This window comes from Lissotriton vulgaris, chromosome 3_1 (assembly GCF_964263255.1).
Source record: "Lissotriton vulgaris chromosome 3_1, aLisVul1.2, whole genome shotgun sequence".
Classification (NCBI taxonomy): Eukaryota; Metazoa; Chordata; class Amphibia; order Caudata; family Salamandridae; genus Lissotriton; species Lissotriton vulgaris.
Genome location: NC_141689.1, coordinates 1,077,761,113 through 1,077,905,291, shown reverse-complemented (window position 1 = coordinate 1,077,905,291; position 144,179 = coordinate 1,077,761,113). Strand labels below are relative to the sequence as shown.

The window sequence follows — 144,179 nt, the reverse complement described above, 5'->3', positions numbered from 1 at the left end:
GTACAACACACCAGTACATATCCTACCTTTCACATACACTGCACTCTGTCCATGGGGTTACCTTGGGCCTACCTTAGAGGTCACTTGCATGTAAGAAAAGTGAAGGTTTGGGGCTGGCAAGTGGGTGCAATTGGGAAGAGTTACCTGAGAATTTATCAGGTACCTATGCACTGCGCATTCACTCAAATGAGTGTAAACAGTTAGTTTTCAAACAGTTCTATTGAATTAATCAAACAGATTCCAATTTAACATAATAAACATATAGTCGTAACAATTCAATAAACTTTACAAATAGCAATGATTAGTTGTTACTCGGTATTGATTTAATGAATATTCTTGTAAAGATGTTATATAATCACAAATTACAGAATATCAGCAACAATATTTGTTAAGGCGTCCCAATGCATTTTGGGCTTAACAATGAGCCCTTCTTCAGGGGAATCTACAAAATGATAATTTATACATTAATAAACATTGTTGGCAGAGAAATATGTAACACATCATACTAAGAGATCAAGAATTTAAGTGATGTTCAACACTGGCTGAAAGGTAAGTGCAGAGAAACGGACCGTAATCCCATAGATTGCTAGGGGTGAGAGAACCGAAAATTAGGTGAGTTACATAGGTTGCAGAGAAACCGTGCTCCAGTCCGTGAAACAGAGTCAGAAGGGAGGGTGAAATAGAAAGTGGTAATGTGGGTGAAATGCTCGGTAAACACGATCCCAACGAAAACATGCACTACTTCTGAAACAAAAGTTTAGGAAATGACGATAAAAAACAAGGGCTTACATATTTATCCAGGAACAAGTGCCCAATTCGATATTTCGTCAAAGAAAAGAGCTGTGGGAAAGGTGGAGATGTTAAAAACAAAGGGTGATGTATGAACGCGGATAGTACAAGAAGCATGGAGAGAGAGTCTCGCTCACCCGTAGGTGGAACACGCAGCTTAAACGTGTCGCGTAGGTGTAGCACGGAGATTAACCGTGTCTCGAAATCACGTATCTGTCAAAGTAAAAGAACAACCGGCGGGATACGGACTGTGGTATGATCAAAAAGCTGGGTTTGCAAGTGCATTCGTAAAACGGGAAGAGCCTTACCGTTAGAAGATGCAAAAGTGCTCAACAAGCAATTCGACGGAGGCGGCGTGTGTGTAAAGAGCATGTGCGGAAGTGCTCGGTAAAAATGACAAGAAGTGAAGATAGAAAGGGGACTGTGTGCGTGTGCGCCATCTTAGGGTTAGAACAAGATGTGTAAGGAAAAAAATAAAATCCAGTGTTAAGAACTATGTAGATATAAATATGAACATTGCGCTTCAGGGTAAGTCCAAAGTCTATTAATGAGAATACAATCACAACATATTAGAAATGGACTACTTGAGCAAAACAGTGTCAATTGTCAATATTAAAGAACCACAATGAAAAATTGCTGCCACTAAATGTGTGCACAATCTTACTTGAAAGGATGAAAAAAGTGCTGGAGTAAGTCTACAATGGTGGGTGAGCCCTGACTGAACCTGCTACATAAAACATGCAAGTTCAAACTTATCATTTAACCCTGTGGGAGTCAAGGTTTGCAAGTACCAGATCCAATGTGATTCTCGCTGTGAGAGTATTTGGGCGCAATCTCGTTCAGGGTTAGGTGCAATAACCTGTAAGATGCCAAATTTTAGTTAGACTATGTTGTGTCTGTGCGTAAGCCAATGTTGAGCTAGTGGGGAGTTTGCATTCTGTGTGCATATTCTGCTCTTATGTTCTGTTATTCTGGTGCGTAGACTCCGCTCAGTTTTGCCTATATACAAAAGGTCACAAGGACATTTTATATAGTACACAGCAAAATTGGTATTGCAGGTAGCTGTGTATGCCAAAGTGATAGGTTTGCCTGATCTTGGGTGGTTCATGGTTTTCCCTGTGATTGCGTTATTGCAGTTGGGGCAAAGCCCACTAATAGCATTTTATTTACAGGCCCTGGGCACACCAAGTGCACTTTACTAAGGGCTTGCCAGTAAATCAGATATGACAATCATGGTCAACCAATCATAATCACAATTTACACTGGGAGCACTTGCACCTTGGCACTGATCAGTAGTGGCAAAGTGCCCAGAGTTTCTAAACCAGCAAAAACAAAATCCAGCACATAGTCAAAAATACAGGAGGGAGAGGCAAAAAGTCAAAGAAAATCATACCAAGGATGCCAGGTCTGACAACCTCAATAAATAGACATTTTTTGGGGAAAAAGCATGAGACGGTGATGGCATTAGCGGATCACTGAAATAATATCGAGGGACAAAATATCGACTTGCAAAAATATCGTGGACAAAATATCGACAGACAGAATATCGAGTTTGTATCTACAAACAGGTAAGTACAAAAATATCGAGTACAAAATATCGTTTACAAAAATATAGTTTAAAAAAAAATCGACTTTATTAAAAACAGTGTTAAATTAAATTAATATTAACATTTAATTACTAAAATATACTTAAAATACTTAAATTAACTTATAATAATTAAATAATAAATGAAATTAATAAAAATAAATTTTTACAATCATATTTGTTAAAACATATATATATAGTAACATACTATAATTAAATAAGATACTATTATATTACCGTACGATAGCAGAAGTGTAAAAAATACTATTCCCACTCCAAAGAGTGCAAGCGTAGGGAATGCATTGGATAGCGTAGGGGTTAAAATTACTATTCCCACTCCAGTGGGTACAACAGTAGGGAAAGAGTTGGATAGCGTAGGGGTTAAAATTACTATTCCCACTCCAGTGAGTGCAACAGTAGGGAAAGTGTTGGATAGCGTAGGGGTTTAAAATACTATTCCCACTCCAGTGGGTGCAACAGTAGGGAAAGCGTTGGATAGCGTAGGGGTTTAAATTTCTATTCCCACTCCAGTGAGTGCAACAGTAGGGAAAGGGTTGGATAGCGTAGGGGTTTAAATTACTATTCCCACTCCAGTGGGTGCAATAGTAGGGAAAGCGTTGGATAGCGTAGAGGTTAAAATTACTATTCCCACTCCAAAGAGTGCAACAGTAGGGAAAGCGTTGGATAGCGTAGGGGTAAAAATTACTATTCCCACTCCAGTGGGTGCAACAGTAGGGAAAGCGTTGGATAGCGTAGGGGTAAAAATTACTATTCCCACTCCAGTGGGTGCAACAGTTGGGAAAGCGTTGGATAGCGTAGGGGTTAAAATTACTATTCCCACTCCAGTGCGTGCAACAGTAGGGAAAGTGTTGGATAGCGTAGGGGTTAAAATTACTATTCCCACTCCAGTGGGTGCAACAGTAGGGAAAGCGTTGGATAGCGTAGGGGTAAAAATTACTATTCACACTCCAGTGGGTGCAACAGTAGGGAAAGCGTTGGATAGCGTAGGGGTTAAAATTACTATTCCCACTCCAGTGGGTGCAACAGTAGGGAAAGTGTTGGATAGCGTAGAGGTTAAAATTACTATTCCGACTCCAGTGGGTGCAACAGTAGGGAAAACGTTGGATAGCGTAGGGGTTAAAATTACTATTCCCACTCCAGTGAGTGCAACAGTAGGGAAAGTGTTGGATAGCGTAGGGGTTTAAATTACTATTCCCACTCCAGTGGGTGCAACAGTAGGGAAAGCGTTGGATAGCGTAGGGGTTTAAATTTCTATTCCCACTCCAGTGAGTGCAACAGTAGGGAAAGGGTTGGATAGCGTAGGGGTTAAAATTACTATTCCCACTCCAGTGGGTGCAACAGTAGGGAAAGCGTTGGATAGCGTAGGGGTTAAAATTACTAGTCCCACTCCAGAGAATACAACATTAGGGAAAGTAAATACTTCATAAATAATTAAAAAATGTATTTTTGAATATCTATTAATAATTATTTAAAAATAAATAATATTTGTATACAATATAATAATTAATATATTACATTTACTAATTAACAATAATTATTTCTATTGATCACCTATTAATACTAATTAATAATTATATTTACAATTAATTATTTAATAATGAAAAAGTATTTAACAATTATTTGAAATTAAATAAATATAAATAAATGTAATTAATTAATTATTTATAATTTAATCACTTCCCACCCAATTCCCCTATAAACTCACAACCCGCTACAAAAATAATTTAGTAAAATTTACATCATTACCAATTAATCAATTAATTAAAATTAATTACCAATTAAAATTTAATTAATTAACTATTATAAATTAATTAACTATTAATTTAAAATTTCTATCAATAAATACATTTAAATATTTAATTAATTATAATTAAAATACTTCCCACCCTATTCCCCTATAAACCCACAACCCGCTACAGAATTAAATTACGCAATAATTATAAAAACGAAAATCATTAATAAGAATTAATTATAACATAAATACACACTTTTCACACATATTATACCATAAAAATACACTATAAAAAATTACATATTATTAAAAAATCGATATTTTTTACTATCTATATTTTTAACAGTCGATATTATATCACTTACCTTAAAAACGATATTTTGGTCATCTATATTCTGTCCTGTCGATATTTTGTCCAGTCTATATTTAAAAGTCGATATTATGTCCAGTCGATATTTTGGAGTCGATATTATGTCTGTGCACCGGCATTAGCATGGGCGGTTACGTCGAGTTTGCTGCCGAAGATGATTCTGAGGTTCTTAGCTTTGTCGGTCCTAACTCTGTTGGCCCATCAAGTTGCATCCCATGATGAAGTGCTCTTCCCAAAGACAAGATTTTGGTCTTGTCAATGTGCAGCTTCAGACACTTGGGGGTTGATTAGTATGGCGGGTAGATCACCACCGCAGTGGCAATCCGCCCGCCATCGCAACCTGATTTACCCCCGCCTATTATAATGGCCGGGGTATCGCGGCGAGCGCAAAGTGCATCCGCCGGCAATCGTTTCGATTGCCGACCGGTTAGACTTGGGCCACAATATGGTGGCGGTGCCTAGCAGGCACCGCCATCCATATTAGGCTGGTGGGGATTTATTTTGGGGGTGGAGGCTGCACTTGGGGGGGTACCTATTGCCATGCACAAGGTGACATGCACCGCACGATGCCTGCCACATTGTGCATGGCAATGCACATCATGGCATTTCACCATTTAGGTGGGTGCTGCAGCCATCAGCGCCTGCCGCAATGTTGAAATGCCTGATGTGACCGCTGCGGTGGCGGTCGCATCATGATTGGGGTGGCAGGATCGCCATATGGCTGGCGGGCGGTCCAGTTATCGCTAGGGTGGTGGGCAGACTTAAGTCCTCCCGCAATCCTAATCACCCCCTTGGTCTTCATACAGTGGGTAATTTCAGTCATGCAGGCATTGAACTTCATCTGGATACTAGCCATTTTGTCCATGACAGAGAGTATGAGCTGTGTGTCATTGCTGTAGGAGAGGACATTGATATTGTGAGAGCAGCTATCCTGGCTAGAGGTAACATGAATATACTGAAGGGTGTACAGCTCAGGGAGGATCCTTGTGGACCTCCACAGATGCAGATTTAATCCTCCAAAGAGTATGGTGGCAAGCTAACTGACTGGATCCATCCAGTCAGGAAGGATCAGTGCCTGTCCTTTGATTCCAAAATTCTGTAGGCATTGGATGACGATGGGGTGGGAGACTGTATCAAATGCTGTGGAGAAGTCCAAGGGGATGAAGGATGTGTCTCCTTCATCCAGAGTAATTCAGATGGTAAAGATGGCAGCAATTAGGGCAGTTTCCATGCTGTGGTTTGGTCTGAAACCAGACTAATTGGTGTCGAAGAGTTGGTGGTCGCAGAGGTATTTGATGAGGTGTCTGTTGATGATTTTCTCTAACACCTTGGCTGGGAATTGTCGCTGGGAGATTGGTCTGTAATTGGCATTGATGAAGTGTTGGCGGAAAGTTTCTTTAACAATTGGAGAACAATTGCATGTTTCCAAACTTTGCGATTGTTTCTTAGGCAGGGACAGCATTATTGGATCTAATATTGTATCCCAATACTTTCCTATAAAACAGATAACCCTGCTACAGTAAAAATAGCTTTTGGGACTTAGTGACTGTGGGCCCGATTCACAGAATGAACTTACTACTTTTGGCATTCACAGAATGCACTTACTACTTTTGGTATTCACAGAATGTACTTACTCATTTCGGTATTCACAGAAGTTAGGACTACTAACTTTAGGACTCCTAAATGCCTTCTGTGAATACCGAAAGTCTTAAAATTAGGATTTTTCTCAATTTAGTAGTAGTAAAGTTAGGACTCCTAACTTTAGGACTCCTAAATGCCTTCTGTGAATACCGAAAGTCTTAAAATTAGGATTTTTCTCAATTTAGTAGTAGTAAAGTTAGGACTCCTAACTTTACTACTACTAAATTAAGAAAAATCGTAATTTTAAGACTTTCGGTATTCACAGAAGGCATTTAGGCGTCCAAAAGTTATTAGTCCTAACTTTACTACTACTAAATTGAGAAAAATCCTAATTTTAAGACTTTCGGTATTCACAGAAGGCATTTAGGCGTCCTAAAGTTAGTAGTCCTAACTTTACTACTACTAAATTGAGAAAAATCCTAATTTTAAGACTTTCGGTATTCACAGAAGGCATTTAGGCGTCCTAAAGTTAGTAGTCCTAACTTTACTACTACTAAATTGAGAAAAATCCTAATTTTAAGACTTTCGGTATTCACAGAAGGCATTTAGGAGTCCTAAAGTTAGTAGTCCTAACTTCTGTGAATACCGAAATGAGTAAGTTCATTCTGTGAATACCAAAAGTAGTAAGTGCATTCTGTGAATGCCAAAAGTAGTAAGTTAATTCTGTGAATCGGGCCCTGTAAGTACATGTTTATCATTTAACTTTCACATGCCCTACTTTTAAATATCATGTACTCGGTCTTATGGATGTTAAGGCTTACTTAGGAGTGGCATATTAATTTTTAAAAGGAAGGTTTAAGGCTGTCAAAATAGGTTATTTTGACACGTCAAATTGGTGGTTTTAAATCTGCACAGACAGGCAACTGTGGCAGGCCTGCAGTCATGTTTACACTGCCATTGTAGTGGGCGGCACAATGGCTGCTGCAGTCCACTAGTGAAATTTAATTTATAGGCCCTTGGTACACTACCATATGTTAGGGTAAATTAAATAGGCCAATTAGTAGCACAGCCAATTTCAATACGTTTTAGGCGTTGGATCACGTGCACTGCTGCCAAGCAGAGTCCTAGTGCACAGAGTAAAAAAACCAGCAGCATCAGTCCCAAAAGCATTTGATGATTGGTCAAAAAGATGCATTTGCCTACAGCAATTCTGCATGCTTTGTCTCATTTTAAAGTTCAGAACTCGGAGTAAGAAGTATATACCACACTTTACAAATATCTCACATCTCACCTTGCACCAATACCCAGTGTCTTTAATTAATGTCAAATAGTTTTAAACAGACACTACTGATTCCAACATCTCGAGCCCAGAGTCTGAAGAAACATCTCTACCAACACAAAGTCTCTTACGAGTCAGAAATACATGGGGCATAAACCAAATAGCTGCCGCTTGTATGTCCTCCATGGAAGCCCCTTTCAAAAAAGCCCATGACGTTGACAAACCACAAGTTAATCTACCCAGCATAAACCCCGGAAGACCTGTTCTGTCCTTCTCATAGGCCAGGGTAATAATGGGGCATGTTTACGAGAACTGGCGCATCAATGCGTCAGATTTCTTGCGCCTGGCGCAAATGCCCTAATGATGCCATGGAAGTAATGTATTTACAATATAATGCTCAATGGCGCAAGGATTCATGGATGTGCAAGTAATTCTAACACATCCTTTGGTGCTAAAGTGATGCATTGCTGGAGTTGGTCTTATGGCTGACACAATTCCAGCAATGCGCCAGGACATAAAGGCGAGTTCCATGTAAAATCCCTAAATCTATCCTTAAGCCTGGTTTTAAAAGGTGTAGGGATTTTGACGCAGTCAAGACGCAGTAAAAAGTTGTACATTTCACTGTGTTAGTTCTACGTGGCTTTAAACGTGGGAACACCTAACCTCCATACATTATACCTGGTGCAGGTATAATGTGACGCAGGCATCTACATACTGATGCATTGGGTCAAATGCGTCATTTTGTAAATATGGAGCAGTGTGAGCACTAGTTGCACTGCAGCTGCATAAAAAAAGGACGCTGCAGCAATGCTAGCTCCTTGTAAATATGCCCCATTGTTTTCAGCCACCAAACTAAAGTGCATGTCGAGGGATTCAGACATTGCCCACCAAATGCATACAGCAGATCCAGAGGCCACACAATGGATGGTTGTCCACTGACCATGCTCTTGGGAAATGGACTAGACTACAAAAGTAAGGACGTAGGGAATTCTGCTCAGTTGCGAAAATGCCCATCCATGGGGTTCTGAATCTCTGTGTCGTCATTTCGATCACTGGTTACCAAAGGCATCATGCTGATGAGGACGGAAAAAATTGTCTCAAATGATCTGTCTGAAGATTCTCTCTTCCCGGCAGATATATAGCGCTTAGATCAATCATATTGTTTACTGCCAACAATCAGATTTCCTGGGCTATGGATGACAACTCTAGAAATATTGTCCATTCCTGTCTGTTCAGGTAAGATCTAGGTACAAAATTCCCGACCTGGATGAGGACAGCATGGCCTTCAGAGCCTGGGAAAAATGTTGAAGACTACAAATCCTGCCCCTAGGTCTTTTCATTTGAAAGATCTGCCCTGATTCTGAGGATACCATCATCCCTGAAGCTCCACTAGGTCCAATGTCACTTCCCACCACAGGCCTCTCACATCCGTAGTCACTATCTTGGTGAAGGAAAGATGAAAAGAGGTCTCTTTGTCAAGATCTCCGGTGAACCACCACTGCAGACTATAAGAAATCTGGGTTGAAACTGGCATTAGAACCTTGTACACTTACAATGATGGTCTCCAAAACCTTAACAAATGAAGAATTAGGGGGTAAAAGTGAAGGAAGGACAAATGCAAAAAAGCTACGTTGAAAGTCATATCCTCTCACCCTTCAACCACTCAAAAGCTGGGGTCCGTAACTTGGATAGGAGTGATTGAAGTTGTAGTCTCAATTTACCGCAACCTCCCCTGCATCCATTTTGAATTGGAACCTAGTGGGACTTGGCAGAATTTATGAGAAATCCATGCCTTATTAATGTATTGATTATTGTCTAACATCCTTTGAAATATTAAAAGGAGCTGCAATCAGCAAGTTCTCTAGATAGGAAAATACCTCTTTCCCCATGGAATGAATTCTACCTGCCACTGGGCCAAGAATTTGGTAAAGACCTTTGGAACAGATGGTAGGTCAAATGGAAGGGCTTGAAATTGAAAATGTTCCTCCTCGATACAGAAGTGTAGGACTCCTTGTGAAGACGTGTGTATCAGCAAAAGAAGATAGGCATCGTTAAGGTTGTGAGAGTCTAAAAAATATTCTACGTTCATGACTAACGATCCACCACTTTCCATTCATTAGACAGGACTCTCCGAATTAAATGGTACATTTCCGTCTCTCACTGCTGGTAGTGACTAAAGAAATAATTTTCATCTAAATTCTCTGAGAATTTTGGAGATGCAAGATTTTTCCCTATATTCTGTAAATGATCATCCATTCATGTGCTTGCACAAGGCAGCCTCTGACCTCCCTCTCCTTGGAATAGCCAGCCACTTAATTTATGTGGTTCATTTGATGCCCTCTGGAACCATAGCAGGAGGTAGGCATTTCGCTGGTCACAAAAGCTGTTTCCACTACCTCCTGTATCAGGAGGAGGTGATGGCTCACTGGTTAGAGCGGCAGACGCTGAAGCAGAGATCGGGCCTGGGACCAGGGTTCAAGTCCCGAAGAGGCAGGGTATTGCGCTCAATGTCTGCGGACTCGGTAATTCTCGCCTCGCGCCTATTCTAATCATGGGTCCCACGCTGCAACTCTGGGCAATAGCTTGCTTAATCTCCACAACGGCCCCTACAACACTGGGATGCCTTGATTCACCTTGGGGGTGCCCAGGAGGGGCATCTCACAGGGAGAGCCAGGAAGGGTTCCACAGTGTTATACAGCGCCGGGACGCCCCGTTGGGGCAGCTGTGCGCTTTACAAAATACACTACATTTACATCCTCTGGATGGAAGACAGTATAATCATCTTTGGGGCGGCATCCTGAACCTCCTCAGCAGGCCATGCGGCTGATTGGTGGTGTTTTATTTCAGGCTGAGATCCCATACTAGCATAAACAGAATAGCCATTACAGGAGAATATAAACATGCTCATGCCCGACAACAGACTTCCTGTAGTGTTGCCGGGCAACAAGATCACGGGAGGCCTCATGCTCTCATGAGCGCCCTCTTTTACTAAGAATGCTGCCATAAAAACGTTCACGTGATGACCACCCCAGTTACCACCGAGATTCTTTCATATAGATCCAGGAGCTGTAAGTTCCATTTCATGTATTCTGAATACTGGGGCAAGTCAAATAACTAATCTCCCAGCACACTTTCTATAGCAAAACGAATTTGCTAGAGAAGCATTTACACAGGGGAAAGTTAGGATAAGTTTAAAATGCAGACTTGTTTATCGTTCCATGTTGACCGTTATGAGCATACACTGTACTGAGGCCGGGCTGCAGCTGCGCACCAGGAGGAGGACCTTCAACTTCTTCGTCTCCCACGCCATCAGCTTTGCTGTTTCCCATGGTATCTTCTTTGAGGTGTCTCGCACTCGTCCTTCCTGTTGGGTGCGGGTCGCAAGAGCATTATCGTCTGTATGGTTTGCCTTCCTCCTACAGGTGGGCTAAGCTGCATTGCTTGAGTTTGCCTGTACAATGGAGAAGGTACGGCCTTTCTATGCAATGAATCCTGTGGCAAGAAGTTTCGTCAATCAAATAAACAGACTCCACAGTGCTTCAAACTTCATTTTTTGGGTACTGGCGCCATTTTGTTTACTCAACAAAAAAATAAATACTTCCATTCCAGAAGGATGAGCAGCCATTTTATAGAAGTCTGTTCTCCATATGAATACTAAGCTTAGACCATAGACTTTTTTACACACTTACAAAAAAGTAAGTGAAGTGATCATATCATAACTCAAACGTATTATTCAGCTACAATTCTGTCATATTCAAAAACATGTGTGTGGAAAGAAAAAGGGGTATCTTGTTGCACTCCTTGGGGAGATAGGGAGAAGATATATTCAGATCACTTCCTAAGATTGAAACTTCTGAAGTGGAGGATGATTATGATGAATTTGAGGAGGCTCTGTTAAGGTTACAGGCAATATCTAAGCCCACTATCAGTAAGACTTTGAAAAGATACCCCTTTGACCCCCGTAGGCAGAAGGAAGGAAAGATTTTTGCAAGATATTTCTGCTTTAAGAAGTTTATCTAGCACTTGCAATTTTGGCAACACATCAAATGAAAATGATATGAGACCAACTCATACAACAATCGTATTCAGGAAAGATTACGGATTTTGGGAGGTTCTACACTTGCTAAATTAATTACATCAGCTAAGGTAGGGTGCGGGCCCGCAGCCATGATGGCCACTCAGAGTTGAAGCTCTGTGATGAATCCACACACTGACTTCTAGAGCTAGGTTTCGCCACGTCCTAATCCCGCCAAATTTGACCATTCTGCAATCGGAGCACTGGCGGATCATTTTGAGTGCTAAACCGCCTCCCTGTGTTCCCACCTCGCCGAGATATGATCTGCAACATCCCCACATGTAAACGAACCAAGATGGCACCCGGAGAATTGTGAGAAAACACCCGGGGGCCAAGAGAAGTTGACCGTCATGTCGCCGGTTGCCGCTTTAACATCCAATAGCGGCCTCCCCACCGCCCTCTTCTCGAAGCAGGGTTCTGCCAGCTGACTCCCCTGGGGGAAAGAACTCCTTGATGGGAAACCCACTTATCTGCATCATCAGCGAGGTATGAATGCGGCCGGAGGGGGAGGGGCCCGCAAAATTGAGTATGCTGCCCTCCGCGACCAGGCCCAACCGGAGCCTAGGCCAGGGAATATAGTGTTACCGGCACTAACTGCGCACCATCCCATTGCTGGCGAAACATCCCCCTTTTAGTGAGCGGAAGCTCTACATAAGGGGGGTGCACATCTGTGAGCACGTAGTTCTTTTGAAACGTATACTGCGAGCTGCATGACGCGCATCTGAGGGAGCCTGTAACAAGTCTCTTTATCTCCACTACAGAAATATTAGCAAGGAAAGAGAAATACCTTGTGGTAAGGGGCATATTATTATTATGTTTTCTTTTTTACTGTTCATGGTTCAAGAAGTTTTTACTGGTGAACAGCCTGACTTCAAAATGGCCTCCAATACACGCCCAATGGCTTAATCATTATTACTGGTCTGCCTGACCTTAAGATGGCAAATAGCAACTGAGTGTTGGTAACAAAGCCACGAATCCCAAGGCAACGAGCCTTAACAAGATCTCCAGTTCAGACAGATATCTCGCAGTAACACCTTAACCCATGATCTCGCTGAACTTTTGGCGATGCCCCCTGAGTGGAAACCTTAACTTGTCTTTACTTACCGGAGTGCCCAGCAACCTTGGCTGATACCCGGGGAGATGTCCTATGCAGCTTTAGAGGAGTTTGGCTCTGGGTCACCTCTCTAGCCGGCACCTACCCAGCCGGACATCGGACATTGTTTTCCTCGCATCCCCGTCGTGTTTCCTACCTGCATTCCTTATCCTGACTACCTTTTCCCCCTCTACCTTTCCTCTCCTCATAATACCTGTGTACGTGCTAAAACTCACATTATGGTGTTATCTCATTTTTTTCTCTCCTATGTCTATACTTGGCTGTGTATTTTGGAACCTGTAACTCGTTGATCCTCATGTAAAGCGCTCTGATACCTACGGGCCTAGCCAGCGCCGTATAAAACTTTGCAAATTAAGGCTATTGGGAAATTTATGAGCTGGGTAAAGGAATTGAATGAGACTTGCTCTAATAAGAATGAAGGTGAGGTTTGTTATATGAATAGCAAGCAAAGCTGATCTGAAGGAATAAATAAAATGGTTTAATGAGAGTAAAGTGTATTGGTATACATGTGGTGATCCCTCTTATGTAGTTTTTCCAAAGAGTTGCTGAGTTAGTAATAAGGAGTACAGAAATTGTAAAAGAAGAGGACATTTTACAAGAATGCGCAGGGAATCTAAGAAGCAAAGCAATAACGTATTGCTCAAGTTACAAAAGAGACACCTAATGAACAAGAAATATTGACATGGAGAGCATGCTTAAAAGAAATATGGTACTCATGGTTCGTTAAGAGAAAAACGGATGCTGAGGAGGAAGTTAAACCTCCTACTTGTTCAATTCAGGTGTATGGTAAAGAATTGTCGGTCATGGCTGATTAGAGATCCCCTGTTTCAATTCTTTCCAAATCATACTTTGAAGCAAAATTAGGGAGGATTTTGAAACATTTATTACCACCTGACATATGTGCAGTCATATTTGATGGTTGCCAGGTTGATTTCTGGAATTTGTTAAAAACTCAGATGTGAAGGAACAAATCATATCTGCATTCCTGGAAGTCTTTTGCAGTATATTTGGAAAGCTTTGTGGATTCAAGCACAATATAAGACTCAAAATGGATGTAGCATCTGTCAGACAAAATATGAGGGATGTTCAGTACGGAATTGCAGGATCTATCGAGCAGTTGCAATCGGTTGATGTCATTGAGGAAACAGTCATCCAATTGGATTTCTCCTATTGTTTTGGCTAAAAGAGCAATGGCAATCTCAGGCTATATGTCAACCCGAGAGCTCTTAACAGCTACATCAAAATTCACAGACATCCTTTACCTAAAATCAACAAAATATTATCCACATTGGAAGGAGTGGATTCTCCACTTTCGATCTATGTAGTGCATATCATCAAGTGGGGAAAGACTCTAGGACTTTGGCGGCATTTATTATGCCATTTGGCGTGTTTCAGTTCAAATGAATGCTGTTTGGTCTGGCTTTGGTCTCTTCAGTGTTTCAAAGGATAATGTTACACATGTTCAGTTGTATGGAAGAGCATGTGAGATGTTTCCAGGATGGGGGCAAAGATTAGCATTTAGCAATATTGATGGAAGTATACAAAACATCTGATGTTAGTGGCACAGCTAACAAGTTCCGACTGCGACAAGGTCATAAGAGTGATCAGGGAAAACGCTTCAGGAAAAGCGCCAGGCCCGGATGGTGTTCCGATTGATGTCTATAAATTTGAATTAGACTTATAGGCACCTCTGCTAACTAATGTGTTAAATTGTTCTAACAGCACTGGATTTATTTCAACTTGGCCAGAAGCCATCGTGATACCAATTTTTAAAAAGGGGGACAGAAACAACTCAACCTGTTATCGCCCCATATCCCTACTAGATGCCTTAATGAAGGTGGCAGGTAGGATAATTTTAAATAGGCTACAAGAATGGGCGAAGGAGAAGGATGTTATCTCTCACTTACAGTATGGGTTTCGGACAGGTAGAGGTACAATTGAACAGGGCCTCAATCTAGCGTTGCTAATAGCTAAATACATGCAGGCTAGGAAAGGAAATCTCTTTGTGACGTTTGTAGAGTTAAGCTCCGCTTTTGACTGCGTGGACCATGATGAATTATGGAAGATACTTAGCAACATGGGTGTAGATCGGCAGATCCTCTTGTTTATCAAGGAACCATATAGGGGGTGGGGGCTAGGGTACGGTATGGCAGGAGGGGAGAATGCTCCGCTAAATTCAATATAAGAAGAGGAGTGAGGCAGGGGTGCATCTTAGCACCCCTTCTCTTCACATTGTACATCAATAGTATAGGACAACATCTAAGCGAATTTCAGCTTGACTACCAAACCGTGAAGGCACCCCCACCCGATCCTTTTGTATGCGGATGACGCTGTAATCCTGTCACGGACCACGATCGGTCTTCAAAGGGCGGTAACCAAATTTGCAGAATATATGAATGCCAGAGGGTTAAAAGTCAACGTTTCAAAAACTTATTCTATGATCTGTGGAAACACAATAAAGACTAGCAGAGTAACCTGTTTGGGCAAGAATAGGATTGAGAGCACCAACAGATTCTCCTACCTAGGAATCAATTTTGATAGAAAGGGAACATGGCAGGCAGCGGTGACTGCAAGGAAATTAGCTTTCTCTAGGGCTAATGGAGCCGTGATAAATTTTGCAAATAAAACTGGGTGGCAGACCGGTACGAGAACTTTTACAAATCTATAAATCTAAATGTGTTTCTACCGGTACCTACGGGGCTGGGATTTGGGGGATTGAACAGGTAGAGCAGATTTAACACTGTGAAAACCACTTCATCCGCTACTTACTAGCAGGTCCCAAATCTACGGCTACTTATATTTGCTATAGTGAAGTTGGTTTTCCATATATTTCCGATATCATCAAACCCTCTCCTTTACTCCCATGGCATAAAATCTGGGTAACGCCCGAAACAAGTTTAAACAGAGACATTGTTATAGACTGCCTCAAATTAGATGGAGTGGCTAATATAAAATGGTTAAAGTATGTAAAAACTATGATGTATGAGATTGGGCACCCAGAATTCTTTGATACTCCAATAAGTATTGAAGCAGTGCCAAGAAGTACACTTAAAAACTGGTCTTGGAGCACCTAGACAACATAAGGTGGATCTCGGAAAAGGGTAAATGTACTGTTATGGAAAACCAGCTACTCATTACCCATGTAGGGATCCAGCCTTACTTGCTATTAGAACCAAGTTGTCATTCTCGCATGTTGTTGACCCGTTTTCATACTGATTCATTTTTCAGACTGGTAACTTTTCCAGAATGTAATGATTGGTCAAAGGATCTGGTAATGTGCCCATGTGACGATACCTCCGACCAATCTAATATTCACTGTATTTTGTTCTGCAAATTCTATCTGATTTCTAGGAAAAGGTTTCTGAAACCCATATTTAAAAATTGGGGGATAAGGAGCTGTAGAGCGGCGCTCTTCAAATTAAAACAACTAGAGACTGAATATGTTATCAGGCAGTATCTTCCTTCTTAAAGATACTTATCAGCTTCCGGAACACCATATGACATATGTACATGTCTTTCTTTTTTAACTGGAACGCTACCTGATCAAATGTATATAGTGTATACTGTAACACTCTGAATTGAACATGTATATACAATACAATACTTCTCCGCCCTTACCTTGAGACTGCCCAAATGAAATTAATTGTTTAGAGCAATGATTTTAACGATCCATGGGCTTTGTATGAACTGTATATTAGCATTTTAACATTGTCTTGTATTTTAACTTTGCATAGATCTTTTAACATTGTCTTAACATGTGCTTTTATGATTTTGCAATCCAAAAATCGAATAAAGCTTATTTGATTGACTGATTGATTGATACAAAAGATTATTAATAAGTGGACTTTCTTTATGTGGAGAAAAATGCAAATAGCTTGAAACACAAGTAAGCCACCTAGGGCACACAATATCTGCTGATGGTATTGAACCCAAGGAAAATGTTATGAAAGCTCTAAAAAATGCACCTGCATCAGACAACGAGGAGAAATTGATGCCAGTCAAAGGTCTCTGTAAAATATTATGGAAGATTTGTACAATATTTTGCCAACGATATGGAACCAGTACCAATGTTGTTGAACAAAGGTTGTGATTTTGCATGGAAGAAGGAACCATAGCATGCATTTGATCCCATTAAAATGCAAATCATCAATGCTCCTACTTTGCAGTCCTTCTCAAACAATAAAAGGTGCATCATATTAGTGGATGTGAGAACATATGGACTGGGTGCAGTGTTACTGAATCAAAGACTCTGCATGATACTGAATGGAGATACTCAGTTATTGAGAAGGATCTCCTGGCATCTGCATAAGCAACAAACCATCTCATACATTTTGGCGGGAGAACCAAATTCACATTATTAGTGGAACACAAGACACTAATTCACATTTTCTCTCCTGGTGGTGGTAGAAATACAACTGCTCACATTGCAAGACTGAGTTCTAAATTGTAAGAGTTTAATTTTGTAGTTGGCTTTATTCCAGGCCACAGGAATCAAGAAGTTGACTGTCTTTCTAGTCTTCCTTGTACAAATGATAAGAGGAAAGTATATGATTAATGTTGTGGGAGTAGTGAGTGATGTATGTACTGTGCAAGGCACAAAGATGCATGAGAATGTATGGCTGTCTGAATATGATAAGGCTGCAGAAATTAAATTAGTTAAAAAACATATGCGTGAATGTTGGCCAAATTGTAAAAATCTTGAAGGTTTGCTTCATTCTTTTGCCCTAGTAGCACCAGAATTGAGTGTTAATGGAGAGTTTATCTTTCGTAATGACAAGTGTGTGTCTCCAAGTGGGATTCCGCACTAATTGCTAAAAATAGGTTATGAGAAACACAGGTTTATGTCTGTGTTAAAAAATCTACTAAGTAGCCAATATTGGTAATCAGGAATGGATGCTGAGGCTGGCTGTTTAGTCCGACAGTGTCCAGTATGTACAGCAGAAGTCAAGAATTGTAAGACCCATACCCAACCAATGCAAAATACACAATGGTCAGTGTTCGCTACGCAAAAATTGGGTTTAGGCATAATAGGCCTGTTTAGGAATTTGCCTTGTAATTTGCAATTTACCCTGTTCCTTATTAATTATCCTTCAAAGTGACCTGAGGTGATGACCACAGAGACATAAACCACAAATGTGGTGCTAAAATTTCTGATGGAAGTGTTCAGCAGGGAGGACTTCCCTGAGATTTCAGTAACAGATAATGGTGTGCAGTGTTCCTTGTGTGTTGGCTGTGCACAAGTATAGAAAAAGGTTTCTGTTGCAGTAGCCTGGCTTTTGCCAGATTTCTGATGTATTTTAACTGAGTGTGCCCTGTGTCCCTGCCAATCAGGTTTCCATGGGCTGTGCTCTTTCCCTGAACTGTACAATTGGTTCCACAATTGGAACACCTCTGTGCCACATATAAGTCCCTTGTAAAAGGTACCAGTGGTACCAAGGTTCTTGTGATCAGAGGTCCCTTAAGGATGCAGCATGTATTGTGACACTCTAAAGGGCCCCACACCGAAACACATACACCCTGCCATTGCATGCTATGGGTTGTAGTGTGACTAAACTAAAAGAGTCAAACTCGAAAAACTAACTGGGTGCCTGGCCGCCCCACCACAGCCTGTGGCATAGGTAAGTCACCCCTCGGGCAGGCCTATCAACCCTAAGGCAGGGTGCATTATACCACAAGTGAGGGCATAGCTGCATAAGCAGTACGCCCCTACAGTACCTGAGTTCATTCTTGGACACTGTAAGTGCAGTGAAGCCACTGGTAGCCATGTGACACATGGGCTGGAAGTTTATCAACACAAACTCCACCGCTCCATGATATGGCTTTACTGAAGTCTGGGAAGTTTGGAATGAAACCTCTCAGCATAATAACCTCACACTGATGCCAGTGATGGATTTATTATACAATGCACTCAGAGGGATCTTAGAGATGAAAAGTGACCAACTACTAGTGTATTGGCTGACTGGTCCCTGTCAGCCAGCACCAACAGACAGGTTTCTGGCCACATGGGGTGAGAGCCTTTGTGCTCTCAGAGGTCAGAAACAAAGCCTGCTCCGGTTAGAGGTGCTTCACAACTCCCGCTTGCAGGCACAGCAACACTTGGTGGTGAGCCTCAAAGACCCTCACCTTGTTTTATACTGATTTGGGCAGCTCCAACTAGTGCCCTTGCCCCACTTTGGCAGAAGTACAGGTGAGAAAATTAGTAAGCAGGGTAGGTGTGTCCACCTTAGCCGGGTGCACCCCTAGGGTGGCCAGGAGCTCAGATGAACCCCTCTCTTAAAAATTCTCCAACTTGAATTGGATAATTAGACCCAATATGAATAGGGAAGTGCCCCTCTCCCCAAAGGGAGGTGGCTCACAAAGATGGTATCACCCTATGGGACAGTAGCCATTGGCTATTGCTCCCCAACCCCTGAAACGCCATTACATTTAGTTTTTAAGGGCTTCCCTGAACCATGTTTCTCAGATTCAACAACCAAAGAAGAAGAAGGATCAAAGAGCCGTTCTACAGAGAAGAGGAAGACAACAACTGCTGTTGGCCCAGCCCTACCAGCCTGGTTCCTGCTTCAGAATCCCTGCGAACTGAAACCGGCGAGTCCTGCAGCCAGCAGTCTCCACGAACCCCAGCGACCTGACTTGCCCTGCCTTCAAGAAAGACTCTTGTCTCCCACGGACATGGATTGTCCAACAAAGAAACTCCAACTTCAAGGACACCGGACCCTGGCAGATCGGTGTCCCCAGCACACTCTGCACCCCATGCCCACAGCCTGAGTTTGAGTGCCCCACCTATCCTGTGAAGTCTTCCCAGCAATCCTGACCTCTTTCCCATCAGTGGGTGACCTCTCTATGACCCCTCCTCGCGCCAGCAGCCTCTGTTCAAAGGGTCCCCTTGACTGGATCCAGCTGCAGAAACCTGACTCCAAAAGGCACCCCTGCATCCTCCGCTCCCCGACTTTGGGGAGCATAAGTGACAGTGCCCAGGTGTTCCCCAGCTATACAGCTTACCTGTCCATCCCTTTGTCATCTTCGTCCTGCCTCCTGGTCCAAGTCTGCAGCCTCTTTCCAAAACAGATTACCTCCATTGGAAAACATTGGGTGCTCAATGCTGATTTGCACACTGTGCCCTCCACCCCTGCGCTGCTGGTGGTGTAGCTTTGGTGCTGCTTTGTGGCCCCCCCCTGTCGGGCATTTGCCCTAAAACCATTGGTGCCTACCTGCAAACTGCACCTCTTTGAGGTACCTGCCAGGTCTATTGGATAATATAGAGCCCAGTGACCTCTGCACCAGACTGCCCCAGTGCGGCTGGTGGTGCAGTACCTACTTGGTCTTCAACTTTGCGCTGTGCTGTCCTAAACCCCCAAAGCCTGAGGAAGTAAGTTGAGTACTTACCTGCCAACTGTTTAACATTGTTTTCCGCCATAGGCTTGCATTCTAAGTACTATCTACTGCATTGAACTGTCAAACCTTATCACTGCAAAAGCATACAACTGTATTTGATTGACATCTACAGAAAACATTCGTAATACTGTAAATTAGTACACTGGAATGTGGAGCACTCTTTGGAAGACAATGGAGTGGTCTGTGCTTCTACGGGCCGGTAAAGGCCTGCAAAGCAACATTCCTACAAAGACCTCTCAGAGCCCGAGGGGTTTTAAATCCCCCTTGGGCTCCGAGAGGCCTTTGTTTTATTTGTTAGAACATTCTGCCCTCTAGTGGCAGAATGTTCTAATAGCCGTATAGCCCATTGTAGCTGGGCTATACCGGCTATTAATGTCCAGTTCCCTTGTTAAATGCCCTTGCTGCTGGAGAAGGTCTTTAATAGTCGGTATAACCCACTACGTCGGGCTATAAGGCTATAGTATAGAACTGTATTTAGAAAACATTACTGCATTCATGAAAAGCATTACTAATACAAACTGTAAAACTTACTTACACTTACTGATTCTTGGTTCTAGTAATAAAATAAAATAACTTTTTGTACATCCATTTGGTCTGAATTCAGTCTTTGAGTGTGTGACATAATTTTTTGCCTGAGTGTGTGTAATAAATGCTTAACACTACCCTCTGATAAGCCTAACTGCTCAGCCAAACTACCACTAAATTGAGAGTACGGTATTATCTACTTTAACTTCTGCCACACCTTTGGGGACCCACTGGACCCTGTGCATGCTATGCTTCTTAGTGGTATACTATATACAGAGCCAACTTCCTATAGCAAAGAATTGTGGGCCTACCGCATCACACCTCATACAGTCACTGGCGTTTCTCCTTTCTCATTGTTAAAAGGGAGACAACCCACATCATTAATCAGTCCATGGTGGCTAAAGATTAAGTGAAGTAGAGCTGATCAAAGCCTTTCTCAAAAAAAGAACTTGAAGATATCTGGACGAAAGTGAGGGTTAAACAACAAATTACTAAAGAAAGGTATGATTTGTTGTATAAGCCTATAGATCTAGGGCCTCATTTATGAGACTGTGCGTCACTTTTACGCCGCCGGTGCGTCACTTTTTGTGACGCACCAGTGGCGTAAAAAATGCGCCTTATTGCGCCATATTTACAAAGTGACGCATCTAAGTAGATGGGTCACTCTGTAAACCCCTGCGCCACATTATACCTGCGCCGGGTATAATGTATGCAAGGGGGGGCGTTTTGACGCAAGAAAGGGTCATGGAAGTGACTCAGTGAAATCTATAAGATTTCACTGCGCCATTTCTTGGCCGCTAGTGCGTCAAAATCTTACGCCTGCTTCATGGCAGGTGTAAGACTGACGCAGGCACTAACGACATGGGACTTGCCCATGTGAAAGTACACATTGCTGGAGTTGCGTCATTTTTGTGACACACTCCAATAATGCGTCACTTTTGTGCCTACAGATACGTCAGAAATACTGACGTATCTGTAATTCCTTGCGACATGATGAGTCATATTATAAATATGACGCATCAATCATGTCGCAAGGAGTGTGCACTGAGAAGTGATGCATCGCTGCTTTCGCGCAGCAATGCGCCATTTCTCATAAATGAGGCCCCTAGTATTTGTTGGTGAATATGTCGAGATTCACTCAGCTAGGCGTGTTGAGAAAGGTAAAAGCCATTTCTGCAAACCTTTTTAGATGGTCAAGGTGAACATAGTAAGTGTAGTCACTCAAGATGCGAAGTATTAAGCATTTAAGAGATTATTTAAGTACAAAAATGATGACATGCATAGTGTAATCCAGCAATGTCAAAATGAAAATTACCCTGCTGGTGATGATGATGTTATCAGTGTTTCTCTGGTGTGTCATTCAGCATTGTTGATGACACAGATAGTAATCGATCCAAGAACGTAGTTGAACCTTGTGACTCACTGGAAATCCACTAACATGAACCTTGAAATTCCTTTAGATGGTCCCAGTGAGTCTGAAAATGTGGGTGACGGGTCTGTGGCAGAAAGAGCGAGAAACTTTCCTAGATCAAGAGTTCCATCTAGAAAAGTTTTAATTGATGACTAACTTTAACCTTTCTCTTTCTGCTGTTTTGGAAAGCTGATGTGATGTATTTAATATCATATGTTCTTGGTTTGATCAATTACTTAATTTGTTTGTCCTTCAGTCCCCCACCTCCTGTTTTATTGTAGCCATTTGCCTGACCCCGTTTAGAATGTGGACTTGTTGAACATGCCATGCTGAACCCTAGGAGCATAAACGGTACTGCGGACTTGATCAACTTTGGATATTGACATTCTAATATATCTCTCCAGTAATCGCGACATATTTGCGGATTGGTAATTTTTAGGTCTCGCCTGATCCAGCGCATGCGGTGGTCTGGCCAAGGCATTTAGTAGGTGAGTTTTCAAAGTGCTACTGGCGTGCTACACACTTGCGTTCACGCGAGTGTGCACGCGCGCAGCCACCATCAGTCTCCTCCGTCACAGGTCATTAAGTTCCTTGTTTTCATTTCCCGTTCTTTCCCCTTTGCCTCCGTCCGATCACTTTCACTTTCGTTTGAATCCAAATTTAAATGACCATGGTTTGCAAACTTTTTCGAGTTGCATCAAAATAGTCTTATTATTATTAGTCTTTTGAATAAACTTATTGGTCTCAAACGTTGTAGTCTCTTCCGTTCAAGACCATATATTTACTCTGCTCATCAATGCGTATCAACTATACAAATTGGTACTGGGACTAATTTAATTGCTCCAACATGGAACTTGAATGGATTACAATATGCACACACACACAACCATACACTCACACAACCACACACACACAACCACACACACACACAACCACACACACCCACACACACAACCACACCCACACAAAACCACACACACAACCACACACACACACAACCATACACACAATCACACACACACAACCACACACAACTAAACCCACAACCACACACACACAACCAAGCACAACCACACAAAACCATGCACACACACACACACACACCCACACACACAACCACACACACAACCATGCACTCAGCCACACACATACAACCACACACACAACCACACACACATAGACAACCACACCCAACCACACACACACAATCACCCACACAACCACACCCACAACCACACACACACACAACTACACACACACACAACCACACACACACAACCACACACACAACCACACACAACCACACAAACAACCACACACACAAAGCCGCCCACACACACAACCACACACACACAACTAAACAACCACACACACAACCACACTCAACCACACAAACAACCACACACACAAAACCGCACACACACAACCACACACACAACCGCACAACCACACCGAACCACACAACTGCACACACAACCACACACACACCCGCAACCATGCCCAACCACACACACAACCACACACACACAACCACGCCCAACCACACACACAACCACGCCCAACCACAAACACACAACCACACACACACACAACCACACACACAAAACCACACACACACAACAACACACAACACCTAGCCCAACCACACACACAGACACAACCACACACACACAGCCACACACACACACACACACACAACTACACAACCACACACACAATCACACACAATCACACAACGATACACAACCACACACAGCGACACACAGCCACACAACCACACACAACCACACACACATCCACACAACCACACACACATCCACACAACCACACACACAACCATACACACACAACCACACACAACCACACACACAACCACACACAACCACACACACAACCACACACATAACCACAACCACACACACAACCACAACCACACACCCACAACCACACGCCCACAACCACACACACACAACCACACACACAACCACACACACAACCACACACACACAACCACACACAACCACCCACAAACACACACAACCACACACAACCACAACCGAGATGGGGCGAGATGGGGCGGTAGTTCTTGAGGTCGGTGGGGTCGGCTGATGGCTTCTTTAGTAGAGCGCTGAGTTCGGCGTGTTTCCAACTCTCCGGGAAGGTAGCGGTGTCGAAGGAGGTGTTGATGATGTCCCGCAGGTGGGGTGCGATGACAGCGTCGGCCTGTTGAAGACGTGGTGAGGGCAGGGGTCGGTCGGAGATCCGGAGTGGATGGAGTTCATCGTGCGGATGGTGTCTTCGGTGCTGATCGGGGTCCAGGTGCGGAGGGTGGTGGTGGGGGGCGGTGGTTCAGTCGTGGCGTGCGTCGGTTGGGTGCTGAAGCTGTTGTGTATGTCCGCGATCTTGTTGTGGAAGTAGGAGTCGAGGGAGTTGCAGAGGTCTTGCGAAGGGGTGATGTCGTTGTTTCCGGCGTTGGGGTTGGAGAGTTCTTTGAAGATGTTGAAGAGTTCCTTGCTGTTGTGTGCGTTGTTGTCCAGTCGTTTCTTGAATGCAGTTTTCTTGGTGGCGTGGATCAGTTGGTGGTGTTTTCCGGTGGCGAGCTTGAGGGCGGTCATGTTGTTCGGTGTTGGGTCTCTGCGCCAGGCTTTCTCGAGTGCTCGGCAGTTCTTCTTGCCCCAGCCCCAGCCCCAATGTTACCAAGCACCTGGCCCACCGGCCCATTGGCTGCTGAAGTCTGAATATGGGCCTCACAAGGGGCAGCCGCCTCTTCACCTCCAAATCACATTCGGGAGAACTTCTCCCTATCTCAGGGTGTCCCACATCCAGCCGGGTGATCTTAACATGGGTGTCCCCCAAGGCATTGTAAAGGGCAGCCTTCTGTATGTTTGGCACTACAGGTCTGGGATGCAACAACTATCCTCTCTCAGCCTCAACCGGGTCTTGCCATGCTCCAACTGATTGCTCAATAAGTAGGCAGCCACAGATCACTCACCTGGGGCCCACTCCTCTCCATCAGCTACTCCTCGCAGCGAGGAGAGCGCTACACGTCCCAGGTGTTCACCACTACAGGCAATCAAACGGGACAGACCACAGTCTGCCACAGGCAGACCTCTGTTCGTGTTCAGCTGTAAGCTAGCCTGTCTCAGCCACACCTCTGCCAATCCACATACAGGCAAGCAACGCACTGGCCCATAGTCTTTCACCCGGGTTTGTCATGAGCGCCACTGCCTGTCCATTTGCACTTCTCTAGAGCGCTTCACTCCCCAAGCGTTCACTGCCCACCGTATGTGTCCACACATGGGCCCCATGCACGAGTCAGGTCAGATGCAGGCGGCAGCCAGCTCCACTGCACAGATTTACCACATATAAGCTCCATAATTATAAATTCTGTTTTTTTGTACAGCAGCAAGGCGAAAGGCACAAAGGCACCTCTGGACATACCCCAATGCCCCCATCTAGGGCGGATAAATTATGGATAAAATACTCCGGCCGGTAGAGCCTCACTAAGTGGCGGCTATCTTGTGTCTGGGCTCTCTAGTGCCCCCCACCGCATCATGCTTCAATTCCATGAAGATACTGATGAAGATTTTCAAATGACTGAATTTGAGTCAATTGCCACCCGGAAACCATCACACACGTCATTGTCAAAAGCAAGCTGGACTGCGGGAACACCTTTGAAGCCGCTATAAACAAAAAACTCACCCAAAGCCTGCAAATCATTCAGACCTTGGCAGCCAGAATCACTCTCAACCGACCATTCTGCACTCACATTACGCCACACCGGAAGGAGTTCCACCAGCTCATCATGCACAAAAGAGAATCCATTCAAACTCCTCACCCACACTTTCAAGGCACTACACAACCCTGGCCCTGCATAAATCAACAATCGCATTTGCTTTGACAAAACTTCCAGACACTTCCCTCGTTTAGACTGTTACTTGCACACATACCAGGAATAAGGAAAACCAGATACCGTGGTCTAACCTTCTCTTACATTGCTTCTAAGCGTGGAACAACATGCCACTATTCATAAAAGCCTCCGGCTCACTTCCTGAATTATGCAAGAACCTGAAATTCTGGCTTTTTGAGTCATCCCACTAGGCCCTTGGTTTGGCTAAACTTACACCAGCTCAGTGGCATTATACCAACCTGGGTGATAGTGCACTCTACAAATCTGAATAATATGATGTAACAGAAAAAAAGTTTGTACTAGGCCTGAACTCACAATGTAATAACACATCTTTCTATGAAGGTGGTTATTGCATTGTGTGTTTATAAGCCACTCTTTGTGTGCGTGCTTTGTGCAGCATTTGACCCTCGTCAGGTGTGCAATGTGATCGTGGCACTTGGAGTCCAAGCAAGGATCAGCGACACTGTGTGCATGTGCTTTTTGCAGCCTGAACCTTTTGTGAGGATTGTCCAGTTATCGTGTGCAGCGGAATCCAAGTGAGTCTCATCGATGCTGTGTGCCTGTGTTTTGTGCAGCATGAGACCTTCGTGAGGATTGCCTTGTTATTGTGCACACCCGGAATCCAAGTGAGTCTCATCAACGCTGTGTGCATGTGCTTTGTGCAGCGTGAGACCTTCGGCAGGATTGCCTTGTTATTGTGCACCCGGAGTCCAAGTGAGTCTCCTCGACGCTGTGTGCATGTGCTTTGTGCAGTTTGAGACCTTCAAGAGGATCGCCTCGTTACCGTGCACCTGGAGTTAAAGTGAGTCTCAGCGGAGTGTTCTCCGTGCAGCTGAGACCTTCGTGTGGAGTGCCTGGTGATCATGCACCCCGAAGCTTAAGGAAGTCTCAGTGGCGCTGGGTGTGTGTGCCCTGTGGCAGCCTGAGATCTTAGTAGCAGTAGTGGCCCAGACCAGCAGCCCCGGAGGCCCAAACCGCAGGTCGAGGAGAGTGAGTTTGCGCCCCCCAGATAACCTGTGTCAACTCCTGGGGCAGGTGTGGGCTCAGAGGGACATGCGCTTAGCCTCTCTCTCATTCTAGCAGGGCAAGCCTCTGCTTCGGCTCATATAGCAGCCCGTATTGCCAACAGCATGGCAGCACCGGGGCTAAAGTGTGGAGCTGCAGTTCTTGTTACACCATACCCGTGTTGGTGGTAACTGTTGACAGTAACTGACTGCAAGTTAGGAGAAGTGGCGGAGAGACCACCAAAGGCACAGTGATTGGTGCTAGAGTGTATTACGCATTATCTGATTTCTGCATAACGGAGCACCTGATTATCGTATACACATTGCATCATTTCTGCAAAACAAACTACCTGATTAGTGTATTACACATTGCATTATTTCAGCATATCGAAGTACCTGATTGTTGCGTTACGCATTGCATTGTTTTTACATTGCACAGTGCTCGATTGTTGCGTTATGCATTGCATTATTTTTCTATTGCAAAGTGCCTGATTCTAGCATTACAAACTGCATAGCATGGTATTAGGACTACAGTGGAATGTTTAGAAGTGCTCATTATTATCACAAGAACTGACAAGGGTTTGCTGGCCTAACGACCAGCCAGGAGGAATATTACCCATACTCATATGTTGGATTTATATTGTGTGTTCTTATCATATATTGTTTTAAATAAAATATATACTCGTTTTTATAAAACTCATGTGGAGTCCATTTGTGGTGTCATCATTGGATTGCTGTGAGCGTGGTTGCAAATACTTTACCCATTTGCCTTGAATGTAAGCCTGGCTGCTTGTGCCAAGCTACCAAGGGGGTGTGTGGGGGCTATCTCAGAAGGTGTCCTTCCTTTCCCTGACGTGGAAACGAGGGTCCCTGATTGGCCTAAGATACCTACCTCAGCCAACCAGGGATCCCGGGTCTAACAGAAACAGTGAATCAGTTCATGTTTGATATCTTTGAAATTGTACTGAAAAATCTCTTCTTATGGTAAAGTCATATTTTAAATTACAATTTTAAAAATTCCACTTTTACTAAGTTGGCTTTTACCTGTCTTAGTCAATTAATGCCCGCAGTCTGTGACTGGGTCACATGACTCGGTGTAGCTAACAGTTGGGCTTTTTGTATTCATCCTGGACAGCCGCACACAATAGAGAGTTTAGGTGTGCCTGGATGGGCCATCACAGGCAGGATGGGAGGGGAGAGGTGGTCACAGCCCAACGTACACTTGAATAGGCTGTATCCTGCCTCAACACAAAAGGCTGCATACCCCCTGTTGTTAGTCTGGAGCCAGGGCAGGGAAGACAGGAACTATGTGAACTTCAAAGGGAAACCTCTAGAAGCTTCTCCCACTGCAAAGATACACCTGGGATCAATATTGGGTCTCAGACACCAACTCTTCAGCACACTTCTGGGCATATGAAGACTCTGGCAGGATAAAGGACTTCTGTGATGCTGAAAGGACTGCCCCCTGCTGGACTGCATATGTGCTGGATTGCTGTCCTGCTGCTCTCCTGCCTGAGTCAGAGGGATTGTAACTGCACCTGACCCCAGGACCTCCAGAGTGAATCCCATAGGCTAGCCTTCCGGCTTCCTGTTACGAGCCTCAGGGACATAACAGGCTCCCAATCCCCCAAACCAGCACTCAGATCGAGCTAGAGCCAGCCCCTGACACTCAGGTGGTGCCCTACATCTCCTGAACCGTTAGTGTGGCGTCAGTGGAGCTGAAATGAAGTTTTTGGGTTCTTCACAACTGCGAACAAGCCAGTTGACACAAAAACCTTGTTGCTTGCACTACCCGCCAATGCAAAGTTACGTCAACCTGACTCTGTTCTATAGCATCGGTGGCTCACGGGGAGAATAACCACGAAGTCCCAGCCCAACTGTTTGCAATGACAACAGGATCTTCGTGCTACAGCTGTGACCATCCATGACACCAGGCCTGATCTTCACGCTACAGCAATGACCTGCTTCTCGCAGCCCCCTCCACCGCGAACGGGACTCTTTGTGGCGGACCGAAAAGGTAACATTTCAGAGGGACTAGTCTGGCCCCTATATCCGACCCGCACTACATCACAGTCGGCCTGAACCTGTGACTTTCTCTTGATCTTGCGCAAGCAGATAGCTGTGAGTGGCGCTTTTGGCTTTTTGGTGCTATGTTCACTTACATCTTCAAGATTGCCTATTTCTGGTTATACTGACAGGATGTTTCTCATTTTGAACTTGATTTATTTATTACATTTTGCTCTATTTTTCAAAATTGGTATGGGATTTTCTTTAGTTGTGTTTACACTTTGTTGTTGTTTGAAGAGCTGCATAAATAATGTATACATTGCCTCTAAGTTAAGCCTGACTCCTCTGTGTCAAGCTATCAGAGGGCTGAGTGCAGGATATTTTGGGGTTTGCTTATGTCTCACTCTGACTAGGATTTTAGCTGCTGCTTGAGTAGGGTTTCACCCCACTCAACCAGTAACCCAATTTCTTAAAGAAGTCCTATGGAATTGTATTGTGTCCCTGTAGCTCACACATTAGGTCAGCCAACTGAACCTTGGAGTCACTCCGGGAAGCCTGAGTTCAAAGCAAGCAGGTCCAATCTTCCTTCCAGCAGTAGGACAGTACTCCTGGTAGCATGGCAGTCCTTCTTCTGATTCTTCCACGGGTCCAGGTGTGCTCTGATTAGCTGTTCTAAAGATGTGACATTTTTATTACTAGTGCCAGCTTTTGTGTGTGGGAATTCCATAACCTACCCCAAAACTGGTTCTGGTTAGTTCTTCCCCTTCCCCTGGTCGTGGCTCCCAACAATCTACAGTGACAAAAAAGCAAAGCAGGCCTGGTGTTTTGTTCCTTTATGTGTGCTGTAGGCAGAGCCCTTTGAAGTGTGATCAGGGCAGGGGACAGCTCCTCAGTCCACTCACAACTAAGCCTTATTTGTTCCCATGTCTAGAAGCAAGATACAAATCACCAAAGCTGAGTCATTCACATTCTGGGAGCTAGTACACTGGCTGAAAGGCACAGTTGTTTTGGTAAAGAAAATAACATCTTTCTAAAAGTGGAATTTTCAAATACAGCTTCACAATTAAAATTGATTTTACAGTTCATTTGAGTGTAAACCACATACCTCTATCTGCTCCCAATCTGAGATTACCCTGCAACCCTGCACCCTATTGTATTAACTTTTAGGGCCTACTTTAACTGTGCTTATAAGTACCAACAAAAAGAAAGGGTTGGGTATGGCAAAATGCTTATTTGCCTTGTCGAAATGGCAGTTATGAAACTGCATGATAGGCTGCAGTGGCAGACCTAAGACATGCTTTGCAGTGCTACTTTAAATGGTGGCACAATGCGTGTTGCAGGACATCTAGTAGTATTTAATGTATAAGCCCCGGGTACATGTAATACCAATAACCAGGGACTTACATGCAAATTAAATGTGCCAAATAGGCATAAGCCAATTTACAGTTGTTTTAAAGGAGAGAGTACAAACACTTTAGTCCTGGTTAGAAGGGGTAAAATGCACAGAGTCCTAATGCCAACAAAAAGGAGCTCAGCAAAGTAAGGGGGTGAATGCACACATTTTGGGCAAATACCACACCAAGATATCAGGTTTAACAGAGGATGCATGCAGAAGGTGTGGGTCTGTCTGAGTGGGTGTGTGTGGCTACTAGTGCCCAGACAGCCGGTCAGTGAAGTCAAGGGACCCTGGAGTTTGGAGCAATGGATCTGGTTTCCATAATCAAGGGAAAGGGCAAGAAGTGTGAAAAACCAGACCCAAAACATAATTCAGGCCAGAAGAAATCTGATCTCTTGGGAAAGATCTGGAACCTAAAGGAGAAGAAGAACCTACCCTGAAAAACCTGACAGAACTCTTTTAGTTGCATGGGACAGGGGGGCACTAGAATTCAGCCAAGTGCAGAGATAGTACCCAACCTTTGAAGGCCTTTGGCACCAGGCTAGCAGCATGGGGATACTGGTGGAACCCAAATAATCTACTGAGAAGAGGCTGTCTTTTACAGCGAGGCTAGGGACCAAAAACGTGGAGCAACCAGGAGATTGGTGGTCGCCCAGTAGTCCAGGGCATTCCTTTTAAGTGTAGCCCATGATTTCACATTGGTTGGGCATTTTGGGGCAGACCACAACCTGGGACATGTTGGTCAACCACTTTTCCTGATCTCAGATGTCCGAGAAGGAGTAGGAGATTTGTCGCTCCTGAACCGCCTATCAAGCCAGTGGAAAATATTGAGGTTCCACCAACTTGTAGTTTTCAAAATGGATAAGGATATAAAGGTTTCCTGATTACATACTGCAGGTCATGTCATGCATTATTATTTGGTGTGGGCTAGAAAAAGAGTCACTGGCTGCACCAGTCTATGTTCAAATCGTAGTACAGTGGTATACGTACCATGCAAGTATGTGCCCTGAGTCCTGTGGTATGCCTCTGAAGCAACAGACACCTGAGCAGATGACCCACGGGTTTCAATCAGAAGTGAGGGGGAGTAGAAATGGTGACTGAATGTAGGGTCACAGTGATGGGGCAAACCAAGGAAAATTGTACACTTCTCAGAAGAGGCGGCAAACCAAGAAGTTATATGATTCTCTGTAGCTGTTCTTTAACGTCAACCCCGAAGCAGTGATGAGTTAGCCAATATATTTCTGACAACTCAGAAGAGGACCTTTGGAGGCCACCAAAAGATGATGTAGTTGGGATGTAGGAGTATTCAGGCCCCTCAGAGAGTATACTGCCCTCTGTTGAGGACCTGTGGGATTCACCCAGAAGTGGTAAGTGATGCAACTAGGATATTGAATATATACCTCAGAAGAAGGTGTGCGGGGTCCACCCTAACGTGGCTATGGGCAAGCCTATAAAATTGTAAATCTCTCAGTAGCTGCTCTATGGGATCAATCCAGAGGGATAAGGCATAAACCAATTTCCGGACTTCATTCGAGGTTCTAAGGTGTCCAACAGGTGGTGCGCTTATGAACTTGCAGTTGGTAGTCCCGTCAGTGGTTTTCGAAGCACTTCAGTAGAGAGACGATAGACTCCATCCAGAGGTTGTATGGTTATGATCTGGAAATTTTCTGGTATCTCAAGAAGCTCCAAGGCAATTCTTGAGGAGGTCTAATGATGAGGTGTACACCCAGAAATTTCAGAGGCACCTCAGTAGGGAATCAATGGGTTCTTCTCAGAACCAGCGAGGTAAATGAAGAAATTCCACAGGCAACTCAGTAGAGGGTCTATTTGATCCATCAAGAATCGGCGAAGAGTAAACCCAGAAATTTCAAAGAGCCTCACTAGATGTGTGTGGGATATACTCAGAACACTGTGGGTGAAAGTGCTGCCTGAAAAGGTCTGGAGCTGCAAACTGGTTATGTAGCTGCAACATTGATTAAGCTATGGGTTTAGGTTAGGGAAAGGGAGGGAGTTATGAGGGAGACATAGGATAATGTGAAGCAGTTCAAGTGGCAACATCCCTGGCTCAATATGCTTTCTGGGCCCTTACAGACCCAAACAAGGAAGAGATGTATTAGCCCTTGACATTCTGCCATTTACCCTGGCACCCAAGCTTGACTTTCTCGCTGAAGTGGTAAAGTACTATTTCCAGTGGTCAGATGACCAGTATTGTGTCGAATCACAAGCTCTTTGACCATCTACTCCTGTGTCCCTTCAATCCTGCATCAATGAGGTGGGGAGCTCTGTCGTGGCTCTGCAGTTCTACCTGTGTGTCCCCCTGACAAGCCATTGGTATTTGTTAAAGATAATTGATATACACAATTTGAAATGAAACCATCACAACGCCATATTGAGCGCTACTTGAATCTTTCTCTTGATGTGTTACCATGCAGTATTGTTTTGGGATTGGCCTTGCCTTGATCAGAATTGGGACTTTAGTCCCAGTCTTGCACTGATTATTAGGCTTACATAATTTCAATTGATTGCTTATTCTGGCGAAGACCTTCTTATCAGTATGGGTTGAAACATCATCTATGTTACCAATTATGTACCATAAGCGATTGACCCTTGATCTGCTTGTAATTACAAATTCTTATGGTACAAGATTATTACGTAATTTTACTTTGTGATATAAATATAACTCGTGTACACATACCACGTACTTATGCAACATGTTGATAAAGAGAAGGATGAGAAGTGAATGTATGCAAGAGTAATGTATGTTATGTACATAGTATATATTTTTTCTGTTAATAATTATGCTGAAAGATACAGTGACAATGCTATTTATAAGATTAAAAGGATTTTCCTATTTCTGTGTCAATAAGACTATTTTGCAGTGTGTTTTTTATTGTGCCTTCTACCCTATTCTATCATCATTTGCCTGAGATCTTTTTTTGAAACTCACTATCATGGGATGAGTCACCAGACGCAAAATCTGTATACAGGTGAATTACTTTAATCCTTGGTGCGATGAGTTGTACAGGCTCTACAGGTCCAGGGTCACCTGTGGAAATAAAACTGTAAGGTATATAGCGAGAGGTAGCTGGGAGTACAGTAGAAGTGTGATGACATTCGTATTTTAATAATGCATATATGTTTTCATTTCGACTTCCAGCTCATTAACACATGAGTTACTGATTCCTAAGTCATTCACATCTTTCGGCAAATGTTGGTACAGAAAGTGAAAGTGTTGCACAACTTTTTAGGTCTTACTTGACGGCACAGCTGTTCCTTAACTTAATGTGATTAAAAAACAGAGCTTTCAGGAGCACTATGGAGAGAGACTGTTGCTCTGCCAGGATGGTTGTTCACCTGAGTACAGCTTTTGATTTCACAAAAGCTGTGCGCTTCCACAGAAAAAGTGCTTATCCTCGAAGCAGGTGTGATAATTTATTTATCAAGCTGAGTGATGCAGCAGAAGTATGGCCGGCTTTTTATCACATCACGCTACCTTTAACTGAACTCTACAAACTTCTTATTCCCCCTTAATATTACCCATCCCTGAATCTTGAAAACCATTGACTCATTACTGTTACCAGCACCATGAAACCCTTACCATTCCTAGACCAACCCTTCCCCGCACCCTCATATACCCTTAGCACTCCTTAATGCTACCCATCCACGAATCATATCAATCCCTTAGTACCCCTTGAAGCTTAAACATAAAACCATAGACAAACATTAAATTAATTTCATTACATATTAACATTAATCATTATTGGTACATTAAAACCAGAGATATTTTGTTAGCCAATACTTGTTTACCAATCTGCCATGGGTGCCTTAACTAAACACTTAATCCAGAACAAAATTTCTATTTCCAATGCAAGTTTCAATAGTTACTCTGCTCTTCCAGGTGATGCCAACCCTGTTGTTTACTAAAGTCCATGTGTTAGAATAGAAAAATATGCTTTTGCATAGTTTTTTGTAAAGTTAGCATTCGGGGCTTCATTTTATGTATGGCCGACATTTTGAATTATAATCGAAATTAATCCTGTACCATTTCTGAGAAACGGCGTTCTCTAGGTTATGTTTTTTCGGAGCAGAGTTTTGCTACACTAATGAAAGCACTGTTCTTTTTAGCGCATATCTTTTCTCTAGACGTTTGCCTTCTCCCACTTGTCTAGTGTTGGGTACAGGCAGAGTGACCTTGAATAGTAAATAATGTGTGCCCAGCCTCAGAATCGAAACTTACTCCGTTTTAATTTACTGTATAGCTGCATCTCCTTGGAAAATTCGGTGGTTGGCGTGCTTTCATTGATTTCGAAGTGTACATAATGTATTGTTATGCTTGCTGATACCGGTCCCAGTGCTGCACTCATAAGCGACTGGCCAGATTGGGCTCCACTCTGAGTGTATTTTGATAAACAAGTGTTGGTTTGTATTCTCTACTGTCTGACTGCCTCTTCATTTGGAATGGAAGGCTGAGAGGTGGTCGCGAGTGACCCGTGTGACCTTATTTGGGTCTTTTCCTTCACATGTATTTCAAGTTAAGGGGCCTATTTTCTAATAGATACAATATTTGTTACAAATAAAGAGGCAGTGGGTATTTTCAACAAAATGGATTGCCTATCCTCTCCCAGATTTCTTGACACTTAATTTCTGTTTATTTTATTTATTTCAGACTCGCCAACTGACATGGTGCCACTGTGTGTCAAACGATATTAGCAGTCTTCAGACAGTCTTCCTGGGAAATGTCTGTAGGACACGTAGGGGTGTTCAAACATTGGTGTAGTTTGCTATCATGTAATTATAGCGAGAATTTGCAAAAATTACGCATAATTATGCAAAATGCAAATCAGTCATTGTGCACTATGTTTTAGTGTGATTTACGTCCTTGAATCCATCTTCAATGCAAAGATGCATGTAAACAAAAGCAAAGCTCGCATTCAGTCCTTCCTGTGGCGCCTGAGCATTTATTTTACAAATTAGGCACTGCTTTTCACATATTGCAAGTATGCTGTATTGTGGGAGAAGTTTTAAAGTATGACTAACCATAGTAGTTTGAACTGAAAGGTTACACTTCCAGTACAAACCTTTGTCATCCATCAAGCAAATGCCTTTGCACTGAAGTGCAAAGGTGTGCACATAGTGCCAGGCAGCATTAAAGAGCACAAGCTCTGGGGAGGGGGGCAGCAGGGGCATAATCCTATTATATATAGCACTGCTCTGCTTTCTCCTCCTACTACAATGCTAAACAGATACTTTGGTTGTTGCTCTGTGTTGCACTGTGTTGCACTGCGAATTAATGCTACTTTCATTTGGAACTGAAACATTTTCAATGTCACTTATTCGCAATTAAAATCATTGTTGTTATTCATTTATCTAACACTGCTAATAATCATTGGCAAACCCAATGGGTCAGGTTTGTTTTAGGCTTTTGTCCATTGCTGTGTTATATGTATGTGCGCAATAACAGAACACTCACAGAGATTCACTCGAATATTGGCACACTGTGTGAAGACCAGGATTGCACTTTCCATGTTTTCAACCACGCCCTTAATTACATAGGCCAGGCCTCATGGAAAGGTTTCCTAGTTGTGCTTTGTTGGCCTCGAGTCTTTTAGCGACGCCTCACCTTTTTCATCTTACTTAAAGCACTGGGCAGACGCGATATTCTTATTGTGCAAATCCTTGTTAGCGATAAGGACGTTGTAATTACTTTTCTATTGCTTATATTAGCTCCATTGAGAGATCATCAGTGGCAGGCAGAACATAAGCCCTCTGTGGTGTGCGTGGGCCCCCCGTGCTCCAGGGGGCCCCCTCTACAAAAGTGGTAGGTGATGGGCCAGGTCCTCCGTGAACTTTGCGGGGGAGCCCTCAAGTTATGTTACGCCAATGGAGGGCATTCCACTTTCTTGGGCCTATCACAGCTCTCTTTCCATTGTAGGCCTTCTGATTCACTAGAGGTGTGAGGTTGGCTGATCTGAGAGCATGCATAGCACTGATTTTTATTGTTTTTCTTTTCAAGATATTTTGGCGCCCAGTCGTTGAGGAATTTAGAGGTTACCAGAGGGAACAGAGGCAGGAGGGAAAGGCAGAGCCCGGCCTCACCTGCTCTCACCTACACCACAGGAGAAGTAAAAAATGTTCAGCCCAACCAGGCCATATTTTGTGCTACCCTTCCACACCCATCTGCTCCCACTCTGCTACCCGTTGTGCCCTGCTGCTGACATGCAAGCGGATCTGTCCCCGAAATTGGAGATAAACATTGGAAAAGGGCCGGCATTTCTGAGCCTGCATGGTTCCCAATTCCGAGGACAAATACTGAAAAATGGCTGGATTTTGCACAGGAGGTTCCAACTGGAATCCTAAATTCCGACTTGAGCATCTCTCCATGGTATATCTGCCCTTCTGGCAATGAAGCCCTTTGTTGTGTGTTGTTTCAATGTAGGGCTCAGCTGGAGCTGCCTCAGATTGAAACCACTTATGCAATTCATTGCTTTTATTTGTTGTAGTGTTTTACATGATTTTAAAAATGGATTCTGGCTTCCCTGTTTACCTGTTTTACTCTTTGCTTGTGTGGGAGCAGATTTTAAAATATTCAGCCATATTCATGAACCTGAATTGCGCTCGCAAATGGCCAGATTCTGAGAATCTGGGCGTTTGCGAGTGCGATTTTTGCATTTGGGATTCATCATCCCAAATGCAAAAATCGCTATTAGCGAACTCGCATATTTGCGAGGAATTGGATTTAAGGAATCTCTAATAGAGATTCCTTAAATGCAATTCATCACCCTATTAGAAATTGCGAATTCGCAATATTTGGTCGCAATTTACCACGAAATCTGACTTTGTGGTAAATTGCGATAAACGAGTAAAAAGCACTTTTGTGCATTTTATACTTTTGCATGTTGCACACACACATGTCCTCTGGACATGTGTGTGCGCAACACCTGTTCAAATGTACATTTGAGGGGTGCTACAGGGTGTCCTTTGGACACCCCTGGCACCCTTCAAATCGCAATCTTATTTGCGATTAGCAAATTGCTAATCGCAAATAAGGAATACTCCCCATTCATTCCTATGGGCCTTTTGAATGGGGAGTTTTTCCTTATTTGCGATTAGCAATTTGCTAATCGCAAATAAGGAATCAGTAGGAATCGCAATAATTTTTGCTAATCCTACATGAATCCTGTTTTGCGAGTCCTTAATAGCGAATCGCTATAATTCGCTATTAGGGCCTCGCAAAACGGGAGATTGATGAATATGGCTGTAAATTCTTAATTTAGTTGTCTTTAGTTAGCTTGACTAGACCACATTAGACTGCAGCATTTCAAGGATTGTTTGTTTATTAGCATGTAGAAACCTGCACATTCATGTTTTCATTCTGTTTCAGATAATCATTTAAATTCAGCTGCAGTTTATGCTGTCCAATAGAAATCCCACGGAAGTGGTTGTAAATAAGTTAGCAGTTTGATTGGTTCCTATGCTTGTAACATTTCCGTGCAGCCTATGAATGTAATGTTATGCTATGAAAGTTGTGTGCATTCTTTGTCTATAACATAAAAAACATGCTATTTTGGGAACAGCCAAAAGGCATTTGTATGAATTTTACATTTAGCTTCAGGAAAGTGAGAGATGGAAACAGACCTTATCTCAGTTTGCTGGACACTTAGACAGAGCTAGCTTATGATGTTGTTTATAATTTCATTGTGCTATTTTCCCTCATTCATTAAATAACATGTCGCCTTCTGTAATGATTATTCTGATATTTGAATACATTAAAAGAACTGAGATTAGTGTCTGAAGTCTGTTCTTCGGTATTATTTGCTAATTGTATGACACAAGGATACTCCCTTTCGTTCCACTTGTCCCTCATAAAATTGAATGCGTGAGGACATCAGCATGTGTATTGGCCCCATGCTTGCCTTTCTCCAATCCTCAAATCTTTATGTCTAGATCATCACTCACTTTTGAGCATATAGTCACACTTAAAAATAACCATTAAAATTAAAGTCTGCACATAGGTTTCTCTTTGGAATTTTTATTTGTTTTTTTTTCTGCAGGTCCGGCAAGCAGCTTCATATACAAAGGTACACCAGTGAATGCAAGACATGACTTAAGGCCTATGCGTACTGCACTTTCAAAATACTGAAAAATAATTAAAAAAATAATTTAAACATACTTGTAACATACACATAACATATTAATACAATTTGATGTGCACTTATAGCAACTCATAAAATACCATGCACACATTTTACACATAAATCTTCACATAGAATCACTAACCATCTACTATGCAAAATAATACATGACAGCAAAATTGGGAGCTTGAGGCAGGTCATCTCTGTTGCAGTTGCATGTGCCAATTCAATGCAGTGTCGTTTTTCGCTAGAAGCGTTAAGAGGCCTATATATGTTAATATGTATATTGCGCCTGTAAGACAAGTGCAGTTGACTGTTCTAAAAGTGATAAGCCCTGTCATGGTTCCTGAAAATACCATTTGTTTTCTGACTGTAGGCCCATGTCTGCCCCTGCGATTGTGCTTTCTGCCATGATTGTAGTGACTGGGCCTGCAACAGTAGGTGGCGCTTCCTTCTGAACCCCAACAGGAGCTGTGCCATCATTCCCCAATGGAACGCTATTGTTAGATATTGCCTGCACCACTGTTGAAGCCTGAGTTGAAGTCACGCCTAGCGGCATCTTGCTTTGCCCTGCGGGGTCTGGTCCTAGATTTGGAATGTTATTGTTGAGGTTTGGGAGTATACTGCCCTGGCCGGTTGGGCTTCCCTCAGGTATAAGGGCAGTGTTACCAGGAAGGGAGGGATCAGCAATAGAGGTGCCAGATCCAACAACAGGTGGGTTAGGTGCAACAACAGGGGTGTTTCCATTCTGCACTACTACCACCCCTCCCTGCCCCACTGGGGAGCCTCTTGCAAGAGGTGTGTCATCTTCTGTAGTGAAGTCTCCTTGGACAGCAGAGTTTTGCGTCATTCCTCCTCCGCTGTGACCAGCACCCATGCCCACATAACCTGGATACAAAGCACCGAAGGCATGTGCACCACCACCTGGGCTTCCCTGTAACCCACAGAACACAAAGTGATTATAAGACATGGGAACAGCATATAAATAACTTTTACAATACCACATCTCTGAAGACCATAAAAAACAAGAAAAACATACACTTATTAATCAAGCTATATGAAGAGCATTTATGGTTAAATGCAATAAAATTGCGTACCATGTCTAAACACACACTTTAACTACCTGTTAGACCTGGCATCCGTGGCGTGGTTTCCCCTGCGCCCTGTAACCTGTTTGTGCCACTGACCGGGAGCCCACGAGTGAGGACTCCAACACCAAGAGAACCGCGGGGCCGTCAGGAGAATGCCCCGCCCCTCCTCTCTGTACCGGAAGTACTTTGGGAAGCAATTGACTCTGCAGCACGGACGCGCGCCGGGCGATGCCTGGGCCAAGGGCGGGCCCGTTTTAGCCCGTTCTAGCCCAGTCGAGGACGGGATGGGCCACCCCCTTAACATCAATTTTCAAGGTTAGTGAGTGGATGTAACCTTGTGTTGGTTGGTACAGATTGGGCATCACCTGATATTATAAAGAGGAGTTGGATCTATTCCGTTTATAATCATGTCTACATCTACAGGTGGGATGTATGTTGTTACAACGCATGCTTTTTCCACGCATGCCTTTACAACGCAGGTTTTACAATGCAAGTCGTTACAACAACTTGCGTTGGGGGGCGCTGGATAGTGAATAGTTTAATTTACTATTCCAACTCCAGTCCCTGTGGATAGTAGGAATGGTTTTGGATAGTAAATTAAACTATTCCCTATCCTACAGCACCCACCAGCGCAAGTTGTTGTAACGACTTGCATTGTAATTCCTGCATTGTAAAGGTACTGCGTGGAAAAAGTTTCGTTGTAAAGGATGTTCCTCTACAGGTGGGAATGCTATAAAATCTACCATTGGAGGGTCATTAATAGGCACCCTGGATAATTTCCTTGTAAGAGCGTCTTCTGTCTTAGCTCATGAAATTGAGCTGAAAGAAAAGATATTATCGATTGATATAGCTCTTGATAAGAGATCCTCAATGGGAAGTTTGGCTAAGGCCTGGTCACCAATCCCCCAACAGCCTGCTACTCACGATATATTGTCTAACTCGGAGGAGGGCGAGGGAAATCAGCTATTGCAACCTGCTGTGCTCCGCACTCCCCTTGGCAAGTGCCGCTATTTCGCTGGACACTAGACCTATTACCGATACTAATAACACTTTGAGAAGATTACCTTCACCCAGAATCAAGACCCGGTCAGCCTATAGTTCCAAATTGAGGACATCCCAACCAATGCTAGGCCTGACGTCTAAAATGAAGCGGAATGGGGCCCAAGCACAAGAGATTGGGAGGAAAACAAAAATGATGAAAACCACCCCGTCTAATGAGAATCCGACTCCATCATCTCCCCACAGTATGCTACATCTCAAACTATTAATGAAGGGGAAAATGTATCGTCAAGCCCTGGGGATGTAGCACCTGCCGAGTTGGGACCGATTTTCTGGACAAAGCTGGAATATATTTTCAAAAAGACTTGCCTCCCAATATATGATAGATTGGACTCTATAGAAAGTAGACTTGTGTGCCTAGAACTATCATTTGCCTCAGCTCAGGCGCGGGTGGGAAACCGGGCCAATGGGGCAAATAGCACACAGACGAATATGCCTGGGCAAAATAAACCTAATGTAGTTGTTGACCTCACAGCACCTCCAAAAGGCAATGATAAAGTTGTTGTTCCTGCCCTTATTAGGCTTCCAGTGCCCTGCCCTGCACACCTTCCCAGTAATTTAGCACTGCTACCCATGCACCGCAGAGGGCTAGGTCTCAGCAAGTGGAAGACAGTAGACCTGTAACTCAACAGCAAGTAATGACCAATCCCCCCTCTGTTCAATCTATAATTAGCCTACCAAGCATAGATCTTCCACCAGAATCGGCCCCTTATGTGGTGGTTCTGGTGGGGGTTCCTTCACTGAACCAGGGCAAAAGGGAGACGTGCATGGAGCTTAAGAACAAGTGTATTTTTTGGTTTAAGGCTAACCGACCATTGCCAAACCATGTATGTGCAGAAATCTTGTTTTCTGGAAGAGTGGGTTGGGTGGGGAAGCGGTTAAAGGCTGTGGAGGGGGATTATGTAATCATTAACTTCAGGGATAGGAGGGCCGTTGAATACATCTGTAACTGAACCCAAGTAGATCCAGCATCCTTAATTCAACCATTACCCTTGGTCTACTTTTATCCACCAGCATACACTGCCCCTAGGGAAATATTACCAAAAGGGGAGACAAAGAATTGGTGTACCACAGGGAGCATAAGGATGTCTAATAGATACAATGTTTGGTTCGGGTTGGAAGATTGCGACTGACGGCGAACACCGGAATGCTGCCCGTGGTCTAGGACAGCGGCTTTCTTTGAGGATAACTCAGATAAGAGCACAAATCTATCTATCGATAATGTTAGCTCTCAGGGTGGGGCACCTGGCCTTAAGCCAAATGTAATCAGATCAAATGTAGAGAGTGTAGCCTCAAACCTGAAGGGCCGTGAGGTATCACCCATTCATGTTTTGAGTGGGACAAATTTACTGCCACCTGCCGAGCCGAATATAGTGTATCGGCGAGATTTTCTAATTGATGGGGCTGAGAATGTTGATAGATTTTCCAACGTAAACTGCTTGACATCCCTGATATCATGGAACCTGGCGGGCCTGGGGCCGAAACTAGCCTCGCCCGATTGGTCGGATTTTATTGATAAATTTGATATTTGTCTCTTTCAAGAGACTTGGTCTGTAGATTCTGTATTCAGGCTGGATTATCTCAATTTCTATGTCCCTGCTGTGAAAAAGAAAAAGGGACACCCAGTAGGAGGATTGGAGATCTGGGTTAAGCAAAACTTAAATTGTAATATACAACTACTTCCTGTCTCAAATTATGACATTCTCACAGTGAGACTCAGCTTTCCCTCTGGTGCAAACATTTATATCTTCAATGTCTATGCAAGGGGCCTACCGGGAGGGAAAAAGTCTGAGGTAATATCAGCCTTAGACGTTTTTATTGAGATCCTGCCAAGCAATACATTGCCTCTGATAGCGGGAGATTTTAATACGACCTTTGAGCCGCTAGGGTATGATGACCTGAGCTTAACGGAGGAGGAAGACTCAAGATGGGGGATTTCTCAACTCGAGTTGAAACCTATAAGAAAATGGACTGAGGCTGCAATACAACTGAAGGGTTATGTATGTGGAATCAATTAAGGGCTGCTAACGGCCGAATGTCATCAGATAGACAGGGCAATAGAACGTATGAGAATGGCCACAGGTCTAGTTGCATAGAATATTTGCTTGTCCACCTAAAATTGTGGCATTGCCTTGTGGATATGGAGGTAAAGGCTCGCATAGAGAGTGATCACAACCCCCTTACCTCTCTATTTAGGCTGGGAATAGATGGAGTGGTAGTAGCAACCCAGGGTATAACAGCCCCTGATATTGTTTTAGCAAATGACGAGCGCCACCTTAAGTGGAGTAAAGTTATCGAGCACCCTGATACCTTGATTTCTATTAAGAACGATGTAAATAAGGTATTAGTAAATCTGGGGCTTAGTGCCATCAATGGGGCCTCAAATTCTTCCATTATTGAAGCCCATACTAATCTTTTTGCCCAACTTAAAACATACTTCTGTAAGCCGAGCTCAGGTAGAAATAAGTTCAGGAAAAAACCAGACAGCTGGTACAATGTAGCTTGCCGGCAAGCATGGGCCGAGCTGGGTGTAGCATTAAAAACCAAGGACCCCAGTATGGTTATAGAGGCACGAGGTTGCTAAAGGAAAGTACAGATTGAGGCAAAAAAGATATGGGACTAGTGCAAGTGGCAGGAGCTTAAGGAAGCCTGTGCATCTAAAAACTCGAAATTATTCTGGGACACATTCAAATGGGATAGGGGTGGGTGTCCGGCTCGCCCGCAGAATAATGTTGCTCAAGACTCATGGATTGATTATTTTAAGCCACAATAAGCTCGTAGTGGTAGTGATGAGAGCGATCGTTTATTTGTCTTTACATTTTACGAAGAAGCTGCTTTTACCTTAGAGGAAGTTGATAGGGCGCTAGAGACAGTAACTGAGGGAAGAGCCCCGGGCATTGATTGCGTCCCCGCTGACGTGTTTCTAAATGACAAACAAGCTTGGCGATTATATATTGTCCATTTGGCAAATGCTATAGCCCAAGGAGTGGCTGTCCCTCTTTCTTGGAAGGGAGCAGAAATCGTTCCTGTATATAAAAAAGGGGACAAGTCTGTAGCAGGCAACTATAGGCCTATTAGTCTAATCAACTCTATTCAGAAAATCATGGGTCCATTAGTTTTGGGAAAAATACAGACTTGGATGGACGAAAACAACATCTTAAGTCCATTACAGGCCGGTTTTCGCCCCAAAACAAGCACGATCGACCAAGTTTTTCGTTTTATTACTCTCTGATGGCGGACGGTGGTCCTGGGAAAAGGGGCTTTGTATGCTGTGTTCGTTGATCTGAGGGCAGCTTTTGATCTAGTACCGCGTTGTAAATTATGGCGAGTCTTGGAGGGTTTGGAGATGGCCCCGGAGTTGCTGACATTGGTCGTGCGCTTGCATGAGGAATCAGAATCAGAAATGCTTTATTCGATTTTACCAAAGTATAAAACCATAAAAGCGTCGCAATAAATACACATTACATCATACACTCAAACATTCTACTTTAAAAACCGAATTTAAAAAGACATTGAATTAATAACTTTTCGATATAAAGCAGATCCTTATAGGCATTACTTTTCAAATGAGGTCATTAATCAGTCAGTTACCATCATTAATTTACGTTTTTTAAAAATACTTTTTAAAAAACAAGTCATAACCATAATGCATTTCTCATTACCTATTTGCAGGAGGCTTAGATACGCCGGTCTGCATTGGCGCCAATGACCTTGTCTTAAATACTGTCTAATCCATCTTTTACGTTCCCTGTCATAATGTTTGCAAAATAAAATCAGATGGAAAGTAGATTGATTTGACAGGTCATCACAAGTACAGGGTTCCAAATCCCTGGACCAGTCATTCCTTGTCGGAAAAGTTACCATGCGAAAGAATAACTCAAATCTGAACCGCGTTAAGAGAAAACGGTCAAAACCCACACTGCAAATAGATAGATATGGTTGGATCATCTGGCATAGCAGGGTCATTTGATGCTTTAAGACGGTACGTTTCGGAAGTTCACAAGCACTTCTTAACATTCCAAAATGAACGTACATAATAGTTTCTAGTCTTTCTTGGATATCCCAATGATATTTTCCGGGTCACTGTATAATTCTGGTCTTTGCAGATCCGTAAAGATATTTTTAACATACATTAGGCACGGGATACAATTTACATTGTCGAGGGCATTGCATCCTTTATGATGTCCCGATTTAAGTCCAAAGATTCACCGGTCCATACCCTATGCCAGAGTAAGATTGGTTGGATTTTTATAAGGTCAGAAATATACTCTAGACCTAATTCCTCATGGCAACTAAACATCGCTGTACCCTGTGGCAATGCCAATAGATATCTTAGAAAACAATTCTCAGCTACCTGAATAGTCGGAGCATTCTGAATTCCCCAGATTCCAGCCCCATATAAGGCGATACTCCTGCATTTTGCCTTATATATTTTTAGAAGAATTTCCGGGGTCTTTTACCCAACTGCTTCGAGAAGTTCATATGTACCGCTATAGAGAGCTTAAATAACAAAGTCCTACTTTTTATGGCAGCTCCCCACTGCCCCGTACCATCAAGCAGAACCCCTAGGTAAGAAAACGTTTCTGTACATTCGAGTGTAAGGCCATCCACCCTTAATCCCTTTGCTTTGGCCCGCCCCTTCCCACACATCTTGCCTTAGACACGAGTGGTCGCTCCCCTCGCCTCCTCCTCACCTGATACTTCTGGTATCGTAGCGCTTAACTCTGCTTTTGCAATTTGAACCGCTAGCGCGCACCTCTGGGCATTATCTTTGGCTGTGCATTATTTTGTATTACTTTTCATAGCGCTTTGACTGTGTGTATTTGGCTGTGCATTACCTTGTATTGTATTGACTATTAGCATAGCGCTTTGACTCCGCGCTTCAATCCACTCCCACTGTGGCAGTATCTTTAACTATATCTCGCCCTCATAGCGCCCCATTGCTCCCACTGCCTGTGCCCCAGTCTCGCCCTGACTTGCAGCGTTTGTTGTTGTTGCTGCCATTTTGTTTGTTGACCCAAGCCCTCCCTCCACCTCGCTCCCGCCTCCCAGGTGACCCTCCCACACTCCGCCCCCTCCACTATCCATTTAAGACAGATGCCCCAACGTGCAGCGTCCACGCGCTGCGGCCGCGCCGAAGGTGCGCCAAAGGTAAGCCCGTCTACGCCCGTCCGCGCCTGGACCACGCCCAGCGCCAGACCCCCTGGTCCCCGCATCACCCACCCCTCCCGCATTACTTACGACGCCTCCACCCTCCTAGCACTTAACCCCGGCCGACTACCTAACTGCGCCCAAGCAGCACCAGGACACACCCATGGACCCTTCACCTGCCACTCATGCAAATTCACCTGCATCAAGACCCACACCAAACCCACAAACACCAAACAGAGATCCAACACCAACCACCTTGAATGCATCCTCCTCAACACCCGCTCAGTTCCCAAACACGCCATTGACCTTTGGAATCTACTCGACACCACTTCTCCGGACATCGCCTTCCTAACGGAAACCTGGATGAATCCCTCTTCAGCCCCAGACATCACCATAGCCATCCCGGACGGCTACAAGATCATCCGTAAGGACCGCACCATCCAAACAGGAGGAGGCATCGCCATCGTCCACAAGAACACCACCCGCGTCTCAACCAGCTCAGAAGACAACCTAGCTATCGCCGAACACCTTCATTTCCAGATCCACACCGATCCCAAGACCCACTCAGAGGCACCCTCCTCTACAGGCCACCAGGACCCCGTACAAAATTCAGCGAAGACATCACTGACTTCATCACCCCATCCGCCCTCCCCTCGGAAGAATACATTCTACTGGGAGACCTCAATTTCCATCTGGAAAAGAGCAACGACAGTAACACTACCACCCTTCTGGACAATCTCGCCAATCTCGGACTCAAACAACTTGTCAACACCCCCACACACTATGCAGGACACACACTCGACCCGATCTTCACTTCCAGCAAGCATATCTCCTTCACTCACACCACACCCCTCCACTGGACGGACTACAGTTGCATCCACTTCATTTACAACAAGACCACGATCTACAACCACCCTCAACCAACTCTGCTAAGAAATTGGAACAAAATCACCATCGACCAGATCTCCACATCGCTTCTTCAAAAACCCCCTGCCTATTCAACGAACCCTAACCAAGCCGCCATCAACCTCACACAATGGCTAACCCAAACCGCCGACAAACTAGCACCCTTGAAAAAACATCAAATCAAGCAAGGAAGCAAGAACACCCCCTGGTTCAACGATGACCTTAAGAAATCCAAGAAGCTCTGTCGCTCCCTAGAGAAAACTTGAAAAAAAGACCCAAACACTATCACTCAAGCCGCCTTTAAAAACGCCACCCGCAAACACCACCAACTAATCCGGACAGCCAAGAAATCAGCACTAAAAGACCGACTAGACAACAACGCTCTCAACAGCAAGGAACTTTTCAACATCATCAAAGAATTCACCAACCCCACCGCCAGCTCAAACAACATCACCCCCTCTCAAGTCCTCTGCGACTCCCTCGCCTCATTCTTCCATGACAAAATCGCCGACATTCATAACAGCTTTGACAACCAACCCGTAAACCAGTCCACCCCACTCACCTCCGAACCTGTACCTCCTCCGAATAACCTTTTCAACTGGAACCCAATCACCACAGAAGACACCATTCACCTGATGAACTCCATCCACTCAGGATCCCCTACAGACCCATGCCCCCATCACATCTTCAACAAAGCAAACTCCGTTATCGCACCCCATCTCCGAGACGTCATCAACTGCTCCCTCAACTCTGCCACATTCCCAGAAAGCTGGAAACACGCCGAACTCAGCGCCCTTCTGAAGAAACCCACAGCTGACCCCACCGAACTCAAAAACTACCGCCCCATCTCGCTCCTCCCATTCCCTGCCAAGGTCATTGAGAAAGCCATCAACAATCAGCTCGCCGCCTTCCTCGAAACCAACAAATCACTCGACTCCTCACAGTCTGGCTTCCGAGCCAAACACAGCACCGAGACCACCCTCATCGCAGCAACAGACGACATTCGAACACTACTGGACAACGGAGACACAGTCGCCCTCATCCTCCTTGACCTCTCCGCAGCCTTCGACACAGTCTGCCATAGCACCCTAATACAACGCCTCAGAAACATCGGAATTCAAGGAAAAGCATTGGACTGGATCATCTCGTTCCTCGCTGGAAGAACTCAGAGAGTCCGCCTCCCCCCTTTTAAGTCAGAGGCCTCCGAAGTCATCTGCGGCGTCCCGCAAGGATCATCACTTAGCCCCACCCTCTTCAACGTCTACATGAGCCCCCTCGCAACCATCACACGTCAACACAACCTCAACATCATCTCCTACGCTGATGACACTCAGCTGATCCTCTCACTCACCAAAGACCCAATCACCGCCAAAACCACCCTACATGAAGGGATGAAAGAAGTAGCCGAGTGGATGAAGTACAGCCATCTGAAACTGAACTCGGACAAAACGGAAGTCCTCATCTTAGGTGCATCCCCTTCCGCCTGGGACGACTCTTGGTGGCCAACGGCCCTAGGAAAAGCCCCCATACCGACGGACCACGCACGGAACCTGGGCATCATCCTGGACTCCTCACTCTCGATGACCAGACAAGTCAACGCCGTCTCATCATCATGCTTCAACATCCTACGCATGCTCAAAAAAACATTTCGCTGGATCCCCACCGAAACCAGAAAAACGGTCACCCACGCACTGATTACAAGCCGTCTGGACTATGGAAACACCCTTTACGCCGGTACCACTGCAAAACTGCAGAAAAACTCCAACGCATCCAAAATGCTTCAGCCAGACTCATACTAGACATCCCTCGCAAAGACCACATTTCCGGTCACCTGAAAGACCTGCACTGGCTCCCCGTTAACAAAAGGATAAAGTTCCGTCTCCTCACCCACGCACACAAAGCCCTCTAAGAACTTGGACCGGATTGTCTCAACATGCGCCTTTTCTTTTACACCCCCACCCGCCAGCTGCGTTTGTCCAACCAAGCCCTCGCCGCCGTCCCGCGCATCCACAAAGCAAGCCACCATGGGGGAAGATCCTTCTCCTACTTAGCGGCCAAAACATGGAATTCCCTTCCCATCCACCTCCGCCTCACTCAAAACCACCTAGCCTTCAGAAAACAGCCTAAAACCTGGATATTCGATAAGTAAACCTCCCCCCCCCTTCCTCAAGCGCCTTGAGACCCTCTGGGTATGTAGCGCGCTATATAAATTCTGACTTGACTTGACACCATCATAAACGATTTCTTGGCGTTAATTCTTTGCCGTCTTGAAGCCATAAAGTAATTATATTTTGCTAAAGCCCTCTTGGCTCCTATCTTAGTACGGGCCATAAACACTGCGTCATCCGCATAAAGGAGTGATACAGCTTGTTTCTTACCAAATCTTGGGCAATCAATGTTGCTGGCCTCCAATTCTTTCTCCAGAGCATTAGTATAAATGGAAAATAAGAATGGGGCCAGCACACAGCCCTGGCTGACACCCTTCTCTATGGGAAAAGGCCCAGTGCATTCTCCCTTGGTCCCGTGCCGTACCCTAGCTGGTGCCCCAGAATACAGCTGGTGGAGGAATGAGACTAGGGCTGGTTCCACTCCTATTTCCTCAAGGGTCTGCCATAACTTCGCATGATCCACACAGTCAAACGCGGCTGTGAGATCAACGAAGATGGCATATAGGCGTTCTTTCTTTGCCCGAGCGTATTTCCCCTGAATAATTATGAAATTGAGGACCTGCTCCACAGTACCCATCCCCTCTCTGGAGCCATATTGCACCGGACTCAAAATATTGTTGTCATTTGTCCAGGTTTGTAGTTTGCTTAGGACCACCCTTCCTGCTAGCTTCATGAGGGAGTCCAATAAGGATATTGGCCTATAATTAGATGGGCTCTCTCTATCCCCCTTCTTGTATATCGGTATTAGCACCGATTCAGCCCAGGTTTTTATGAATCCTATAGCACAGCATGATTGTATGACACACGTACATATTGGGGCCCAGAGGTCCGGGGTTTGTTTAAAAACATCATTTGGTACCCCGTCAGGGCCTGGAGCTTTATTTCCTTTACTAGTGTTTATGGCCATTAAAACCTCATCAAGGCGAATTTCTAGGCCTATTGGTGAGTGGGTAGAATATAGTTCATCCTTATCCTTAATAGGGCACAGGCTTTCCCCATCCCTTTTATAAACATTAGAGAAAAAGTCAATCCATGCGTTTTCATCAATGGCAACCTCAACTTTTGACATGTTCTCTTTAGTAAAATAAGGTGCTTTCACTGCTTGCCAAAATAACTTAGGGTTTCTGCTTTCAGAGGCTTGGAGTAAATTTTGCCATGCTTGTTCTTTTAAATCCCTTCTACGTTGTGCCCTAGCTTGATTATATAGCCTTCTACAAGACCTTACTAGTTCGGCGTCTCTGGGTTTAGCACTAAGCGTAGTTTTTAATTTGGTATAAGCTTTAGTGCATTGGGTATAAAACCACCCTGCAGTTTTTGGGCGCCTTTTGACATTTCTTCTAAGAGTCTCCTGGATTATCGTTGTAATGCTACCAAAGGCATCCAATATCTCTTTACTTGAAGCCATTTCATCTAAACAGGTCTGAATATATAACTGGGCTTTGGTAACAATCCCCTTATTTGTTTCAATGGGGTCTAACGCACTCCACTTTAGGGAAAAACCATTTTGCCGAGACAAAGTTATATTCTGTACCCATGCCAGAGACTCTATTGTGGAGGTTTTAGTGGAAGATGGTAAAGATAGCTGAAGACTTATAGGCAGATGGTCGCTAAGGCCATTTGAGTGGATCTCAAACTTCTCCACCCAGTTATGAAACTTATTGGGTACTAATATAAAATCTATGACTGATTCTAGGCCCCTAGATATAAAGGTTGGGCTAAATTCCACCCGTGGGGAGCTCATCATGTTTGCAAATTCCAATTCGAGGGTAGCCATAATGTCATTTAATTTATCCCCTTTTCCTGAGTGCCTAAAATGGTTTGTACTGCTGTTTCCTACCCACTCTACCTCACTCGCGGTACAAACATTCAAGTTGCAAATGCTAACATTAAAATCCCCTCCCCACACAGCAATTATATCATTAACGTTTGCAAGGTACAAGTGTTTTAGGTCATCCATTAAATTATTCAGTACTTCCTCAAACCCTTCTTTTATGTTATTATAAAAATTCACCACCAACAAAACTATGTAAAATAAATCGCCACCATTTGATAAAAAGGGGAGCTCTTCAACATTTCTATCCTCCGCACACTTAACAAGTTGGATACATACACACATATACCCCCCTTGTGCCTACCATGTGCAGAGTGTACAGCCGCGGTATGAAATAATTTGTAACCATCCAAATGTTTTTCCCCAATTAGCCATGTTTCCTGAATGCACAGGATGTCAAATTCATCTATAAAGTCTCTCCACACTGGATTAGAAACCTTATTCTCCAAACCACAAATGTTCCAAAAGACAATCTTAACTGAGTTTCGTTGTTCCACTGCCTTAGGTGGCGGTAACTTGACATTGCCTTTAATTATTGGGACAGCTATCTTTTCCGAGATCGCCACCGCACGGGCTAACCTCCTGTTATCTTTATCTTCACATGCATTCAGCCTCCCTTCAATTCTCTTCACCACATTGTGGTCTCTTCCCACATTACTGGGTATACAGTTGGCTACTTTAATGTGATCCTCTGTAGTTACGTTAGTTCTCAATGGTAAGACATGTACATTTGGGGTTCCATTAGAGCACCTGCTGTTTTACGGGACTTTAAGTGGATCCCAAATTGGTCTTGCATAGAGGTTACCTTCAGTTGATCACCCTCATTGGCCACCAATGTATTTTCTGTTGTGTTTTCTGTAACCAAGCTAGAGATAGCGGCAACTTCAGTAGGTGGGCGCCAGTCGACTCCTTCCAGCCCGCTCAAAGCTGAATAGCGATTGACCCCTTCAAACCTTCCTGCTTGCCCATCAATTCTTCTCCGTGGCCGGTTAGGATAAAACTTTCTAGGATATTCCCAACCTTGCCCGGTTGGAATATGATAATTTCCCCTGCCACCCTGGTCAATTTCCCTACTAAAGTTGAGTCTATTCATTTCCCTGTAAAAATAGTCAAGCGGGAGGATCTCAATGCCCTTCCTTTGTGATTTGGATTTGAACCTAGACTCATTAATAATACCTCTGACTGGATCAGGTCTTCTAAAATTTAGTATGATACAATCCCCCGCTTTATTTTTACGGGTTCTGCCTATCCAGGACACTCTGCAGGCCATAATGATATCTTGCCAAATCATATTACCCTCTAATGTATTATTTGTGATCCAATGGGACACCTTATTTTTTAATTGGCCAAAATTCTCCCTTGTGCCTTTATTCAGTACAGGAACGTTCGCAAGCACTACTACTAGAGGTGAGGACTCAGGCGGGAGGTTAATTACTGGCAGGGTGTCCCGCTCCTCATGACTCGCTTGCACTATCTCCCCCCCAGTATTCTTACTTGGTTCCGGTAGTGGCATAGTAGGAGTAGTAGATTCAACAGGTTTATTTACTGACGGATTTGACAATTGGATGGTGATATTACATCCTGTAGGGGCCGTATTGGCGGAATTAACTACAGCTATAGGGTCTTTATTATTACCACAGAATATCTCTTTATCAGTATTGAGCTAAGGTTGTGCTAGTATGTCAAGCCTGCGTGAATTATCGTTAGCTAATTCACACAGGGCGTCAAGCTTCCCGTTAAGGACTTTCAGTCTCTCAATCAGCGGGAGGGTAAAAAATCTTAACAAATGCGTCATATTGGAAAACGACATCACTAGCGCCTCCTTGTTTCCCTTGATTATTGCCCTTTTATTTGAATTTGTGTGGCTTTAGCACTTGGATCTATCGGGCCTCTCGTATACCTATTAGATATCTTGGTAGGTTTATTTGGCAATGAAGCAATCTGGTTACGTAAAAACTTTGTTACTTTCGGTGACCTGCCTACTTGACGACCCCCAACCCTCTTCCTTTTACCGTTTAATTTTGGACGAAACTGCACTTTTTCTGGACTAACTTGAAAATCTATAGGCTGTAAGCTTTTCCTAGCCTCAATCGGATAGAAGCCCTCAGAGGATGTACTACTACTAGACAAAATATTCAAGAAGAAGAAGGAGCAACTTCATCCCCAGACAAGTAATCAAACTGTAAATCAAGTTTTTCTAGGTCAATGGGGCTACATGTGAGTACGGTCTTAGGTTGTACATTAGCCGGGGAAACAGCTTTAATTAGGTCACCTGAAGAAGAACGTCTAACGCTCAAAAGCTCCATCGACAATCGCTCTTCAGTCAATGCGATCTCTCTGCCCACTACGCCGACTGCTCTCGTGAAAAAATCATCAAGTGTTCCTGTAAGTCTTTCCCCCACAGTGGCTGGTGTCAGGCAGCATTTCCCCTCAGATCCAGGAATAGGGAACATAGTCAGTCTGTACCACAATACCAGAGCCTAAGTTAGAAAGATCTTACCAACGACTAGAAGACTTTAGGGGGGTGGCCCAGCCCAGCCTCCCGCGCGCTCCCGCGCAGCGGTGAAGTGTCCCAGTTATGTAGAGGAAGTGGTGGCCAGGGGGCGGGGCTTGTCAGGGGGCGCAGACCAGGTGACAGAGGTCACGCAGGGACTCCTGGGAAGGCGAGTCCCTGCAGCGCTCTAGCCCCGAGTCTGCCTCTCTCCACAAGCACACAGGACACTCAAGAATTCCCCTCACAGCAGCCCAGCACAAACGGCGCCACGAAGCGTGTCTCTGCAAATCCAGGCAGCACAGGTGGGCAAAATCAGCAACGGTGTCCCCTGCAAGGTCCGTTTCCACTTTTGGACAGTGTTAGCAGTTGCATGAGGATAATTTAGCTCGGGTTCGGTGGGGGCAGCAGGGATAGGTTACGGAAACCTTCCCCATTGAGCGGGGAGTGCGACAGGGTTGCGTCATGGCGCCTACCCTGTTTAAGCTCTTTGTCAATGGGGTGGCGGACTACCTTTCCCTGGTCCCCAAGGATGCCCCTGTGTTGGCAGGTATCCGTGTCCCAATCCTCATGTTTGTGGACGATACCCTGATTATTTCCAAAACACCGAGTGGCCTCCAGCGGGCCCTCCAGCGGTTCGGAGACTTTTGCCTTTTGCACGGACTAGAAATAAATACTGCCAAAACAAAATTGATGTCCTTCAACGAACACAAATCTTTTAGAGGAAGTATACATATGAATAATTGTCCACTAGAGCAGGTTGACGCCTTTACTTATTTGGGTGTCACCCTGCAGAGAGATATGCGCTGGAATAGCCAACTTGATTTGGCTGTACTAAAGCACCAGCAGCAGTCAGGACTTCTTTTAAAAAATGTAAAACCTCGCTAACTAAACCAATTAGTCCAGCCCTTGATATATATGGGATAAAGGTAAAAGTTCGGTCCTTTATGGATCTGAACTGTGGGGGTTCGAAAACCTAAAGCGCCTGTCACTGGCGGAAAATGAGTTCCTGCCTAAAGTTATCAGCGTCCCGCAAAGCACTCCATTAATACCACTTTTTTGGGACCTTGGTCGGAAAACAGTTAAGGATCTGGCTATTCTATGCCCATTATTGTATTGGCGTACAATATGGACCACAGAGGAACTTTCGCATTATGCTCAGGGTCTAAAGGACATTATTGAAAAGGATTCCTTCCATAAAGTTAGTTGGTTGAATGAAATTAGATCCCTGCTAGTGAGGTTGGGAATGTTTGAACTGTGGGATGACCCTTCAAATGCAGTCTTTCCCTCTAAAAAAATCCTGAAGGGTAGATACTGGGAGATGGTTTTCTCATCAACATGCTTAAATGGTCTCTCGTCTCACCTCACTGGTCGATTCCTTCAATTTAAGTTTTTTCCAGTGCTAGAAAGGTATTGGGATGTTATAGAAAAGCCTTTTGATCGTAAACTGTACTTCCAATTTAGGGCAGGTACCCTTCCAACAAGGCTATTTATCACAAAATTGGCTGGGACAACTGGTGACAGATGCTTTAGGTGCACGGATCAACAAGAATCTGTAATAATATTTTGTTCTCCCATCCTTTATATATAGCACCTCGCCAAAAGTGGATAAAACCAATCTGTCGCCTAATTGGTATTCGAAGACATGAGGAGGCCTTGAGAATTCTATGTACAGACCCCAGCCCCCTATTGCTATAGCTGTAGCAAAGTTCTTGAAATGGGCTTGGACAATTTGTTCGGAACAGATGTTATTGTCAAGCGAATAGTGCCCTATTCTGACCTTCCTTACCCCAGTAAAATTAATTCTTAGGAAATTTATGGTGTTGGGTTTCCCGCTTGAGTGTTGGGCACTGTGCGATTACTGAATTACTCCCTAACCCATATAATAAATTAGCGAATACGTGAGCAACGTATGTTTGTAAATTTGATACATTTTAAAAATAATTTTATCTTGTATATTTAAAAAATTATTATATTTGATAGTTGTCGCATTGAGTTTAATTACATCTTAATTATTTATATAAATAATTTTACCATAACTGTTTTATTCTGTATTTGTTGAATGTTTTATGATATGCTTTTATGACTTAACTGTTGAAAAAAGATTATGATGAGGTTTCCCCTGACTTTTTGCCTCTACCACCTGTATTTTTGACACTGTGCTGGATTTCGTTTTTGCTCTTTTCGATGCTTTGGGCACTTTGCCACTGCTGATCAGTGCCAAAGTGCAAGTGCTCCCTGGTTAAATTGTTACTGTAATTGGCTATCCATGTTTGACATATTTGTTTTACCTGTAAGGTCCCTAGTAATGTGCACTGAGTGTGCCAGGACTGGTAATTCAAATGCTACTAGTGGGCCTGCAGCACTGATTGTGCCACTCACATGAGTAGACCTAAGATGGTGTCTCAGGCCTCCCACCGCAGTGCCTGTGTGCAGTTGCTAACTGCCATGTTGTCCTGGTCAGTGTACACACTTGCCAGGCCTGACCCTTCCCCTTTCTTGCACATTAGACACCCATATGGGAGGCCCAATGTACCCCCATGGGGAGGGTGCACTGTAAGGTGTAATCCAGGACATGTACTAGTGTGGGTAACATGTCATGGTAGTGAAATACAGCCATTTTCGTTTTTCACTATGGCAAGGCTATCTTGCCCATAGTCTAGAATGGTGAATACTGTGTACATTGTTTACCTGCATATCTTCCCATAGGAGCAAGATAGAAAATTGAAATCTGGTATCCCTGAACTCAGAATGTAATAACGTATCTTTAAGGGAGGATGGTTTTTAAATTCTGTGTTTGAAAATAGCACTCAAAGTGAATGAAAGTCCATGTAGGCTTAGAAAGGGATTCTTAATGAGGTGTTTAGGTGAGCACATCTATTTGGAATAGTGACAATCCCTGTGATTTGAAGACCAAGTAGGTGATAAATATAGTTATAAGCATGCAGAGTGTGTGAAGTTACTATGCGTCAATTATATTATTAAATCAAGAGTGTAATCTGGGAGTTCATTTCTTGCTTCTTAACAAAAGCCATGGGAAATGGCTTGAAATGTGTAGGCCTGTAGGAAGAAAGAGTCATTACATCCATTCTGTCTATTTTTGTCCCCTTTTTTAACCATACCGTTGGTGGACGGATTATAGCATTGCCCTCCTATCCGGAAGGTATTTTTAATTTTCACAAAAAAACCTTCCTACTCCTATTCTATGAACATCTAGAGCATACCATTCAGTGCTCCCACGTAATTTGCAAGTAGTAGCACTCCCTGTTCCATAGCAGAACGAGAGGAACCATATGAAGAGGCATCCCACCAAGGGGCAATCCTAGTGGTCGAGGGTTATATCTTGCACTTTTTTACTTCCTGCAGGAGGTTAGCATACACTACAAAGACAGGCTCTTTTTTCTTGAGATCCATTAAAAAGCAAACAGCGTGTTGTGAAAGAATAATACTGCTATGTGCGAAGCCAAATTTCATTTTATGTCTATTTTAAAGAATTGGGAACAATGGACCTGGTACAGATTTGATCAATCTGAAGGTTTGCGACAGCTGAAACACTTTTTTTGACCCTTGACCTTGCCAGGTAGGTTGCTCCCCCCACCGCTGCAGCTCCACCAACGCTTCTGCCTTGCACCCTTTGTTCGTTCCTGCCTATCCCTAGGCGCTGTTCTCCCTGCTCCGTGCCCTCTGCACTCTTTCCCACCGCTGCTGCCCCTGCGGCCTCGCCCCGCACCCATTCACGAGCCCCTGCCTCCCACCTCCCAGCTGCTCCTTCCTCCCTGCTCCCCTTAAGATGGCGGCAGCTGTGTGGCCGCGCCGCTGGTGCGCCGAAGTCCACGCCTGAAATGCGCCCAGCGCCAGAACCTCTGGACCCCTTGAACGCCAGGACACCAGACTCCACTACAACGCCAGCAGCTCCACGCACTCAACGCCGGCCGAAACCACACCTGCTTCCAGGCCACCCCGAAACGGACCCATGGACCCTTCTCTTGCCGCACCTGCCACAGAACCACCAAACCTCCAAGGACTAGACCCAACCACCTCCGCTGCATACTCCTCAACACCCGCTCCGCACGCAAACACGCCATCAAGCTCTGGGATCTGCTTGACACCTCTGCCCCAGATGTGGCCTTCTTGACCGAGACCTGGTGGAACGACTCCTCGGCGCCCGACATCGCCATCCTAGACGAGATCACCCGCAGGGATCGCGTCAACGGAACCGGAGGAGGAATAGCCATCGTCCACAAGCTCACCCTCAAGGTCGCCACCCACGCAGACAACACCCTCAACACCGCCAAACACCTGCACTTCGGGATCCACACTGACCCCAACACCACCCTCAGAGGAACACTCATCTACAGACCCCCAGGACCACGAGCTCAGTTCAGCGACTCCATCGCTGACCTCGCCAGCACCTACGCACTTGCCTTCATGGACTACATCCTCCTCGGGGACCTGAGCTTCCACCTCGAGAGCAACAACGTCGCCAACTCCGCCACCCTGATCAACAACCATGCCAACCTTGGACTCAGAACAACTTACCATCACACCCACCCACGCCACCGGCCACACACTGGACCCCGTCTTCTCCACAGGCACCCACCTCGCCTTCAACCACACCACCGAACTCCACTGGACCACCGCTGCATTCATTTCACCTTCAAAAAACCAACCACGCACCACCGCACCCAAGAGCTGCCTCGCACCTGCTGGAGCAAAGTCACCAAAGAACGGCTGATCACCACCCTCGCCCAAAACCCACCCACTGACCCCACCAACTCAGACGCCGCAGCCCGCAACTTCAGACAGTGGATCGATGACTGCGCCAACACCCTCGCCCTGCTCAAGAAACCCTACAACTGCCACGCCAGCAAGATTGCCACCTAGTTCACCAACGAGCTCCAGACCTCCAAACGTGCATGCCGGAAACGAGAGAAAATATGGCTCCATGAACGCACACTGACAACCACACAGCCCACAAGGACGCCACCAGCGGACACGACCACCTCATCAGATTAGCCAAGAGATCCTCCTTCAAAGACCGCTTGGACAACAACGCACACAACAGCAAAGAGCTCTTCAGCATCGTAAAGGAACTCTCCAACCCCAGCGCCAACGACATCCCACCCTCACAAGATCTGTGCGACTCACTAGCCATCTTCTTCCACCGCAAGATCCCTGACATCAATGACAGCTTCAACACCACAACCGCCCGACTACGCCAGGCTCCACCTCCCCTGTGAACACCACCAGCGCCATCCGCCTGCCCTCCTGGTCCAACGTCAATGACGACGAGACACGCAAGATCATGAACTGCCTCCACTCCGAATCTTCGTCAGACCCGTGCCCACACCACGTATTCAACAAAGCAGCCCATCGCACCCCAACTACGGAAGGTCATCAACATCTCCTTCAAAACAGCGATATTCCCAGAAAGCTGGAAGCACGCCGAAATCAACGCCCTCCTCAAGAAGCCCAAGGACCTCAAGAACTTCGGGCCTGTCTCCCTGCTCCCGTTCCCGGCAAAGGTCATCGAGAAAATTGTCACCAGGCAATTGGCCCGCCTTTTGGAAGACAACAACATCTTGGACCCGTCCCAGTCGGGATTCAGACAAAACCAAAGCACTGAGACAGCCCTCATTGCCGCCACAGACGACATCAGGCACCAACTAGGCAATGGCGAAACCTCAGCCCTCATCCTCCTGGACCTGTCAGCCGCCTTCGACGCGGTCTGCCATCACACTCTAAAGACACGCCTCCTAGAAGCCGGAATCCAAGAGAGGGCCCTTGACTGGACCACTTCCTTCCTCTACGGCAGAACCCAGAGCGTCCACCTCCCACCCTTCCGATCCAAAGCCTCCGATATCGTCTGCGGCGTCCCCCAGGGCTCATCCCTCAGCACCAAGGCTGTTCAACATCTACATGGCCCCCCTCGCACAAGTGGCCCGCCATCACGACCTCAACATCATCTCCTACGTCGACGACACCCAGCACATCCTCTCCCTCACCAAGGACCCAGACACCGCCAAAACCAAGCCCCACGAGGGAATGAAGGTCGTCGCCGACTGGATGAGGAGCAACAGTCTGAAGCCGAACTCAGACAAGACGGAGGTACTCATCCTCTGACCCACCTCCTCAGCCTGGGATGACTTCTGGTGGCCGACCACACTGGGAACAGCACCAACACCCATTGAACATGCACGCAACCTAAGATTCATTCTCAACTCCTCCCTCTCCATGGCTAAGCAGGTCAATGCTGTCTCCTCCTCCTGCTACAACACCCTCCGCATGCTCCACAGGATCTACAAGTGGATCCCGACCAAAAGAAGAAGAACGGTGACACAGGCCCTCGTCAGCAGCAGACTGGACTACGGTATCGCACTCTACGCAGGAATCCCAGCCAAACACCTACAACGACTACAACACATCCAAAACGCCTCCGCCCGACTGATCGTCAACGTCCCCCACCGCAGCTACATCAGCCCCCACCTGAGAGGCCTACACTGGCTGCCATCAACAAGAGGATCACCTTCAAGCTCCTCACCCACGCACACAAAGCACTCCACAATGACGGACCAGCCTACCTTAACAGCAGACTCAGCTTCTACACCCCACCCGCCAGCACCGCTCTGCCAGCCTCGCCCTCGCCACAGTTCCCTGCATCCAACGAACGACCTCTGGCGGCAGATCCTTCTCCTACCTCGCCGCCAAGACCTGGAACACCCTCCCAACCCACATACGGCAGACCCAAGACCTACCCGCCTTCAGAAGACTCCTCAAGACCTGTCTCTTCGAGTAGTAGCAGCACCCCCCCCTCCCCTCAGCGCCTTAGTGCCCTCAGACCCTCACGGGTAAGTAGCGCGCTCTACAAGTACTCTGATTGATTGATTGATTGATTGATTGATTGATTATACTAAACCCAATTAACAATTTAGTAACGGTTTTCTGAATCGTTAAATAGGATAAGTGAACGTTAAGGATTTGCAATTTGGACGGTGCGTGTTGAGGGCAGACCGAATTTCGGTTTCAAAACACTAATATTTTCTATCATTTCAAAATTGATTGCAAGCCATTTGCAAGCAGGAAAGGTTCCCCATAGGGACCTTTTTCCTCTTGAGAATGTTGATAACACGTTTTTTACGAGATGGCAGTAATCCATCTTACCACTGCCTCCTCCTAAAAAAAGTTTGTTTAACTTTACAGTTCTTAAAAAGCATTACATTTTAATTTCAGGACAATGAGCTGCATTAAAAAAAAAGATTAATTGAATTAAAACAATCACAGGCATGGTGGTCTACTGACCCTATCAGGCCACCATGCCTATATCTCTAGCCAATCATCGTGGGTCTCAATTTGCGTCCTCCCTCATGCACATTATGAGGTGAGTTGAATTGAAACCCATTACGATTCTGAATTTTGTGAACCAACCTATTTGTACATAGGCCACTTCGCAAAATTCCTTTCCATTCGTAAAACATCAGTGCACCATTTGCATCCACTTTTTGTGAATTGAAATTTCGTACACCAGGCCCTATATATCTTGCAGATAACTGTGCTGTTTAGCCAGACGTATCCAGGCTTTCGGCATCTGCACTTACATAACACTACTTGTATAATCAATCCAACCTGTAATGTGTAAGCTTGTGAGACTAACACAAACCACTCAAAACCCCCTGGATTTATGTCAGCTATTAAGCTCAAGTAAGCTCCAACTTCTTCTTTTTCTACTATTTAAACGCTTTTAATTATTGTGACAAGAAGCATTATTGTAGTATTGATGCTATGCATATGTTGTTTTCTAACTGTCAGGATGCATGTGGATAGTTGGGGCAGGAATGTGCTTCTTCTTGCTTACAGGCTGCAATTGTTAAGCTACAATCCTAAATAAACTCACACAGAGAAAAACAAGTCATCAAAGTTCATCTTTAAGTGGTTTGCCCAGAAGGGTAAAATAATTCAGAACTTCACCCCATCTGATCCAGACCAAGTAGTCATTGCTGAGGAGTTCCTGCTTGCGTTTTAGTGTTAATTTCTGAAAGAATGGGCAGCTAATTTGTGCTATTTGAAATATTTTACATATTTCTATGCAGCTGACACTAACCAGTTGTGGGACTGAGGCTTAGTTGCTTACCTGCATTTCTTCTGAGCTTACAATGCCAACCTTTGCAGGCGATCCCTGTGAGAAAACAAATGACATATTCCTAATGTTAATCACAAATCTCCCTCACACAACAACATTACTTTTCCTTGTAGAACACTTTCATAGACATTAAAAATCAGACTTACTGCTGGGTCTGTTGCATATTGCATATAATAGAGTCCAGGGTATGGCTGCAATCAAATAGAAGAATAAAGTAAATAAAAATGCATTGAAGACTAAAAGTAGGGAGAAACATCAAAAAGACTAATAAAATAAACTTACATGCATCGGCCCCTGATGGAGTTGCGGATAGATTGGTGGCATTGAGCCTTGGTGATGGTGGACAGGTTGCACTGGACCTTGGTGAAAGTGAGGATGGACAGGCTGCACTGGTCCATGGTGAAAGGGAGGATGCACAGGTTGCATGGGTCCTTGATGAAGTTGCGGATGAAACGGGTGCATGGGTCCTTGATGAAGTTGTGGAGGAACAGGCTGCATGGGTACCTGGTTAAGCTGTGGAACCACGGGCTGCACTGATCCTTGCTCGAGGTGTGGATGAACTGGCTGCATCGACCCTTGGTGAAGATGGGGTTGGATGTTCTGAGCCGGTCCTTGGTGAAGCTGAGGTTGCACTGGTTGCACTGGTCCTTGCTCAAGTTGTGGTTGGAGTGGTTGCATTGATCCGTACTGAAGCCATTTTTGTATTACAGGGAAGAGCTTTAAAAAAAGAAAGATTTGCTTAAATGATTAATTATTTTATTTGTCTGTAGAATTTCAACAATGAGCTTCACAGGTTATCAAAGAAAGGTACCTACATACATGATAACAAAAATAAATGGCACCCTCCCTATCTAATAAATTCGTCCTTTGCTCTCCCTAACACATTATTGCTCTCCATCCCTTCCCATAATGCTCTTCACCACCCACAGTCTTTGCGCTAAACTGCTGCCTTGTCCTTTCTCTACTTCACTTACCCGCGCATCCTTCCATGTCTACTTTAAAACGTCAGACATCTTGTTAGTGGTTTAAGATCACCCAGACTTATTACTACTCACTGAAAGTTTGTTTGTGACTATTTTATATTAATTAACTACAAGTTATCTAACTGCAACAGGAGAGCTACTTCCGGCTCTTAATTTGTAAGCTTATTGTCTGACCATGTTACAAAAGTGCCTCATTTTTGGCTGATAGAATGAACTGCAGGTTAGATGAGATTTATATACAATTCTATTTTAATAATATTGCTAGCACATGTTTACCAGATGCTAAGTGCCATTCCTTTTTGCACGTTGTTGTTTAAAAGGCCCATAATAAATAATAATGACTGAGAATAATTTGATCTTCACACCCTCAGTCCTTCAAACAGCCAGGGCGTGGTTGATCAAGTTCCAAGAGAACTATTTTTCAATCTATATTCTGCAGAATACTTCAGGTCTTCCTTTAACAAAGCCTCAAGTGTTTACATGCTTTTCTAGCATGTTCAATGCTAATGTTCACAAATGATAGATATTTGAATGCAAATGCCTTCATCTAAATGCTTCCTTGGTACATGAGCACACTTGATTTTTCCCACCATGGACAGAGACTGCTTCCTTCTTGTTCAAGACTTTCCCTCACAGATTTCCATGAATAATTTTATATTAGTGCATGATAAGGAACATGGCAAGTAAATTAACACTGAAGCGTTATTGTGTAGGGCTTCCTAAGTGAACCTCTGCTGCGGTCCCCCATCTCTAACTTGTTCCCAAGCTGTTGTCTCTGCAGGAGTCTTTCACCAACTGTAATAGGATCATGCCACAACCCAGCAATGACAAGTCTGGTTATTAAAGGGGGCACCCATTCCTTTAATGATCCACCCTCCTAACCCATCAAGGAATTCCGTCAAGAAATATAAACGTAGACTACTCAAATACTTTACTGAAACTCTAATGCAACTGCTCAGCAGAGGATGCCAGAAACCTGACCTCTTTTTCACTTCCAATTACATCACTTGCTGTTCTGAGTTTTTCTTCAACTACTTAGTGCCCATGAAACATGCCACCGACTCCAAAACATTCAACTTATTTCTTCACCCTTCCACCATCTGCTTTCTCGCCAGAGTCGCTTCCACCACCAGATAACTTAATTCATCTCTCTCTTTCACCTTCAGATAATCCCCAGTCCCAGGACAGCCCATGATTCCTGAGTCTGAGATGTATGCCTGTAACACTCATCGGCCAGCTACCCTGATGCTGCTGGTCGAAACCTCTGATCCACACTGAGTATCTCTAGTCAGTCCCTGAAGACACTTGTCTAACACCTCCCGCTGTGGTGATGGTCTCAAACGCTCATAGACCCATACTTCACATTATTTACTTGCTGTGCAAACTGGGCCACATAAGCCTCACAGAAAATGACAATAAAGTCAGGATTGGAATTGAAGAAGTCCACTAAAAATTAATAGATTAAAAAATAGGACAAATGCCTATGGCGCCAAAACCCCTCTTTGAAGAACCATGAAACCCTACGGGAATAATACACAGAACAGCAAAACTCATTATGAGGTCCAAATCCATATTCATCGAGCACTGTGCTCTAGTGCTGTGAAGGGAGATATGAGTTCCTAAACGTTAGGCACCTGCTTGGCAAAGATTTTTGGTATGAGGAAAATATTTGTAAAGCAGTATGTTTTCAGTGAACATAAAACAAGTGGCCCAAATGCAAGGCAGTGTAGTGTCGCTTCTTCCCACAGAATATACGCAGACTCAGATCAGTGTATCAGCTCCTTTATTTCCTTCCTTCTTCATCCAGGGCTACAGGCTAACTGACCCTTTGGTCTCCCAGCTCCTCCCTTTCCGCCCGCCCTCGTCCCTCACTCGGGCCGGTCCTAGTGACTGACCAGTTAGGTCACTGGGCACTTGCATCAACATCATTACATCTCTCCCCTCTGTGAATAAAAGAAAACAAAATAGTGTACACCACGGCAAAACAGGAAATTGTCTTTCTTTAGAATTCTTCGATGAAGCGATACGGTTTCGTGATCACACGCCTGGGGCGTGACTGGAGGTTGGGACTGTCGGGCTCATTCTCAGCGGCAGTCTCCATCAATGCCTGACTGTCAGTTGGCAGTGTCTCAGGGTCTCTCTGTTCCAGTTTCGTTTCGGTTTCACGTTGCGGTTGAGTCGTCTTCTGTCAGCCTCCGCAGTGATTATAGTTCCGTTTTGTTGAAACGCTAGACTGCATCCCACTATTACATCTCCCCCTTGTTAACGAAATAAACTTAGCGTCCAACATGTTTAATAGTTCCTCAGTCAGCCACATGGGTCTGCAGGCCGCCTATTTAAGCTACGGAGGTGCATCTCCATTTCTTTTGTATGGCTTTCTGTTGCTTTGACGAGAACATCTTTTATTACAGGAGTGCATCTTTGGAATTGCAAGACGTCTCGCATGGTCTTCTTGTGCTCTGGTTCCTGGTGGTTTCCAATCAGCTTCTGGGTGATCCACTCATCTTCAGTTTCTGAGGTGACTGTGAAAAGCTCAGCTTGATGTCGGCAGTCAGTCTTCCTATGGGGCTCTTGTTTGATTGACGCTCGATTTCCTTCATGAGGGGATGTTGTTCGGGTTCTCTTCCGAGCACCCGCATGGGACTTTACTTCTTTTCGTCTTGTCCGGTCGAGGGCAACACTGCCCTCCTGTTCAAAGTCATGTATACCAGACGGCAAGGCGCTATCTGAAAAGACCATCTTGGTTTGGTTCGGGGACTCGTTCGCTGCCCCTGGTTGCCTCACCCACTCCCACTCATGTTTGGGACTGGTGAACTCTTTGACTGTCTGGGCCTGTGCATGTTTCTCTCTCATCTGATGATGATCTGTCTCTGTTAACGCGTCTGGTTTTCCTTGTAGAGTGACTGGATGGTCATTTCCCATCCGGTCGGTAATGTCCACTATCTCTATTTTCTTTCTGTAGGCCCTTTGCGTCAGCCTCGCAGACCCTATCAGGGGTGAAGGTATATTATTTACATCTTGATGTACCTGCGACTGACATGACAGGTTGTCTTGTGGAGTGATTGAGTACTCAGGGACATTGGTGTGAGATACGTTACTCTTGATGTGACTAGTGTCCTCTTGTTCTGAGGTGTGTTCAGGTGGTTGACGCCATGGCCGTCGTCGGGACCATGACTCGGTTGACTCGAGGGATCGAACAGACGTGCTCTCTGAATCAGAGGAGTCTTCTGTCGATGTCCTTTGATACCGTTCCCTTGAGTGTGTCTTGAATAGATGATTTTTGAAACAGGTAGGCCATGACAAGCTGCTCCTAGAGTCGGAGTTCTCTTTGGCATATTTCTCCGGGTACCTTTCTCGAAGTGACTTCGGTGTCATCTTACTGGAGAGGTTGTTTGATGACCACATATTTATTTCTTGTGTTTGATCTCTTGGTATTTTATCTCGACCCCACTCGTGTGATGATAATGGCTCCTCTCAGTTTCTTCATTGTCTCGGATGTCGTGGATGCGTTTGTCTTCCTCTTCCCGGTGTCCGAGTGGGTCAGTCCGTCTTATCCGGTTTGCTTCTTCTTCCCGCTTGTTTTGTGCACTGACATCTGTGTTACGGGTGTGATCATGTACCGATTTCGAGTGCTGGCGTAACTGGTCCAGTCTTCTGTAGTTTGCTTTTCTTGCACATTTGTTGGGCAGGCTGTCATCTGATCCATTGGTGCGATCTGTCCCACTTGATGCTTCATCTGTTTCATAATCACTTGCACTACACGTTGAATTTGAGGTTGAATTAGTGAAGCTGTCGTACTCCTGGATCATCCCGGTCTTTTGTGTTGTTGACTCAGAGTACTTCATGTTACTTGGTCTCTCCCGTTGTCTTATCTCTGATCTGTCTTCACCCTCCCCGTTTCTGTTTGTGTTTATTTCTTGGGCTTTATTCACCGACCTTGGAGATGTCTCTTTCCTGGTATCTTGGTGTCTTGCACATAGGTGCAGGTCTTTTGATAGTTCTCTTGCTTTGACCCGCTCTCCACCTTCGGCCTTCCTGATTATTTCCTTTAGCGACCAATGCCCTCGAAGAATCTTGTGCTTTGTACTAGACCTTGAACAGCCTTCGATTACCCGGAGTAGAACTGCGTCCTCATTTGTAAATGTGTTGAAGTGGCAGCGTTGTACCAGACTTTGCAACCAGGTGATGAAGTTTGGCAATGATACTACTGGTTCCTGCCGTGCAGTGTTGAAAGCGATGCGTTCATGATCCACGTCATCCTTTGCGTTGAAATGGGTGCGTGGCGTCTCTTGTAGTCTTTCATAAGTCTCTGTGTCCTTTTCAGAAAATGTTCTAATTAAGCGTCGGCCTTCATGACCCACCAGCTGGAGCAGTAATGTCAGACATTTTCCATCTCTTCGCTCACCGGTGGCGTCAAGAAAGTCGTCCAGTGATTCCAGCCACCGGTTCCATTTAGGACCCAAACTCTGAATGTCAGTCTGTGTCACTGGGGGTGGCACTTCAATGTAGGGATTTGATCGTTGTGTTGCTTTTCCCACCGCCATGAGGGAGATTTTGATCTGCTACGGTCACAGGACTGTTTCCTTTTAGGTTGGTAATATCCGCAGCTATCTCGGTATTATTCTGGACCATTTATTTTCTCACCTTTATTTTAATTCTTCTCTTTGCGTGGCGTTAATGGTTTACTTTGGTACTTGCCTTTGCTCGTGCTTGTGTGTTCCAGACCTGGATTTGCTTGTGTTTGTCGCATTCGGGATTTGCACTGTCTGGTGCTTGCTATGTTTCCTTATCGCTTGCTCGTCGTTATTTGCTGTTGTCTTCATTTATGTCTTGTATTTGCTTGTGCTTGTTTGTTATCTCAGTCGTACTTGCCAGTGCTTGTTTGTTATTTTCTTTGCGCTTGCCAGTGTTTGTTTGTTACTTCTGTTGCATTTGCCAATGTTTGTTTTTACTTCTGTTGCATTTGCCAAGGCTTGTTTGTTACTTCTGCTGCATTTACCAATGCTTGTTTGTTACTCCTGTTGCATTTACCAATGCTTGTTTGTTACATTTGTCGTATTTACCAATGTTTATTTGTTGTTTTGTTGCACTCGCCAGTGCTTTTTAGCTGTTTTAGGCTCTTTGCCTGACTTCAAAAAGGCAGCCGACGATGCCTCGCAGGGGATTGATCAATGCTGCCTGACTCAAAGATGGCCACGCGGGAATCTCGTTTCTGGCGAGATTTTGGCCGATTTTCTTTATTTCTTCAACGGGGACCCAGTTAGTCGGCGCTTTCACTCACCGCAAGCAGCCGGGGTACACCGCTTGAGTCACAAACTGGTAGGGTAGCTTCCTTTCCTCTTTTTCACCACCGAGGTGGGCTCTCGTGTGGACTTTGGGCCTCTCTGCACGAGGCGGGACCCACTGTTTCCGCCGCCGAGGTGGGCACTCGGTGGGCGCTTTTCTTGTCACGCGCTTCCGCCGCCGAGGTGGGCTCTCGGTGGGCGCTTGTTGTAGCGCGCTTCCGCCGCCGAGGTGGGCTCTCGGTGGGCTCTTGTGGGGATGCGCTTCCGCCGCCGAGGTGGGCTCTCGGTGGGCGCTGTGGGCACCGCGCTCAAACCTCCGAACGTGGGGTGAGCTCCAGGCAGGTCAGTAACCGCTGGGTTCCGAGTTAGCCTTCTTCAGGCACGCGTGGGGACAGGATACCTTTGTCTCCAGTTGTAGTGTTGCTTCTTCCCACAGAATATACGCAGACTCAGATCAGTGTATCAGCTCCTTTATTTCCTTCCTTCCTCATCCAGGGCTACAGGCTAACTGACCCTTTGGTCTCCCAGCTCCTCCCTTTCCGCCCGCCCTCGTCCCTCTCTCGGGCCGGTCCTAGTGCCTGACCAGTTAGGTCACTGGGCACTTGCATCAACATCATTACAGGCAGTATTCTGGTGGTTTCAAAGAAAATTGAAAAAATTGAAATGGAGGGAAGAGGAAGAATAGGGTCCATTCATTTCCCCTTTCTAAGTAACTAGTGATCAAAAGAGAATGGACACTGGTATCCGCAAAAAAACCAATAGTTTTTTGTATCGCAAACCCTCATAGACTTCCTGGGAAATGTCAAAGCGGTATATCTTTTCTCCGCCCCATCAGGAGTCTTGGCATAGTCATCGGGTCTACGATTAACGTGCAAATGCCTGCCTCACCCGAGGCTACTTCTGGTATTCTGCAGAAGTGTCCAGAGATGAAAAAAAGGAATTTTTTAAAAAAAAGGTAATGGCTAGATCAAAAAAATGAAAAAATTTAATAAGTGCAAAGAAATAGCCACTCTTAGTAAAAATTCAATGTTGATATGTAAGTAGCTGAGTTATGAGGCTACTATATCTTTCCAGAGGTGTCGACATGTTTCAGCTCTCAGGGCCCACAGGGGTCAGGGGAGCTTTCGTCAGGACAAAAAACAAACATAGAACAAAAAAGAGAGAATCGCTATGTCTAACGCACACCCCTTATGTGTGAGTTACATTACAGAAAAGCTGGAATTTCCAAACTGTAAAGGAAGAAAAAAGCCGACAGATACTACTATCAGATGATGCAGTGGTCAAGCTTCGCAAGCATAAGCACACAATAATCAAGCATTCATTATTTGCTAGTACGGACTAACCAAAGTTTTAAGGCTAATCCGTGTTTATTTTAAAAACAGAGAGGGAATAGGAGAAACAAAGGAGGGCTGGTCAGGGAGTAGTCATATGGTACTGCCCATGATGTTGTGTGTCCGACTCGATAATGAATGGAAGCTCTAGGTAGTGAATGGATATACCTATAAGCTATCAATAGAAGTGTTATCTTTGAAACTGAAGACTACAATATAACTGTTGTTTCCACCGTGAACTCGCGTGCTCAATTTTAAGGAATCCGAACTACGAGAGTTTCAAAGAAAGTCAGAGGTGATCGCCCCTCCCTCATTGAGCAGGGGGCAACCTGCATTGTGACTTGGTGGCCCCTTGGTGTATGGGTCACCTGGCTAGAGGCTTTCACTGGCAAACTAGTGCTGTCCTAACTCTAAAGAGAGCTGGGTAAATGCAGGTTTGGTGGGGAGGAGCACTGCAGATTTGCAGATGCATCCCTCCGTGCCAAATTCTACGTAAGGCTCCATGATAGTAGTTAAGGACATTAAAACCACAGGCTCCGGTGGATTTCTGACTGGCACATTATTTTGAGCAAATCATCTTTTTTTCAATCATGCCCATTCCTACACCCACTAGAAACGCCTCTACATGTCTGGGGCAGTTCCACCTTACTTGAAAATAACATTATAATCCTGCTAAAAAAAGTCACACACAGATCCTCTGATCCTGCTTAACTTTAGATCAATATCTTCCTCCCCTGTGAATCTAGACTTCTAGAACAAACAGCCAAGGCACAATTCAAGTCATGTATAGATTCCCATAATTTTCCTGATGATTAACAGACAGGCTTTCTATCCTTGCGATTCAGGGAGGCAGTTACTACTTTGCATAATTGCTGATGGTGACACCCTGACCTTATTGGATTTATCATCTGCCTTTAACTTCATCAATCATAACATCCTTCCTGATAGACTCTGGGAATGCAGTACTAGAGGTTCAGCTTTGGCATTAGTGGTGTCTCAAGGGTCCCATGGACCCTACAGCAACCTGGGTAAATGGGCGCCCTGTCTGCTCTTTGTGTAGCAAACAACAGCAATAATCAGGGTTTCAGTGGGATCTCTAGGCCTCTGGATCCCAATGCCACTGAATCTGTGCACCATTGATAGCTTCACCCCTTTGTATCATGAACCACTAAAACGACAGAGTCCCCCAAGGTGCCGCCTTATCACCTTTATTAATTAACCTGTACATTCTCTTACTGATGAAGGTGCTAAACCCCTGCAATCTGATAGATTACAATCACGCAGATGATTCCAAATTAATCTTTAAATTCCTGCCTGCATTGACAAAGGAAAATAAAAGATCTGGAAACACTCAGCTTGGTATTGAGCAGCGGATATGCTCTAAAAATGTAACGCGGGGAACATCCTTTTCGACGCGGATTTTACTCCGCAGTACTTTTACGACGCATCCGTTACAACGCAAGTCATAACCACGACTTGCGCTGGAGGGCGCTAGAGGATAAAGAATAGTATATTTACTATTCCAACACCTTCCCTAGTATCCACGGGGACTGGTGTTAGAATAGTAAATTATACTATTCACTATCAGCGCCCCCCAACGCAAGTCGTTGTAACGACTTTCGTTGTTAAAGACGCTTTGTAAAAGCACGCGTTGTGACGGTACGCGTCGTACCGTCATACATCCATGAAACGCTCTTTGCCAGTAAAGAGAAAACATGCTTATTGGAGCACGACATGCCACTTGTCTCTGCATGATAGGACCACTTGACTGACGTTCTTGGCTGCCACTATCCGCGAATGTTAAAAACATTGGCATCTGGATGGAGTGTGATTTAACCTTAGAGATTCAAGTCAAGTGGTCAGTACAGGTTTTCTCATCATCACCTTTCAAAGAAAATTCTTTGCTGTCTGAATTTTTCTGAAACGATACAAATCCCCATATCTGTAGTCCGACTAGAATTGACTTCACATACAGTGCATACCACAGCTGTCTGCATGCAGGCAGGGTTAGACTAGAATAGCTTTACATTGGCTAACATTAGACAACCATACACAGTTGAAATGCAAAGAGGGTCTCGCTTCTTTAGAGGTCAATTTGCAATGGATTTGCCAAGGAAAACAATAAGGTCAGCAGACAAAATTATTTGATCTTTCCCTTGATACAGAAAGAACAAGTTGGGAGGCCAAGCCTTACCACTAGAGACTGCTGAAGTTTAGAATTCTCATCCATTAACACAAGAAAAACTGTAAATGTTGGACAATTCAGGTATGTCTTGAATATCCATCTCTCCTGTTAAAAATGTTCCTTGTCCTTACTGTGTCAGGTACATTTTCAGCTGTTAACCCAGATCTAAACCACCCAGTGCCGCAATACCAATTCTGCAGTGCATGTGGAGCGCCACAAAAAACATTTACTATACATAACGTAATGTTGCGAAACGTGACATTACCATAACATAACATACCACAAAAAGCATAACATAAGTAACATAGCAGCATCTGATAGAGTCGTTCTTCCCTCTTTGCTAACATTTTTAGAAAAACGGATCAAGTAAATGGCATAGTTCTGAAATGGTTCTCTTCTAGTCCGGATAATCACTATCAGCAAATTCGAATAGCAAAGTCTCTCTCCAGCTCCTGCTGTCTCCAAAAAGGAGCCCCTCCCTAAGATTCTGTCCTATTAGTGACTCTATTTAATCTCTACAAGCAACCCAAGTTCTCTTTGCAGGAAATAAAAGGCCTTCCATCATGTATACATTGACACAGCTGTTTATGAATGCATCTAGTCACAGGGTTTTGGCATCATTAACATAGTAATAGGCACTTAGAGACATTCAGTCATGAATGCCACACTGGTAACTCAAATTGAACCTGCTAAAAATAGAATTCCTACTGGTCTCCCCGACACTCCTGATCCTCGCCCAACATTGTTCCTTTCCAGTAGAATCCAAGCTAGATTCAATAAATCTGTCTGATTGCAAGCAGTCCATTGTTAAATATTGCAATCCTTATGCATCATCCAAGACAAAAATCTGAGGACCTCATTACAAGTTTGACTGGCCATAGGAACGCCAAACGCATGGTGGCATGGCGGCTACCACCGCTCTGGTGGTCTGACCACTGTATTACAACTACGGTGGTCGGACCATCATGGGACCGCAGCAACCGCTGGGGATCTGCGATCCCTCGTCATTGATGCAGCGGTCTGGTGCAGTAATTTGCTGGCTGTAACGCTACTGCACCGCAAAGCATATTTTGGCTTTCCTGACCTCCACATTTTTCATGGCAGTGATACTGCCAAGACAAGTGAGGCGGACAGGAAAGTAAGGTGGCCCGGTGCCTAGATATATATGCAAGGGAGCACATGGTGTGCCCCCCTGTGTGCATGCACCCCATATCCTGCATGATATGAACTGCAAAGTCCATCCTGTGCAGGAATGTGCATTGGTGTTCCCTCGGGCTGCAGTTCACAGGCTCACATATGAGCCTTTAAGCTGCACCCCGCAGGACTGTCATGCCACCCACCCGCAAGACCATGAAATGACTCGTAACATGGCGGTTGAGTTTGGAAGTCTAGGAGCGGAGCACTGACATGGCGGCCAGCACCAATTCCACCAAACTCATAATCAGGCCCAAAATCTGCATGTCCATATAAACTTCTGGGCCAGATGAGTACTATAGTACATCAGGCTCCTCCTTGAATTAAAATACCTTATTGGAACAGAGGACTTTAAAGCAGTGATTCAATCTCTAGCCCTATCAAGACTTGAAAATGGAAATAGCCTATTCGTGTTCATCCTCAAAATTCACCTAGCCCCTATCAAGACAGCTGTTCATGCTGCCTCCATGCTTGCCTCAGGAACTGGAAGACCAGAAAACATCACTCTGATCACTTCTAATGTTTTCTAATAAAAGCCAGAAGTTTGTTGAAGCTGGCCAGTATAGTTAACACAATATTTCTCTCGGGCTACATGCTACCTATCGCAAAAGCTGGCTATCTTCTAACTCGCTTACTCTCTTTGGAGTAGGGATACTCTTCGCCTTTGCTCAGAAAATCAAGAACTTTAGGACAATTCTTTTTAAGGAATGCATCTAATGGGTGGAGTTCCATTCCTCCATCATGACGAATCTGTCCTTTGATATGGTTTAAAAGGAACTAAAAGGCCTCCTTTTCAAAGGCCATTTTTCAATTTTCAATTTGATGTTATGACAACGGCTTTTGACACCCTTTTGGAAACAGTAGATATATCTGACTCTGCAAATATTTATACAGCTTATACCTGCTCTGTTACTATGTTTTCCTATTTTTGTCTGTTAAAGTAAATATTCTACAATGCATTATTTGCAGCTAGTGTGAGCCCCATTGTAATCATCTGAACTACATTTTATTGTGAGACTGCATGTTTATATTTTCATCTATACTCTTTTTTAACTACATGGACTTATCAGGAGGGTTTTTGGGCATAATATCCATTAAAAAATATCTGGAGACAGAAATATCGAAATCCAAATAGTGTGACACAAAAATATCATGATGCACAAATAGTGTTGACAAGAATATTGTTTTTTGATGTAAGTAATATCGTTGTATATGATATTGAAGTTGTTAATCTTTTTGACTAATATAGTGGTTAAAAGTATTCTTTTTTTATTAATTGTAATGTGTTTAGTTATATTAATGGCATGTTTTATTAGTGGTTATATAAATGTTCTTAATTGTTTAAAAAAAAGGTTTTATACATTTTTAACTGTGTCATAGCATGTTGTTGGGTTTGTAGGGGGTTAGGGGAGGAAGTTAATTAAGTAACAATTTATTAAGACATTTTTAAGACATTTGATTTAATTATATGTTTGATATTCATGTAATGCTGATTTATTTTTGTTATATATCTTTGGCAGGCTGTTAGATTTGTATGGTTATAGTGTAGAAAGTAAATTAAGTAATAATTAATTAATAAGTAATTATTCATTGTTAATTGTTGTTAACTAATGTTTTAATTAATTTAATTTATGAAATATTTTGCTTATATTTTAGTTGCACACTTCTATACTTGTGGGGTTGTAGGGTGGTAAGTGTATTAAGTAAAAATCAATTATCATTGATTATAATAATTATTTAATTGATTTTTAATTATGTAAAATACGGAATACTTTATTATTTTACTTATAGTTTAGTTGCAGCATGCTATTTTTGTAAGGGTATAATGTGGGAAGGTAATTAACAATAATTAACTAACTATTAATTATTACCTGTAAATGAATTGTTTAAGTGAAATTTAAATAAGTAAATTCTGAAACACTTGTTTATTTTCATTTTATTTTAGTTGTGGGATGCTACGTTTGTAGGGGTCAAGGGTGGTAAGTTAATTAGATAATAATTATTTGACAATGTATTGTTAAATAATTTATTTTAACTATTTAAGTTATGAAATAGTTATATTTTAGGTGTGAGCTGCTAGGTGTGTAGGGGTACAAGCTGGAAAGTTATAGTTAGGAACATGTTTTCATAGGACAAATTGTCACAAAATGTTCCCATAAAAGTGTCAAGTTGGGTCTTGTTCTGCATGGAAATTTTCCGGGCAATCCGTCAAGTGAGGGCTGAGAAAAAGAGTGGGTCAAAAAAATGGAATTTCACATGTTAATTCCCACAGGGGTTTTGAACACAAATACAGACCGAACTGCTGAACAGAATTATACCAAAATGGGCAGAAAGGTAGATTTTGTTTCCTATCACACTTTTTATTTGGTGCAAATCCATTCAGTAGTTGTCAAAAATTTAAAGAAAATCTAAATTTGGATGTCTAGGGATGCAGAACCTCCGAGGTTCCGACATTCCCCATGCTGAAAGATGATTAGCTGCCAACATTTCAACAAGGAACTGTTGGCAGTCATCCAGATCTAGGCTTCAAACAGAAAAAACTTTTTAAAAAAGGAAAGGGGCAGGGTAGGAATAACCTGACCCCTTAGATTTGGTCCTGGGGTCCCAAAGGGACCCCACCATGGCAAAAAAAAGCACTTTAAAAAAAGCCAACAAACATGCGGGTAGAGAAAGGGATGAAGGATTGCTCTTGCATGCATTTTTAGGAAAAAAGAGGGACCCCTAACAAACAAATGTACTTGCTACATGTAGGGACAGTAAGAATTTGTATGTAAAAAGGCCAATAGAAAGCTTCTTTTTATCTAGACATGATCTAGGTGCAGATAGCCAGTAACCACAGAATATGCTATTGATAGAAATAGAGAACACCACAAAACTTTACAGCTATACACAGATAAAAGTTACAAAATATATTGAGAATATATATTAGCTTTTTTTAATATATATAAATCATTTGTTAATAACATTTTGATTCAAGGCACAGTTAAGGATTTTGTGATTACCATTTTAAGTGACAATAACAGTACATACAATTAAATATAATCAAACAAAAAATTGTTATCTGATATATCTTTTCCTTGATCATTTATGATGGTTGTCAATTAATTTGAAAGGACACACAGAAGGTGATAGCTTGATGAGGGCAAGCAGTAGATGGCAACTATGCGTGTTTCGGCACTACTGCCTTCATCAGGGAACCTTCTTCTTTCAAAGAAATCTGATAGTTGGAAACTCTAAAGATGATGCTCTATCCTAAACTGTTGCTCGAGAGGATATTCAAACAAATTTGACGAGGAGAGTTGTAAAGGTCCTCTTCAAGACAGTTTTATCAATCCTGAGTGAAGATCGGAATTCAAATTGCTTGAGGTCACCCAGGCACTCGTCACCTGCCGACTGGACTACGGGAACACCCTCTACGAAGGAACCACTGCCAAACTACAGAAAAGACTCCAGCGCATACAGAACAGCTTCGCACGACGCATCCTGGACATCCCCCGCCACAACCACATCCACCTACGGCTGACCCACGACCATCTCTCCTTCAGGAAGCAACTCAAACCTGGCTTTTCGAGCAGTAAAGGAACCCTCCCTCCCAGCGCCTTGAGACCCTTCTGGGAGAGTAGCGCGCTATATAAATCTTTTGATTGATTGATTGATTGATTGATTGAAATAACCCTAGAGAACAAGGTCTCGCTATCTCATGTCAAGCACTCTAAATACTAGTTATCAGCCTAGATACTGTTCCTTATACCATGAACTACGGAACAGGAGATTTTGTGGTGAATTGTAAGGATACTCCCACAAACAGAATATATGATCTGGGTAAGTGCTACATAGAGGGGATGGTCATCACCAGAGCCAAAAATACTTCCTGATGCTTCATATAATGCGGAAAGTGCATTATACAAAAGATGATGAAATGCTCTTCACCGCGGCTCAGAAAGTGCGTCTTGATGCTGAAAGTTTATTCTTTAGTTGAAAATCCAAACTGTGGTGTCAAAGATACGCTCCTAAATTCCACATCACCTGATGAAGGCACTAGTGCCAAAACGCGCGTGAAGTTCCCATTTACCGCTTGCCCTCATCAAGCTATCATCTTCTGTGGGTCCTATCAAATTAATTGAGAACCATCATATATGATCAAGGAAAAGATATATCAGATAAAAATGTTTTGTTTGGCTATATTTAATTGTATGCACTGTTATTGTCACTTAAAATGGAAATCACAAAATCCTTAACTGTGTCTTGAATCAAAATGTTATGAACAAATGATTTATATATATATATTTAAAAAACTTTACACAGATAAAAGTTAAAAAATAAATTGAGAATATATTTTTCTAATGTTTTGTGGTCTTCCCTATTTCTATCAATAGTATATTCTGTGGTTACTGGCTATCTGCACCCAGATCATGTCTAGATAAAAAGAAGCTTGCTATTTGCCTTGTTACATAAAAATTGCTCTTGCGTGCAGCCAGCAGCATTTCAAGCAGCTCCCTGTGTGTGTGAGCAATGCTGGCTCCTACCTCACGGAAGCCTTTACGAATATAAACATAGCAGTTTCCCCCTATCAAGTTCTACTTCTGTAAAGGACAAATAATCATAACTTCGGGGCTTGGTAAAGCCAAAGCAAGTGTGTTCTCTTGCCAGTTCATATTGAAAGACAATCTGAAAATCTTTGTGGAAGTGACTGCATCGTTGATCTATTGGAACACAATCTGTATGTGACTGTGAAGAGTGGGTTATTTCTTATCCTGTCATGGTGAGAGCAAAGTACATGGTTCACCCTTTAAATCACTACAATGTGCTTAATCACATGAAAGCTTTATCTGTTTAGTCCTGCCCACCTTAGTAGCATGCAAAGGTCTTACTGCCTTTTTTGCCAGGATGATGGACAGCTTAACAAGCGACACCGCTGTGTGTTTCCCACTGATTTTAGTGAGGAGTTCTTGATGCCGAGCAATATAATGACATCTACATCAAACAAAGCACTTACTTCATATAGTCAAGAGAAAAGACCCTTGTTTGGTGAAGATGTACCTTTTTGTAGTCTTGTTGTCTTGATTCATGTTATCACATATTTCTGGATAAAATAGCACCAGGAACAACCACATTGGCAAAATGCACACACTGTCACTGGAGATATTTCCCTATGGTCCATTACGCAGCTGTAGTGTAGAATGTGTACTAGGCATTTACCCAACATGGTAGCTCTTACTAATTAACTAGTAGAAAGTACTCCAGTTGGGTAGACATTTTGTGCAAAACTAGACTTTTGTGGGATAACTGGACAGGTGTGGTTCAGTTATGGCACAGTCACTCACACAGCTTTTGACACACCCACACAGACACTTAGATACCCACTCCCACTCAGGCACTCACTCACCCACTGATAGACCCACTCAGACACTGATACATCTGCTCACAGACCAACTCAGACACTCACACACCCACTCACAGGCATACTCAGACACTTATGTGCCCACTTACAGAGCTATACAGCCACTCACAGACCATTCTAACACTCATTCACCCACCCACTCAGACACGTACACCCACTCAGAGACTCATACACCCACTCACAGACCTACTCAGAGACTAATGCATCTACTCATAAACCCATTCAGACACTCATGCACTCACTCCCAGACTGGCTCACACACTATTGGAGGCACTCGCAGACCCACTGAGACACTCTTACACCCACTCACAGACCCACTGAGAAACTCACTCACATACTCACACTCAAAGGATACAGGTTATAGTCAGGAAATACATTTATAAAACCATAGCAATTCACTTAAAACACCAAAGGTTACAGGGACGTTACAGTTTGGAAACAACATTAAAAAACTTCAGAAGTTCACTGAAAAAAACAAAGGTCACATAGACTTTATAGCTTGACTCAGATTTCACTCGTACAAAACCATAGAAATTCAGCAGTTATCATTACCTGAGATAACTATAACTTACATTCCGGCAATGCACTGCTTATGACCTCACATATTACATCACTCATGACATGGTCAGTGACATCACATAAGACAGCACTGGAAAAATCAGAAAATGGTGATTTCTCCACCTACTCATGTTTGCATATGATTGTCTGCATGTGGTTTCAATCACTGGTGCACAGGTCAGCACATAAGTAATTTGAAAATAAGTAGACATCTTGATTAGCAAATTTACAATGAGGCATGCATGAGGTGCACAGGTCAAAAACATAAATAATTTGAAAATAAGTATACATCTTGATTAACAAATTTACAGTCAGACATGTATGAGAAGGATCTACTTACCGATCGTCCATTCTGATCAGTGTAATCCCACATAGGAAGCTGAAATAAGCAATGAAAATATGATTATTTTAAAGATGGCCTGGTGCTGGTAGAATAAAAGTGAGATGAGAAAAACATTTTAGGAGGCAATCCAAGAGTAGCAGGAACTTTCATGAATAGTTTGGAACTTTCATGAATAGTTTCTGAGGCAGTAATTAGATAGCTGAGAGGAATATGAGATTCTGCCATGGATGTTAAAGCTACTGAGAAGCTGACCGTGCTCCAGTGCCACACATGTATTAATACGCCTAGAAAATACCACACCATTGCCTTTCCACCACATAATTTAAAGATACAACTTTAGTCAAGTAAACAGTAAATTTCACTTATTATTTAAGCAGCACAGTGTTTTGTTTATGTATCTAGTGCCAATATCGACAAAAACATTAAGACTGCGCTCATGAATCAATATAGCATTGTTGCAGACACAAAGGAAATTATTGTCACAAAATGGTATTTTGTCAATGTCCTACGTCTTAAAATATGGCAAGATGCTGAGAGTAAAGGCCATAAAGAGGATGTGAAACTAGTTAAGAGTTTAAAATGTTTCAAAGAAAAGCACTTCCAAGCCAGCCTAATTAATATATAAGCCAGAATGGAAAATGTAATGAAAGGACAATATATATATTTTCTTTGTCAATAGACAAATATGCAACCAGTTTTATATACTATGGGGCTGATTACAATGTCAGGCGGGGTTCCTTCCGCCAGACATTGTCTCGACCAATCAACACCCGGTCAGCAGTCCCGACCGACTAGTTAGGATGCGACCAAACAGTGTTTATATACTTTCCAATTAGAGCACATATTCTGCCCATAAACCAGCTGGAATGCATGCTCCCATTGTAAAATTGGAGGTGCAGTTTATTCCTGCACTTTCTGGCAGGCACCTCAAGGTGCCTGCCACGGGGTGCAGGGATAAACAGGGGGACACCATAGGTGCCCCCTCGGCCTCCAATAGGAGGTCGTGCATCGAGGGGAGCGCTGCCGGGGCCCCCAAAGTCAAGTTGCGACAACCTTTCTGTGTCGGAAAGACCGTCACAGAAAGGCTGACTTAACCTGACATAGTAATCCCAAGGGCTTACTGGCAGATGGAGCCTGGCGGAAGACAATCAGAATGACAGTTCGGATTCCTTTCTGACCGCCTCCATCATTATGAGGCGGTCGGAAAGGAATCCAAATAGCATATTATGATGTGGTCGGAAAGGCACTGACCGACGGTTGGAGCCTTTTCTGACCGCATCGTAATCGGTACCTAAATGTATAATTTTTTATTAATGTAAATCATCTATTATTTCATCCATATAAAAACATGTCGCAAATGAAATAACAACCCCGCCCAACACTGGGTGCGTATTATTCAGGAGAGGTCCAGTGTGATAGTTTGGTTCTCCCCTTTAGTGGGGGAGGGGGTGCTGCTTGGTTTTCCTCCACAACTAGTGAGTAGCACAGACTGAGAAAGCAGATAATTGCACCTCGATGGTTGGAGTACCTGTGACACATTTCTTTGTGCTTTCCTCTTGTTGCAAACATTTGAGCCCTAATGCTGGTTGCGTTTGCCGAATGGAAAAGGTATTAACAACTGCGGAGCCTGAAATATTTCATAAATATGGTCCTAGCTTGTCATTGTTTGGAATCCATAACTAAAGACTTCAAGTGTATGTGTGAAATCATTGAACTAGGTTTTCATGTGCTATTGTTTGTGACTCTTTGAAAATAAGTAAGACATTGGTGCATGACTGTTCAAAGTGGACAACACTGTGCAAAGAAGAGAAGTTGTAAACGTTCTGAATAAAAAAAAGACTTTGGTGCCCCAGAGATGTTGATTTAAAGCTTACAGAGAAAAATAATAATTTTGAGCACTTTGTCAGTAACTCTAGAGTTGTGGCTTAAATAATTGAGACTGCTGGAAGCTATGAACATTGTTGCTTTGTGTACTAATTATTACAGAGATCATCTCTCATTCAACTTATTGTTGGTTGTGATCCATGCAATTTCCATTTCATTCAATGATGAATTAGATGAACAGGAATTTTAATTCCTGTCTAGCTTGTGATAGCAAGATTTTATACTTATTAAATTGTATTTACACAATGTGATTAACATATAGCGAAATCAGGATATTCTGTTGAGGAAATTTGTTTATGCTAACATTAGCTTTGTTTATGCTTACATTAGCTAATGTGGTGGGCCTTGTCCGCAACTATGTTTTTAGCATGTAATTATTTTCTTAATTATGTCTTACTCTGCACACATATGATTCATGACCAAGCAAGTTTGTTTACTCAGCTCTGAGATGTACTGTCACTTTCCCAGGTATATAATGATGATGTATTAGGACTCTGTGACACACTGCTCTTTTGAGTGGAATCGTTCCCTAGGCCTCACGTATCTAGACCATGGTGTGATTCTCATGAGAATTTGTCTTTGTATATTACATAACAGTATTTGAACCGACTATTTAGTTGCCTGAAGAGCATCAGGGGTGGGAACAGCTTTATGTGAACCTCTGGCAAAGTGCCGACTGTATCTTCTTCCTATAACCTGATTGGTCCAATTCATGTGATTTTAATATATTTATATTTAGGCTTGGTTTTTCACTGTACTTTGCATTGTAAAAGAAATCTCTTCTTGAGGGGGTGGGGATCATTATCCCCTGATATTTAGGAGGACACATGATGTTGGTCTAAACTCTGATTTGTGACTCCTTTTATTGGAGCTCAACCGTAGTTTGTTCTGAGGCTATATTATTTGCATTTGATTTGGAATTCCTGCTATTGATTAATTGGCCGACTTTCTGCAATGATCTGAATCCTTTAATAAACTTTCATGTTTTAACTTTAAAAAATTGCAAATGCCTGACGTCTTTATAGTTGGCGTTTAAATTTTACTCTACCAGGTCCATTTGAGGAGCAACAAAATTACTGCTCCCGCTCCATCAGAAGTGCTTTAAAATTGACATATTAGAATAAAAAAGTGGCATCATTTGTATTTCTTTCACAGTGTCTTAAACTCACATGATTAGCACATAACCTTGATTCGGATTACCGTAAAACCTTGACCTATCCTGGGGGTAGAGTGAATACTTAAGGGGATGTTAGTATATCTGTAATATTTTGTAATATGGTTGATGTGATATACATTACTGTAACCGCTGTACCCCTTGAAATTCTAGATCTAATTCCTGGCTGTGCTCATTTACAAACTGTTTCCCAATATTTGGTTATTCTGAACTTATGTATTGTAATGTAATTGTATTTATATAACGTTTACTACCCCTGACAAGGCATTGAAGTGCTTTATGCTGGGCAATATGCTGCTCTGGAAACCAAGGATCGTCGTTAATCCAGTGATTATTTTTGGTGATTATTTGTGTTTTTTCTACAGATTTGATATAGTGCAAAATTGGCCCAGAGGCTGATGTTGTGTGATTTTGTGCTCTATTAACAAGGAGCTTTGGAACTGCCTGCAGATGGACCTTTCTGAACATCAAGCAGCTTTTGAGGAATTGTAGGATCTAACATTTACTTACAAATCACATCTATCTTGGTGCCGGTAAATTAAAACTACAATAAGGGTGTTAGTCTGAGACATAGCACAAAATGCTTTCACATCAACATAGAAAGCAAGGATGCTAACTATTTTCAGAACTTAAGGTGATGATTATCACCACTCAAATCACTTGACAGGGGGTTGGTTCTACCACTGAAAGTTCTACCTCAAAATTCTGCAGATACAATATTCAATATGCAAAACTGAATCGTGATGATGAAAAATAGAGAGGTCAATATTTCCTGAGATATTTATGCTGAAAAAACAGTTATTCTATGCTACAGCAATGTATGGGCCTGGAACGTTTCTGATTCTATTGTTTCCGAGATTTCTGATCGCTGAGATGCCTTCGGGTCATTGACCTTCTATGATGAGCTCCTGGGAGAGCTTTCATGTCAGCAGAATTTCAGAATTGCTGAGATTTTATTTCAGAAAGTTTGCAAACCTACACCAATGAGTTTCTGTCAAATGTGATCGAAAAGCAGATGAACTGGCAGCAGTTCTGTTACATGGAATTGTCAACATACATGAAAAATATTGCTGACAGACTGGAGTAACATATCTTTGCATCTAAAATGATATTTAAAAAAATAAGGGTTAGAGCACAGAGCCCTGGTGTACTCACCCCTTTACATTTTGCTACTAATTGAGTCCAAGATGACAGGACCAAATTCAGTTCAATGCTATGCCCCAGACTCTGACCTGAGATAGTCAGTACAAAAAAAGTGAATGACCAGCTCTGCTGAAAGTGACTGATAGATCCAATGGCACCATTGCTCCAAACTCTACTGCCTTCTTCATCCAAACACAGTCCTTCAGTACTGAGGAAAGAACTGAGGGCCCAGTTTACAAAGTAATATTGCACTTTTGAGTAAGTGTAAGCTTTTAAGTACGTCAACTACTTTTCGGTAGTGGGTAAACTGCAGTTTTGTAGTAACATTCCCTCTTGTAGTAACTTACACTTTTGTAGTAAGTCCAGCACTACCCATGACCAACCATTGGTACTGCAACATCCTCCCATAGAAAATAATGGTGGTAGGGCCTTAAAATTAAACCTCATAGGAAATAAGGTTAAATGAAATTCAATATTTTAAAATAATTAAAAATATAAATAATTATAACCTAATGACAAACATGTATCAAAAAGCAAATATTTATTGTTTAGTTATAAAATTAATTAAAATAAAATTCTATAGGAAACAGTGTTACTTTAAATTATAATAAATTGTACAAAATACAATAAATATAAATTGATGTTAAACATCTGTAAAACATAAATAGTAAATATGCACTATGTTTATGTAGTTATAATTTTATTTATTTATTTAACAATAATTTACATTTATAATATTTCAAATTATTTTGAATAATTTGATTTAATTGAAAACGATTTCAGGCTGGATTCTAATTTAAGTCTCTACCTCGATTATTTTGAACAGGAGTGTGTTGCACTACCTGTGGTTGGCCATGTGTAGTGCTTGGTTTACTATTAAAGTGTAAGTTACTGCAAAACTGCAGTTTGTGAATATCAAAAAGTAGTAAACTTACCCGAAGGTTTATAAATCAGGTCCTGTGTGGTTACTTCTGGACATAAGTCTAACACTTGAGAGTCCACACATTATTTTGTTAACCTAACCCCTACATGATATCAAACGAGACAGAGTTATGATTCACAATCTGAACAAAGTGGTCCATAAAAGTGGGAGTAGCCCATGGAGCAGATCTTTGGGGACAATTGCCAAGCTACAACAGTACTACTAGAACAAGACAATACTTGTTAAACATTGATCTTCATAATATATAACAGTAATACTGCAAAGTTGTGCTAATTTGAATGCTCCCAAAGAAAGCAAGGAGTAAAAAGAAACAGAAGAACCAGCAATCTGCAAGCAGAAGAAAACAATGCATATAAACACAATGATAAAGGCAAAATAAAAGGCATTTTAAAAATAAGTTAATTAACATAAAAAAGGACGAGGACTCCAGTAACTACAAGGAACGAAGCAGAATGAGACTGCAATTTAAAGAATAGACAGAAGCTACAATTTGGTTAAAACTATCCCTAACTGAAGAGGGAGGCAGTTACAAAGAACCTAATAATAACTAGGGCGAACAAAGGAATGAAATTATCAAAGCTTTTGATAACCAAAATAAAACAAAATTAACTGAGGAAAAGGATCAACAATGTCATGGGATTATAATACTTATACATTTGTGCTTTTTGTTTTAATGGTTATTAAAACAGAAAAAAGCCAAAATGTAAAAGTATTATAATATACCTCTGGTAAACGGTTCTACACTTCTGGTTGATATTTATGTAGGGGACCAACTTTTGATAGAGAAAAATATTAATATTATACAGAAGTGGGAAAGAAATGGCTATTCCACGATTTTTGATTTTATTAATAAATATGCCTAGAAAAACTGGAGAGGGTTTGAGCATGGTATTTGATATTTTAAAGCTACAATACAATGGTCCTATTCTCAGATCAGACATTTCCTAAAATATATAAATCCTACTCTGTTCATTTCAAGGTTGGATCTGAAAGAATTGAATCTACTACAAGTGGCTGCATTTACTTCCTTAGAAGTAATATTTTTAACACCTTGGCTGCTAGCGGGTTTTCCCCTTCTGTGCTGATCCTGGATGAATCCCATTGTTCATGACAAGGCCAACTCGCCAAACGCTAAGCGCAGGTAACACCCATGACGAGGTGACCTTGTCATGAGCATGGAAGGTGTTAACACAAAGTTTGAGAAGGCTCGGGATAAGTGGCAGGCTAAAAAGAATCTTCATCTCTTGTTGGGATTTTGGAATAACATTAACAAGTTCAATACTTCAATGCCACTTTTTTTGAAAGGGGCTCATTTGAGAAGAATGCAACTTTATGCTAAATTGCTACTATATAGAACTCCAGCGTTCTTGCATAAAACATGCCCCAGATACCAGATACTTGCTTTAGATGCTCAGTAGGAGGTAGGGGCAATTGAATTCATACTGTTGGATTGCCCGAAAACTAAACAGTTTTGGGACGACATTGAGAAATATTTTATTCACAAACTAGCACTGGGGTGGTTATAAATACCCAGACTGCTGTCTAGGATACTTTGCCGATATAATCATTAGCCCCGTAGAGGAGAGACAGTTATTTATCATTACATTAGCCGGATCTTTGATATTGCAGAATTGGTGGTGTGAAATTACCCCTTTTCAGCAGTGGTTGAGCAAAATGTATAGAGTTGGGGATTTGGAAAAAAGATACGCTTTAAGGTCAGGTTCTTACTCTAAGTATAAACTGATATGGGAGTTTCTTTGATAAGCATGGAGGAAAGGAATTTGAATGAAATGTAAGTGTGCTAGTCTTGGAAATTTGGAAGGCCACAGTTGAATGTGCATTTTTTGTGTGTGTCAGTGCTACTTATTATCTATTAATCAGACTTGCTAAGAGCATGGTATTGCTATTCTACTTCTAAAATGTAATTTCCTATCTCCTTTAATTTTAATTGTATAACTATGAATATTATTTATTATATATTTAACACCTATTATTTACGATGTTAATTATGATGATATTCTGACTACTGAACCCTCCAAAATAAAAATAGTTTTAAAAAATCAATGGCATGGGATGAACACCGCTCACTTCCCGAGAGGGGCATGCATGCTGTGGCTGCTAGTTTGAACCCTACTAAATGGTTCAGTAACACAGTCAGCTGTGGAACAGGGATCCCCTGCAGACAGCAGGCAAAGGAATAGACTAAGGGCCTGATTACGACTACAGAGGTCCTTAGGACTGCCATACACTGGTGGTCCAACCGCTGCATTCTGAGTGTGCCGATCCCACCAACACAAACCACCGAACTGCCGGGTATCCGTGAACACTTGGTGGTGGTGCAGTGGTCTGACCAGCATTATGCTGGCGGTGCCGCTGCATTACCGCCACGCATATTCTGAGTTTCCTCATCGCAACGGTTTTCATGGCAGGAAGCCCAACATGAAAACTGTGGAAGTGAAGAAAGTAAGGGGCCCTACATGGCCCCATGTTTCCTCAGGGCCAGGGAATGCATGCAGGGAGGCACATGTTGCGCCCCTTGTGTTCATGCAACCCTTGTTCCGGTACGGCATGGGCTTCACAGTCCATGCCATGTTGGAAAGTGCAGTGGCAGTCCCACGGAGCTGCATTTCTAAGGCTCTCCTATGAGCCTTTAAGAAAGACAGTGCCTTGTACCAGGCGTAGCAGGACTGCCTGCCCTGTATTCCACTTGGAATAAGGCAGGCGGTCTTAGTGCGGGTTTGGTGCGGTGGCAGTGGGGCGCTGATGTGGCGGCCCGTTGCCGCACTGCTAAACTCGTAATCAGGCCCTAAATCTAGGAAAAGATTATACCATCAACACAACAGGTAACCAATGATATAGTTAACATTAAAAATGTTGACACCTTCGTGAAAAAGTTTGAATTATATTTTTGGGTTCTTAAAAGAGGTTTAAGGGATTATAATATTCAGAACTGTTAGCTATGCAGTTATGAACAATTATTAAAAAGTATAAATGAAAAACGAAATTTTATTCAAACGTTTTAAATAATTTTAGTTGGAAGGATTACAGTGAAAGACAGAAATACTACACATTGCACCCAAAGTAGGCAAACTATGAATTATTACCTTAGAATTCTTAATTTGATGACAATGAATGATATTGTAACACTGAGCTGTAATTTTTAAACTTTTCTAGACAGAACTTCACTGCTACAATATGAGGGTGAGTATTTACCTGCTGGGGCTGCCCTTCTGGTGCTGCCACTTGCTGCTGCACAAGTGTCTGCTCTCCTTGCTGCAATGCTGGCAGACTCCCCTGAGCCGGAAGCTGCTGCCCTGGCTGGTGGGGTTCCTGGCGGACAGGTGTTTCGAGCGGCGGCTGCTGAGGAAGACTTTTCGCTTGCAGTCCTGGTTCTGGCGGCTGGAGTGGGATGAGTTGCGCAGGCAACGGTGGAGGATGAACTGGCAGAGCATATTCATACTGCACAAAAGAAGCCAAAAACCAGAACAGCAGCAGTTAGGATGCCAATATAGAGACAAAAAAGTATTTAAACGGTTTTAAAATAACTAAAGCTTCTCCGTTGCAACAAGAAGTTCCTAAACCTCCATGACTTCCTTTAGATTATTCTATATGCTTATCTTATTTTACATTTTTTATTTATATTGTATATTTCCTATGTATTTTACTGTTATATAATTTACCAGCTGCTGGTTATGCTTACAGTCATTTTCAACCTTTGGATTTCTCTATTTTTATTGTTATTATCACTTGTTTTGTTGTATGATCTTATTTAACATCTTCTTTGTCCTATTTTGTAAACTTTTATTTTATTTGTTTTAATAAAACTTTTTCTGAACTGAAAAAACAAACCATTATCATTATAAAATGTATTCAGACAGTTTCACTGTTGCTATAAATTGACATATGTCTCAATAAAAAAAATCCACAACTCTAAAATAACTAAAGATTCTACCTTTTAAGAGAAATACGTCATTTTGATAATACTTCCAATGCCATTTTACACAGTGACAAGGGAGAGAGTTGGGATTAAAAGAACCCCAGGAAACGTCTGCTGGAGGATTAAAGAGGCAAATGGTGAAATCAATACTACGCAACCTTGGTATTCAACACTGTGATCTTTGATAGTGCTGTTTGTAGGCTTCTGAACAAAATGTTGGACCCCGGCACTTATTCCTTTAACTATATTTCAATTAAATATTAGCAGGCCATAACGTATAACAGGGCAGTCCTCACAGACCTGAATTGTTTGTATGAGGCCTGATAGATTGAGGGGTATATTTATAAGAAAATGCTAGAAAGCGGTGTTACGCTAAATTTGCCAATGCCGCGCTTTGATATTTTCAAAACGCAGGGATGTGTTGTATTTACAAAAATATGGCAAACTCCTGCGTTTTTCCCTAGAGTGGGCGCCATTATAAGACCAGATATTAACTGGCAATTGTTTGTGGCACTGCACTAGCCTTGTAAATCTGGGGCAGCATCAAAAAACAATGGGCGTTGCAGTGGAACGCCCACAGCAACACCCAGTGCCCACCCCTTTGAAGTAGCAGACTGCAGCAGAAAGGGGCATATTTGCAAGGTGGCATTAAGGTACGTCGCCTTGTAAATTAGCGCCACCTTGTAAATATGAGGACTGGCGCAACACCACCGGAGCATCAGAAAAAGTTACGCTTCAATGGAGTTAGGGGCTTGTAAATATGCTCCTAAATGTCATGGTTTTTTTTCAAGCCCGTAGGCAGTTGTTTGTTACTGAGAAGTATAAATGTTGGTTACTGTCAAGTGACACTGGTATGCATGCCTAGGATACTATTGCCCTCTCATTCGATAACTAGGTTACTCCCTTTGCACACTTTAGTCTCTAAGGGTGAGGGGGTCAATCCGCCAAGGATCCTGATCCGTCAGCCTCATGATGTCATTTTTCAACAGCCCTTCCATGTCTGCCTTTCCAACATGGAAAGGCTGTTGGAATAGGACTTTAGGGTCCCCTAACAGGGACCCCTTCCCCCCTGACCCTCCTCTATGGGGAATGGACCCTCCTAAACATTCCTGCCCAGTGTTGCAGGCAGCGCATGGAGCCTGCCACACAGTGCAGGGATGTTACATTGGAAATTGGACGTTTGCCACCACCTTATGGACAGTCACATCCTAATCCAGAGGTCAGAACAGCTGACCTAATATCGCGCGGTTCTAGAGCGATATGGTGCCGTGTGGACTCAAATCCGCCTGACATCGTAATCAGCCCCCATGTTAAGGCTTGTAACTTCCTAGAAAATGCTTAGCTCAGTTCCAGTCCATGAGGGATGAGTCAGGCTCATCATATTTGGCCCCATTGGATAACTTCAATAACCAAGAATCAGAAACTGAATGTGTCTGCTGCCCTTCCTGAATTGCTTTTTAGATGATTACTCATCAACCCTTCTCTACATCATTTTGACAGTGGGCTGCAAGGCAACCCCTTCAATAGCGTATATTTTTCTCATCATGTGACCTCCAGATCATTATGACTCTACATTTCTACTCGTCCTCTAAACACTGGCATGCCACCTCAGACCACTTTCCTTTCTGATTGAATATTTCATTTGACCTGTTTAGCTATGCTGACAACCTGTAGGTACAGATGAAACTAGTTCCAAAACCATTGCTCACTAAAACAGAAATCATGTCAGCTGGATCCCAACTTAGTAGGATGACAACTAAGAAGGGTGCCCAACCCACCCCTGAACATTAGGTGAAAAACAAATTAACAATTTTTCATTTGGACTTCAGCTTTCCACAACAATAACTCCTGGGGTTCAGGTGATAATTTCTCTTATTTGGATTTTCTAATATTTTATTTCCCTTTCTGGAAAGACCATTACATTTATGTGTGTCCTAGGCTAGGTCCTAGCTTTTGGGAACAATCAACCACTCAAAACTCCTGTAAAAACTAAATGTTCCAGGTGGCACAGCACAGGATCTTCTGAAGTCAAGACAAATCCAGGGAACTGTTATGTGGACAATCACTTTTTATTTAATTCAAAGGAAGCAGTGTCAGAGAATGCAGTGTTAATGAAAAGGTGTCTTCATAGATCAATATTCCTCATCCAACCACCAATGGGCACTACTTTTTTAGAAGGAGGAACAAGGGTAGCAGCAAATGTTCGAAAGGCTGTTGATTAGAGGGACATAGTGCAGTCTGCCGTGTTTCCAGACAGGTCTAGGCCAAACATCATGGCACCTTTTTGCTGCTTCTTTGATCTTCAAAATGTGCCCCATAACTTGCAAAACAGCCATTTTCAACATGCATTACTATTTGGCATAAACAATCAATATCTGGATGGTCAAGCAATAAATCAGCTGTATAGACCCTTGACCCTTGTCAGTGTAAATCTCTATTGATGGCTAAGGCATTAATATGTCCTTCCATTACTCATATGTTAGGCAGCTTTTTTGGGCATGGGGTATGTGCCTATTGTTATTGAAACAAAATACCATTCTGTCCCTTCTTTAAAATGTATCATTGAACCCCTCTGGCCCTCTAAACTGTAATCACATTACTCGGTTGCCACACCCTGGACATCTATTCGAATATGTAGTGGCTAAACAGCTGTAGTAGGTTATGGAGTGGACCTTCAGTGTTAATCCTTTCCACACCGGTTTTGGCCCTTGCATGAGCAAATGGGCTGGTGGCCACCTCTGTCCTAGATGAATTGCACTGAATGGTTTATCAGGACAGTGACATATATTATTGGATTTATCCGCAGACTTCAAGACAATTGATCATCCAATTCTTCTGCTGCGACTAAGAACGCTCCAGATGGGGGTACTGCACCTGAATTGTTCTGTTCCTTTTTATCAGGTTGTTTGAAAACAGTTCAAGTTGGTTATTTTACCTCAACGTCTAGAAGGTTGCTTGTATGTAGGAATATTGAGAACAAAAATATCATCTGATGTGAATATTGTTCCCTAAATTTTGTTTGTAAAAGTATTGACCTCTTGGATGCATACTTTCTATTACTAACTCCAGTAGGACAATATTTTTGTAATGTATTATAGCTGTAATTTATTTTATTTATAATTTATTATTTTGCAGTTTATGTAGGACACACTCTTTTTCCAGGAATTCTTTATGCCATCATATTCTGGTACCATACTCTTGGGGGTCGCAGAGATGTAATCTCTCTCCACATGTATACTGCATGAAGCAGATTTTTTGTTCTTTATGTCTACAGGCGGTCCACAGATTTTATTGAAGATTGGTGGAGAGAGGGGTCCTCTGAAGGCTTTAAAGGACAAAAAGGAGGATTCCCTATCTCTCCAACTGTCTGGCAGTCATCGCTAATGGTAACTATTTACTGCTGTCTTAAGTTGAATCCGAAAGAAACAAAGTGAGAACGAGTTATCTACCTATTTGTAATCCGGTTACTTCCAGTCTTCTTCCTTCTATCCCTCCTGATGTACTTCAAAAGGCTTGGAACCTACTGGGTGTTCTGAAAGAACCCTCACTCATCTACCTTGTAGGTGACATGCTTTATCATTGGGTTCCCACCCTGGTTTTCAAATGCCAAGAGGGTGTGCTGCGACTTCAGATTGCTGCTGTGCGATCCCTTGGGAATCCCTGTGATCCTTTGTATCATATTTTGTATTTGAATATTTTAGGTGTTCCACGTCAATATTAAAAATAGTGATGGATATGCATGGGATAATTAGTTGGTCCCAATTATCCTTACTATGTGGTCTACATGTTTCAGCCACTTTAGGTAGAGGGTCAATGTGGCTTTCTTCAGGACCGAATAATTGTTGAATATGCATGTGTACTAAAGCATGCAAAAGCGTGGATGTCTGTAGTCAATACTTACAACTCCCTGTGTTTCTTCGCCGACAATACGTCTTGTATTGTCTCCGTTACTAGTAGTTGTGAAAGTCTTCATGGGGTGCTGCTTCAGACGTGGACCCTCTCTAATCAACCTTTTTGATGTTTAGCCTGGTCCTGCATAGCACCTGGATCAGTCCTCGCATCTCTGTGTCTATAAGTTGAATCCAACCAAACAGAGATTTTTCTGGCGGAGCATGGGGTAGCTCAAAAATTGCTAACGCCACGTTCCCTCACTTTAGAAACACAGGGATGTGCGATATATACAATAACATGGTGCACCTCTACGTTTCTCCCTGCACAGGCTATAAATACAGCTGCCTAGTGCTAACGCAGGCACCCTTAGCCTAGTGCTAACGCAGGAACCCTTGCACTATAGTGCAAGGGTTCCCTTAACGCAGGCACCCTTGCACTATAGTGCAAGGGTGCCTGCGTTAAGGGAATTATTGTTTATGTGCAGGAAGGTGTTCCTTCCTATACCTTAGCAATCTAAAATGATGATTTGTACCTTCTAAGTGTGCTGCATTGTGCTTATCGTCACCTAGTAAATAAGACTCAGGGTTTGTTGCCACAGGAACGCCACTAAAAGTGAGTTCCTGTGGCGATAGGAGCTTGTAAATATGCCCCACTATCCACAATGTTTGTGATATCAGTTTGTGGTCCTGTTCTATGAGTACTTACTTGACTCCCTATGAAGAATGTAGGTGACATAATGGATTTTAGCCTTCTATGGTCAGCCAAATCACGGCAGTTTCTAAAATGTGCTTTTTATTTGTGGTTGCTGCTGAGGGTTCTTTCGTTCTTGACCATTTCTCACAAAATATTAGTGAGGAATGCCTTGGTGCATTCAGGATTGGACCTCCAAACTGAAACTAACGTGTCCTCTCTAAAAAATCCCTTTCTGTGATTCAACATATTCAAACAAAATCTGTGTAATCCTCTCGGGACTAAGGATATTGAAGCTGTCTTCAGCCATAAAGTGTAAAAAAAAAAAAAGTCATCGTTCACCAACTGCATTGACTACCAGTCAGAAAAAGAATTATCCACAAATCTCTTTGCATCATGCATACAATCTTTTACCATACACATGCCTTTGTCATAGTAAAGTGGATGGCCTTATTTGAATCCTCATAATAACTTGCACTTATATCTCATATTTACAGTTCCCAAGTGCCAGCGGACAAACATTGAGTCCACAGTCGTGAACTGTGGGTTTTCAGCCCACTTCCTCTAAAACTGACTGAGAAGCAGCTCGTTTTCAGGAACACGACTGAAATGTGTTTATTTGGCAAGTATGGTATAAATTCAGAGTTGTGTGCCAACTACTCCTGTTGGCACTTCATGAATGCACCAAGAGAGCCCTGGGGTGAAAACATGCATTCAATAAATACACGTCTGGGTATATTGAGGAAATATAGCCACTCCACAAATAGTACTGACTGTAGGTGATGTGGCAATGCCCTTTTCCCCTATGAAAACACCCAACTGCGTGCCAGCTAAGGGGCTCGCAACTCTGAAAGAGGACGAGCTTTTGCATTGTCAATCAACAAAAAGTTACCTATGGTAGCCAACTGATTATTAAATATAATCAGGTAGATTAGGTAAACATGTATTTTCTATTATATGGATTGCCATGCCAAGAGTGGCTTTCTTATTTGAAGTTCCTTGGAATCCTCCCATATGTGCATAAAGCAGAATGTAATCTGGCATGAGGCTGAAAACAATTTTGAACAAAACAATTATGTCGTAGAAACAGAATTGTGATTGAGGCAGGAGATATTTACTTGCTGTGCCACGAATTTCGCATGATCTTCAAAAATACAGAGGCCACCACAGGAGATATTCAGTAGGAAGGTGAGACTGAAGGTGATGTCTGGGCCAATGTCAGGGTATGGCAGATATGTTGATAAAAGTAATGGCAATATTGTCAGGAGCAGGAGTTATTATGAGGCATCTGCACAAGAGACCTTTCTGAGGGAGAAGCCACATTCTATGATTCAATAACTCATCAGCATTGTTTGGTCCAAAAATGATTGCACTGAGGATTGGATTCTTTTTTATTCCGCTTTAATGCAGGCCCATTTGAAGTTAGGAGGAATGATTCTGCCATGCATTAAACATTTTAGGATCTGATATACATACGCGTGCCACACATTTCCAGAAATTGACAGGCAACCACCGCCAGTCTAAAACTTTACCTGAAATAGACATTTGTGATGGCTCTCCATTTATCAAACGCAAATCATTCTTGTCCAAAATGGACACGTTTGAAAATAAGACTTAAATCCAGTAGGGAAGTTCTGTACTATTTTTATTTCAGAGCTTTCGTAAATGTTTTTGATGATACCTATATAATTGCTGCTAACCCTTGCTTGTCAAGTAAAAAGGTATGACTCTGCAGTTCTGCCCTGTTTAAACTTATGGTGATCCCTAATATTCTGCATTAAGGGGGGAGCACATTCCAGTACTCGAAACTAAGTAGGATAAGGCTTGCCCCCACCTAAAGGGGCCTTCCTGCAGTGCTTAGTTTGTGCATGTTGTTGCAGGTACTATGCACCAGCAACTCTTTTTAGGACCAGGACTTAAAATCTAACCTTAGAATTTTACCCAGATCAGCAGGAGGTGTTGGGCGGTGGAAGAATGAGGCATGCAACATGGGGTGAAACCAAGACTAGGATGCCTTGGTGTTCTGCAGCTCCTTCATTTGGTAGCCCAGGGAGCAGGCTCATAAACACCTTTGGGCCCTCCTATTTATTTTTCTTACAATTGGCACTGCCTTCTTGTACATAGGAATACAAGCTGTATTTTCGATTTAACCAGATCAGTTTTATCTTCAGAAGTTTTGAAGAAGCCCCACTAACCTGTTGTGTTTCATGCTCACGTGGTCTTAGGGGCATCCACGGATAGGCAGCAGAAGGCCCGTGCATCCACCATGAGGGAAACCGGTCACCAAATCCATACTTGTGGTAAAAGCAAAAGAATAACGAAGAGTTAGAAACATAGAGCAGATAGACATGTAACCCCAGAAGTTGCGACAATTTGTCACATACAATTTGCCAGTGTTGTATATTATCAAGCCCATTATCGCCACTTTAGCGGCAGTTTCCTGCCGATAAAGCGGCGATAATTTTATCGCCCAATAGGGCCCGAAATTTTTAATTTGGACAAACGGAGTAATAAGATGTTAGTGTCTACAGTGAAATCTTGTACCTAGCCCCTCACACACATCTTAAGTGTGTTTCCTTTGTTTATCAGCGGGATAACCGGCAGACGATAATTAACAGTGAAGCAAATTGAGTTATTTTATTTCTGAAAATAATATTTCGTTTATGGAACGTTACACATTCGTTTCATATCAACTAAGAATCTGCAAATGTTCAAATCAAACATCCAAATTTTGGTCATTATAATAGTTCCTATTTATACTTAGACAACAGATTAACACGTGGGAAAAAATCGCCGGCAGAGGAAGAGGTCCTTCGCGATACTGAATGCGCTTTTAAGATATTATTTGCTAGAGGCAAATCTTCATGCAAATGAGCTCCGGGCAAATTAAATCCTGCTCCTGGCCAATTGCTTATTGCAAAAATGTTCTGGTACCTGCTGGTGAAGGCAAACAAGAGCATCGGAGGTACCACTAGTACGGTGATGTATACATGTTTTCCCCCTGGGAGAGATTTCACACTCCTTGAAAGCTCCAACACTGAGAAGGTGCAGAAGAGATTAAACCGCTCCCTCAGATGTAGTATACTTGTAAAGCGCACAGCTGCCCCAGCAACGGGGCGTCCTGGCGCTGTATAACACTGTGGAACCCTTCCTGGCTCTCCCTATGAGATGCCCCTCCTGGGCACCCCCAAGGTGAAGCCAGGCATCCCAGCGTTGTAGGGCCCGTTGCGGTGATTAAGCAAGCTATTACCCAGAGTTGCAGCGTGGGACCCATGATTAGAGTAGGCGCGGAGGCGAGAGAATTATCGAGTCCGTGGACATTGAGCCCAAGACCCTGCCACGTCGGGAATTGAACCCTGGTCCCAGACCTGATCTCTGCTTCAGGGTCTGCCGCTTCTAACCAGTGAGCCACACTTTTCCAGATGGGACCACTAGCTGGTGCCTTTGGCTGTGCTTGAGGATGGAGGTTGAGTTATATCTAGTTTAGACACTTTAGAGTTTGCTTTGGTGGAGAACGGATGTGAGACAACTGTAAGGAGTGTGTTTATATTATTCTAACCACCTAGGAGATGCTCGCTGTTGGCTACCAGAGCTGCCTATTGATTTTGCTGTTTTAAGATTACATGTTAACTAAATTCTGAACTGTTACGCAATATACAACGCATGTGTTCTGGCATGGCATAGGCTGGTGAACTTTGCCTAATAATTTACCATGTACACCCAGACCCTCACTGTAGTGCAACACAGTGACGGATGCTGTCATGGCAGTGTTCCTTTTGCTGTTGATAATTATTCATCATAGGTGGAATTTTAGCAGGTTCTCCCATCTTTTTTCCTTCCCTTGCAAATAGTGCGAGTACCAATCATTTATAATAAAGATATCTTAAGGCATCAGTGCATTGCCCAGCCTGTATTAAGTGAGCAATTGCTGAGTCTCCAAATCATACATTCCAGTAGGTTCAGCTTAAATAGTAATTCATCTATGTCAAAGTCTGCATTGAAGCTATTCATAAAGAAGTCTGCAAGCTCTATTAGCATGGCAAGAGATATTGCTCTAAGTAAATCTAAGTCTCAAAATGAGTTGGTTTGTGGTAGTGCCTTGGGGAAAAGGCAACAACCTTATTTGATTTGGAATCGTCCACATGGGATTAGAAGACTGATGCTTCTTTTGAGAATTCATCTGTTGCCTTTAAGAGATGTTACTGGCATGTGGTATAAAATCCCGAAAGAGGAGAGAATTTGCGAATTATGTTATACTCAAATCCAGGATCTTAATCATGTCTTATTTGTGTGTCCGGAACTACAAAGGGCAAGGCGTTTGTTTTTAAGACCATCATTTATTAAATTTAATATTCATTCAGACCAGGAGGCCAGAATATTTGTTGTATTCCCACCAAATAAAATGGTCTGTTATAGGATATTCCAATTTTTCAAAACTTTTCTGGCTATTTATTAGAGATTACTTAAAATGTTGCTATTAGTTGCTATTACTGTATAAAAAGCATATTCACCCTTCCACTGTACTTTTTAATCTATTGTTGTATTTTAGGGAAAAAAGGGAAATATTCTTTGTATTGTATTTAAAATTGTCTCTTTTACTGTATTGATGCATTTTGTGGACCTCCGAAGGAGTTCCTTAACAAATAAAACTTTTTGAATTTGAATTTGAAATTCCAGTAGGCTTTCAGGATATCCAGAATGATTATGCCTGAGGCCATTTTGTATATGATGAATGTAATTGGAGATATCTGTGTATTTAAACTAATCGGTCTGAATACTTGACTTAATTTTACTATCCACTGGCTTAAAGCGCCCAATCTTAATCAGGATGGTGATGTCTTGAGTTGTTTTTTTCAGGATGAAATAAGCACGCACCCTACAGATCTAACTGGACTGTCCGTAGCAAGGACACCTCCAAACTGACTCCTTCCATATACCCTCGGTATTTCTTGAAATGAGGAGCACACAACCAATGATATCTATACTCATTCAATGCAGAGGCAAGCTACAAACTTGACACAAAGTACCCCCCTCCTCAAGCTGTAACCAATACACCAGAAACACAACATGAGGGATACAGGATACTCTAGGGAACTACACAGAGAGAACAGAAGCACACAACATCCATCAGGTAATTAATGTCTGGTGGCACCACCCTCCATATTCTCACAAGGTACCAAGCAATCTTTCATGGAATTCACACTCTGGCCTCAAGGGCTCTCCCAGCATTCCCCACATCTTCAATAATTTCATAAGGTTTGCAAAACATAGCATATCCAATCCTCCTCTTCATGTATTCTCGCTCTCAACAAGTAACCCTTATCTGCACACACATTTTCTGCTGCCTAGCAGTGATAATGCTACAATCGTGTTTTATTCTGTAGGGTCTCGGGTCTCTTTCTCATTTTAGCATCCTTCATCGAGAAAACCAATGCGTACCCTACCATATTGTTAGTTGCCACTCCAAACTTTTAAAGCGGGATTTCCCTGTAAAGTAATAGGACGTTGCACTAATGGGTAACCTCCAGTTTTCCATGATGGTGTGATTCTGTCTTTCAGTCATTGTGTTTCTTATGTGTATAGTCCAATTTGATTTTAACATTCTCGCCTTTAGTGATGTTGCTTAAGACAGAGGGATATCCCTTTTTACTAAACACCTCCGAGATGGATCTGGCCACAGATCTCACGGATACATCACTTGCATAACAAAACTCTGCCACTTTTAAAACCGATTAAATACACTCTCAATGCTTGGAGTCTAACTATCCACGAAGACAGGTCTTAACACATGCAAACTCACACACTTTCAGGGTAGATCAGGAAGCAATTCAACACATAGGGCCCAATTACGTCTACAGCTGTCCTATGGATTGTCGTAGCTGCGGTGGCAGTGCGGGCACCACTGCACTAGCGGTCTAACTGCCCTATTACTACAAGGGCGGTCGGACTGCCATTGCACTACCGCAACCGTCAGAGATCAGAGTGCACTGGCAGTGGTGCAGTGGTCTTGAGTCCGCAATATGTTTGGTGGACCACCTGGATCTAACAGGACCTCCAAGCTGCACATAGTGGACGTACGTAATATACAAAAAGTAAGTTGAGCAAAGATGGATGCTTCATCATGTCACTAACCAGTTTAGTTTATGTTCCTAAGTGTCAAGTAAGATCAATGTAAATTAGATTTTAATTACGAAGGCACGTAGACCTATTAGTGAGAAATGGTTACCTGTGGCCTCATGTTCATTCCATGTATGTTTATCCCATTTGGACTCCCGTATGGTTTCATTCTCTAAAAACAAATCATAGATCAGTCTTAAATAGCAGGGAAGCCATTTGCACTTATTCTGAGACAACCATAAATTCACAGTCATCATGTTTTACCCTCTCCTGACACAGAAGTTGTGAACCAGCTACAATCACTATTATATCTCTCTGATGTTGAGGCTTCTCTCACTCCTCATGAGGGGTGAAGCTGTCGTTTGCGCCGCGCGAGTGGTGGGACAGTGGCCCAGGGATGTGAGGTGCCCTCTGCACCCTAGCTTCAGCTGCATTTTCCCAGCCAACTGAGGAGCAAGAGGGCTCATTTTCCGTCCTTGCATTAGGGTCCATGCCACCGTTGCCACGCCGCTGCTCCTCAAAAATATGATTCAGAAAAGGGGGTGGTGATGAACAGAGTGTCTGAATTAAGCAGACCACTCTTACCCAGTCCAAAGATCAGGGCTTGATCCATCACCGTTTTTCAGCTCACTGCACCATCCCAGCTCAGAACCTGGCTACATGCAAATTAGTCTGTTCCTGTCCCAGTGCATGATGGGAACAGGGCAAACCAAACTACCAAGCCAATTCTTATACTGGGAAGGAAACAAGCTACCGGGGACCGGTTTCTGGCATTTCAGCCGTCGTCAGCCCGGCTTGCTTGAATCCTGATGGTGCAATGAACAAGGGACTCACATCTGAGTATACCCTTCCATGCTAATGGTGGACAAATTGATTCAGAAAAGGGGGTGGTGATGAACAGAGTGTCTGAATTAAGCAGACCACTCTTACCCAGTCCAAAGATCAGGGCTTGATCCATCACCGTTTTTCAGCTCACTGCACCATCCCAGCTCAGAACCTGGCTACATGCAAATTAGCCTGTTCCTGTCCCAGTGCATGATGGGAACAGGGCAAACCAAACTACCAAGCCAATTCTTATACTGGGAAGGAAACAAGCTACCGGGGACCGGTTTCTGGCATTTCAGCCGTCGTCGGCCCGGCTTGCTTGAATCCTGATGGTGCAATGAGCAAGGGACTCACATCTGAGTATACCCTTCCACGCTTATGGTGGACAAATTGATTCAGAAAAGGGGGTGGTGATGAACAGATTGTCTGAATTAAGCAGACCACTCTTACCCAGTCTAGGGTGACCAGATTCTCAAAACAAAAAACCGGGACAGGTCATAGACAGAAGTAGGACTACGGTTTGCAGTAACCATTGACCTAAAAGTAGGATTATTTGACAGCTGTCATAGACATAGAAAAGGGACAACAACGACAGCTCCCTCCACAGACCGAGATGAAGCATTACAGACAACATATCTGAGGTCTTTTATTGGCAACCCTCTCCTTTACACAGCAGCATTGGTACTTCTTATTACATTTATACTTTTAAGGACTACAGCATATATTTGCCAAAAATCAATAAAACATGAGAGGCTAGCAAATGCCAGTGCAAAGAGAGCATGCGCGCGCATGCTCTACCTGATCAATGAAAAACAGGGACTTTTCTGTGTTTACCTGGGACACTGGTTGAAAACTGGGACATTTGAGTCACTTGGAGAAAAGTGTTGGGACACGGGGGCACTTCTCCAAAAACGGGGACCGTCATGGGAAAACGGGGACGTCTGGTCACCCTAACCCAGTCCAAAGATCAGGGCTTGATCCATCACCGTTTTTCAGCTCACTACACCATCCCAGCTCCGAACCTGGCTACATGCAAATTAGTCTGTTCCTGTCCCAGTGCATGATGGGAACAGGGCAAACCAAACTACCAAGCCAATTCTTATACTGGGAAGGAAACAAGCTACCGGGGACCGGTTTCTGGCATTTCAGCCGTCGTCGGCCCGGCTTGCTTGAATCCTGATGGTGCAATGAGCAAGGGACTCACATCTGAGTATACCCTTCCACGCTTATGGTGGACAAATTGATTCAGAAAAGGGGGTGGTGATGACCAGAGTGTCTGAATTAAGCAGACCACTCTTACCCAGTCCAAAGATCAGGGCTTGATCCATCACCGTTTTTCAGCTCACTGCACCATCCCAGCTCAGAACCTGGCTACATGCAAATTAGTCTGTTCCTGTCCCAGTGCATGATGGGAACAGGGCAAACCAAACTACCAAGCCAATTCTTATACTGGGAAGGAAACAAGCTACCGGGGACCGGTTTCTGGCATTTCAGCCGTCGTCGGCCCGGCTTGCTTGAATCCTGATGGTGCAATGAGCAAGGGACTCACATCTGAGTATACCCTTCCACGCTTATGGTGGACAAATTGATTCAGAAAAGGGGGTGGTGATGAACAGAGTGTCTGAATTAAGCAGACCACTCTTACCCAGTCCAAAGATCAGGGCTTGATCCATCACTGTTTTTCAGCTCACTGCACCATCCCAGCTCAGAACCTGGCTACATGCAAATTAGTCTGTTCCTGTCCCAGTGCATGATGGGAACAGGGCAAACCAAACTACCAAGCCAATTCTTATACTGGGAAGGAAACAAGCTACCGGGGACCGGTTTCTGGCATTTCAGCCTTCGTCGGCCCGGCTTGCTTGAATCCTGATGGTGCAATGAGCAAGGGACTCACATCTGAGTATACCCTTCCACGCTTATGGTGGACAAATTGATTCAGAAAAGGGGGTGGTGATGAACAGAGTGTCTGAATTAAGCAGACCACTCTTACCCAGTCCAAAGATCAGGGCTTGATCCATCACCGTTTTTCAGCTCACTGCACCATCCCAGCTCAGAACCTGGCTACATGCAAATTAGTCTGTTCCTGTCCCAGTGCATGATGGGAACAGGGCAAACCAAACTACCAAGCCAATTCTTATACTGGGAAGGAAACAAGCTACCGGGGACCGGTTTCTGGCATTTCAGCCGTCGTCGGCCCGGCTTGCTTGAATCCTGATGGTGCAATGAGCAAGGGACTCACATCTGAGTATACCCTTCCACGCTTGTGGTGGACAAATTGATTCAGAAAAGGGGGTGGTGATGAACAGAGTGTCTGAATTAAGCAGACTACTCTTACCCAGTCCAAAGATCAGGGCTTGATCCATCACCGTTTTTCAGCTCACTGCACCATCCCAGCTCAGAACCTGGTTACATGCAAATTAGTCTGTTCCTGTCCCAGTGCATGATGGGAACAGGGCAAACCAAACTACCAAGCCAATTCTTATACTGGGAAGGAAACAAGCTACCGGGGACCGGTTTCTGGCATTTCAACCGTCGTCGGCCCGGCTTGCTTGAATCCTGATGGTGCAATGAGCAAGGGACTCACATCTGAGTAAACCCTTCCACGCTTATGGTGGACAAATTGATTCAGAAAAGGGGGTGGTGATGAACAGAGTGTCTGAATTAAGCAGACCACTCTTACCCAGTCCAAAGATCAGGGCTTGATCCATCACCGACATTTTCAGCTCACTGCACCATCCCAGCTCAGAACCTGGCTACATGCAAATTAGTCTGTTCCTGTCCCAGTGCATGATGGGAACAGGGCAAACCAAACTACCAAGCCAATTCTTATACTGGGAAGGAAACAAGCTACCAGGGACCGGTTTCTGGTATTTCAGCCGTCGTCGGCCCGGCTTGCTTGAATCCTGATGGTGCAATGAGCAAGGGACTCACATCTGAGTATACCCTTCCACGCTTATGGTGGACAAATTGATTCAGAAAAGGGGGTGGTGATGAACAGAGTGTCTGAATTAAGGACTGGGTAAGAGTGGTCTGCTTAATTCAGACACTCTACTCAGCGCCACCCCCTTTTCTGAATCGTTTTTGGCCACTATAGGTGTGGCAGGGTATACTCAGACATGAGTCCCTTTCTCACTGCACCATCAGGATTCAAGCAAGCCGGGCCGAAGACGGCTGAAATGCCAGAAACCGGTCCCCGGTAGCTTGTCTCCTTTCTGGTGAAGAATTGGCTTGGTAGTTTAGTCTGCCCTGTTCCCATGATGCACTGGGCCAGGGACAGACTGATTTGCATATAGCCAGGTTCTAAACTGGGATGGCGCAGTGAAATAAATAACGGTGATGGATCAAGCCCTGATCTTCGGACTGGGTAAGAGTGGTCTGCTTAATTCAGACACTCTGTTCATCACCACCCCCTTTTCTGAATCGTTTTTGGCCACTATAGGTGTGGCAGGGTATACTCAGACAGGAGTCCCTTTCTCACTGCACCATCAGGATTCAAGCAAGCCGGGCCGAAGACGGCTGAAATGCCAGAAACCGGTCCCTGGTAGCTTGTCTCCTTTCTGGTGAAGAATTGGCTTGGTAGTTTAGTCTGCCCTGTTCCCATGATGCACTGGGCCAGGGACAGACTGATTTTCATATAGCCAGGTTCTGAACTGGGATGGCGCAGTGAGATAAATAACGGTGATGGATCAAGCCCTGATCTTTGGACTCGGTAAGAGTGGTCTGCTTAATTCAGACACTCTGGTCATCACCACCCCCTTTTCTGAATCGTTTTTGGCCACTATAGGTGTGGCAGGGTATACTCAGACATGAGTCCCTTTCTCACTGCACCATCAGGATTCAAGCAAGCCGGGACGAAGACGGCTGAAATGCCAGAAACCGGTCCCCGGTAGCTTGTCTCCTTTCTGGTGAAGAATTGGCTTGGTAGTTTAGTCTGCCCTGTTCCCATGATGCACTGGGCCAGGGACAGACTGATTTGCATATAGCCAGGTTCTAAACTGGGATGGCGCAGTGAAATAAATAACGGTGATGGATCAAGCCCTGATCTTCGGACTGGGTAAGAGTGGTCTGCTTAATTCAGACACTCTGTTCATCACCACCCCCTTTTCTGAATCGTTTTTGGCCACTATAGGTGTGGCGGGGTATACTCAGACATGAGTCCCTTTCTCACTGCACCATCAGGATTCAAGCAAGCCGGGCCGAAGACGGCTGAAATGCCAGAAACCGGTCCCCGGTAGCTTGTCTCCTTTCTGGTGAAGAATTGGCTTGGTAGTTTAGTTTGCCCTGTTCCCATGATGCACTGGGCCAGGGACAGACTGATTTGCATATAGCCAGGTTCTGAACTGGGATGGCGCAGTGAGATAAATAACGGTGATGGATCAAGCCCTGATCTTTGGACTGGGTAAGAGTGGTTTGCTTAATTCAGACACTCTGTTCATCACCACCCCCTTTTCTGAATCGTTTTTGGCCACTATAGGTGTGGCAGGGTATACTCAGACATGAGTCCCTTTCTCACTGCACCATCAGGATTCAAGCAAGCCGGGCCGAAGACGGCTGAAATGCCAGAAACCGGTCCCCGGTAGCTTGTCTCCTTTCTGGTGAAGAATTGGCTTGGTAGTTTAGTCTGCCCTGTTCCCATGATGCACTGGGCCAGGGACAGACTGATTTGCATATAGCCAGGTTCTGAACTGGGATGGCGCAGTGAGATAAATAACGGTGATGGATCAAGCCCTGATCTTTGGACTGGGTAAGAGTGGTCTGCTTAATTCAGACACTCTGGTCATCACCACCCCCTTTTCTGAATCGTTTTTGGCCACTATAGGTGTGGCAGGGTATACTCAGACATGAGTCCCTTTCTCACTGCACCATGAGGATTCAAGCAAGCCGGGCCGAAGACGGCTGAAATGCCAGAAACCGGTCCCGGTAGCTTGTCTCCTTTCTGGTGAAGAATTGGCTTGGTAGTTTAGTCTGCCCTGTTCCCATGATGCACTGGGCCAGGGACAGACTGATTTGCATATAGCCAGGTTATGAACTGGGATGGCGCAGTGAGATAAATAACGGTGATGGATCAAGCCCTGATCTTTGGACTGGGTAAGAGTGGTCTGCTTAATTCAGACACTCTGTTCATCACCACCCCCTTTTCTGAATCGTTTTTGGCCACTATAGGTGTGGCAGGGTATACTCAGACATGAGTCCCTTTCTCCCTGCACCATCAGGATTCAAGCAAGCCTGGCCGAAGACGGCTGAAATGCCAGAAACCGGTCCCCGGTAGCTTGTCTCCTTTTTGGTGAAGAATTGGCTTGGTAGTTTAGTCTGCCCTGTTCCCATGATGCACTGGGCCAGGGACAGACTGATATGCATATAGCCAGGTTCTGAACTGGGATGGCGCAGTGAGATAAATAACGGTGATGGATCAAGCCCTGATCTTTGGACTGGGTAAGAGTGGTCTGCTTAATTCAGACACTCTGTTCATCACCACCCCCTTTTCTGAATCGTTTTTGGCCACTATAGGTGTGGCAGGGTATACTCAGACATGAGTCCCTTTCTCACTGCACCATCAGGATTCAAGCAAGCCGGGCCGAAGACGGCTGAAATGCCAGAAACCGGTCCCCGGTAGCTTGTCTCCTTTCTGGTGAAGAATTGGCTTGGTAGTTTAGTCTGCCCTGTTCCCATGATGCACTGGGCCAGGGACAGACTGATTTGCATATAGCCAGGTTCTAAACTGGGATGGCGCAGTGAAATAAATAACGGTGATGGATCAAGCCCTGATCTTCGGACTGGGTAAGAGTGGTCTGCTTAATTCAGACACTCTGTTCATCACCACCCCCTTTTCTGAATCGTTTTTGGCCACTATAGGTGTGGCAGGGTATACTCAGACAGGAGTCCCTTTCTCACTGCACCATCAGGATTCAAGCAAGCCGGGCCGAAGACGGCTGAAATGCCAGAAACCGGTCCCTGGTAGCTTGTCTCCTTTCTGGTGAAGAATTGGCTTGGTAGTTTAGTCTGCCCTGTTCCCATGATGCACTGGGCCAGGGACAGACTGATTTGCATATAGCCAGGTTCTGAACTGGGATGGCGCAGTGAGATAAATAACGGTGATGGATCAAGCCCTGATCTTTGGACTCGGTAAGAGTGGTCTGCTTAATTCAGACACTCTGGTCATCACCACCCCCTTTTCTGAATCGTTTTTGGCCACTATAGGTGTGGCAGGGTATACTCAGACATGAGTCCCTTTCTCACTGCACCATCAGGATTCAAGCAAGCCGGGACGAAGACGGCTGAAATGCCAGAAACCGGTCCCCGGTAGCTTGTCTCCTTTCTGGTGAAGAATTGGCTTGGTAGTTTAGTCTGCCCTGTTCCCATGATGCACTGGGCCAGGGACAGACTGATTTGCATATAGCCAGGCTCTGAACTGGGATGGCGCAGTGAGATAAATAACGGTGATGGGTCAAGCCCTGATCTTTGGACTGGGTAAGAGTGGTCTGCTTAATTCAGACACTCTGTTCATCACCACCCCCTTTTCTGAATCGTTTTTGGCCACTATAGGTGTGGCTGCGGCAGGGTATACTCAGACATGAGTCCCTTTCTCACTGCACCATCAGGATTCAAGCAAGCCGGGCCGAAGACGGCTGAAATGCCAGAAACCGGTCCCCGGTAGCTTGTCTCCTTTCTGGTGAAGAATTGGCTTGGTAGTTTAGTCTGCCCTGTTCCCATGATGCACTGGGCCAGGGACAGACTGATTTGCATATAGCCAGGTTCTGAACTGGGATGGGGCAGTGAGATAAATAAGGGTGATGGATCAAGCCCTGATCTTTGGACTGGGTAAGAGTGGTCTGCTTAATTCAGACACTCTGTTCATCACCACCCCCTTTTCTGAATCGTTTTTGGCCACTATAGGTGTGGCAGGGTATACTCAGACATGAGTCCCTTTCTCACTGCACCATCAGGATTCAAGCAAGCCGGGCCGAAGACGGCTGAAATGCCAGAAACCGGTCCCCGGTAGCTTGTCTCCTTTCTGGTGAAGAATTGGCTTGGTAGTTTAGTCTTCCCTGTTCCCATGATGCACTGGGCCAGGGACAGACTGATTTGCATATAGCCAGGTTCTGAACTGGGATGGCGCAGTGAGATAAATAACGGTGATGGATCAAGCCCTGATCTTTGGACTGGGTAAGAGTGGTCTGCTTAATTCAGACACTCTGTTCATCACCACCCCCTTTTCTGAATCGTTTTTGGCAACTATAGGTGTGGCAGGGTATACTCAGACATGAGTCCCTTTCTCACTGCACCATCAGGATTCAAGCAAGCCGGGCCGAAGACGGCTGAAATGCCAGAAACCGGTCCCCGGTAGCTTGTCTCCTTTCTGGTGAAGAATTGGCTTGGTAGTTTAGTCTGCCCTGTTCCCATGATGCACTGGGCCAGGGACAGACTGATTTGCATATAGCCAGGTTCTGAACTGGGATGGCGCAGTGAGATAAATAACGGTGATGGATCAAGCCCTGATCTTTGGACTGGGTAAGAGTGGTCTGCTTAATTCAGACACTCTGGTCATCACCACCCCCTTTTCTGAATCGTTTTTGGCCACTATAGGTGTGGCAGGGTATACTCAGACATGAGTCCCTTTCTCACTGCACCATCAGGATTCAAGCAAGCCGGGCCGAAGACGGCTGAAATGCCAGAAACCGGTCCCGGTAGCTTGTCTCCTTTCTGGTGAAGAATTGGCTTGGTAGTTTAGTCTGCCCTGTTCCCATGATGCACTGGGCCAGGGACAGACTGATTTGCATATAGCCAGGTTATGAACTGGGATGGCGCAGTGAGATAAATAACGGTGATGGATCAAGCCCTGATCTTTGGACTGGGTAAGAGTGGTCTGCTTAATTCAGACACTCTGTTCATCACCACCCCCTTTTCTGAATCGTTTTTGGCCACTATAGGTGTGGCAGGGTATACTCAGACATGAGTCCCTTTCTCCCTGCACCATCAGGATTCAAGCAAGCCTGGCCGAAGACGGCTGAAATGCCAGAAACCGGTCCCCGGTAGCTTGTCTCCTTTCTGGTGAAGAATTGGCTTGGTAGTTTAGTCTGCCCTGTTCCCATGATGCACTGGGCCAGGGACAGACTGATTTGCATATAGCCAGGTTCTGAACTGGGATGGCGCAGTGAGATAAATAACGGTGATGGATCAAGCCCTGATCTTTGGACTGGGTAAGAGTGGTCTGCTTAATTCAGACACTCTGTTCATCACCACCCCCTTTTCTGAATCGTTTTTGGCCACTATAGGTGTGGCAGGGTATACTCAGACATGAGTCCCTTTCTCACTGCACCATCAGGATTCAAGCAAGCCGGGCCGAAGACGGCTGAAATGCCAGAAACCGGTCCCCGGTAGCTTGTCTCCTTTCTGGTGAAGAATTGGCTTGGTAGTTTAGTCTGCCCTGTTCCCATGATGCACTGGGCCAGGGACAGACTGATTTGCATATAGCCAGGTTCTAAACTGGGATGGCGCAGTGAAATAAATAACGGTGATGGATCAAGCCCTGATCTTCGGACTGGGTAAGAGTGGTCTGCTTAGTTCAGACACTCTGTTCATCACCACCCCCTTTTCTGAATCGTTTTTGGCCACTATAGGTGTGGCAGGGTATACTCAGACAGGAGTCCCTTTCTCACTGCACCATCAGGATTCAAGCAAGCCGGGCCGAAGACGGCTGAAATGCCAGAAACCGGTCCCCGGTAGCTTGTCTCCTTTCTGGTGAAGAATTGGCTTGGTAGTTTAGTCTGCCCTGTTCCCATGATGCACTGGGCCAGGGACAGACTGATTTGCATATAGCCAGGTTCTGAACTGGGATGGCGCAGTGAGATAAATAACGGTGATGGATCAAGCCCTGATCTTTGGACTGGGTAAGAGTGGTCTGCTTAATTCAGACACTCTGGTCATCACCACCCCATTTTCTGAATCGTTTTTGGCCACTATAGGTGTGGCAGGGTATACTCAGACATGAGTCCCTTTCTCACTGCACCATCAGGATTCAAGCAAGCCGGGACGAAGACGGCTGAAATGCCAGAAACCGGTCCCCGGTAGCTTGTCTCCTTTCTGGTGAAGAATTGGCTTGGTAGTTTAGTCTGCCCTGTTCCCATGATGCACTGGGCCAGGGACAGACTGATTTGCATATAGCCAGGCTCTGAACTGGGATGGCGCAGTGAGATAAATAACGGTGATGGGTCAAGCCCTGATCTTTGGACTGGGTAAGAGTGGTCTGCTTAATTCAGACACTCTGTTCATCACCACCCCCTTTTCTGAATCGTTTTTGGCCACTATAGGTGTGGCTGCGGCAGGGTATACTCAGACATGAGTCCCTTTCTCACTGCACCATCAGGATTCAAGCAAGCCGGGCCGAAGACGGCTGAAATGCCAGAAACCGGTCCCCGGTAGCTTGTCTCCTTTCTGGTGAAGAATTGGCTTGGTAGTTTAGTCTGCCCTGTTCCCATGATGCACTGGGCCAGGGACAGACTGATTTGCATATAGCCAGGTTCTGAACTGGGATGGGGCAGTGAGATAAATAAGGGTGATGGATCAAGCCCTGATCTTTGGACTGGGTAAGAGTGGTCTGCTTAATTCAGACACTCTGTTCATCACCACCCCCTTTTCTGAATCGTTTTTGGCCACTATAGGTGTGGCAGGGTATACTCAGACATGAGTCCCTTTCTCACTGCACCATCAGGATTCAAGCAAGCCGGGCCGAAGACGGCTGAAATGCCAGAAACCGGTCCCCGGTAGCTTGTCTCCTTTCTGGTGAAGAATTGGCTTGGTAGTTTAGTCTGCCCTGTTCCCATGATGCACTGGGCCAGGGACAGACTGATTTGCATATAGCCAGGTTCTGAACTGGGATGGCGCAGTGAGATAAATAACGGTGATGGATCAAGCCCTGATCTTTGGACTGGGTAAGAGTGGTCTGCTTAATTCAGACACTCTGTTCATCACCACCCCCTTTTCTGAATCGTTTTTGGCAACTATAGGTGTGGCAGGGTATACTCAGACATGAGTCCCTTTCTCACTGCACCATCAGGATTCAAGCAAGCCGGGCCGAAGACGGCTGAAATGCCAGAAACTGGTCCCCGGTAGCTTGTCTCCTTTCTGGTGAAGAATTGGCTTGGTCGTTTAGTCTGCCCTGTTCCCATGATGCACTGGGCCAGGGACAGACTGATTTGCATATAGCCAGGTTCTGAACTGGGATGGCGCAGTGAGATAAATAACGGTGATGGATCAAGCCCTGATCTTTGGACTGGGTAAGAGTGGTCTGCTTAATTCAGACACTCTGTTCATCACCACCCCCTTTTCTGAATCGCTCCTCAAAAATATGTCAGCTGTCTGTGGGCAGGCTGCTGTTATACAATTTCTGCCTACGGATACCATTAAAAGAGGTGAGTTCTGTAGAGCGCTTGTACAGTAGCCGAGCAGGGCCATGGCCTCAGAGACTGATGCTCTTGTCACTAGAGGCCAATAGTCAGCACCACTGAAATTATACAGCAGCCAGGGGCGTATCAAATTCAGCGGCAGGGTTGATTAAATTATGCAACACGAAAAGCAAATTCCTCTGCGTAATACGGCACAGTTTCTGATAGCATTACTTGATTATTTCGACATTTTTATACAGGCTAAAACGGTCTGAACGAAGGTTTTACCTCTTTCATACCATTTATCACCCAAATAAAGCAATATGCAACAGAACGGCGGTCAGTTAACATTTGCAAAGGGTCTTCCCTGTGTGGCTGCATTTTCAAATCGTTTTTTAGTAACTTTTGATCAGTTAAAGCTAGAAACACGTTTTTTTGTTAAAATCTGCAGATTATGCAGCAGCAGCAAATGATGGATTATGTGGCAAATGCAGCACATCTATGTTTATGTGGAAATCGCACAATTCCAGTGGCCCTAACTGTGGGACAATGATATTAAGCAGATGACAAAATGCCCCAGAAGGTATTTTGAGTAATTGCTTAGCCAATGGACAGGGAATCTGGACATTTTTATTGTCTAAGACCTGTTGTGAGGTATTAAGCTGCACTCACCGTTTTACAGCAGCACTTTGGATTTGATGGAAAGAATGTCTAAAGCTGCTCAAGACCTAACTCCCCGGGATCAACAGGGCTATCGACCCTGTCTGGAGAGGGTGAAGCCGTGGGAAGCGGGGGTGGGGTGGGGTGGGGTGCTTTGCGACTTCTCGTGTCTTTTGTTCGGTCTATTTTGCATAAGAGATTTAGGGCCTCATTAGGATCGCAGACGGACGCAAGTCCGTCCGCGACCCCAGAGCAAGAGGGAACCTCCGCATGGCATGCGGAGTTCCCTCCTGTGCAATTAGGATGTGACCGCCACCCTAGCGGTCACATCCTCTATTTTTAACATTGCGGCGGGTGCGGCTTCAAGCTGAACCCGCGGCAATGTTAAAAATGCACGCATTGCATTTGCATGCAGTGAGAGGCAGGCACCGCGCGGTGCCTGCCGCTTTCTGCATGCAAATGCAGGGGGGTACCATAGGTACCCCCCATGTGCACCCCCCACTCCCCCTTCACCTAGGGGGCCCGCAACGGGCACCCGCAGTGAAGTTCCGTATGCTTTTCCACGGCGGAAAACCCGCCGCGGAAAAGCATAATTTACAGGCCATCCTAATATGGTGGACGGTGTCTGGAAGACACCGTCACCATATTAGAGCTTTTCCGCCGCGGTTGTAAGCCGACCGCGGCGGAAATGCTGCGGACGGAAACCAGAACCCACCAGCCATCCTAATGTGGCGGTGGGTCTTTGGTCAGTCCGCTGCGGTTTTTCCGCATCCTCTGGGCCGGCGGTGGCTTCCGCCGGCCCAGAGGATGCGGAAAAACCGCAATCATAATGACCCCCTAAGTCTTACTATACAGGTCGCTTGCACCAGCCTTAGCCACTAGAAAGCCGCCTGGCTTGCTTCCTTAGCACAGCTACACTCATTCCATTCATAGGGCCAGATTTAACAAAATGTCACGCAACACAAAACAGCAAGACGACTTGCTGAGCTGTGGGACAGCGAGAGAGCAGGAATGCGCAATATCTACTAAGATATGACACATTCCTGCTCTCTCCCTGCATTCGTGCACTGAATTCTGGATCAACAAGCATACAATTAATTTCGCACCAGTGGAGCGCTCGCCCGATGGCACGGAAGTACCGTGAAAGTATTGGCACAGATAAAAAGTCGACAATTGACAAAGGAATAGACCCACTACGCTGACCCGAAAAAGAAGAAACAAAAGAAAAGGCAAAGAAAGATAAGAAGAAAAAAGGGCCATAGAAACAAATAGTAAAAACAAAATCCCCCCCCTCCAACCCCCCACCCTGCACCCCTGCAGATGACTACGGCCTACCCCCCTAGCAGCGTGCCTGTCGCCCCGTAAATGAACCCGAAATATAGAAGAACAAAAGGGAAAAAAAGGAAAAGGGAAAGAAAGAAGGGACTAAAACCCTGCCCAAAAAGGAGAAATGGAGGAAGGCTGTGTCATACGCATTCCCGGACTCTCCCCCCGTCCTAACGAAGAATCCCCCGCAATGTTAACACAATCAAGCGGACCACCATAAAACAGTACATCAGAGGAAACCAGAAATCCCGCCCCGGACTCCAGTAACCAAATAAAGCAGTCCTGTTACCGATAGATCAATATTGTGAAGCCTCAAACAACAGTCTCAGCTTTGGCCCCGTAGATCAAATTTGCTGATCCCCTCCGATAAAGAGCGCCCCACCTTAAAATTGTCAACGGTCAAACAGAAGTTGTTGAGACATAGTCTATTAGTCGAAGAAAGGATGGCAAGTCCCAAAGTAGACGCTTGAGTCCATCGATGCCCCTTCCCGACTCTAAGACCAGGCGCTATCCCATCCGCCATCGTGATGGACCAGCTGGGAATGGGGTGCAACACAGTCCCACACAGATCACAATTACGAGCAAATGTCTCTAAATCGGGAAAAACAGTGAAATGTTCCACCAATTGCAGTTCCAAAGATTCCGACTTTGTAGGTGCATCGCCAATCTCCACATATTCGAACCGTTCCACTTCTGTAGGGTCATAGAAAGCTCCAAGCACCGGGTCAAATGGCATCGCTGGGGTAGCAATAGGGAAAGGAACAGGCCACCGGGTCTCGGGCAGCAAGTCAGAGTCCGGTCCCGATCCTCTAAGTCCGTCCACAACCAACATCAGATTCCAAGCCTGGGTCTTCATAGTCGCCTGAAGTGCCTCAAGGGCCGCCATCACTGACCGCAATGACGGGCCGCACAGGACCCGCTCTGCCGGGTTTCGCATAGCATCAAGCATATTGATCCCCACGCAGAGGCGCCTTCCCCGGGGTAAGATTAGGCGGAGCAGGAATGAACCGTGAGGGACTGATCGTCAGTAGGTGTTAGTGCGCACCAAGTCTCCGATCCAACGGCACCGGCGCTACGAACGCCAGGCTTCCGGGTCTCGGACCCCCACACACACCACCTCGGGCATCACTCGTCTCCGCACCTCCGGTACAGTTCCAGGCAGCAGATCGGCAGCAAATCAATCATAAAGATGTCAGAAGTTCCGTGGACCGGACCCTGCCGCTCTCTCCGGTCCGCTGTTGTTCAACTAGGACCTAGCTAGACCAACACTTGAGACCCCGGCTTCCAGACTGGGCTAGGCCTCAAATTAAACCTCGACATAACTCCACTCCACCATGTCGGAAAATCCTCGGGTTTGCGGCATCAGTTCGCAGAGTAATTCATGCACCCAGATATGGGGCGAGAAACCAGGATATACGACAGGATCTTCGAGCGAGAGACGGGGGTCAGCGGAGCCGGGAAGCTATGTGGCCATCTTGCTTGCTGTCGTAGCTCCTCCCCGCTATTGTTATTTTTTTAACCCCTTCCCTGCTCATGACGAGCTCAGCTCATCATGAGGCACAGTGGAGCTGTGCTGATGACGAGCTGAGCTCGCCATGAATAAGGTGAAATAGCAATTTCCAGCACAGGCTGGAAATTGCCTTAGCAGCCAAGGTGTTAATCCATTTCCTCCATACACCCTCCGGTCCCACTACTCCCGTTCCAAGGTAGCTGCCACTGGGTGCAAGGGTGCCTGCATTGCAGAGAGCATTTTTTGTGCAGTAAGGACACCTTCCTGCAAAAAAGCAATCCTTAGAGGCATTTTCCTCTTTCTAGTGTTTTGCAGATACATGTGTAGAAAGAGATAATAACAGGGATACATGAAGATATTTCTCCTCGTTACGTCTCTGTTGGGAAGGCATACCATTCTTATGTAATCCCAGGTTTACTACCCTTTGTAAATCTGAGGTTGGGTTAAAATCCATGGGTGAATGCATGGAATCGTGGACACTTCATCTATGGAATGCCTTCTCAACACAGAGAAACGCAAGGCAGAGATTTGTGCTGCCCAGGGTACTCTGAATTTACTAAATCATGCAGAGCTGAGTGGGTTAGTAAATCACACTGTGTTCCCTTGCATCGCCTTGTGAAATGGAAGGGCAATGCAGACTCTTAGTATATCTTTCCCATAGTTTTACTATTGAGAGAGCGCCATGTTATTCTTGAAAATTGTAGGGGTGCACCATAATCCAGAGTAGTCAGCACCCACATATTTAATGGGCTTATTAATGTAGTTAGAAATGTAACGTTAGGCTGGGAATCAGCATGATATGTAGTGATGTGCTTATTAATCAGAGACTAATGCAGTGTTCTAATCGAAATGTAGTGTTGCCTAATGTAGAAAATAATCATATGTGAAATATCGTATTACCAAAGAAGTGCTTTTGAAATATATACGTGCTAATTAATGAGTGAATTAATGTAGGTTTTAATATGAAAGGTAGTGCTTACATTAAAAGTAGAATTAATGCTTTGTAGTGGTGAAATGTAATGGCATGTTGTATTAAAAATGTCTTTAAAACGTGCAAAGGCCTGTGACATGCTAAAGCCAGTAGAAGCATAACTGTATTTTTCTTTTGTTAGATATAGTCGAGAAGGAAAGATTTTCTCTCTTCGGGGGAAAAGCTGTCCTCAGCAAATCCTAAGTTGTAACTTCGAATGTTTGCAGAGATGTTGCCATGCATTTCAGCTTGCAGGTGCAAGGCTGAAGGCTCGTTAGGTAGAAGGGTTAATTGTTTAGGAGTTAGGATAGTAGGCGCGAGAGCAGAGGAGCTGCCAAAGAATTTGGGAGTGCAACATTTAGTGAGGAAGGTGCCTGGGACCCAAGGACACACAAACGGAAGCTTGATGGAGAGGTGCCATACTGGAAAAGTCCAAAGATCTTCACCTGCCAGAGGGGCGTACCTCTGGGCGTGTCAACTATTATTGGGATTTTGGATTAGGGACAGCACCCGAGGGTGAAGAGCAGAATTTAGTTAGGGGATTGACAGAGCAGGATGAAGGCAGCTGTAAAGAGAGAGCTTGGAGAAGGTAGGGCAGAGTCGGGTGTCAAAAGGAGCATCTTAGAATGAGCTTGATAGTTAAACTATCTGCTTAAGAAAGTGAATGTACTTCTTTGGAAGTCTTCACTGCTGACACCTTTATTCTGGTCTGAAGGGAATGTTAAGTAGGGATGTCACTTTAGAATAGTGTAGGGACAGACTAACCATTTTCTTTCCTTTTGTAAATGCAGTCCAAACTTAGTGTTACTCTAATTGACTTGCTTCTGAGTCGTCTGAGAATCTTGCGTAGAATTATGTTTGTATTACTGCCAGTCTATTTTCTGAACCTCTTTCTGAGATGTTTGTATGTTCACTATTCTTGGCTTTGTAATAAATCTTTGAAATTTCAGTCGTAGTCAGTGGTCCTTTGAGTTTAATTCGGATTTGATGGTGAAGTTGTTCAAAAGCTGTTGTAAAATCTTTCCTTTATTCTTCTAGGGCAGGGAAGAAGGTCCAGTCGACCTGGTTTGGGATTCTAGAGATGAGTAAGAAAATCTAGAGATAAATCCCAGCTTCCCCACTATCTGGACTTTAGTAATTTAATGCACCAAATAGCTACAGTGAATGATTGCAATAAAGACATTCGATTTGTATTCTGATTAATACCCTTCAAAACTGCTTTCATGGTTTGCGTAGACTTGATATCTGCCTCGTGCAGGGCAAAGGAAGGCCAGTCCTCATGCGTCATAGCCCAGAAGAGGCTGGGCCACCACCCTAACATCTGTTGTCGTCCAGCAGGATTTTCTCATGAGCCAGACAAGTAGAGTTAAAGGCTGTATTTGCTGCTGAGACATTTCTATTTCTATTTGTTCTGGCTTTTGTTCTGGATCATAAGCTTATTATCATTGTAGCCAACGTAGTCATGGGGAAGAGGAAAGTGGTTTCAACAAATGTTGCTGATAAAAGGCCAAGGACAAAAAAAAAACTTTTATCTTTTCTCAGTTATGCAGTGGGGATCCTCACGGAGGAGATTTAGAGTGTGAAAGACCAGCTGGTCCTAAACTGCTGCAAGGTCAACTCTTTAAGGAACTCAGCAGAACCTTTATCCATTGAAGCATTAATTGAGGGTACTTCCAATTTACGTCCCTCACCTCACAATACTAACAATGAGGTTGCGCCTGTAAACCTTACTCTGGACCCCTAATGCGGGGCAAACTCTAAACTGATCTGAGCATGTAGGGAAGGGGCCAGGTCAAAAGCAAAAATATTGTAATGTCAAGCAAGTCCCTCTCTTGAAGCAAATTAGGAAGGGAGTGAAAAGGGGAACCCTGCCTAGAATCATGGTTTATCTATGGGACCTTACAGTCATCAAGACCTTATTTTAAAATGGTAAATGCAAATATAGACTGGTTTGATGCACTCAATATACAAATTGTTAAAATGAAGGAAGTGGTGGGGAAATTGGGAGAAACTGTAGGGTTCATCCACATGCAAATGGTAAATCTCTTGTGTATATAGGCTCCTTTGACCATCACTGCCCATAATGTTCCCCTACAAGGCCACCTTAGCAGGCATTAACCATTCAGTTTGTTAGAGACCAACATGGGGCCAGGGACTTCTGGCAATATAGCTGATAACACAGCTAATGTTACTTTATTACCACTGAATGTTTTGTCAGCTTCCCATGCAGCTCAGCCCAGTGATCCTACTGATAGGAATAATCCCCTTAATAACACTCAGAGTGTAGACCATGGGCAACCAGGGAGGCAACACCATCATCCTGTTGAGGTTTTTTCGGGGGATAAGCCATGTGATATGGTCATTCAGTTGCCACAAGCTTATACTCCTATGTATTATTGATGACTGATGCTCGCCCCTTGAGGTCAAGGAAACTGAAAGTTATCTGCAGCTCAAAAACGAAGTCACACATTGGCTGACGGCCAAGGTAAACCTTCATCCATCCTCATTTGAAGAGATTATCATGCTCCAGAGAGTGGGCTGGTTAAGGAATTCCCATTCTCAGACGACTGTACAATCATAAACCTTTGCAATGCCATGAGGGTGGGTTATATCCTTCACAATCTTAGGACCAGTACTGCTCCGAGAAGTAGAATCGCAGTATTCCCCCTTTGCCTTATCTACAAAAAAGCATAGGGGGAGTCTCGACCAGAGTGGGCACTCAATCTGAATGTGCCCTCAGGGGTAGGATCCTGGTGTGCACCTTAGCATTCACTTTGAATCACTGATTCAGTTAGATGACCCAGACTGACTGGCCCCCATTTTAAATTCCTTCACATTTACAGAATGCTTTAACATTTTCAATTATACATTTTGCTTTTTCATTTATATAAACAATATTAATCTGCTAATATTGTTTAATTTTCTTAGCAGTCGCTGACCCACTGAGTAAGCTTTGCAGACCCCCAGGAGTCCACGGACAACCGGTTACGAACCACTGAACTAGAGCATTAAATACTTAAGTTGTGCAGAGCAATTATGAATTAAATTAAACATTAGACCTTAGAAATACCTAACAGACGTATATCTTGGACATCTGCCTTTGAAGAATTCATTTCTACATTTAACCCAATTAAAGCCAGGTTTTCTGCTTTCATGATTTATCACCGTAGACTAGAGTATCTTGGTTTACCGTCCGTCTTGCTCATTGCTGCAGTGACTTATCCTAAACTGTTTAATGCAAAAAGTGAAAACTGGAAAATCCAGCAGTGAAGCAAGCTTTAGCTTTACTTTTACCCAGTGACAATTCATTTATGCTCTCAGAATTCCAAGATTTTATTTTCCCCCAAAAGAATACAGCTGTTTAAAGCAGCCAACTCTCCCTCTAAAACACTGGGGAGAAACAAGAAGAAATCGTCTCAGAAACATATACTTCTGCATGTTATTCCCCAAAACCTTGTAATTCCAGTAATTTACACCCCCCTATACTTATGGGACCTCCCATTAATGGTAACTTCGGAGCAAGAAAAAAACAGGAATTTTGAGGCAATCATGAACGAGGGTTTAGAGCTGAATACTGTCCCACAATCCCGAAAATGTGTAACCGATACATGGGAGCAACATACCTCATAGCTCATGCTGGCCATTCCTGGCATCCCACCTTGTTGAGGGTAAATCTAAAACAGAGAAAAAATGTCATATTTGTCCATCTTTTTTCAAGTCAACAAGTAACTATTCACTTTCACCCACTATTCAATGTAGCAGTTAAAGCTCTAGCTTTGGAATCACCCATCTATTTCATTACTTTTTACGTTGATGTTGAATTCTGATTCTGGGAGCTACTTACATTCCACACTTCTCAATGTTAAAAACCACTAGGGCAGAAACATTTGTTTGCCAGAATTTCGTAATACTGCAAAGAAAAAAAAAATGTTTTGTAGTTGGAAAATGTGGCAGTCCTTTTTTTGTAGGTTGGTGGGACACACAGGGCCCGATTCACAAAGGTATACCTGGAACTGTGGTCTAAGTTTAGGCCTGAAGTCCAAGTTTAGACTTTAGGCCTAAAGTTAGATTTCAGGTCTACACAAGACTTCAGGTCTAAACTAAGACGTCAGGTCTAAGTTTACTTTTGTGAGTATTCTGTCTGCTTGGTCATATGTTGAATTTGACAGATTGGGCCTCATTTAAAGTACCCTGGTAATACCAATGCTAGTTGAAATTGTGCCGAGATTGAGATTGCAATGATTCCAATGTTTGAAAAATAAAGACAGGAGGGGAGGAAAGACAAGAGGAAGTGATTCACCAAGGTAAGCAATCACATTTCAAATGACCACCATCTGTCCAATAAAGGTGCCAACCTCATCCTGATTTTGAATATGCAGTGAATAGCAGATATTGTTGTAGATCCCTTTAAACCTGTTTCGCTGTTCAGGCAAAACATAGGGCAAACGCATTTCTAGAGTGGCATTGAATGTTGTAAGTCGCAAAGTTGCTTTTCTGCACTGCACAAATCTTAGGTGATACAAACCCTGCGTCCTTGCCGTGCTCGCGTTTCGGCCTGTAGAGTTCCTCGGGGCAGTTGATCCAATGTGTCTCAAGTCTCACCTATCCAGCTGTGATTCCAAGAACAAATGCTTGCAGTTTTTAGGGGCATGACTCTTGATAAATTATGTGTTCCTGATCAACCTTATCCAATATTAGATAAACTGTCAGGACTCATGGTTCACTGAACCATGTCTGATGCAACAATCTGCTCCATTGTAGGCAAAGTGAGATTTTGCTGCTATGAAATGCTGCCTGTACATGCAGATGTAAATTGGTCTTGTTAGTGGTCTGATCTGGATTACATTACTAAGTAATCTAGTAGGTATCAGATGGTTCAATACTTACTGGTAAAGCAAAACTTGTGCCAATGAGGCACCAAACCACAGCCCAGAGTCCCATTTTGCATAGATGTATCTGTAACACAAACAACCAGAGCATTAGAGAACCAATTAACCATTCAGAGTGCTGAAAAGATGCCAGATAAGGCAGACGTCATTTTAACAATATTATGAACGTTTCCCGGCAGCCGAAAACCTACAATTATGCCCTATCCTGGAAACCCCCGATTCATGAGAGTTCTTAAAAATTGTTAATTTTGCTAAAAATGTATTTGTTGTTGAAAACAAATAATTATTTGTTATTGTGTATTTCTTTTTCCTTATTTTCCTTTCTGCTCCCTCTTGATCCTGTCGTCTCTCCTTTTAGAGCACCCTGTGCCATGTTTTTGACTTTCAGAGTATGTGTAATAAAGGGTGCCCATAAAATGCATATTTTTAACTTACATTTTTCTAGAATAATTCCAAAACATGGCTCTGTATTTCAGTATGCTATGAAATACATGTATATGGCTTTCATGTGTAACTATAAACAGGCTTTTAGAGTTAAATACAAATAAAAATAGTCAATATAATTAATAATTCCCTTTGATTTATTTACCATTATTGTGACTAGTGCACAAGGGGCATTTATGTCCATAAATCTATGCTTAAAGCTAAAAATACCTCTCTTTACCATGCCAGGAATTCACAAAGGGAATTTTATCAGAGTGAATGGGGTTACTATTGCAGACATCTCCACCAAGCCTGTGGGACAACCAACAGCAGTAACTCCCCACAAGAGATCGGAAGAGGCCAGAATAAGGTGGGATTAGTGTTGCAAATATATGAACGCCCACAAACATTTGTGCGCATTGCCAGACTCGATCTAACCTTTTTCCACCCTCGACACGGTTGAAATTTTACTCCAGCCAAGGGCTGAAGTAACTTCCCTTCCAGACTGCGAAGGGGAGCAGCTCACCTATAAACTTTACAGCAGATGTATGGGAAGGGGGTTTTCCCTATGGAATTAAAAGAAAATATATGTATACATCGGGCGCCATTTCTTAGTGCCTAACGGTCTGATTAAGAGTTTGGCTGATGGGTACTCTTGCAAAAATGACAAATATCCCTTCCGCCTTATTACAATGCATACAAACAGAGAGATATCCTGTCTGCTTTATTAGAAGTGCATTAGCGTGTAGTGCACTTGAAGAATGGTGTAGGGAATATCCATCACGGTTGTGACAGGGTACATGTCTGCCAAAAACAAGGCCCTGATACTACATTGTGTGGAACTATACATTTAGGAAATGGAAGCTAGGGGAATATGCCACATGGCATTCCCAGTGGTATGCCTGGAAACCTGTGCATGAGGCAACTTTGCAGGGGTACAACTGGGAATGTTTTTGAATTACAAAAATGTAATAAATACATATGTTCTTAGGAGTACTTTTTCAGGCGCAGATTTGCCACTTTTCTGTGACTTAACCAACTATAACTTTGATCTCTTTTAATTGTTTTTTTTACTGACTTCTGCCTTACACTGCCCTGCATCCACACACGTGCAAGCTTCTAAGAAGTGGAAAAGCCCATTAATATTTGCTCTGCCTTTTCCTGCTCTACCCTTAATGCTCAGTGGCGTAACATAGGCCCCTGCTGCCTCTGTGGTGCGGGGAGCCCCGAGCTCCAGAGGACCCCTCAGGTCAGTACCCCGGCCTGGGAGCTCTTGGCTGAGTCCGGGTGGAGGGGGGCTCCATGTACTTTGCAGGCCTCTCCCCCTCAAGTTTTGTTATGCCACTGCATATGCTTCCAATGTTTTCCCCACTTACTTCCTCTATCTCCATGCAGCCTTCTCAATGACACGTCATCACGGTCTAGTAAGGGTCTGAATTTCCAATAGTCTCTGCAATATGAGCTTAGGATCAATATTAATCTAATTTCACTTCCCTCTCAAGCAAGCCCCACATTTTGTGTGCGTGTTTGTGTACCAATATGACACCAGTGTCAATATTTGACATCATGGAGTTGGACCACTGTGGCATTTTAGAAAACATGCGGTGGGAGGTAGATTACCCTGATGTTTTTGAGGGATCGGATTGCATGAAGATACATTTCAGAAAATGTAGGCTCCATTATTCCAGAGCAGCACAAGCCACCTTATTGTAGAGACAAATGAAATAGCAGACAATACAGATGCAATTCAGGAAATGTGAGGGAAGATAAGAGGAATCCACAATTTGAGAAGAGTACCCTTCAAGAGTGCTGCACTAATCCAAGTGAGTACCCATGGCGGGTCACGAAATTGCCGCCTGGCCCATTGTCCTATTTGAGAGCACTCCGCTCTTTTACATTAAAGTGCACCAGATTCTTTAGAGGCACAAAAACTGCAGAGGCAGGTTTAATAGCAGTATTTTTAAATTTACATGGAGAGTTCTCCAGGGCTTAGCCTTCGCTTTAACTTTGCTCCTTTTCTACATAATTCAACTAGCAATTTGATAGAGTGACACTATCTGTAACTCCACACCTACACTCATTAATCATAGATCTAGCGTTGGCAGGAGATTACAGGATCATCCCAATCAAGAATACCTTCTACTGGCTGAAAGGGATCTACTGTATCCTAAAGATTTCAAGCAGAGTGGTTGATCTTAGGTGAGTTAAGCAAACATTCCTGCATCCCCACTTGCCAACTCCTTTGGTAATGTTCCATCATCTGCACAGAAAGTCAGAGACCTCGGGTCATATCTGATGTTGGTAAATCATTAATCACTGGGACAAATTCCAACATGAAGGTAGCCAACTTTCATATCAGCATGCTTAGGAAGGTGACGTGGACTAACAAGTAGAACTTATCAAATTTTTGGTGTTGTCGAAAATGGACTCCTGTAAGATTACCTACATGTGCCAGCTAAAAACTACTAAGAATCCTGAAACTGGCAGACAAAATCTGCTTGGGATAGAAGAAGTCCAACCAAGTAACACACACACACACTAAAGTCAATACTAACATACAGTTGAATGCAAAATCAAGATCAATATTGTGCACCACGCACAAAGCCTACTGAGGTAGAGCTCCAGAGAATGTCCAGTTCATTTTCCAAAAATGTATTGGTAATGGAAGGAGGAGAGGCCCTGCAACCGATCTCATATGACTGAACAAGTCTCTCCTGGTCCTCTTTCTACGGCGAGGCATAGGACAGACAAAACCAACTATGTCCTACTTTTAATTTCTTAATGTAACCAAAATAAAGGTTTCAACACTTTTTGGAATGTATCCTTTCGGCCATAGCATGTATCCAAAATATTAAAAGTTAGAGCTTGAAGCGCAGCAAAAATGAACAAAAAGAGTGAATTAAAAAAACAAAGAATATTAATAATGAAAACTCTTATACACTGGTGTTGCTAAATGTGCCCTTTTTAATGGGGTATTCGTGTTTTTCAATGAAGTGTAATTAGACACTCCCCTCCAAATTCATAGTTCTTAAATTGAGTGGTTGTTTGTCAGAAAAATGGCTTGCTAAAATGGAGGTCCTTCAGGTTACCTCGAGGGAAACACAAGTTAAGCACTGGCGACATCTAACAGAATTTACCGTCCTCGTTCTCAACTCAACTACCTGTCAAATAGTGAACTGTTATCCATTCTTTCGTCATATTGACCCACTCCTACTGCACTCAATAAGACAGGAGAAAATCACAACCAAACAATCGAAACAATCATAACGAATGAAGACAGAACTTCTCAATCCAAAGATAGAGGGCTTAATACCAACAACCTTTAGAATGTGACATTAATGCCTGAAGAATCTGTCTCGCTAGGATAAATGATCATGATCACATGCAGTGTATACTACTCAACTGTAGATCAGCAAATAAACACGCGGCTGACATAGCAGACATCATACTAAGCCAGGAAATAGATGTTATCATCTTAACTGAAACATGGCCATCAGACTCATCCTCGCCATGTTTAGACCTTTTAGTCCCACAGAACTACTAGATTATGAGACAGGACAGAAATGAAGGAAAGAGTGGAGGTATTGCCTGTATTCAAAGATCAAACATTTCCATCACAAAAATTCACACTGACCCATTAGAGTCTTGTGAATATATGGGCATGTCACTTAGATGATAACCAAAACTGTAAACTCCACGCACTCTACCAACCCCCAGGTACGAAGACCAAATTCATAGACCACTTAATAGTTATCATTACCACCTACTCTAACCCGCAATCTAATGATATCCTCTTAGGAGACTTTAATATCCATTGGGAAGATCAAGTAGATAGTCAAATTACCATCCTTAAAACCTTCCTGGTAGAGCAATCGTTAGTCCAAGGATGTCATCTCCCCACCCACTCTAAAGTATCCACCCTAGATTGGATCATAGCTAAAGAGAAAGCGATAGAGAACATTGTAATCACACCATGTGACTGGTCCGATCACCATATAATCACATTTGAAATTCCCTTCAAGAAAACAAAATCGTCCTCACAATCTGTTAAACCAAAAAAATGGATCAGGGACACTCGAGGAACTAATATGGAAAAATTAGCCGCACGCTGTTCATTAGATTTACAAGTACCCAAGAGTATGGTTGACGTCAACAACCTCACTTTGCACTATAACAAGACAATGTCAATTATTCTCGAGGACATAGCCCCTCTAAAACTGAAAAGGGTCACTGACAAAATCAAAAACCCATGGTTCAATGATGCTCTTAATAAAGAAAGAAGATCAATGAGACTACAAGAACGCAAATGGCGACAACATCCTTTCTCACCCCACTTAACCCTACTAAGACAATCGAGGAAGGCTTACAACAAAAGCATTATTAAATCTACAAAAGACTTTATCAGGAAAGAACTGAACAATGCAGTAAATAGACCCAGGAAACTTTTTGATCTTCTTAAAGAACAATCTAATAAATCTGCTAAAGTAGCACCAGCCATCAACATTAATAGCCTAAATAGTGAAGATTTCTTGGTCTTCTTTACAGATAAAGCTGACTCTTTGGAGACGGAATTAAAAAAAGCAGCCGAAGACATTGAAAGCAGGAAGGATACGGAGGACGAAGAACTGGTTCAACAAGAAGTAAAGAAACCTAAAAACAATGCCAGATGGTCAGATTTTAAAGTGGTCAGTGAATTAGACATCTCAAAGATCATGTCGACCACTAAACCTAACAACCACTATAATGATTCCCTACCAGCAAAGTGCTGGTCCTCCTTAAACCACCTGTTAATCCCATTTTGGACAAAGATCAAAAATACCTCTATATCACAAGGACAAATCCCAGCCTGCCTTAAAACAGGACAAGTCATTCCTTTGCTAAAAAAACCTTCAGAGAACCCTTCTGTTCCAAACAATTTCAGACCTGTAACTAACATCCCATGCTAGTCAAAGTTCTGGAAAAATTTGTCCAACAACAATTGAGTCTATACATTTCTGAGTTCAACCTGCTAAATGTTTATCAATCGGGCTTCCGTCCAAACTATAGCACAGAAACTGCAATTTTGCACATCCTAGATGACGCACTGCTGGCTCTTGACCACAATAAAACCTACCTCCTAATCTTGCTGGACCAGTCATCCGCGTTCGACACTGTGAACCATGAAAAAATTATAGATCGGATGAAAAACAGAATGGGCCTAGAGGGTACAGTCCTTAATTGGTTCAGCTCCTTTCTTGAGAACAGATCCCAAAAATTCATGGTCAACCAAACCCTTTCTGTCTCAACCAATAATACAATCGGAGTTCCACAGGGAGCAACGCTCTCACCGGCGCTATTCATTCTATACGTTGAATCACTCACAGAAATATTACAAAAAGCAAACATCGCTTTCCACATGTATGCGGATGACACTCAGTTGTACATCAAGGTCGCATCAACAGAAGAGATTAAGACCATGAACCATGCACTATCAAGAACCCTCCAATGGCTAACCAAGAATCACCTGAAGCTAAACCCTCAGAAAACCGAATTCCTACTGATCACAGCACATAAAAGCAAACTAAAGTCAACAGAATGGGCCAACCTTATCACTGCTCTAAACTGTACTCCAAAGATTGTATATTCCACCAAATCACTGAGAATTACCCTAGATAAAAACCTGAACATGTTAGCACATATTATTACAATGGCAAAAAACGCCAGGTTCCACTTAAGCTATTTGCGAGAACTTAAACCTTTCCTGAACAAAACAGATCTAAAAACTGCACTTCAAGCGCTGGTCATATCAAGGATCGAATACAGGTGCACTACCCTGGCTGGGCTCCCCAAGATCCCAACTGCCCCATTGAAAGCTTGTCTTAAAACAGCCACAAGGCTGATTGCGTGATCCAAAAAATTCAACCATATCTCCCCTCACCTGAAAATGCTAAACTGGCTTCCTTTCAAGGCAAGAATTCAATTCAAGTTGCCATGCATCACTCATAATGCAATACACCTCAAAACTCCAGGTTACCTGGCCCAGAAACTTACGCTCTCCGGAGGTAACCGACCCTCTAGGAGCAAATCAGACTTTCTTCTGAAACCGGCTCGCTTCTGCAAGAAAAAGACGCATGACTCAGGAGCAGCACCAAGAATTTGGAATGCACTCCCACCAAACGTCAGAAGAATTACATCCATCGGAACCTTTAAAAAGGAAGCAAAATCGTACTATATGAGCAAATTTCTTCCATAAGACTATATTGGAGGTCTGCTGTCTATAAACTGCTCAATTTTATTACTGAATGTATATATGTTTATATGCTAAACTAAAGTGTAAATCATTATGACGGATGAAACGCTATTTTAAAGCGCTCTGCTACCCCACACTGGGTCATGTTAAAAAGATGATCCTGTTTTTTAACTGCGTCATGGCAATTTTATTACTGAATGTATATATGTTTATATGCTAAACTGAAGTGTAAAACATTAATGACTGATGAAACGCCACTGTAAAGCGCTCTGATACCCTACACTCGGTCATGTTCGCGCTATAGAAAACACTAAATAAATAAATAAATAAATGTCCCATTCAGGTATGGCCACCGTCTTTCCAATTGTAGGTTTATGTGATCAAGTTTGGTCTGCCATTGCAACACTTGCAAAGTGATTCTTGTTGTATCATTCAGCAATGTAGGACTGGCTCACTGGACTGGTGACAGCTGATGCTAGTAGAATTCCTATTAAATCCCTTCAGTAAGGCATAACTCATCCCCCTCATTTTCCAATTATATGTATTGTATTGTATTGTAATTGCATTTGTATGGCGCTTACTACCCCTGACGAGGTGTCGAAGCGCGCTACTCCGGGACCCATAGAGGATTAGTGTTGAATTTGTATAGTGATAGTGAAACATGCAGGTAAATATTAAGTGTTGGATATGTTAGTCAATTATTTGGATTCGGAAGGATAGAAGAGGATATGTTGTACAATCTGGTGTGTATGTCAGAAATGTGAGGTAGAATACCCAAGATGGGTCACCCTTCTCTGTTAGTGATGCCCTAAAGATGGTAGGGTGGAACATGAACTTAGTGGTGTCAGAGGTACAGTACACCCTGCACATTACCCAGTTCAGCTCCTTTACATTTCCCACTCCTTGAATTCTTTGCAACGCCAATTATGCTGTCTTGCTTTTAGTAGACTTTCCCAGGAATTACATTTTATGCTGTGGCAGACCAGTTACTGATGGCTGGGAGAAACACTGAGAAAAAAAGGTGTTTGCTTTGAGGATTGGCCAATGGCGGACACTGCACTGCATAGAAGAGACTAGGCTGATGCCCCACGTCTGCATCCTGTGCTTTGTGTTGTGAACAGAATCTATTTGCCTGGATTACATAAGTGTCATGGTTGCAACTTCACTTCCTAAATGGTTTCCATGGAGATGTGGCTACATGAAAAAGCAATCCATTCTGAAACAATAGGTTCATCCTAAAGGTTTGGGATACATTTGAATTCATTTGGACTCTTGGAAATGCTTGGTGTGTCTAGGATTGGTTAGAAACAAGTCCATCTTATCTATCCAGTGCTCACCTTTTGACTTGCTGAAGTTCTGCTCTTTGACTGCACAGAAAGGACTGGACCAGAAAAAGAATCCATAATTGTTTTTTTTAAGAGATTTCGGCCAACAGTGCAGGGCTGGGCAGAAGATCTATACGGCAGGGCCTTGCTGAGAAGGATGTAGACTGACTTGTGTGCCTAGAACTGTAATTTCACCACTTGATCATGAGATTAAATTCATGGTAAATTATTTGAACTCCTGGCTCTCTGAATCAGTTTGTTGCAAGGATTTGCTCCATCCTAGGTAAAACGGCAACATGTGCTGCCAAGAGGCACTTGACACTGCTTAGCCTGAGACCGCAGACAATGTTCCCAGGCCAAGACTGACAGACGTAGTACTATCAAGCAGTCTGCTTAATGAACTACTGCAGGAACCATGCTGGCATGTGACCCTAAAAGAGACAACCCCTGAGGTTGCCTGTCAATGCAGTGAGCACCTGCACTGTGAGCCCAAAGTGTGGCCCATTGACAGTGGTGTAACGAAACTTGAGGGGGCTCCCTGCAAGGTACATAGAGGGGCTCCCCTCTGTACTCAATCAGGAGCTCTCAGGCCAGGGTACTGTGCTGAGGGTGCCCTCTGGAGTTCGCCCCCCCCACACCGTGGGGCTGCAGGGGCCTATGTTACACTACTACCCTGCGAGAGAGGCACTCTGTGAGGTGGCACGTAACTGTCTAAAGCCTCATCCTCTCTGCAGATGTGAGGCTATGTATGACACTGCTAGCAGCCCGTCGCCCTAAAGTGCAACTAATTCCAAAGTGGTACCAGAGAGCCCGCATCCTCAAAGTGATGATCACAAACTGCACAGAAAACATCATGTTCCCTGCCCATCCATGGTGTCATCAAGGCCAGCACAACTCTCCGACTTCAGCTGTACTCTGCAATCCTCTGGTCCCATCTGTTAAAGCATGAATGTGAATGCTTGCACTGCCAAGCCTGCCCTCCAACACTGAAGGACTGTGCTCCTGCGGCAGCAACGCTCCAATCTCTACAGGTTCAGTGGGCTTCCAGCACAACAGACACTTTGAGCTTCTCCTAATAGCCATAAACTCTGGAAAGAGACTACAAACACTAAGGTACCCGTGCATCAGTTCAAATAGAGTACGTGCTCTGTGTGCTTGGTTACATGCTACGTTAAATTTGTATAACTGAAACCTTGATTTACCTCTTTGATTTCTCTGCTGTTTGGCATAGACATTCGTAGAGCTTTATTTACTGTGAAAACCACAAGTAGTCTGATGCAATTTAACTTCATAAATTTATTGCACATTTCCTTAATCTCATAAAAGTGTCATTCATTTTCACAAAAAGACTAAACTACTTGCTCAATCTGTTTTTGTGAAGGATACGTGTGCTTCCTGAACTAGGCATTCTGGGGCATATTAGCAAGGGCTTTATTGCCGCTTTAGCGGAACTTTTTGCCGCTAAAGCTGCAATTTCTTTGTCACCCTATCAGCAAGCTGTCGCTAACAGGCGTTAGTGACAGCTTTCTGGTGATAGCGGCCGGATTTCCTATCGCCTTGCATGCCAGCGATGATTATCACTAATGACATGCAAGGTGGGCGTTCCTAACTAGAAGCGAATGAAAACAGTCGCTAACACTAGTTCCCCTATTACCAACGCAGGCGAAGTGATAAAAAAAGTCGCGCTAAGCGCGATTATCGCTAGTATTTAACACCTGCTGAAAACCTGACTTACCTGTATTCCTCAATGGGAGGTGGATTTTCAGACTAAGCCCACCATAGCATTAATGTGTGAATATCGCTGGATTTCCAGCGATATTCAGGCATTTTGCCGCTATCGCTGGATATTTTATCACATAAATGATATGAATGAGAATGAGATAAATGTTGCTAATAGCATGTTTTCTCCGCTAATATATCCAGCTATAGGCAGCGATAAAAATAAATGCTCTAAGCACGTTTTGTGATAAATATCGCAAGTTCCTGCTAATATGCCCTTCTTTTCCCTTAGCAACCTCTTAGAGTAAGCCTTGACAGTTCAACACCAGCTCCCCAGAAAGTCAAGGCCTTTCGGAGTCCCTTGCCATTTCATTAGGCTCGCAGTAGAATCTGGTTCCTGCATTTCTAAGGATAGTAGCAATATGTGTCACAAAGAGCACCTTATTGCCTGTGAAATGTGCAGTTCATTGGAAACTGGATGATACTTGGAACTATTAAGGATCAACCCATTTCTGAGTGCTTCTTGGGTGAAAGAAATGCAAACTGTAATGCATGTGTTAATATTTCTACAGTGCCGCACACTATAAGCACTGCATATACTGAATTGTACATATCAGTACTGTACACATCAACATTGAATGTGAGATCCATGAAATATGCATTATACTGGTAGAATACTGAGGGCATTTGCTTCATAAACCCTAATAAAAGTAAACATTCTGGTTGAAACAGATCTACAGTTTGAGAGTGTAAAACACCTACAACAAAATGCAAAAGGTCGTTGTTAGAAAAGGGATTCCTGGTTGGCTGAGGTTTGCACCCAGGCCAGGCAGGTACCACCACTCTAGTCAGGGTGAGCTACGTACACACAATAACATAACCCGTGCTCAGCCTCTGGTACCTTGGCACAGAACAGTCAGGCTATTTTAAAGAGGCAATGTGTAAAGTATTTGTGCAAACCACCCACACAGTAACACAATAAATACACCACGAAAAGATTCCACAGAGGTTTATAAACATAGACTATTGTATTGTAAACAAAACAAGACCAAAACAACAAAAATACAATGCATAGATGTTGAGATATTGAATTTTAATGGAACACATGCAGTAGAGCGCTTAGAAGCAATTGGAGTTAAAAAGGTTACTGCACGCTGGGCAAAGTCAAAGTTTGGGCCGACCATTCTACACCTCACTGAAGCCAGTTGGATCTCTTTGTCCATGCTGTCTGGTGCCACTGAACTGTCCCATGGGGAACCCTTGTCCTCATCTGTGGACCCAGCTGTGCAGCACCTAACTTTAATCTGCTCACAGACGCATCCCAGTACGCAGATAGTGCCACCATGGCCAACAAAGTGATGTGGCCCATTCCACCTCTTGAGTCTGACTTCTGTCCCCAACCCAAGGAAAAGTATGTCCATAAAGGACAGCAACCAACAGATGACATTGACAGTTGTCAGTGTCAAGAGCCAGGCCCCAGGCCATCCTGGGGTCTCTGTCCTCTGAGGTTTGTTAGAGTGGGGGGTAGTAGCCCCAGGTGTCTTGCATCCTTTTTCCACTCCCTCTCCAACCAGATCATGAGTGATATCCTGCAACTGGTCCTCTAACCTAGGGTCTGTACCCTTGGGTTGGACAGGAGTCAGGGTTGAGTCCTTCCTCCCCTGTGCCTACCTCTGGAGTACTGTACATTCAGTTTGGAAGTGGTACCCTCAGAAAATTGGACTGTCAGGGCGCATGTGGTGGCCTCCCCTCCCTGTTCTCCTGACACTTGGGGCAGCTCATTCCCCAGAATGCAGCCAATAGGCATCTGGGGACTAATTATGATCCTTCTCTGGGTCACCTCCCCACCCAATTGTAGGGACGCCAGCATCATAGGGTTCAAAAAGTCCTGCCCATGGGCTGTAGTCACTCTGCCCTCCTTGCCAGTGTACTGCTCTGGGGAGACTAACTCTTCCAGAGGCATGGGCCTGGTAGGCCTAGTATCCGTCAGAGAAATGGTTGGGACCCCATTCACTCCCACCTGGTGGAAGTGAAGACTGCCACCCTCAGCGATCACCAACTCACCCTCTGAGTCAATCTCCCAGCTAAGGGAGATCATGGCATGTTCTATGACCTGCCCCTAGGCAGTACTTTCTCCTAAGTCCACATTGGCCACAGCTGTAGAGTTCCCACCAGTGGGTAGTTTCTTTTGACAGAGACTCCCTGCTTGTGTCCTACTTGAGAACAATCAAAGCAACGAGTTTGGAAATGGGGCACCCTGGGCCACCGACCACCAGAATATCTCTCCCTCTTGTCAGAAGGGACATGGAAACCCTTTCCTTCCCTCTTACCCTGAGACCTGTCTGGGTCTCTCTGGACCTCCCTCTCACTCTGGTGGGAGAACCTCAACCACCCTTTTTGGAGTCACCCGCAGATACCTTGCTGTACACTCTGGTGTTGACCCAGATGTCTGCCTCCTCAGCAAGCTGCCTTGAGTCAGAAAGCTTGCTATCAACCAGGTGTTGGAACAGCTCTGCAAAACAAGTATCAAGAATGTGATCTTTTACAAAACATTGTACATCCCTTCATAATCATTAACTTTTCTGCCCCTCACCAAGCCCTTCAGGGCCTTACCAGCATAGTCCAAGAAATCCACCCATGTTTGTGTAGAGAGTTTGTCACTGGCTCTGAACTGTTGCCTGTTCTTCTCAAGGGTCAGTTCAAATCTGCTGACTAAAATGGCCTTTGTGGCAGTGTAGTTGGTCTGTTTCCCCACATCTAATGTATGGAGTGTGTCCCTCCCTAATGTGGGCATGTACCACCATAAACTACCCCCAGAACTCATCTGGGACCCTGTGCACTTTCAAAACCACTTTATAGGATGCCAACCAATTATCTACATCATCCCCCACTCGATAACTGGGCACCATGTCTTTTGAGATAAGAAATCTGGACTCATGTGAAGACACTGCAAGTATGCTGCCACCAATATTGTTGTTGCTTGACCCCACTTGGAGTGCTCTAATATCCAGTTCTCTAAGGGGAAGCTCATGGGCTATGTTTCTTACCTCCATGATTAGATTCTTCTCTTCTAGGGCTTGCTACTTCTTAAGCTTAGAAAGGGCAACTTCCTGTTCCTCAGCCTTCTCCCTCTCGGCAACCTCTAGCTTTATTTTCTTCCCACCCTCCGGTCCTCCAACTCCTCTGGTGATAGATTATTTGAGGACACGCTGCTCCCTGGTCTAGAGCGGACTTCCAGTACTGGGAGAAAATTGTTACCCCCCTCAGTAGGCTGCATGACAACACAATCTGTCAGGTCCCTGCTCTGATCCTTCTTCAGACTCAGATCCCTCCTCCTTGTCCACTGCTCCTTCTGAGTAGGCTACTTCCCTTGCTTTTAGGGCTATCTGAAGCTCTGCCTTTTTGGCACTTCCCTTATGGAACACCCTCCTCTCCTGGCTGGGTCTCAGTGTATGCCTCCAGGTTGGCCAGACCGAATTCGAAATTGGCAGGTATGACCACAGATATTGCAGAAAAAATGCGACTTGGGCAAAAGGACTTTGGAAAAATCAAAAGATGTCAGAACTGGGAGAATTGAAAAAGGCTCAAGTTGTTCTAAGTATGAGTTACAATATGGTATTGCACAAACACAAGTTCTACCGTCACCGCTGATCACCAATGTTAGAAATGAGATTCCTTGTTGACCGAGGTATGCACCCAGGCCATGCAGGAACCACCACTATAGTCAGGTTAAGCTAAGTACACACTAAAAGATAACCTGTGCTCACCCTCTGGTAGCTTGGCACCGAGCAATCAAGCTTATCTAAAGAGGCAATGGGGAGAGAATGCGGCCAAAGGGCTAGGGTGGTCGACCTCGGTGTTGGGGAACTGGGTTCGAGTCTCGGCAGGAACGTTCAACATTCTGTGATTCTGGGCAAATCACTTAATCTCCCCGTGCCTAACAAAAATGAATGTGTGTCTGTATGTAACGTTACTGGTGCTCATGTAAAGCGCTCTGATACCTCCCGGTCTAGTTAGCGCTATATAAAACTCTCAACAAACAAAAAAGTATTTATGCAACACACACACAGAAAAACAATGCATACACCAAAAAAAGACTCCAAATAGGTTTGTAAAAATAGATTATTATTTTGTAAACAAAACAAGACCAACATGATAAAAATCCAATTCATAGAAGTAAAAATATTGAATTTAAAGGATTAAATGCAGTAAATCGCTTAGAAGGAAGTAGCGCAAAAAAGGATACTTTTGGTCATGCTAGACTGGGACAAAGTCAAAGTTCAGGCTGACGCAATGAAATGCCAGCTGGCTACGGGACCCATGCAGGCCCAGGTGAAGAAAGTACATTTCCTGGTTGGAAACAATGAAATGGCTGATGTCGAATCCCACAGGTGCAGGAGGAGTCATCCTTCGCCATGCAGTGAAGGTGATGCATCAGTTCCGAATATAGGTGCCGTAGTTGAAAGGCGTTAAGAGATGCACCGGATTTTGTCACACAGTCGAGTGGATGTGTCGATCTCACCAAGCTGCAGTGTCGGTCATATGCTGTCTGATGCATCGATCTTTGGAGGTAAATCGCTGGTTCCGAGGTGATGCACCGATTCTACTCCCGCAACCAAGTTGGTGGCTGGTTCTGCTGCACGCAGACAGGAGAAGCAACGAAATATGTGTTGCCAGTATCTTGGCCACTTCCAGTTAGCCAGGCATATGAGCAGAGGTAGAGACTTTGACAACCTTGAGTCTCAAGATACAGAAGGCACACCAACAAGCCCTTGGAGATCATTTGAAGTGAAGGCGGAGTTCAGCTCTCTTTCAGCAAAGTCAGAGAGTAGCAGGCATCAGGGCAACTTGCAGAAAAGCAGGCCTTCTAGATAAGCAGTCCAGTTGAGTCCTTTAAGCAGCACAGCATTCTTCTGGCAGAACTTCAGTTACAAGTCCAGTAGTGCCTGTCTTGGTATGGTCAGAGTCCCAGTGCTTATAACCAAATTTTCCTTTGATGTGGGGATGACTTCAAAGCAGTTCTCTGAAGTACACAAGTATCCCTTTCATCCCAGTCCTTACTGCCAGACTACCTGTGGGGGTTAATCTGTTATTTGTATGGGACAGGACACTGCCTATTCAAGTGATGTGTTAGCTCCTCCCTGCCTGCCCAGGCTAGGCCATAAGAGAGCAGATGTATGTCGAGGGGTACTCAGACACACCTATCCTTCCAGTGTTGTGGCTGTCTAGCGGAAATGCACAAAGTGTAGCTGTCACCCACCCAAGACGTGTATTGGAGACAGGCTGCAAGGCACACAGAGCAGTAAGAGCAGAGAAATGTCCACTTTCTAAAATTGCCATTTTCAAACAAGTAATGTGAAATTCAGCTTTATCATTAAAGAGGATTTATCATTAACATTCCTAAGATATGAGACAAGATACAGCTGCTCTTTTCCAATCAGGAATTACAGCTTAAAAGTGTATTAAGGAATTTCTAATGCTAACGTACGAGAGGAGTTGGCCTCACTGTAGTGAAAAACAACATTGTGTGTTTGTCACTACCAGGACATACAAAACTTAAAAGTACATGTCCTACCTTTACTTACATAGCACCCTGTCCTTAGGGCTAAGTAGTGGCTACCTTAGGGGTCAGTTATGGGTTAAAAAAAAAAGAAGTTTAAGACTTGGAAACTCGTTTTAAATGCCAAGTCGAAGTGGCAGTAAATTGCTCACACAAGTCCTGCAATGGCAGGTCTGGGAGAGGTTTGAAAGGCTACTTGTGTGGGTGGCACAATCAGTGCTGCAAGCCCAGTAGTAGCATTTAGGTTACAAGCCCTGAATATATGGTACACCACTTTACAAGGGACTTACAAGTAAACTAAATAGGTTAATTGTGTATACACCAATGTTACCATGTTTAATGGAGACCATTTGTTCATAGTTTAATTGATACCCCAGGTCCTTGGTTACCTAGTGGGTTCCCTTGTTTTTTATAAAAGTATGTTTAATGGAGAAGCACATGCACTTTAGCACTGGTCAGCAGTGGTAAGGTGCTCAGAGTCCTAAGGCCAATACAAAGGTCAGAAAAATAAGAGGAGGAAGGCAAAACATTTGGGTTGCCCCTTCCGAGAGGTCCATTTTCCAACAATCATGTACTTGAAAGAGCTCCTGCTCAACTTTAATATAATCAGGAATTTCCATTCCCAGGAACCATTTCTGACCTCCCCCTAAAGCTTTTGCACATCAAGAAGAACCTGCAAATTACAGTCCTTGGGCTTGCCTTGAAGCTCCAGGTCCTTCAAATGATGATAGGAACTAATCAAAATCAGACTTAACAACATCACTGAACAACGCACGAAGCCCAGGAGAACGCATTCATAGCAGGCATGCTTCCCACTGCTTACAAAACTAGCTCAGAAGTGACGTGCTGGTGTGGTGCCAAACAATTAAATAAATACATCGATATTGAACTTGTACATTTCTTATAGGGCAGCGTGAGGTCAGGAGGTTTTAAATTGAAGGGAGGTTTCTTTCTTTCCCTCAGGCAGACCTGCACGTTAGCATCTATTCCACTGAGCTCACCTTTGGGGACACGGGCCGGTAATGCTAGGCGGCTTGCACTAAAGATCAACGCTTTTAGATTTCATTCTATTCTAAATGTGGGAACAATTTCCTTTTTCTAACTATCATCGGTAAACTTTGCATCCTCGACCTTGGAGCAAAATGGAAAAATGTATGTAAAAACAAATTCTCTCGCCATGGGTTAGTGTCTAGAAACCCTCACGGGTGATTAGGCACGTTCTACAACTTCACATAACATAACATAACATAACATAACATAACATGGGAGGAGTTTTTCCTTTCAGTAGTTAGACAAAAAAAATGTATGCATTCATAGCATAAAAAAGTTGCTTGTTTCTTAAACTGTTTCAAAAGGGAATTACTCAAATAAACTAAACTTGGAATTTAAAGAAACACAGTTGGGCTTGGTTTCTATCTTTTTACCTTTGAAATAATTTGGAAAAGTGATGATAAACTTACAAACGTATCATATCAGGTTATCAAACACTCCAACTATTTTTAAGTTCTTATATTTTAGTAAGAACTTATGTAAAATAGTTGGACAAGGCTTCTAACTTAAAAAAGAATCATTCATGATAACCAAACAGTTCTGAGCCACAGAAACATAACACTTCTAAAAAGTTTGAACGAGAGATGCTTATCAAGCCAGTTGGGGAACAATATAGTTTCCTTATTGGCAATATGGAACCGTAAAATTTTCTTGGCTCTATTCTGTCAGACTACTATGATAAAAATCATATGTATTTACAATACTAAGCTGTAGAAAATAGATTGTATTCTAACAATGCCACCTGCTAATGTCCAACTCGTGTTCTCCCCTTTCTGAACTCTGCCACCATGGTACCCACCACTCACCAGCATCCAATGATGTAACACAAAATGATGGGGTCCCTCTGTAGAATGTGGTGAGAGCCCCCGAGCCTTCCGAATCTAACAGGTATTCATTGGTCTTAGGCCGAATGGGGCACCCCTTGAATACTTGGTAGCCCACTGGAGGTTGTGGTCCCCACCTGAGCTGCACGGCCCTACCAGCACCATGTAACCTTACAAAAAACAAAACATACACCGCACGTGAAACCAGTGAAAGTACCTCGTGAGCCTACTCTTCCTCCAAGGGTCCGGCGCGGACTTCAGAAGACTCCCAGCATAGCAGAGGTGGGTTGTTCAGTCTGTTAACTTTCCTTCCCCTTGTAGGTTTTAAACCCTTTCGGATTTGCTGATCCGTCAATTGTCATTAAAGAGGAACATGTCTGTGCAACTTAATTAGTTCCGAGGTTTCCTTTATGGCACAGAAACGTGCACATACCGCTTCATTACTTGTAATTGCACACTCCAACCTGTGTTTAGAGGATACGCTTCCCTCCAAGTGAAGAAATGCAGCAAGTTGACACAATCACGCCAGACAGCTACGTCACTGGCTCGTGATGGACCTGTCCTCAGTTCCACAGAGCAGCCCCCTCCCCGTGGCGCGTACTTGTGGGGAGGCAACGCACAATAGACGGCGTAATAGAGGCCCAGATTCTGAACGACCACCTAGCCATATCATGGCCGTGTGCCATGATATGGCTAGGAGCTGCAGCAGGACGTGACCACTGTGAGCGGAGGGGACAATTAGGCTCTACATACATACATGCATACATACATACATACATACATACATAAGTAAATAAGTAAATATATAAATAAATAAATAAATAAATAAATAAATAAATAAATAAAACAAACAATAACAAATAAACAGGCTCAAAGCTTTTCCTTGGAGCCCGCTCCCCCTTGTCGAATGCAAATGTTGCTAAATAGTGACAAAAGGCTGCAAATGCCAGGGGTGCCTGGTTTAGAAGCCAATTAAAGCCTCTTTTTTCCACCACCATACACTTCCTAGCTCTTTAATTTACTGGTGTAGGTTCTTTTTTATCCCTGCTTTCTCCCTTGGCCATGTTTTCCACTCTTTCCCTTACTCTTTATTTGCTCCTTTTCTGCTTTTCTCTCTCTTGCTGTGGGGCAAAATAGGATAATGAAAAATAAACGCTTGCCCTCAAAAATGTGCACAAGTTCTGCACTTGGGAGCATATTTACAAGGGCTTAATGCCACAGGAACATCACTTAATGACGCTCCTCTGTCGATAAACCCTTCACCTTATTTACAAGACTGCGTTAATGTCCCTTTGTGAATAAGGCCCCCTTTCACGCAGCACTTAACGTGAAACGGGTGGGCAATAGGTGTTGTGGTGGGCATTCCACCACAACACCCATTGCTTTTTGGTGCTGCCCCCTATTTACAAGGCTGGCGTAAATATGGGCCAGCACCAAAAACAAGACCAGGGAAAACCTAGAATTAAACTGATGATTCATTACTCCTATTTTTTTGCTGTTTCTATGTGCGCTCTCTTTGGCCGGTTTGCCAGCACGTCTACCGGAATTTAATCCACAACCGAAGGAACAGATGAGCCTGATGACACCGCCGGGCCGTCTCTGTAGGTTGATCCATGTAATACAAGAATTACGAACACGTCTAAAAACCTGGATGAGTGTGGGAGTATTAATGAGCATTTAGGCTAGAGAAATTAGATCATAGATCTGAGTGCAACTAGTTTTTAAAGTAAATTTGCAGAGATATTTCTGGTTTGAATGTATTTATTGATTATATATAGATTAAGTATTTCTACTAATAAATGATTTGCATATGAATTTCTATCTGGGCTTTGCATTTTTCTTCTTTTTTTCATAGGCCACATTTCTAACGGTTACCCAAGTGTTCCTTTCTACAATTATTCTATGTGTGCTTCATTCTACAGCACATATAGAATTTTCAAATCGCCATTAGTGATTGTTTATGTGCAGGAAGGGACACCTTCCTGCATTTAAACACTCACTCCCTGCAGCGCAGGAACCCTTGCACTATGGTGCAAGGGTGCCTGTGTTGGTGCTAGGCAGCTAAAATAAGCACCAGCACGAGGGGAAATGCATGAGTGTGCCGTATTATTGTAAATACTGCGCATCCCTGCGTTTTCACAATGTCGGGGTGCGGCGTTATCAATCATGGCATGACTAGGCACTCTGCCATTCCATTTTTTTTAATATGCCACAAGGTCTCTGTTGGGGGGGCGAGGTAACCTTAGTCTATTGAGTTTCAAATTACTGGAATGTCTTGACCTCTTCCATGCAGAATATTGAGGATCATCATAGTGCTAGACGGACTGTATCCAGGGCTGTCATACCTTTGTACATGAGGAGCAAAGCCTTGCGGAAATAATGTATTTATATTTAAAAATATTTTAGAAATCAATAATTAAAAAAAGCATTGGCCATGACAATATGTTTGACTTTCATTTTTAGACCCAGCTAACATTAAACAAGCATTGGCAAATGCAATAGGTTTAGCCTATGTGATTAATAATATTTAGTTTTTGTACGTTTTAGCTCAGTGAGCAGTTGTGCAATATAAGTTAAAGAAACACTATAAAAGTGTTATGGTTTGTTTATTGAGAAAGGCAATATATTGTGCTGTAAACTCTCCTGTACCTTTGAGTGATGTAGGCGCATATGAAACTGACCCCAAAATGAAATTGTGAAAAGTAGATTTGAATGTGAAGGCAATTTGGGGGGTGTAGGGCATCTATGCAAGTGTTGTTTCCCCAGTGTAAACTTCAAAGTGCAGTATGTAAGCGATCAACATATAACAAATGCGAGTAGCCACACACTCTGCTGTAAAAATGCGGAAGACAATACTAAACGTTAGTGAGTTTACCAAATACAACATCATAACAACCACATGTTTCTCGCCCATGTACTGCCCAGGGGAAAACCACAGCAATTGTGTGCATTACCGCTTCAAAATAAAATGCTTCAAAAGCCACAAAACTTGTTCTAAGGGTTAATGTTGAATTACAGGCATAATAGTGGTCCATCCATATTGTATTATGTGCCTTCCTGTGACATTCAGGGGCCGCATTGCATAAAGTTCCCAGGGGGGCGCAACAGTCATTCCCAGACGCTCCTCGGCCACCGCAGCCAGGAAAACGCTGCATTGGCTGCCGGTTGAACACCGGATTCGGTTCAAGGTTCTTTGTATGACCTACAGAGCCATTGTCAAAAACAGCGACACAGGAATCGGATCCATTATTTCCCACTATACTCCCGGAAGGAACTTGCGTTCCTCTGGAAAATTGCGTCTGACCACCCCCCGTGTACGAAGAGCCAAATGGGGTGGTAGAGCTTTTTCCACTCTTGCTCCCAAGTGGTGGAATGACCTTCCCCTAGATCTGAGATCTCTCCCTTCTTTACAGCACTTCCGCTCTGCGCTAAAAACTCTTCTTTTTCGGCAAGCATATATGTAATGTCCCCTGGTTCTTTTCTTCCCTTTTTCTGATTATCTTGCTAGGCGCCTTGATACCTACGGGTCATTGTTATGCGCATTATAAATTGCCATTCATTCATTCATTCATTCATTCATATGTGTGACCCTGGCGCACTTTGGTATTACAGAAGGGGCCCAGACGCTGTCTCCAAGGGGCTTTCCCTTATTTGCATTACCAATGTGGACACAGAGGCATAGAAGCTCTCAGAAGGTGCACTGACAGTGCCCTACCTAAAGGGTGGCACATTGTCAGTGCGCCCCTGTAAGAAGTCCTCTGCAGGGGCTAATGTGGGTCCTACGGACCCCCCAGACATCCACTTGCAGGCTGGTGCACTCACTGTCTGCACCCACTTGCAAGGGGATCTCTATTCCCCTTTAAAAGTGCAGGCAGGTTGCCGCCTGCACAGTGAAACACAGAGTGGCTGTAAAGCAGCAACTCTGTATTTCACGTGAATGCGCTGCTCCCAGGGCAGCACGAGTTAGCGTCCGCCCTGGGTGCATCGCATTCCCCATAATGCAGTGCACTTTACTTCATTGCACAGGGCACACCTTTTTAACCCCTTCGATGCGGATGACAAAGCCAGCTCGTCATGGGCGTTACCTGCGCTGCGCGCATGACGAGCTGGCTTTGTCACGAAAGCCGCGATTGTTAAATTTCAGCGCGCACCGGGAAAACCCGTTAGCGCGCATGCGGTTAAATGAAGAATAGTGTGCAGCATGTGTAATGCGATCCCTGGTGTGATAATAGGTGCCAATGCATTAAATACTTTGGACAAGTTTGATGCATTCTGACAATCGAGCAGACCTTGATTTGATATTATTTCTGTCCAAAATGATAGACGGAATGCTGAACAATGTCCATGAGGAGCAGGGTCAAGACTGATTTGCAAATGTCTGGGTCCAAATTGAGGTGGCGTGGTGAGCAAAAGAACGATCGATTCAACCCAGATCTTTGTGACTGGGGGTGAATGTTTGCATTGTTCAGCATGTTCTCCATCCTTTGTTACTTTTACTTTTGTTGCCTTAAACGGTAAGGTTATGCCCAGATATGGTAAAAAGCGAGTTTTCCCTTGGCTGACACACTTATATTCTCATGCCCACTCGCATGTATTTCTATACAGATAACAGGCCACATACATTGCAATCTATCCACACAATTATTTCATAATTTAAAACATTTATTCTTAAAAAACATTTTTTTTACTTTAGTACAAATTTGTTACACAGTATTAAAATGAGTATTTCACAGTCACAAAGCACATTCACAATATGACATTTTACAATATGGCTTTAAAAAAACATTTCATTAACACAATATCATACACTTCAATGATTAAAAGGAGCAATAGTAAATATTTTGCACTGAGTTATAAACAGAAGAAAATCACATCAAGGGAGAGACATACAAAAGACATAAACAATTAGTCATAAAGGTTACACATCTGAGAACCTAATATTGTCAAGATCTAAACCTAGGGCCTAGGTTTTAAGTAGGTTTCAAGTATTCCAATCCCCTGGTACATAAGGGGGCTCTCTCAAAAATTTAAGCAATGCCCAGATGTGGGCCCATGCTTCATGTGCTACTGCATTTAAGCTAGCCTGGTTGATTAGGGGTGATACCCCAAAACTGGTCCCAGGATACTTGTTTACAGTCCAGGGATGACCTGGCTTGGCAGTTCGGTCTGGACTGTTCTCATGAGGAACAGGGTCAAGACTGATTTGCATATAGCTGGGTCCAAATTGGGGTGCGTGGTGAGCAAAAAAACAAAGGATTCAAACCAGATCTTTGTGACTGGGGGTGAATGTTTGCATTGTTCAGCATTCTGTCCATCATTTGTTCCTTTCGCATCTCTCTTGTGCAACACGCCGATTGCGTGCTCAGTGCATGTGGTGTCCAATTCACAAGTTGTGCAGTTCCTAAGTGGGGGTGTAACCATGGCAGTACCTCATTCTACCTCATGTGGCATTGCAAAACTTGCACCAGTGTGTGTGACCGGAATTGTCTGGTTAAACCAATATCAACATGCATTGGACATCTTGCCTCATTTCCTGGGAGATGAAGAATTTATAACTCTTCTTTGTGTGTGTCCGGACCTGTCTGGTGAGACCCATATCAATGTGCATCGGACGTTATGCCTCCTTTCCAGGGTTGTGTGGAATTTTCATCACTTCATTGTGTGACCGGTACAGTCTGGTGCGATCTGTATCAACTTGTACCAGACGTTGTGCCAGGATTGCCTGTGCGTGCTTCTTATGGACGTGTATGAGACAGGGTGCCTCCTTCTTCCGTGAGGCCCCCCGCTTCATTCTCAATTCATCGCTTGTTCCCTTTTTTTCCGTAAATGTGGCAGAACAACTGCCCTCTCCTCACCTGTCCCCCGATGACCTTGTGTTACCAAGTAGTATTGCATTGTTTGGGCCTCGATGGTGATAGTGATTGACTGGGTTGGAGGCATGCTTTCAAGAATGATTGGAAGCAGCTCCAGAGACTGCGAGATCCCCTGGGCTTCACAGAACTGGGCTGGTGCCAGAAGACCCTTGTGGAACCCTATTTTGTGATCAAATATTGCCTTTAGCCCGCTGCTGCTCCACATCCTATTGGTGAACTTCCTGGGTGGTGGCCAAGCCCCATTTGATAGCTGCCTCCTAATTAGGCCTTCTACCTACCCCATCTGCTTACCCGGGACCCTGACTAAGTGTGACATAGGCCATGTGCAGCCTAGTGTCTGGGGGAGGACGTGTTATCTCCAATTTGTCAGTGTTGGATTGATCGGGTGAGTTGGAGGGTGGATGGAGGCCTAGGTCATGGGTTCTGCAGCATGTTCTCAATTGACCTGCTGAGTATCATTGCACTGCATCAGGGTACTGAGTGCTTATGTGTGCAAGCACTTTCCGTATGGATCTGCCTGATACCGGTTGCGCCTTGTATTGTTATGGAGTGAGTGTGTGTAGGGGAGTGACAGTGTGTGGACCGCCTGTGATTCACCACACTGGCAGGCGGTGTTGCCTTACATGTTGATTTCTTGCTAGAAATGCATTATATTTGACATTGGATTTACCCGAGTGGCCTTGGCCCGTGGTGCTGCTAAAAAGTGTTATAATTTCTTGTATGTACATATTTCTTTTTTCCTTGTTACCCGGGGTGCACCCTATAACTGTGGTATTGAATTATTAGAATTTGTAGGGTGGGCCTTGGGTGGACAATGTGTTGCACTGCATAAGGATGCTGGAGGGGGGTGGGTTGTAGAATAGGATCTTTCCCAAGTGTGCATATTATTGATGTCATTTAACACGGTTGGCCCTAGTACTGCTGGTAATAATTAAGTGTGAATTATGCCCAGAAACACATGATGTTGATGTTGTGTTGATTATTGTGTGTGTTGAATATACAAGTTATTTACATACATCACATGTGACCTCTCTTTTGTGAAGATCAGTGTATTTATCGTAAGTGCTCTGACAATGCTTTACACATTGCCTCTGTGATAAGCCTGACAGCTCAGTGCCAAGCTACCCAAGAGTGAGCGCAGGTTATACAGTATGTGTAATCACCCGTCCCTGATGGGAGTGGTGGGTTCTGCTGGACTGGGGCCATGCCTTAGCCAACGAGAAAGTGGCAGTTTCAACAGTACCAGTGTTTTTCTAAACACTGGCATTTAGTTTTGACATTTCTCCGTGTGGTGGCAATATGTCTACCTATATTTGAGCAGAGCTCATCAACAAAGTGTTCAATAGCCTTTAAAAATATTAATACCACTGGATTCAGGCCACACTTACATCTTGAGGTGACTACTAACACCAATTTCTCGCGAGATCAACCTATCGCTAAGGCCCATGCAGTTGTTTTCCTGTTGCTTTACATGTTAAATTAAGTGAAACAACATCATTAAATGCTACACTTTTGTGCAACCAGACTCTATGGAGTACTGCTGAACATCTACCACACAGCCCGAAGACACAAATCCAGCGCTATAGCCATGCCTCACCATCTAAAATACCCAGGACTAAACTTAGCCAAAACATTTCAAATCCACAAATTCTACAAATCTCTATTCCCAATACTAGCATGGAAATCTTTCAAACATTTCCACAAAGTATACCACCCTATACTTACTTAGAGGACCTAGAAGTTCCACACCTTTTTCTGCTGATGAATCTTTGCCACCGTTTTCGAATGGAGTATTACACATCAAAAGAGTTCAATAATTACATTTGATGTTCAGTCAGTTAAGAGAGATTTGGTGAAGTTTTAAAAGTTTATTCTCTCATTTAGTCGACAAGTCTGTATTTCTGTTCCTTTATTCAAATTAGTGGCAAATTAATTACAGAAATAATAAGAAATAAAATTGGTTAGAACATGCAGAGAGGAATAAAAACAGTGTATTCCATTCAGAGTGTCGACCTTATTCTAAACTAAAGGACCTATTGTATCGTAACAAAACCCATGAAGAGTTCTTTCTGGAAAAGAGCAGGTTGATTTTGGAGCAGATTTATATAACAAAGAGGAAGAATTAATTCCCCATAAAGGGTTGTTCTAGAGACTCAACAGAGTTTTCCTGACAATTGCAGGTGCAGCTGTCTATAAAGAGAGAGAAGGAAGGAATTACAACAGTAGCTATGATCAGAATAAAACAGAAAATCTCCTCACAAAGCATAAGAAAACCAAAGAAATCACCTTAAGCATCATTTTATCATTTTATGGCAAGTCAGGCTAGCACAGCAAAAAGCCAAAGGGTATGGCAGGGTAGGGATACATGGAAAGAATCTTTAACTCTAGCTAGGAA

General features: G+C 43.8%; 1 protein-coding gene across 1 annotated transcript; it reads right to left on the bottom strand.

Moving 5' to 3' along the window:
* Window positions 1–38,249: 38,249 nt before the first annotated feature.
* Window positions 38,250–136,199, bottom strand: AMBN (ameloblastin). The gene is made up of 11 exons (XM_086963112.1): window positions 136,129–136,199; window positions 118,780–118,848; window positions 117,516–117,566; window positions 98,329–98,391; window positions 94,298–94,396; window positions 86,798–87,043; window positions 78,438–78,476; window positions 61,443–61,877; window positions 61,307–61,351; window positions 61,152–61,196; window positions 38,250–39,260 (listed from the first exon to the last, which is right to left on the bottom strand). The coding sequence occupies exons 2-11, from the start codon at window positions 118,831–118,833 to the stop codon at window positions 38,664–38,666; spliced, it is 1,674 nt and encodes a 557-aa protein (XP_086819238.1). The 5' UTR covers window positions 118,834–118,848; window positions 136,129–136,199; the 3' UTR covers window positions 38,250–38,663.
* Window positions 136,200–144,179: the final 7,980 nt, after the last annotated feature.

Coding starts and splice junctions, on each gene's coding strand:
- AMBN (XM_086963112.1), bottom strand. CDS start 118,833: ATGGGACTCTGGGCTGTGGTTTGGTGCCTCATTGGCACAAGTTTTGCT. Junction 61,878..78,437: donor CTGATCAGAATGGACGATCG/GTAAGTAGATCC, acceptor CTTTTTTTAAAG/CTCTTCCCTGTAATACAAAA. Junction 61,352..61,442: donor TCCATCAGGGGCCGATGCAT/GTAAGTTTATTT, acceptor ATTTGATTGCAG/CCATACCCTGGACTCTATTA.